The following is a 124315-nucleotide window of genomic DNA, read 5'->3' on the forward strand; positions in this document are numbered from 1 at the left end:
TTGTATCAATTTATAAACATGTAAAAATGAAACTTATCTTTTTCTCCTTAACTCATTCTAACTCAAATAAAGATCAAAATTCTCCTTCTACATATTTATCCTTCTCTCTGTTTTTCTTCTCTCTTAGATAAAGTGTTAGACGCACAAGCATTATCTGATGATCAGACAAGAATTAAAAAAAAATTAAGAAATCTAATTTTTAGATTAAGAAGTAGAAGATTTTTGATAGTGAAAGAGAAAAAAAAGTGAATAATAATAATATTATTTTATAAAATAAAAAATAAATTAACAATATTAATTTAAATACTTTTTAAATAATAATAATTTTAAATCAATTAAAATCGAATCGTGATTATAAGCATAATTATATTATTATTATTATTATTATAAAAAGAGGTGACGAAACCGACAAGAATGTTCGTCATCGTCTCAAATCCGCGTCTAAGGCATAAACTTACGCGTGAAAGAGAGAGAAAGAGAGAGGCGCTTCACGTGCTCACTCCCCCCTCTTTCTCTCCCTCCCTCCCTCACTCCACTGCGTCAGACTCAGACGCCACAGGCACAGCAGCCATGGGCTCTGTCTCCCTCAAGATCGGTGACGGCACCGCTCGCTTCCGCCGCGCCTCCCTCTGCTCCTCCGCCCTCCACCTCATCATGCTCGCCTCCGTTCTCACCACCAACCTTTTCGCTCTCTACGCCTTCACCTCCTCCTCCTCCTCTCGCCACTCACTCGACCCCGGCACCACCACCGACCCCCGCAACATCTCCCTCATCTCTGACCACGTCGCCCTCATCGTCCGCGAGATCGAGTCCTCCCAGCGCCGCCTCCACCAGATCGAACGCGAGCTCGCCGGCTACGACACCTTTGATCCCGCTAAGCCCTCCCTCCCTCCCGACCTCAAGCTTTTCCTTGCTCGCCACCCCCTGCCCCTTGGCCGCGACACTCGCTCCGGCATCACCGAGATGGTCGCTTCCGTCGGCCACTCGTGTGCCCGCTCCCCGGCCGCCGATCTCCTCACCCGATACATGTCCTACAAACCCGCCGTCCCTTGCCCACTCGACGACCCCTTCCTCCCCCAGAAGCTCATCGCCAAGGCCTGCGAGCCCCTCCCTCGCCGACGCTGTCTTTCGCGCCAAACAGACCTCGCTGCTGCTCCTCGCCTCCCCTTTCCTCAGTCCCTCTGGAGCCCTGGTGCCAAGAACCCTGGTGCCGGCGTCTATGGTCTCGACAGGAAATTATGGATCAAACCCGGAGGAAAAAACGATTTTTTGATCGATGATGTCCTGGCTCTCGCCCGCGGCAGGATCCGGATCGGGTTCGACATCGGAGGCGGAGCTGGGAACTTTGCTGCCCGCATGGCGGAGCGGAACGTTACCATCGTGACGTCAACCGTTGAAGTAGGGGGAAAGCGGATGAACGAGTTCGTAGCTGCTCGGGGCCTCTTTCCTCTGTTCCTTTCCCCTGCACAGAGGTTTCCGTTCTATGACTCGGTATTCGATCTGGTGCACACAATGAATGCCTTCGATGAGGGTGGAGCTCCGGCGCTGGGGCAGGCAAGCCGTACAGAGGCGCTTGAATTCTTGATGTTTGATGTCGATCGTGTCCTCAGACCAGGGGGCTTCTTCTGGCTTGATAACTACCTGTGCGCTGGCGATGAGCAGAAGCGTCTGGTGACCAGACTTATGGAGAGACTTGGGTACAAGAAACTCAAATGGGTGGTGGGTGAGAAGGCCGAAAGGAGCAGCTTGGAGAAGGCGCAAGTTTATGTCTCCGCTGTGCTACAGAAGCTGGTTAGAGGCTGAAGTAGTGCAGCATTGTTCGATGGAGGATAGGTGCTATCACGGTATGGAAACTTAAAATTCTTTGATCCCCATTGTTTTGGTTCGATTTATAATGATATAATTCCTTGGCTAGTAATTTTTATGGAATTCATTTATCAAATTACTGAATGTTGAATAAGTGTAACACTGGACTGGTGTTTGTTCTCTCATTTAAACAACTAAGCTGCTTCTGGGCGGATGTGTAGCAGCTAGGTATCTACTTTAGAATTAAAGTGCTACCATGATCAAATTTGTTTCCGAAACAAAGAAGAAATTATCTAATCCATCTATAGCAAATAGAAATATACATTCATTATTTTGTTATCCATGGTTGCTAATTTTCTGTATAATGATCAAATGGTCTTAGGTTCTTTTGATTAGTTTTGGTGTTTGACCATGAGGCTTCCTCACGACACTGTGGGAGCAACAAAGTTAAGCCTCTCTTTGTTAAACCCCTCTCAATAGTATCGTTCTTATGAGTAGTTGAGGGTAAATTTATCTCTAACTTGCAAAACATAATGGCTCAGCTTCTCAGTTTGGGCTACTCTAAATTGCCATCATACTTTCTTGTTATCTATAACACTTAAAGGATAGGTGGTGTGTGAAATTTTATTTTCTCAACACCCATAATTGAACATGTAAACCTGTCAATATTCAACATAAGTATTTGTCTAGCTTATGCAAACAGTTTCAGTCACAGAAATTTCAGGATTTCCATATTTTGCAAAAGATTGAAGAAGATCCATTTGTGAAATTACTTCATGTGAATACTCTTTATAGGTCAAATTTTATGTAAATACTTTAAATGCTTTGAATTAACCAATTTTGAAATGGTATGGTTGGGAGCGTGGATATTATGGTTCATGATTGGATGCAAATTCTATGATGTCTCTTCCCTTGCATAGCATAGTCCTTTATGAAAAATGCACATGTGTATGCATTCTTTAGACCAACTGCTCCCTTTCCTTTGCTATGTATGTCATTCTTTAACACTCAGTCTACTTGGGAGGAGAGGAATTGAGCATAAGAAGATAGGAGAGAATGGAGAAGAGTGGATCAATTATTTATTGTTTATTAGGACATCTCAATAGGAGGTATTTGATGAAGATATTTTTTCAAATATCCATAGGGGATTTGGGAAGATATTGGAAATCATCAGGCAACAAATTTTGCCCTTTTACTATTCCTAATTATTTTATTATAAAAAATAATATAATAATTAAAATTAAATAAAAATGAGATAGTAGATTAGGATTTGTGGTATTTGATAGGTGGGACCCATAAATATTTGATTTGTAGTATATTGTATTGTGAAAGTTGGGATATTTGAGGAAAGAGATATTTGATTGATGAGGTGGGTGTAGGAGTTCGATAAATATTTAGATGAAATATTCTATAGCATTGTGGATGCCCTTAGGGCATCTCTAATGGGGATATTTGATGGGGGATATTTGAAGAAATATCCTCACATGTAGAGGGGATATTTGTGAAGTGATTAGAAATTATCGCGCAAAAAGTTTTGCCCGACGATTTCTAATTATTTTATTAAAAAAATAATATAATAATTAAAATTAAATAACATAATAATATTAAATTAATTTTATTTAATATTAAATTAAAAATTAAAAATTATACATAATTTTATTTAAATGTAAATTAATAAAATGACAGTTAGACCTATAAATATTTAATTGATGAGATATTTAATTATGATATTTAAAAGTGAGATATTTGATAGGTGGATTCATAAATATTTGATTTGTGGTATATTTTATTGTAAAATTTGGGATAATTAAAAAGAGATATTTGATTGACGATGTAGATATAAAAATCATAAATATTTAGAAGAAATATTCGATAACAGATGCCCTTATAAGAAATTATTTTATTTACCTTTTCCACTATAAGATAAATTAATTATTGTGTACGTTAAAATTGATTACATTAATGCACATAAGGTTTGTTCTTAATTTTCACCATACAATGGATATTGTGCCGAATATATCTATCCATCAATTATATATATATATTATATATAATTTTAAAAGTATACATAAAAATATTATGAAAAGTGGAAAAAAAACTTGTGGACTTCACCGATAGGAAAAAGCCGAAAACCTCTTCAGGTCGTTCAGCTGGGCACGACTTGACGACGAGGGCACCTTCCTCGGCGCCGCCGCCGCTCCTCGACCATCAATCCCTCACCATCCTCCAGCAGGCGTTTGCCAAATCGATCATCTCAATGGCCAGTGATCCAGCTGCAGCAGCTGGTGGAGGGAACTTCGCCGGTCAGGCGAACGTCCGAGTGGTTGTGGTGGGGGAGGCCGGCACCGGTAAGTCTAGTCTCATCGTAGCCGTCGCCACGGAGTCTTTCCCGGAGAACGTTCCCCACGTATTGCCCCCGACTCGTCTCCCTTCTGATTACTACCCGGATCGCGTCCCCATCACCATCATCGATACCTCCTCCAGGTATGTAATGTACCGTCTTTCTTCATCTTCGTCCTCTTTCCATGACGTTCGGATGCTGTTCTGTTCCAGACCCGAACACAAAGCGAAGCTGATTGCGGATTGCAAGGCCGCCGATGTCATTGTTTTGACGTATGCCTGCGACCGGCCTTCCACCCTAGACCGCCTGAGTACTTATTGGCTTCCCGAACTCCGCCGACTGGAGGTTCTCTAATTATGCCGCTCTTCACACGGATTAGCTCTGCATTTAGTAGGTCTTATTTTCATCTCTTCTATTTGATTTACCTGATGGGCAGGTAAAGGTGCCAGTACTTGTGGTTGGATGCAAGCTTGACCTCCGGGATGACCCGCAACAAGTTAGTCTGGACCAGGTTATGGCTCCAATCATGCAACAGTTTCGGGAGATCGAGACATGCATTGAGTGTTCTGCCCTCAGACAGATTCAGGTTTGAGTTGTTTGTATTGTTTCTTTGGTACATCTGGCTGGCATTTATATTGTCAGAATGGGACATGAGGCTTAGTTGAATCAGTTAACTGATGGTTGAGATAGACAATGGCAGGGAACTGCGTAGTTTGTTGATTTGCCAGAAGTTCTCACATCATCCCTTCTGACTGTTCTCATGCAACTTAATGCTCTTGTTTGTCCAAATATGTAATCGATGCATTGGTTATTCTTGTAGCGTCTCACTAGCAAACACATTACTTCTTCTTCTTCGTCTGATCTATTGACCACCATATATTAGCTTATGAGACTTGAAAGTGGATGTCTAGCTCTTTGATTGGTGCTGGTGAAATCCAGTGTTGGAGGACCTGCCCAATGCACTAGGCCATGTAACATGCCACATAATACCAATGGGGAATGGCTGCAAATGTTCTTGGCACACAAAATCATGCAACTATAATTCAATTACTTTAGGAACATACAGAATACAAAAATTAGAAAACAGGTATGTCTTAATTTCTTATTATCATTGTGGAAGCTGAGAATCACATGAGATACGTGAACATGTATGCCAATTTCTTATTATCAATCTTATTAGTTGGAATCAGATTATAGGTCTACTACCAAGTATTCATGCATAATGCTTGTGCAAAGTTTATTGACATATATTATGTAGAAGCCCATGTCTTTTGTGGACTTTGTATGTGAAGGTTTTGTATGTCTGCCTCTACAATCCTGTCACTTACTGCACTTACACAATCAGTTGTAAATACGATTTTGGAACATTAGTATGCCATGCCATAAATTATTGGCTCTCTTTTATTGTTTTTGTTGACTGCTTAGATTTATTAATGTTTTTTTATTTTATCTTATAATCATATTTTGTCTGGGAATATTCTTTTGTTTCAGGTCCAAGAAGTCTTTTATTATGCTCAGAAAGCAGTTCTTCATCCAACTGCTCCACTTTTTGATCAGGAGACACAATCATTGAAGCCCCGATGCACAAGGGCCTTGAAAAGAATCTTCATCTTGTGTGACAATGATAGAGATGGTGCACTAAGTGATGCTGAATTGAATAATTTCCAGGTTATTCTATGTTTTGCCTGTGTGGTTTTTTCTGGCACTAGATTAAGGTCATTAGATGAATTTTAGAACAGGGTTTGTTATTATTAATTTATTAGATACATCATATTAATCTTGTGTTAAAAGCTTTCAGGTTAGATGTTTTAATGCTCCTCTCCAGCCATCCGAAATTGTGGGGGTTAAGAGGGTTGTTCAAGAGAAGATACCTGAAGGAGTTAATGACCGTGGGCTAACATTGACTGGGTTTCTTTTTCTACATGCTCTTTTCATAGAAAGGGGCCGCCTAGAAACAACTTGGTCAGTCTTGAGGAAATTCGGTTATGATAATGATCTTAAACTCAAAGATGAACTCCTTCCAACAACATTCAAACTTGCTTCTGATCAGGTGCTCTTGATTTTTATCACTGTTCGTTGCTTTATTTGATCCAACATTGTTTTTAAATGATTCATGTGGATATTCACTGTTTAATTTTCCTGGTTAGATGTGAGGGTGATAAATTGTCTGGAAAAGTTTCAACTTCAAATTTGTTAGGTGTTCCACGCTAGGCTTGTAATCTTGATTGGGTTCCTCTTTCAGTGCTCGATCAGATTAGTATGAAGCACATGTAAACACAGTACTGAATAGTGTTCAAGAGAACCCATCAGTGGCATTAGGTGTTCCAAGTTGCATGTTTGCACACTAAATTGCAATTCCAACTTATATCTTAGCATGCTTCTATTTTTCCTTGATATATCCATCTAGGATCTCCTCTATCTACTCCATTGTTCATTCCATCCACTATTAACAAAAAAATTTCTTTCATTATCATCTTTATAATTAACCTGCTTGGTGTTGATTTTTTGAGTCAAATATTGGTTCATAGATATAATTTGATGATTTCTTTTCATTACATTTTAAGTGTTTTTTATTTTGTTGTATTTTATGTTATTTTATTATTATTATTATTTTTGTGCAGACTGTAGAGCTGAGAGATGAAGCATTGGATTTCCTGAAGGATATCTTCCACATTTTTGATATCGACAGTGTATGGAATCATTATATCTCTTCTGATATCAGGACATGTTCTATTTAATTTCTTGGATTGTACAGTGTTGAAGAAATTAAGTGTTTATTGTGTTTGTATCAATGTATTGCTCCTTTAGAGGCATCTTAAGAATGTGTTGAATAATGAGGGGAAGTTTTCATATGCTTTTATGTTCTTTTCCTCCCCCTTCCTGTTAATCCATCAACTAAACAGATTGGATATCTCTTCATTTATCTTTTGGAAATTAGTATTCTTTTCTTTATATGGAGATTCTCTATTTTGTATATTTAACGTAGAAATGGAAAGTTGATTGGATTTTTTGTTCTCTTCATTGCCAAAATATTGGTTTCATAACACATGCAACTTATATTGATGTATAATAGTTTGGTCAAATGTAAGTGATTGAGATGAGATGCTGCCCAACACAATTGCATTTTAAGCGCTAAAGAAATGAAAATGATACCGTTGTAGTATATTGCTTGTACACAACTACCCAAGCTGGAAATTGCATCCACCAAGCACTGATAAGTTGAGATAATTCAGTTTCAAGTGTTTAGCTATTGTCCTTGAATGGAAATCCTTGTTGACAGTTTAGGTTTGATTCAATTTTTGAACTTGAGATAATTCAGTTTCAAGTGTTTACTTCATCAACAGTTCAAGACTGCAGTTTGTAGATTATTGAAAATCAATTGGAATAGTGTATCTATGAAAAAAAGTTGGGACACAATCATATTTGTTGATTGATGATGCAATGTTTATTCTTATACTTCATCATGTTTACTTAATACAACCTAAATATGTATATGATCATTTGGTAGGATGGGGCTTTGCGACCTTCTGAACTCGACGAGCTTTTTTCAACTGCTCCAGAAAAGTAAGTTATCTCACAAATAGATAAATATATCGCATCAGAATTACAATGATTTTCCTGTTTTTAGATTCAAGCAAAATATTCTACACATTGATTTATCCTTTATATGGATCTGCTTGACAAAACTTTTGTCTGGTAAAACCTAGTAACTTATGCATTATAGCACTCAATAATTGCTTTAAAATCTAGTTTACTTACCTAAACGAAGCTAGTTTACAAGGTCGATTCATGTTAGTATCTTTAGGAATATATTAGAGTTGAATTTTAAGTTGATATAGTTTATAATTATTTCATCAATGTGATTATAAAGAATCAACAAAATGAGAAGGATGTATTCCTTGGCTGAATATCCACTTTCTTTGAATCTTCTAATTTTTCCAAAATTTTTTAATCTTGTGTGATGCCAATTTTTTAAGAAAAATTGTGCCAATATTTGCTGATACACGTTTAGCTCAGGCAATCCATATCTGTATTGGTTGATTTTGTCAATTGTTATTTTTTTTTCCAACTTGCTATATGAACTAGAAATCTAGACTAAACTATGACCATAATAAAACAAAAAACATAGCAGACAAATCAAATCCTTAGCTACTTAATGAAGTAAGGGTTGTTGAACACTTTGTCCATATATCTGCAAAGCTTTTGTAGTAGTCAATGGAGTAGCAGGCTGTCAGGTTGCGAGCAAAGACTAGTATTGGCGGTGCTTGTGTTCTCATGAGGCACTATAGTCAGTAGTTGGTCAATTCAAGTCATGCATAGAGGATGGTAGTGGTGGTGCTTGTGTTCATATGACGCAAGGTTATTGATAAGGAGTCTAGACCACAAGCAGAAGCATATTGGTGATGCTCATATCCACGTGAATTGTGGTTGTTGGCAGGCTTGTGGATTGAGAGCAAATACTGGTAGTGGTAGTGCTTGTGTCCCCTCGGAAGTTCTTGCAATGAGCAGAGGAAGGTAGTTGGGTTGTGAGTGGAGATTAGTAGTGTGGTGATCCCTTTAGCTTAGCTTCAATGTTGTTTTTCAACCATACATGACCACAAATTGCATCGAAATTTCCAATAAACTTTCTTTCACAATGTGACCTTTTTTAGAATGCCTAAGGGAGAACAAGCTAAGGGAAAGCTGAGCATACATAGTGCTTTATGCTGGTGGAAGTCTTCTTCAGGAAAGCATTGATGGAAAACAAAGAGGATGAGGATCTGGAGCCACTAGTTCTGGATATGGTGTGCCGGAGCACTTGAAGGGAGACTCCTAGAACAATGGACTCCTTGCTAATACATGATGGAGAAGCAGAATGGTGAAGGAAGATTATAGTTGACCTCTACATTTGGTAATGACTCATGAAGGAGCCACTGAGGAATGGCACTAACTGGTGCTCTAATCCTAGTGCCTGTCCTTTGCAAATCATATTTTGTTATTTTAGCCGTGGTGTAGGCGTGCAACAAAGATGCATTGGACAACATCTGATGGACAATGATAGACAATGATGATAAATTGTTGCACATGACATCAAAGAGGGGATGTGTTATGCCAATCTTGAGTTTGGTTATTTGTGGCAGCTTTGTAGGTCGAAGGAAGTTGGCAAGCTTGGGCTTTGCCTGCAATAGTGGATGCAGTGCAGTAGAGAAGTGTGGCCAAATGTGAAGAAGCTTACAACATTGCCAGCCATCGCTGAGAGTGTGCATGTTTGATCTGCGGCAAGATGAGGATGCCAACTTGCACACATGTCCACATGAAGAAGAAGAGGGAGTCTTTGCATGCGAAACATTACTAGGTGAGAGTAGCAAAGGATTAGGCTTCCTTATGGGGAATATTTTTAGAAAACCTTACCCTAGAAAGGGGATCTGATACCATGTATTGCATATGATATGAGATAACCATCACATGAGTATATATAATCTTATGATAAATTCCCAACTTGCACACACACTGCACATGAAGGGAGAAGAAGGGGGGCTTTACATGGGAAATGATATTAGGTAAGAGTAGGGAAGTGAAAAATGATGCCTTTATGGGGGAATATTTATAGAAAATGATACCCTTGAAAGGGGCTTTGACACCTTGTCGAATTTAGGAAAAAATATTTTATTGAATATGATTTAAGCATCGCATGTGTATGGGAAATCTCTAAATCTAGAACTCTTCTATACGATTAAATCCACTAGAGTAATAACTCTGGTAGTCCAATACCTCTAACAATTTTTTGGTTAGATATAAAATTACATTTGAAATACTGGTTAATATTAAGGATTTTATGTGATTAAATCTTGTTTAATCAATCATTTTAAATATGACTTTAAGATTGCTTTAGCCAAAATTGCTATAAGATAAAGTCCATGTGGAAAGTGAATACCTGTAATTAGTTCTGTGTAAATTGAGATTAAGAATTAACGGAAGACCATCCATATATATATATTCAATGTTGTTAGGTGATTAAAATGATCCACCATTGCCTTGCAATAAAAAGGATAATTTACATGATTTCATAATGTTGTTGCTTAAGCATTTGCAACAAGGGACTGCATCATATGTATCATATATGGTCTTATATCTGTGGTTGATTTTATTGTGTTGCACATTTCCATCTACTCAGAATTGTATGTAATTTATGGCCAAATATGCTTACATTTAAAGAAACTAAAATTTGTTTTTTTAAACTAGTCTCAGTTGAACCAAATTAAATACCTAGTCCTTTCTTAAAAAATAAGTGATTTTATCATTTTTTCCTTTTTCGAGTATGGTTTCAATTGCCGATTGATACATTGGCGTAACCACAATGGATAATTTCAACTACGAACCAATGATACCATGTTGATTGAAGTGTCATTGTCCATCTTTGTCGATATAATATTGATGGTATTGATTGAAAGAATGCCTATCGTAGTTGATATTCTCTTCCCATCTTTCAATCATGGGGACAAGATAAATACACTATAAAAAAGATGGGAGATTATAAGAAGGGAAGAACCAACTAGAGCACTAGCAACAATAAAGACAAGTGATGTTGGAGTCCAAGTAATTGTGGCTCATCTATTATCTATGCTTGTTCTAGTTCAGAGTATATTAGTCTAAGTCTAACTCCTAATGGCTACTGAGATATATTTATAGACATGAGAAGTCAATCCAATGCTAAATGTCCACAGAATATTATTTTATTTAGTTCTTGTAAATTATATGGATGATACCAATACTAAATGTTTGATGCACAATTGTAATTTTATTACTAGTAATATTTTATTATTGTTTGAGATGCTTGTGATATTCTTTTTAACTTGATCTACAATTTGATTCGTTTGACTTATTTATAAATATCTGAGGGGTAAAAAACCTACTTGCAATATTCCTTATTTGTCATAATAAATAAATAAAGGTAGAGGGGGCTACCTTGGATTTGGATGAGAAATTTCCCTAATCTCAAGTAGTTTATATTAAGAGATAAGTGATTATAAGATTAAAACTCATTTGAGTTTCTATATATATGAGTCTAAAATGTGTCAAATTGTGTCTAAAATGAGTCTAAAATGTGTCAACATATACAATACCTAATACCATTTTTACTGATTATAGAAACTATGACTTGGAATAATTTTAACCCTTGTTCAAAGGATTAGTTCTTGTGATTGTGAAATATTTTCATTAGCAAGTTTTTGGTGTGATAACTTATAAGTGTTATTTAAGAGTTAGTTTTGCATGTATTTGATCATAGAATTATTCCATATATTGTTACATATTATTTATTTGGTTGTGTTGCTATATTTTTTTATATGGAATCATTGAATGAATAACTTGATTAGCATACTATGTTATGCATACTTTTAGTATAACAGCAATGGAGACAGGATATTCTTTAACTATTCTAGTTTGGATTGATTTAAAGGGAGGTATTTGTGTGCCAAACATGGTGTATTTAGGATATTTTGGTTTTAAGGAGCATGATTTTAGTATTCCCGAATTTTTGTGTGCTGTTTAAGAATACTTGAACTCTGTCTGTGGTTTGGGAAATTTGGCAAATAAATTCATAAAGGAGCAAGTGAAACTCCTCTCCCACTTTTTAAAAAAATATTCGCTTTCTTTATATACATATTGTATCATTTCCACTTCTTTTGCCTTATCTCTTGCTTTTTTCCTTCGTACTAATATTTCTTCTAATTTGGGATTTCCTTACTTTGTGGGGGTTTTTTTTTTATTGTGTGGTTGATACGCCTATAAAAATATACATTTCATTATGTTCCTCAGTTTAGTTCTTAAAAGTTTTGCTGTAAGTGTAGCCTGGACTTTCAGACATTGAAGGAAGTAGCACATATTGAAATTTTAGCCAATCATTTACCCACAATGTATCGATTTGAAGCAAGTAGCACAAATCAGAGATGTAGCCAATCATGTTCTGAAATGCATTCTGCCTTTACGTTCCTTACTGTTCTGATCAAAGCTATGACATGATGACAAAACTTATAATCCATAGTTGCCCTGCTTTGATATTTTGGTCCCTGCATTTATTACATGAATGCAGTTTGACAAAGTGCTCAGGCTCTTTGTTGCTAAACTATAATTTCAATGGTGTGAAATACAATGTCTTTTCTCTTGTGCTTCTTTTGGGTTCTTTTGCCCTAAGTCTATTGTGTTCTTTATAGCCCTTGGTCTGAATCTCCTTACAAGGATGCTGCAGAGAAGAATGTTTTAGGCGGTTTGTCGCTTGATGGATTCATTTCTGAGGTACTTTTATTTTGTAATTTTAAAATTTAAGATTTTTGCTTTTTTACCTTAAATGTTAATATGCATGCTCTCCATTTTATGGTTCTGTGCATATTGGGCTTCCTTTTCTTGTTTTAATGAGGTTAATTACAAATTCTTTTTAGATTATGATTGATCTTTAACTTGAAATGTATTTAGCAAGGAAAAGGGAGAAGTATGGTCTTCAAGGTAGAATAGGGTTCTGAGGTTAAGTTGTAAAGGAAATCTGATGGATTGCCTCCTAGAAAATCGTTAAAGGATGTCTGAGGCTTCCAATTGACTGCCAAGGAGTCACTTCAAGAGGTGGTCTGTTTCAATAGTGGATGATTATTAAGTGCATCCTTTGTTTTATCCTATATAAGATGATTGGACTTGTTCCTTCAGTTGGCAAGCTTAGGCCACCAATTTCATATGATGCAACCAAGGTTGACTAAGAATGATGTAGACATCATTGGTAAGAGGAGCAAACTATTGTATCATAGTCTCGTATTTAGATGAATCACTAGACATGTATAATGCTATTTGATTCATCCAAACAACTTTCTATGTTTGAGGGTGAGGTTCATGTATGAGTCGTATCCTGTTAAGTGCATTGATGGTTATTTACATCAATACAACTTTTACTACTGTGACAACCTTACATAGCTTACCTCATTTTACTAAAATGTAAACGATGCTTCTGTCCATGTGCCATATGGTGTGAATCAACAAAATACTACATATTAACATTAAACTGGGGAAATTATTAGCATTTATACTAGTAGTTCCCCCAACTTGATATTAAAAAGGGTAGCCCGGTGCATGAAGCTCCTGCCAATGTAAGTCTCGAGGAAGGGTTGAACCACATTGGGTCGATCGTATGCTTACCCTGCATTACAAGAGATTTCCATGATTTAAACCCGTGATCACAAGGTCATACGGTAGCAATTTTACAGTTGCACCAAGGATCCCCTTCTTTCTTCCCTCCAGTATATATATATATATATATATATATATATATATATATGTATATGCGCCTTCTTGTTCTTTTACATTTAGATCCTTAAGTTTAACTCTGAACATAATAGCTTTCTTATGTATACCAAGTATCTCTCTCTCTGACCTAAAACCTCTATGCCAAGCACTTCAATTCACTTAATCCTCAGTTTGAAAGTGTCAATATAAATCTTGCTTGCAAAACTGTCATCAATTATGATGGTTTTATCCACATAAATAATAAGAAGAATATACTGAGAGGCAAAAATTGAAATACTGAATGAGCTGATACACTCTTGATTACAATACTGAAGAAGAATTTAGCCATGTTTATCAGACCATATTCTTAAGACTTGCTTCAGCTCATATGAATACCTTTTTACTTTAGACAGAAGGTTAGCTTCCTATAAGCAACAAACTTAGAAGGTTGGTCCATATATGTGTCTCCATCTAAATTCTAGTGAAGGATTCTTGATTTCTGATTGATTTATTAACTATCGAGAATAATTGCAATTGTAGGGAAAAAGAGAACTGAAGCAATTGATTTATATAGTAACACCATATATCTGTGTATGCCATTTTTCCACTAATCTATTTTTAAGTTTGTCAATGGAGCCATCGGAGAATGTTTTAATGATAAACATTCATTTGCAACCCAAAATAGTTTGCCAAAGGAAGAACAAGTTTCCCATGTACCATTAGAATCTGCCATCTTTCCAATCATTGGTTGTCCACACCTTTAATTTGAAAGAGCCTCTAAATGAATCTAACATGGAAAGACAAGTTGAATACTGGAAGCCAATGAAGCCTAAGAAATGCATTAGGAAAGAGGATGTAAGGTGTTAAACTTATGAGTACCAGTAAAGCAATGGGAAAGTCAAGGCCTGAGATAGGATCTGAAACAGTAGGTGGTGCTGGGATAAGATGGGAGTTTGAAGGGCTGTTTATGACATGCTTGACTCTTTACCCTCTACTTGGGACTTAGATGGCTGTGGCTCTGAAATTGTGTTGCTGTAAGAAAAGGTGGTTTAGGAATGGATAATAGCGATGAAATAGATAAATCCTGCATGGCAAATTTGAAAATAGATGGTGTGGTAGAAAATAAAGAATAAATTCAAATAAATTTCGATTTGTGTAGACAATTGTAGGATACCCCATCTATACATGAAAATTATCTTGGAGTATTGTTTATACCATGAGATGGTATTAAAGGGTGTGGTATTAAAGGGTATTAAAGGGTAAAAGAATTGAGGAAGATGTGTGATTTATAAGGTAACATACGATAAAAATGATATCATCCCAAAACTTGAGAGGATTTCCCTTGCAAAATAATAGTGTACAAACTGTCTCAATCAGATGCATATTTTTCTTTCAACACCACCATTTTGCTAGTGTATGGCTCTATGAAAATTATTCTCATGGAAGATTCATTTAATAGATCTTGAAGTATTTTGTTTCTACAATGAGATGAGTAGGCCAAAGTATACTTGCACGTGGAATTAACATAATATAGAGAAGACCTTCACTTGTTGATGAATTCTGATAATTTATATATATTCTGATGTATTGATAGTTATCTCTGTTCTGCATCTTTTGATGGAGAATACAAAGATTCCTAGGACAATCATGTTTTACTATTTTCTACTTTTAAATTTATAGCCAATAGGTTCAGGTGTCACCCTCAGCAACAGTGTTGATGGAATCTCATTTTTCTTTCAAGAAAAGATAGGGGTAGAACAGTGGGAAACCAATTTGACTGCAGTTTTCATTCTAGTATCTGGAAGAACACTTCTTTTTGCCATGGGAATTTGAGGGGAAATTAGTTTGAAATTTTGGGAGGCTAGGGATTTGTGTGAAATAATTTTGACTGGTGACATGGTTTGAAATTTTGGGTTTGTTCTGCATTTTTTATTTTTTAAAAGAGATTTAAATTTTTAAGTAATTTTTCCTGGAAAGTTTATTATAGATTTTCTGGGATATGTTAGGTCAGTTATTTTACAAAGAATTGGGTAAGCACAGGATCCCATGTAATTGGATTAGTTTTCATTCTATCATTTTTTTTCTCTTTTCATAAGTTTTGAGTGGTCCTGGTGCTATATCAATAGACTGATTAGCCTGGTGCCTTGTCAATTTATTTTTTGGCTTGTTTATGCTGCATCACTGATTCATTGACCCACTGGAGTCCAGGATGGCAGCAAGTCAGTGATCCGTTAGTGTTGCTATAGTCAATTGGTCTTGTTCATTGGAGCTCTTTGCTTACATATGGGAAGCCATTTTGCCTTTATGGAATTTTCCTCCCAAGGTGCAACCAATCTGACTTCAAACATATATGCAATGATTAGATACTGGTCTAGTCAGTCTCTATCTGCATTCTATCAATATACAATGACTTAGCCTGGTTGGTTTAATATATACTGGATCACCAGTGCATGAACTATAAAGAATATATCAAGCACAAGTTTATAGTGGAATATGTTTGGTGTTTTATCTTTTTTGTTATCTTTTGATTTCAAGATTTTGAATTTCTTATCCCACTTTCTTCACTTGTGTTGTACTTTGACAGGCTATCATTTCAGTAACTCGTTCAATGTTCTAAACCTCACCTTGGCCTACACTATTTATCTGAAGTTCCTTTACAACGCCAATGTTAATCATTACAATTTTTTGCATTCAGATTGAAGTTAATAAATCTCATTATAACTTCTTGGAATTTTCCTTGTGCATGAATTCCTTTCTACATATACTAAATGTGACCTTTTGATTGTAACTGAGCTTTGTCGATTGTGATAGATGTTAGCATATGCTATGAAATTTCTTTATCTTGGTTTTTTTTATTCTTGTTTATAAAAAATTCCTTGATGCATCACTTTTGGTTGTGCTGTGTTATTGACCAACATAGCCTATCTGTCGCAGTGGGCTCTTATGACACTTCGAGATCCAAAGGCTAGTTTAGCGAACCTGATTTACATTGGATATACTGGCGATCCTGCTTCAATATTTCATATAACAAGAAAAAGGCGTTTGGATCGAAAAAAACAACGTACACAAAGGAATGTTTTTCAATGCTTTGTCTTTGGTCCTAAAAATGCAGGGAAGACCACATTGCTGAATTCCTTTATTGGAAGGTGAGACTTTACTTTTTTTATTTTGCAATAAATTGATCAATTAATATGTCTTGTTGTCTCATACTGTTAACAGGTGCAGGATAACTGCTCACAAAGTTTGTTATCTTTTAACATGGCTTCTTAGGGATTATATCTTTTATATCTTTATTTCATCCTTTGTCATGCAGGACATTCTCTGAGAAGTATACTCCTACAACATCTTATCGTTTTGCTACAAATGTTGTTGATCTTCACAACGTAAGTGCAGCTGAACAAAGAAGCACCATTTGTTTTATTACTCCTTTTAGTGCATCATTATTTTTTTCTAGAATTTTTGACTAAATTTCTAGTGATTATTACTGTAGAAAAGATGTGAATGCTAAGATGGATCTATGGAGCTAAGGATAAGATAAAAAGACTATATATATATATATATATATATATATATATATATATATATATATATATATATATATATATATATATATATTTGTTAGAGATAACTCTAATAGATGGTACAATAAGAGAAATCAGCTTGAGATGATATGCACGTGTTCAAATAAAGGAAGTGTAACAGGCAGAGAAGGCTTGTTCATCTTGATGATGGTGCACACTAATTTGATCGATTTGACTATAATTTGAACTCAGTTCAAGCTGGCACCCATTAAATTGAGCCCACACCTCACTTGATTTAGTACTCTTAATCCAATCCAAATTAAGCCTTGAGTTTTTTTTCTTCACATTTTACCTAGTTTACATTAATTAAAAATTTAGTTAAAACAGATATTCATGTTGTCTAAGTTGCTCTAGTTCCAAACCTGTTAGATAAGTGGATCCTCGAGGGAATGGAGTTGTGGGAGAACTCAACCAAAGTCGCTGGTCATTTTTAATTGTCAAACTTCATATCCTTTTAAAGCCCCCTTTTCTTCACCCTTTCTCATCTTTTTATTTGCTAGCTCTTGTCTTCTCTCATGCTGATTTAGTACTCTTAATCCAATCCAAATTAAACCTTGAGTTTTTTTTCTTCACATTTTACCTAGTTTACATTAATTAAAAATTTAGTTAAAGCAGATATTCATGTTGTCTAAGTTGCTCTAGTTCCAAACCTGTTAGATAAGTGGATCCTCGAGGGAATGGAGTTGTGGGAGAACTCAACCAAAGTCGCTGGTCATTTTAATTGTCAAACTTCATATCCTTTTAAAGCCCCCTTTTCTTCACCCTTTCTCATCTTTTTATTTGCTAGCTCTTGTCTTCTCTCATGCTGATCAATTTTATGTTGTAACTGTCTCGTACAGCATGAGTTGTACAAGTCTGGTTTCTTTTTTATCACCAATACATATACTTGAAGACCTACTTTCATAATCTCTCTATAATCCAAGACTTGATAACCTGTACAATGACTTTTTTCTCCCATCCCCTTTTCTTTTTGCAGCATTAGTTTAACCTTTTTTTGTTTGTTTTTTTGCATTTCTAATTCTGTATCTGTTGTTTTGTAGGGTACTAAAAAGATACTTGTAATGCGAGAGATACCTGAACAGGAAGTAAAAAACCTGCTTTCCAACAAGGATTCTTTGGCAGCATGTGATATAGCTGTATTCATCTATGACAGGTACTATGCTCTAGCTATAGTTGTTAGTTATGAACATTTCATCCTGCATTCACACCATTCAAGAACTTTGATGAGTGGATTGGATTATGAACTCGTTAATCATTAAATTTTGTTGTGCTTTTTATTTCTTTTATTTGTTAGTTTAATTAATATTGAAACAGAAAGCATACTGCTCTTTTCTTATTGTGCATCTACCTAATCAGACAGCATAGTCTTGTTCAATGGTGAGATAGGGTCCAAGTAGCCGACCCCAATAGTTGGTGTGTAAGACTTGTTCTAGCTAAGATAACTAAATCTATGTTTGTTTAGATCAACCATGTGTTCATACTGGCATTTTCTGTTGAATCAATTGGAAATCAATCCAATTGACTTCCGATGATTCTATGTATAATGGATGATTCTAACTGATTTAATTGATCGCTTGAGAATTTGATCATGGAACTTAAAAAGAGAGAAAGATGTAAAGCAATACAACAACAGCAACAATACCAACCACCACCCAGCATTTTCTCACTAAGTGAGGTGGGCTATATGGATCCTTGAAAGATGTGAAGCAATGACAAATTAAAAGAGGCTACAAAGTTAAGTGTTCTAGATAGAAGAGGGAAGTTGGATTTGGATTTTCAAATCCATAGATGCAGAAAATAGGATAAGTTCTCCTCATAGATGAGTGCAATGTTAAAAAGGTTCCCTAAGTGCATTGTATGTCTACGTTACTCAAACTTGTGAAAGAGTACATCCATATCCATGATGGATATGAATTTTAGGTACATGATTTTCTTAGCCATGAGATTTTCTTAAAATGAGGACAGAATTGATCTTAAGCTTCAAATACTAATATTTGATCAAATAATAGCTAAAATTAATTTATATAACCTTACTGTAAACTATATAACATATAGTATATAGTAATTATTATTATAAGAAGTATAACTTATAACTTATATCTGAATATATATTTTTGAAATATGAATTTATATAAACTAACTTATATAAGTTATATGCTCCAGAACCCTAACCCACCTTTAGTTCCAACACAAGCTGCTCTCTTCCTCTCAATGTGAGCTAGACTCCCTTGCCTCTAGAGGCAAGCTGCTCTCACAGGCCACCTCCTTGCAACATGAGAGCGAAACTCCACCGCTGCAAGAAACACTACTGAACTTTGAAATCCCTTCCCTACATGCAAACGATGCAATAATGCTCTCCTTGCTCGTGCATGGCACTCTTGAACTCCAGATTCTCCCACCATGCGAGTCGCTGGTAGGCTTCCTTCGTTTCTTCTTGCTCTCATAGGCAAGGCCAACTACTCGAACTCATATCATGTCTGTGTCCAACTACTGGGACTCATATATCATGTCTGCATCCATGTTGTGTTATGTCTACACAGGTGGTGGGGTTAAAGGCTAAATTTTGAGTAACAAATTTGTGTGTTCTCTTTCTGCATGTTTTAAACTTGTTGCTCTCTTAAAGGATCCATATGATTGTTCACTAATCCATGCTGTGACATGTTTCATCTTTGAGCCCCACAATTTAGAATGGTCTTGTTGCGGTTCTTTTGGACTGAATAAACCCAATAAAGTTGTTAGCTACTGGGTGTTGCTTCACAGTTATCTTCATTTTTTACGCATTTTTACTGTTTTTTTTTGTCCTAGGTGTTTAAACATCAGTTTTTTTTTAATTTGTAGTTTCAATGAAGAATCTTGGAAGAGAACCAAAGAGTTACTGGAGCAAGTTGCTTATCATGGAGAAAACACTGGCTATGAAGTTCCTTGTCTTATCATTTCTGCGAAGGATGACCTTGATGCCTATCCCTTGAGCATACAAGATTCGACTAGGGTATTTCTAGCTATGTTTTTGTTCATTGTTATTTTTTGTCTATATTATTATATTGTTTATTTTCATGGAAATTTGGAATTGTAATGTAGCATTAAGTTGCCATTGCATGTTGAGATCACTAGTCCCTTTGATACCATTTAATAAGGTTGGAGATCATTATGCTGCTAATTAAAACTCGCCACTACAAACTACATACTTGTAAATCTATATCCGGTGTTCAAGATGTAGAATAATCTTTATTACAATGCCATGCGGTGGTATGTTTACCTTGGTGGAATAATACACAAAGATGATCAATTTAATGTGGTTCAATGTTAGCCTGTTCCACGGAGAAATCCGAAGTCTAAATGAGTGAAAAATACAATGTAAATAGGCAAATCAATGTCCATTCTGCACCTTGCATAATATCCCCTCAATTTACCATACATTTCTCTCAATACTTGTGGAGAAAAATAAGAAAAGCTCACCTTACTTGGACACAAAATTCCAAAAAATAAACTTGTCTTTCTACAAGAGATGATTTCCCATAGGCTTCCAAATGCAGCCAAGTATCGCCTAGGTTCTAGAATGCTCCATTGATGAAAGATACATAGCCATTGAAAAATTCCAAACTGTCACATGCATAAATGAAATCCCATAATAAGAAACTGCTAGAATTGGCCGTAAAACTAGGTTATCATGCGCTTGGCCACAGGTACATTAATCAATAAAAGCTTGGTGTTCTGTGCCAGCATCTATGCTGGTAGAAGCCCAACACTGCCTGTATACTTTCCTCAATTTGGTAATGTTACCATAATATCGTTTTAATTGAAAGCAAGCAAACACCTATATATTCAATTAAAAAAGAGATAATAGTAAATCCATGTATAAGACTAATATAATACCCTATGCTGGTATGTCCATGTTGGATTAAATTACATTTTCTAATACTTTTGATCGTGGATAGTTGGTTCCAGTATGTTCGATGACCTTTTCTATTTTTGAATGAAGTATGAGCATTCACTACATTGTTGATTTTAATTTTATGTTTTTTTTTCCTGCAAGGTAACCCTTGAGATGGGAATCGAGTCACCTATACCTGTCAGCATGAAATTAAGAGATCATAATGACGTTTTCTATCGAATAGTTAGTGCTGCACAACAGCCTCATCTAAGTATTCCAGAAACTGAAGCTGGCAAAAGCCGCAAACAATACCGACGCTTTATCAATCAGTCTCTTGTGATTGTATCAGGTACCATTAAAATCTTTAGCTATCACCTGTTTATTTCTTGATTCTTCTTTCATTTCTAGTGTTTTGAGGCTGCTCATGTTTATTAAGTTACATTTATGGCAAAAAAACTTGAAAGATGTTACAACTTTTATTTGGTTGTTTCCTATTTTTATGTGTAGCTTCATATTCTTACTCTTGTTACTGATCCATACATTTTGGTAATCCATCAGAAGTGTTGGATATATGTTTTGTTGGAATAAGCTGTTTGCCACTTCTAGCAAATTGATGCATAATTTTCCTAGTTATTGATTGTCTGAATTTCTTTAAGTAGTTAAAGACAATTTTATGATGGGTTTTGTTTGCAGGAATATGAATTCCCTTTAAATAGGTATCCGTACTTGATTATAAAAATGATATTAGAAAATCAATTCTCATGAATTTTCATTTCCTAATGATCCTCTATAAGTTATTACTTGTATTATTATAATTAGACTTTCCTACTCTATTCTATGCCTTAGAGACATATTCTGAGTGGCATGGATGCATAAGGTGGTCGAGCAAATCGAGGTAGTTAAGTGAATTAAAGTCATTGAGTAAATCAAATAACTATGTAGATCAATCTGGTCAAGCGAGATGGGCGTCCATTGTTTGAATTGGATAGGCCAATCTAGCTAGGTGAATTGGGTGGGGATACATGGCCCAAATCATTTGGTTGAGTTGGGCCCAATGGATGAGACATACTTAAAGGAAATTAAAATGTAGAATAACTTCATTGGACTACTGAAATGTATACCAAGGAAATATTGGAAACTCTGATGCCTTGGCATTAAAGATTAGTTATGATACTTGCACACAATTGTGCCATCTTAGTGGGACTGAAGTCTCATTATTAAATTTCTGCATCAGGAAAGCAGATTTGAAAATATTTGTGGAAAGTCACACATTAAAATAAAAATGGGAAAAATTAATGTAAAATAAAAGACTATATATAAAAATATATAAAATTTTACCTATTCATAAACAAGGAAACAATAATTTTATATTAAAACGTACAATTTATGTCTTTTGGTAGTTTTTTTGAACCAAGGGTAAAAGACGCACCTAAGAGGAGTATCCATTTAATAAAATTATATAATGGTGTGTCTCCTTAATGATTTGGTTAAAATGGTGCATTAATCCAATTTGTGCACCTTTTGTTTTAGTATTATAGTTATATTTTGATATGCGAATATTGTAAGTGTACGATATCGCCAAGGAATAAAAGTATCATCTTCTGGGATCGTGACTTTGACTATTAGTCTACGTGCAAGGTAGATTATCTAGATGAATCGAATGAGAGAATTTGTTGTGAAAAGGAACTAAGTAAAATTCAATGAAAGGTGATGGAAAATCGAATCTTGAGATAATCCTAGAGTTTTGTTTCACAATGACGAATCGTTGATAATATAATTGTGATTCTTTCTCTTACCTCAATGTCAGATTTGCTTGAAGGGCATTGTCTTAAGGCAATCGATGTGTCTATGAAAAGAAGAAAAGAAATAAAACAACCTATGTGTTTGTCCAAACGCGATCCCTACTTTCGTGGTAGTTGTACTAGGGTGACCACTTTCTCATATAAACTCCTGTCACGATGCCCCACAATCTCCTAGACCATCCCTTACTTTGTGAAGCCGAATCAGGACAAACCTTTTACACTCTATGACATCCCATGTACTAGAGTTCGAACTACTTTCCCATACAAACTTTCAAGTTCAATCTATAGATCTGAGATTAAAATTCATTGTTAGATCCTTCCCTTAATCTTTATCAATTACAACGTTTGCTTAAATGTTAGATACGAGATCAAGGTTCGCCCTCGGTTATTCCCAAAGGAAACACTACTTCAAATTTTTATCCTGTAAACAATACACGAATACATGAAGCACACTAGATTGAATCAAGAATCTAATACGTCATAGATAAAAGATAGAAATCACAATTGTCAATTCAATGTCGGGCTGCTCTCTAATCGTAGGATAAAGAAAGTTATTCAGAAATACTGGCCATTAGTGTTGCAACTCCTTGTCTTCGATGCGACCTCTTGCTCGATCCCCTGTCACGAGAATGGGGAAATCCCTAAATCACTCGATGCTTCTAATCACCACCCCTTATCTCCTTTTATAGTTTTGGAACCCTTTACAGGGTTTCTTAAAAAGTAGGAAATCCTAATAAATTTTTTAAAATCAAAGGGTGCTAACAAATTTCTTAAAATCAGAAGAAGGCTAATAAATTTCCTATAATTAAGGGGATGCTAACAAATTTTTCTAAAAATAAGGGAGAAGCCGCTACATGCACCACGGCTGTGTCAGGGAACATGACCAAGTTATGGTGCACCATGGTGCATGCTGGAGTGTCCTTATTGAATCCACAACATGGGACACGATTGTGCTTGGTGACAGCCAGTCTGTGATCCATGTTGGACTTTCGGTATGCTGCTTTGATGCTTGTTTTGCCTCCAAGATGGTATATGGCCGTGGCATGGGCCACGAGTAGGCTGTGGTGCGTCGTGTTGTTTTTAGGATTTTTGTCTCCAATTGTGTTCCAAAGTCAAATTCTTCAAATATCAATAAAATGCACAAATCGTAGTCATCCGAACTAAAAAATAAAAATAATAAAAAATTAAGAATTCATGTAATATGCTCATGTAAATATATGTATGAATCACACACAACAAACTCAGACTTAAATCTTTACTTATCATCAAGCAAAATCTAGTCAAAACTGTGTGTGAATGATACATCATCATCCCTAGCGAATTCATCTAATCTTATTTAGCAGTTTCATTAATTAGCAAAGACATACAAATCATCTCAATGTGGCATAATTTGAAAGTTCTCTGTGCATTGTGAGAACAAATTTAAGTTATTTCGTCATCTCACTGTGTTTCCTAATCTTCAGTGCAAGAGACACCTACCTACCATATGTAAGGCTCATCCCCTTTAATGTTTTGCATTGTTCACATAAGGTCTCAAAGGAACATTTGATATCAAGGGAAGCTAATAGGTATTTCCCTAGTCATTTCGGGATCTCAAAGGGGTACCTAGTCGGTATTTTTCAGTAATCACTATCTCAAAGGAAAAACTTATTGTTTTTACTCATTGTCAAAATATATTTTTTTCACATTTTCAAAAATATTTTTTTTTCTATTTTTTGATGAGGTCCTCTACTTGAGTGTTTTCTAGTAATCAAAATGCAGTGGGATCCCCTAGGAAACTAAAGTACTAATTCAATCTTATGAATAATAATTATACTATGATATGTCAACTCTCGAAATCAAGTATAATGTGAAAGGAAATACTACACGTAGGTTGACAATGAAAATTTTCGATTCAACAATGTTCATACCATACTATTAGGGATAGAAATAAATCGCTAAAGATATGAGTATAGTTTTCACGAAAATATAAAGTTTATCATACTAATGTCGGGCTATTAGAAACAAACAAGAGAATGCATAATGGACATGATAAACATGATAATGCGTGAAGCAAAATTAAAAAAAATTGACATGATACCAAGGAAAATTAAAAAAAATGACATGATACTAAGGAAAACTAAAACTAAGTAAATGAAATACTAAGCTAACCAAACACTCCTAGACTTAAAATATATATTGTCCTCAATATATGAAAGAGTTAGCGGTATAAAAACAAACTTATGGAGGTGGATAGAAATGACCTAGAGATCAATGTTCGCTCTTCAATATGCAAAGGGGCCTCGTGCGTGGTTGGTGCTCGCTCCTCCCGAATTATTTGGTCTTGTACTCTGAGTGTCTCGAACATATCTAGAAATCAAAACAAAGTGTCAAATTCAAATTGCAAAAGAAAACAAAAAATGTAAAATAAACTTGGGTTTCGCCTCTGTATGGGAAAAACATGAGAGAAAGAAGGGCAGAGATGGTTTATAACCCTTTTCCATGAGCACGACACGACTGTGTCACTCGACATGGCCGACTCGTGGAGCTCACGAGTGTCTTATGTTGGCGTGCACAGTGGTTGCCGTGGGCATTGCCTGCCCACGGCTTGACCGTGCTTCATTCTGGAAGTTCTCCACCCCTGTGGCAACTGCCACGGGCTAGTTGTGGAGTCTTCTTTCCCTGAAATCAAACAAATAAAAGAGTTAAAATGAAGAAACAAAGAAAAAACTCAAACGAAAAACGAGAAAGAAACTTGGGTTGCCTCCCAAGAAAGTGCTTATTTTAGTTCATAAGCTCAACTCCTGTAAGTCTCAATTGGTAGCGCATGGTTTGAGGTGATTGCATTTCTCTCTTCTCTCAATAGGCTCCTTAAGGAAATATCTCTTAAATCTTGCTTGTGTCAGAACAAGATACTTCCTTAACTCTCCTACTATTAACTCTTGACTTTTCATCAAATATGCTTGTTTCAGAGACTCACCACATGTCGCAAACTTTACTCGTGGAGGAGCAAAGCACTTGCTCCATCTCTTGGTCCTTTATTAAATACCCTCAACTTCAAAGGGTCGACAGGAAGTTGTCCATGTGATTATTCTTTCGCCACCTGTTGTGATCAATGTACCCTGCAACAAACATCCTTCACAAAAGTTTGATTAGTAGCCATAGATAGTTCAAATGCAATTTTACTTTCGTCAATCGCCAAAGAGAGTTTAACATTACTTATGAATTTGGCGGTGGCTAGGAAAGGCTCTCCTGGATCCTTGAGGTTCGGAGGAAATTCATTTTGAATTAAAGAATTATACTTCTCTGTCAAAGTTTCAAATAAATTCGTCAAGTTTCTTTTCATGTGGCATCTGAGTGACTTTATCTTCTTTGTTTCTTTTGTTGTGTCAAAGAATTATACTCCTTGCTCACCTTAGGCTCCTCTAAAGATTCACTAATCCTCAAAATGATAACGTCACAATATTCAAAAGGATTGGTCTCAGGTTGATTTGAAAATCTATCTGGAGCTCTTGGAGAGAAACTATTAACTTGCGAAGTTTGAGTTTTCAATATCTCAGTATAATCAACTAAGTCATCTAGCATACTTTCGAACTCTTTCATCGTGTCTGTGGATTCCGTCATTTGTTGCATAAATTCCTCGTGTTGTTTAGGCTCCTCATTTTGCTTAATGAAATTTTCTAGAAGAGTTTCCAAGTTGGATTTTAGTGCTCGAATGCTAATGGTGCTCTATAGTTTCCTTCCCCAACTTGATCTCGATAGTTCTTGTATAAAACTTTTTAGGGTTCCTCAACTAAGGTTATTGGTGTGTGAATATGGATAATCCTACAACCATTGGTTGTAGCTGTTGATGACACCCCATTGTACCACTTGTATTCCATGCGTTGATGTGCGAAATTTATAAATATATGATTATCGTCAAGTAATAAAATATCAATCTTATATGGATTTTAAATTAAGTACCAGTCAAAATCGCAAATAAACTATCTAAATCAATCAAAGTCGAGAGAATTTGTAAGAGAAAGAAAATGAACTAAAGAGAAAGTTTATAAGGAGAAATGATTTGGGAAAGCAATTCTAGGATTTTGATTTTGCTAAGACAATTGACATCCTAATTGTTATTCACTCTTTACCTCTATGATTAATAATTATGAAGGTGATTTATCCTGAGATACTCGATATAAACTTTTAGAATAATATCGATGTGTCTACCCAAATATGATGCCTACTTTTTAGATAACCTTACTAAAGCTGCTTTCCCAAGAAGGCTCCTGTCACGATGTCGTACGGTCCTCTAGGTTTTATCCCCTACTTCGTGATACAAAATCTAAGTAAATCCATTAAGCTCGGTGATAACTAATGGTGTATTCGTTAGTTTTGAATTAGTTTCATGAACAACCCCTCAAGTCTTGAACTTTAGAAGTCGGAGAATTGGGTTCACCTCTCGATCCATCCCCGCATCTCGTGGGATATAAAGACGCACACTAGTGTCATAATCATATTTGAATACTAAAGTTAGATCATAAACCAAATACGTCATCCAATAAAAAGAAGATGAAATACATAAAATAGGTGTCAATAATACATCCGACTATTCCCTCATCAAAAATTAAGAGTACTAGTACTTCATGAAGATGGAGTTACAAAATGAAGATATGAAAGAAAATATTCCACAACTCAAATCTAGAAGAAAAGAGAGAGGAGGCTTAGTCGTGGTGTCCATAGTCATCTTCAAATTGATCTCCAAGCTCCTCGATCGATGGAATCTCGATAACTCCTTGAAAATGATGCTCTCCTAGGATTCCTTGTCATAAGGAAACCACTCCTCGCTTAATTTTGAGGCCTTGGGTCCTTTTAAAGCCTTCCAAGTCTTCCATATCTATTGAAATATTGCAAAAACACCAGGGTGGTCATTTCATACACAGTCGTGAGGAAAAATGTGACCTGGCCATGTAAGCTGATGGTGACCAGTTCATGAGCAATAAAGGGAAACATGGTCATGCCAAAAAGTATGGCCAACTTGTGTTTCCCTCGGAAAGTCTGATTTTTGCTTTATTTTCACTCCTAACTCTTTGAATGAAGCACGTGTGAGGAGACACAGTTAGATCATACTTCATGCTAGAAAATCATGTTCCAAGACTTTTTTGATTTCATTTAAGCTTTGAATTTGAATCCTATCAATAAAAATACACAAAGAGTAGATATTTGAACTATAAGGATGAAATCAATGCAAAAAAATATTTAAGTATAAAGAATATACTTATGTGATGAAATAAAATGCAAAATAATATCAAAAATTATACATGAAACACACACATCAATGAAATTTATACCAATGTGCTCTAACATCACTTAACCATTCTAAACTCTTTCTTTGATCGCTAAAAATTTGATATTGATATGCTTTGATTTCGACGAGTTGCAGTCCTTTTTGGCATAAAGTTCTGAGACTTTATCATCATAGTTGATCCTTAGTAGTCTGTTAATGCCATCAATGATATCCAATGTTGTGATGAAGTTCCGCAGTCAAATCCCATGATTGGATGCTTCATAGTAAGCTATCAATTCTGCCTCCATAGTTGAAGTGACTACTAGTGTTTATTTGATATTTTTCCACGATATAGTCCATCCAACAAGCATGAAAATATAGCCCGAAGTAGACCTTCTAATATCCAAGCATCCAACAAAATTAGAGTATAAATGTCCAATTACCTCCAAGTGATCAGACCTCGAAAACATCAACATGTAGTCTTTAGTTTTTTGCAAATATCTCATCACTCTTTTCATCTCTTACTAGTGCATCAATCCTGGGTTGCTTAAATATTTGTCTAACATTCTCACTATATATGCAATATCCAGATGCGTACAACACTACAACAATAAAGAATATTGTGACATTTTCTTAATGACACTGGTTTTAAAATGTAGAAATAAGCACTTTATAAGGACACTTATTAAAAATGATTAATTTTTAAAAAAGAATATCAAATTAGACCCTTATGATGGCATATTTTATAAATGTCATTATATATATAAACATATTAATCAAATTCGTTTAACATTTTTAACTTAATTTTTACCTTCCCGCAGCATAGCCGATCCTTTTCCTTTCCTCTTTGCAGGCAGCAAGCGTTATTTCCCTCTCCATAGCACTGCCTTCTTTCCTTTCCTCTCAATGGTAGAAAGGTTTCTTCTCTTCTCTCTCCACAGTTAGCAAGGAGGAGCTCAAAGGTAACCCTATTTCTTATTTCTCTTTAAAAAAGATTCCACAAATGAGCGCCGCTTGCGTGAACTGACCACTGGTGAGGCAGCAAATGACCACTTCTTGTGCGGTCGCACGCAAAGTGGTAAAGCTTGCTGCCTAGCCAGGCAGCCGGCTCACTAAGTCAATTAACAAACGGTTACACGCAAGGTGGCGCTGCTTCACCAAGTGATGAGGGTCATAGCCTCGCTAGGCTGTTGGTTCGTAGCGGCCAATTCGTGAACGATGACACTTGAGGGGGCCAATGCTTTGCTTGGCGGCCAGTTCCCAAACAACTGCACTAGGATATCGCTTCCTCACCAGGAAACATGTGTCAACCTCCTTTGTGCCACAGCTTGCAGCAGCTTCATCACTGTCATAGAGGTAATACCATTTTCTATTGAATTGAATCACTAAATAGTGGTGATGATATCAGGCTAGCTAAATAGTTGATTGTTATTTGTCAAGTAGGTGAAGTCCAAACCTCCAAACTTAGTGGGCATAACACATTTGTGCCATGCCATCAAGTGATGTCTTGAGGGTGAGCCTCTCCTTTGCCCCTTTCTGAAGGAGTCTTGCTCTAATCCAATATACACATGCATTATATATATGTAAGTTGTTGGCTTAATGATGAGTGAAAATCGTAAGTGCATGGTCATTGTTAAGTAATAAAATATATCGATCCCACATGAACTGTAAAATTGAGTACCAATTAGAATCGCAAAGCAGACAATTTAGATAATTGTAAACCGTAAGAATTGAGAAAGAAAAGAAATGAATCAAGAAAATACGAAGAGTTGTAGGAGAAAATCGATTTTAGAAAGTGACTCTAGAATTTTAGTATTGCCACGATAACTGCTAACTGATAACCCTAGAATTGATATGTCACGATTAGGGTTTCAAATTGATTTAATTATCGAAAACCCACAATGAATACCAAACAAGTGAAGTATAGGGGTCTCGAGTCGTATTTTTCCGAGAACTAATAGAAAATTATATAAATTGAACTTGAGTGTCGTTCTTTTTGAATTTTCTTTGTAAATGGGTGTTTCCAAATGAAATGTAAATGTTTTCGAATGAAATGTAAATAAAAATACAATGAATTAATAAAATGCAATAGAAACCAAGTTATCTCCTAATCTAGAAATGCAATGCAAGAACAACAATTGCTTTAAAGACAAGAACAACACATTGATAGCTAGACTAAGATAAGAAATTAAATTTCTAAAGAACCAATGCAGCAGGCGAAACAAGGATGTAATCTGACTTATCAAATGTAATCAACTCACAGAACAACCATTGCTTAAGCTAAACAAACCTAACAAACTGATACTAAACAGTATCGGCTGATATTGAACAGTGTTGCAAATTCAGAAATTCAAAGGAGAAGTTTCAAATTCAAGAAGGCTTAAAATTCTTAGCTACGAAAAACTTCTAATCATACGAAGACAACAACAATAACTAAAACAATCACGAGATTAATCAATTCAAGTGAAACATCAGTGTTTAACAAATTCAGAAACGATATTCAGAAACAAATTGCAGAAACAGAAACAAATTACAGAAACATCCCATAATCCTTTTCCCATGTTTCCTCAGTTTGGTGTCAAGCAAATCATCGAATTCAATGTTGGCTTCGACAATCCCTCTGAAGCTGCAAGGTGGTCGCTGGTCTCGTTTACTCGCAGCTCGAACCCTGAAAACCTCGAAGAAACCCTCTCCCAGGAAAACAGAGCTCTGTGCGATACCCGGTTGAAGATGCAATGTTGGATTCCTTCTCCTTCTTGCTCTGATGGAATTACTGAAGATATGGATGTGCTTCGCGATCCTCAGAGGACCCCTCCACGAACCGCGACGTCTGATGGTGCAGTAACTCGCCGGAACAGCCAAAAATAGGGGTGTTGACGCCGGAGAAACCCTTGCCGGCATGCACCTTTCAGCTGTGGAATGCCACCCAACGAATCAGCTCTAGACTCCTCAGGGACCAAGGAACGCGAAGAAATCGAATTTGAGGGATGGGGCTTGGCCTGGAGCTACGCTCCCGAGTAGAGGAAGAAGACCGAGGAACGCGATGAACAGTAGGCGCAGCCACTGTTCATCGCGTTCTGATTTCCTTTTTATCCCAGCCGTTAATCAGTAAATCTGGGTTGTTAATCCTGGATCTAATGGGGAAAGCTTGGTTTTGGGGTTTAAGGAGAATTAGGGTTTGTGGAGTATGGTTGATCTAGATCGGGCTTGAGTTGGGTCTTGTCTTCAATGTGGACTCGATCAATTGGGTCAATCTTGGCTCGATTCGATCACGGTTGAGCTCGATCTTGGTTCAATTTGAGCCCTACAATCGATCAAATTTAATTAATGTAAAATTAGCCATTAAATCACAGAAATTATAATCGAACATCCAATTATGCAACATGTCACTAATAAAATCAAATCGATTCATTAAGCAATTTATTTCCATGCAAGAACCCAAAAAATGAATCAATAAAGTGTATACAAACCCTAACACATCACTGACATCCTAAATATTATTTATTTTCTTACCTTAATGTTTATACATATATATGTGGTCTATCCCAATATACCGATATAGACTTTTAGAATTATATCGATGTGCCTACTCAAACGTGACACCTACTTTCAAGATAACCTTACTAGAGTGATCACTTTCTCAAGGAGACTCCTGTCACAATGCTCCATTGTCCTCTAGGTGTTATCCCTTACTTCATGATGTCTAATCGGGGTCGACCCATTAAACTCTGTGATAGCTAATGGTGCCCTCGTGAGATTTTAAACTACTTTCATAAATAACTCATCACGTCTTAGTCTTTATGAATCAAAGATTTTGGGTTCACCTTTTGATCTTTTCTCATTTCTCATGGGATATGAAGATGCATTGTTAGTGTCAACATTATATATACATAATAAAGTTGTGTTGGTGCAGGGAGCACCAGATGATTGAACCTTCGTTTTAATGATGACACGAAGTTCAAGTTAAGTGTGTGGTGTGTACTGATGTGTTTATCTAAGTGTGCAGAGAGCACAAGAAAGTCCTAGTTGAGGCTAGACAATGAAAGTCCTAGTAGAAGCTAGGCAAAGGAAAGTCCTAGTCTGGAGGACTAAGTAAAAGTCTTATCGGATCAAGTGCACCAGATGAAATCCCAGGCAAGTCAGGTGGACCAGATGCATGATAGAAGTCCAGGCAGATCAGGTGGACCAGATGCATGGTGGGAAGTCCAAATAGGTCAGGTGGACCAGTTATTTGACAGAAAGTCTAGGCAAGTCAGGTGGACCAGTTGTCTAGCAGTAAATCCTAGGGGCCGAGGATCGAGGCTAAGCAGGAAGTCCAACAAGTCTAGATGACTTGTTGGCAAATAGGTAAATTCTCCCGAGTGGAGTGGGTAAGGGCGTGTTTCCAGTGTGGGACAGTAGACATCGATCTAACCCAGGATTTCACTGAAAATCTGAAGTTAAGACCATAAATAGTTCAAAAACTGTTTACTCCTTCCTGTTACTTTTTCCTTTGTACTAACTTGTAATGCAGGAATGGAGGGATGAGAACTTTGATTACGGACGCCCTTATCTGGAATCCAGGCGATCGGAGTCCAAGCACCCAAATTTGGTCCAAGCAATCGGACATCAGCGGAACTAGGCCAGCGGAGTAGTGAGGTGACAAAGTCCTAGTGGTCGGAAAATCTCAGCTTCCATGCGCCCGGATTGGTTCCAGACGCTCGGATTGGTTTTAGGTGTTTGAATTCGGATAAATGTTACAGCGGTCAAAGTTCATTCGGAACCTCCACGTTAGCATACAAGTGCCCGGAAAGGGATACAGGGGCCTAGAAATGCTGAGTCAGCAGCGCCGATGGTGGATTGACGGACAACGTGGAGGCGCCTGGAAAGGGTTTCAGGCACCCAAAAAGCCCTTTATAAGAACTTCGAGGGAGACCCCTAAGAACAATAACTCATAGCAAACCAACGACTGTCTGCGCGAAGAAACATCTAGGAGGTCATCGTAATACAGAAGTTCTGCATAGAAAGACTACGACTCTACAACTTCGGTAACTCAATTTCGATTCTGTACTTAATTTTAAAGAACGATAATATTTTTACCGTTCCTGGTTTTGTAATAGACAAAACTCCTATTCGTAAGAAAGGAGTTTCATAGTGGATTGCCTAACGTAAACGATTAAACGATCGTGGGCCTTGGAGTAGCAACCTATGATTGTGAACCAAGTAAAAAAAACCTTGTCTTTTTGTGTGTTTATGTTTTATAATTTCCGCTGCAATATTTTCCACTATTGTACTCTGATCGATCGGATTTATGAACAAATTTTATGAAAATCAAAAAATGCTACAGATAACGTTATTCACCCCCCTCTAGCGCTCTCTTCGATCCTACAAGTTGGATCATGGATAAACACATCATATAGTAAAAAAAGATAAATAATTATAAAAGTGAATGTCAATAATTCATCGGGCTACTCCCTCATCCTAGAATCTAGAGTACTACGTACTCCATAGAGATGTAGTGACAACCGAACTACAACTCAAATCTAAAATAAAAGAGAAGAGGAAGCTTAGTCACGTTGTTGTCAGTGTCTTTGAAAGAATCTCCAAGCTCTAGGGTGGACGTAAACATCGACGGTTCTTTAGAACAACTCTCCTAGGGTTCCCTATCACAGGGAAACACCTCCTCCTTGAATCATGAGACACGATCATGCCATGGGGCACGAGGTGGTCATGTCAAGTTCTATGATCTTCGTGGCTACTCTATTTTACGTCCAACTTCAATTAGAGTAACATGCCCGTGTCATGGGACATGGCTAGAGTATGTTTCTTGCTATGAACTCTCGTTCCAAGGCTATTTAGCTACAATTAAGCTCTAGTTTCACGTCCTGTTAATCAAAAAGGCATAAAGAGTAGTTTCCGGAACTAAAAGAATGAAAATGATGCAAAAGGAATGAAAGTATATAAAATATGTTCATGCGATGAAATAAAATGCATGCAAAACAATATCAAAAATTCTATATAAAACACACACAACAAATACTCCTAAACTTAAACATTTGCTTATCCTTAAGCAAAACTTGCATCTAGATATATGTGTATGAGCGATACATCATAATTCCTAATGAATCAGTCTAGTCCTATTAAGTAGCTTCACTCATAAGCAAAGATAACTGAATTGTCTCAATGTGGCCTAACTAAAAGTTCTCTATACTTAGTACAAAAAGTGGCTTAACTATTTCTAGTTTCAACCTCCAATCCTAGTTAAGTCGTTATCTGATGGTATTTCTAATGCTTCAGGCGATAGACACTTACTTGCCACACACAATGTTTGTCCCCCTCCAAGGTGCTATGAACTATCTACACAAGGTCTCAAAGAAGTATTCAATATTAAAAGAAACATGATAGGTATATCCCTAGTAACTTAACTCAGTCTTAAAGGGGTACCATATCGATTTCCACTCATAACAACTATTTTTATCCTTTTTTTCTGTCACATTTTTTTGGCAAGAAAACATGCTTAAGAACCAAAATGAGTACCAAAATATATGATAACCATATTAGGATTTTGATGTTTTCCAATGAGTACCATGATTTGAGTTTTTTCAATAACCAAAATGTAGTGAAGGGTCACCTAAGAAATAAAAGTACTAGTTTAGTTCTATGAATCATAACTATTCTTAGATATATCAAGTATCAAAATCAAGCATAATGTGAAAAGAGATCCTAAACAAATAGGTTAACACCAAAACTCTTACGGCAAAAATATTGCTCAAATCATGCTATTAGAAAAAAAAAATAGATCATTAAGCATACTAGCATACTATAGAACATAAATTCTATTATGCTAGAATCATGCTATAAGAAACAAATAAATGATACATGCATGCCAGCATGATAATGCAATAAAATACAAACAAAAATGATGATCTAAAAAGAAACATGTTCAAATTAGCAAAACTAAACTAAAACAAACGAAACAAACTAGCTAATTAACCAAACACCCCCTTAGACTTGAACATGTCATTGTCCCAATGAACATGAAATCTAATACGGAGGAGGAGGAAAATGGGGTAACTAAGGAAGATTACTTAAGTATTCATGTCAATTATAGATGTTGTCAATTTGTTGACTGGTCCTTTGCATCAAGCTACGATGCTCCTCTCATTGTCATTGCTGCTCGTGCCATTGTCGATGTGTCTCTTCGGCTCGAAAATAATTACCAGTCTATGTAAAGAACTCATTCACCCTTTGCATGTGCTGCTCCACTCTATGGTACAACTCATTTGAGATGTGTCTTTGCTTCTCCCAATAGTCTATATATGCTTAACATGCTTAACTCGGATAGTGTCGAAGAATGCACAAAAATCTAAAAAGTCGAATTGGAGTGTCCTGCAAGAGAATCACCACAAGCAAAAGAATGCCTAGTAAGGTTGGGTCTATTGGATGGTGGGTGAGGAAGTGCTATGGGGGTTAGGTAATGGTGTGACCCTACTCATACATTAATTGGTATGGACTCAGAACGATGTGGTGTGATCGAGATTCGATAATGGTAGGGGTAGATAGTCTCTCAGGGCTAGGCAATATCTTCCACTCTCTCTAATAATCATCTTCGCCAAACAAATATCCAAATCAATTTTTGGACTACCTTTAACTTCCTCAAGTCCATGCAAATCACAACGTAGGGTCATGGCGATGTAGGTAATCAATCCACTGAAAATAATATTCCCCACCATGGCTTTTCCTTTTATTTTGATGAGGTCCTATGAAATGGGATCTTATATCAATATTTGCATTTTTAATCATGGCCCAAAATTATAACAACTCATTCTATCGCATCATGCCTTCATTATCTCCATGGCCAAAGATGGTATTAGCCATAAATCGATGGAGATATTGGAAAATAGGGTTTTGAAAGTTTGAAGCTTTAGATCAGGAAGGGTCGAATGCGAAATTACCAGTAATATCACTCCAAAAAAGGAACGTAACTATCATTAAAAGACTTTGGTAATATCTTTTCTCCCCCAACTAGTAATTCATAGCCCGTGTTAAATTCTTCCAAAGTCTATTGGTATTCCTCATTAAACATTCGAAAATAATTCTCCCTTCAAAACTACCCTCACCCATTAAGATGTTAGCCTCTACTGAGCTTCAAGTTTGAGGACAACCCTAGGGTAGGTAGGAAAATCTCATACTCATCAAACCATCCCAACTCATCTTTACTAATCATCCCATAAACATCATCCATTAATTTCACTGATCAAGGTCTAGGTAGGATATCTTATACTCATTAAACCAAGTATGTCAATAAACATCATCTATCGATACTTAGTGCTCACAATCTTACGTTTAGCAAGGATTTCATAACGAGATTTATGATCACTATCACAAAATATAATGTCATAAGGATTGTCGTTACCCTCGTCTTGTGTCTTATGCCTGTCCTTGTCCTTCGAGCTTGAGGCCTCTCTGTGCTTTTGCTGCTTAAGCATTTTGATTTCCTACAAATAAACAAGAACAGTCCAAGCTAGGGGTTAGGGTTAGGAAAGAAGTGGAAGGGAAAAGAAAGGGAAGTGCAAGAGGAGGATGATCCTTCTCTTTAGGATGAAGCAAGAGAGTGATTGAGGAGAAAGGGGAAGAAGAGAAGAGAGATTCTTCTATAAAGTACTCGGATTTCTAAAAAGAGGAGGACATCTCTTCCTTTCACAAGGACTTTTGAGAAGGGAAGGAGGGGGAAGATGAAATCAAGGGCTTTGGGAGGAGGGTCTTGCAAGCACTTGATCTTGGTTGAGAAGAATAAGAAGAAGAAGATTTTTAAAGAGGGAATGGAGGGCACGAGTAGGCATGGTGAAGAACAATGCTAAAAGGGGTTTAAAACCCCCTTTCAGCGTCACGACACAGTCGTGCCAAATGGCACGGGCCAGGGGGGGCATTGGGGGGCATGTCAGGCTAGGTAGCAATCATCCTGTGCTTAGGTTCGACATAACTGTGCCTATGGGCACCATAGGGGTGTCAGAGTTTATAGCATCGACCATGGGAGATCCTGTCAGCTTTTGAGTTTTTTTTGAATGATTCACGTCTGTTGCTTCTGCTATGGTCAGCTCGTGAATTTGTTCAATTCCTAAAACCAAAAGAAAACAAATTAAAAAGATGAAACTAAAATGAAACAACTAATAAAGAAAAACTTGTGTAGCCTTCCAAGAACTGCTTGTTTATGATTGTAAGCTCGACCCCTATCTCGGCTCTAGCTTGGGGCTTTGGCCTTGAGGGGTGTGTGTCCCCCTCCTCTAAATATATTTCCATCATGAGTCCCAAGTTTAATCTTTACTTTTGCTGAAATAATGTATTTGACAACCTTCTCCTTTGGTTTTACTTTTTGATTTCTTTAGCTCCATGGTTCATCCGGCGATTAATTGTATGGTATGACCTTCTCTTTCTTGTGTCACTATCTATCCTGTAACAATTGTTCTCATTGTGCAAATAGTTAGTGGCCTTAAATAAGTCAAATTTAATTTTATCCTCACCTACCGCCAAAGAGAGTTTATGATTTCACATCGATTACCGCTCTAATGGTGGCTAGGAATGGCCTCCCTAGTAGGATAGGGATTTTAGAGTCTTCATCCATCTCTAAAACAATGAAATCAGTAGGCATTATAAAATCATCTACTTTTACTGGCATATCCTCTAGAATACTCAATGGGTATTTACAAGAGTGGTCGGCAAATTACAAGGTTATGATTGTCAATTTCAAGCCTTCTAATTCTAATTTCTTATAAATCAAAAGGGGTATAAGGCTTACACTTACATCAAGATCACAGAAGACTTTATTTATCTGTGTCTTCCCGATGGTATATGGTATTGAGAATCTTACTGGATCCTTGAGTTTTGGAGGTAGCTTGTTTAGAATTAGTGCACTGCACTCCTCCGTTAAGGCGACAGTCTCGTAGTCCTCTACCTTCCTCTAGTGTGTGAGGTGGTCATTCATGAATTTTACAAACTACGATATTTGATGTAGAGCGTCAAGTAAAGGTACATCTATGCAAAGTGACTTGATCATCTCCAGAAATTTACTGAATTCCTTATCTTTCTTGACTTTGGCTAATCTTTGGAGTTCTCAACGGAGTCTTGAAGCTTGGTTCGTCAATCTTCTTCTTAGATTCTTTGTGAGTATCATCTCCATCCATGGTTATCCGAGTTGCTCTGTCCTCATTAATTGGATCACCTTCCTTTTCTTTCTTGGGCATAAGTGGTTCCTTCAAGGTTCTCCCACTTCTCAAGATAATGACATTGCAATGTTCGATGGAGTTTGTTTCTGATTGTCCTAGAAATCTCCCCGAAGGCCTTGATGATTGGCTAGCGATCTGCACAATTTGAGTTTCAAGCATTTTAGTATGGTCCACAAGGTTATCAATCGTACCTTTCATTTTCTTGATGATCTCTTCAATAGTTACATGTCACTGTTGAAACTCCTCGTTCACTTGATCTTGTTCGGTCATGAACCCTTCGAACATGTGCTCCAGCCTAGATATCGGAGATACTTGTTAAACCCCCATTGATTGCTCATAGTTGTCTTGTCCTCCTTGACCTTGATTGCTCCTATATGAGAAGTTCGGGTGGTTCCTCCAACTAGGTTATATGTGTTCAAGTAGGAGTTATTTTGTTACTGGTTAAAGTAATTGATGGCGTTTACTTATTCAACTTGGGCACTTGTGCAGAAATAGTTCCCAATTGACAATCTTTCACCGCATGTCCTATCAAACCACAAATCTCACAGGATATATTAATTACATTCATTGTATTAACGTTGAAAGAATCAAACCTTTTGGTAAGCGCATCCATCTTTGCTACAATGAGATCAAGGGTATTCATGTTGTACTTACCTACATCCTTCGTGGGGTTATCTCTATCAGATGCCCATTGGTGGTGGTTGATAGCCATGCTTTCTATTATCTATTTGGCCTTATCTAATCTCTTGTTTATTAGTGCTCCACTGCCTACGGAGTCTAAGGACACCTTTGTCGTATAAGAGGTTTCATTGTAGAAGGTGTGGATGATTAGCTACTTCTCCAATCCGTGATGCAACGGGCATTGTCGCAAAAGTCTCTTGAATATGTCCCAAGCCTAGAATAAGGATTTTCCGTCTTTTTGCATGAAATTTGTGATGAGGCTTCTCAAGTGTGCAGTCTTACTCGGAGGGAAATACTTATTAAGAACCACTTTTCGCACTAATCCCATGTGGAGATGTTGTCTAACAGAAGTGATTGGAGCCAAGCCTTCACTTTATCTCGCATCGAGAATGGGAATAGGAACAACTTGATTACATCTGCAAATGCACTATTATATTTTAAAGTTGCATAAATTTTTAAAAATACCTGCAGATTAGGGTCTCCCGTGGGTGCTCCCTTGAATTAGTTCTGTTGGACCATGTGAATCAATGTAGGCTTTAACTCAAAATTATTAGCGTCAATTAAAGGTCTTGTGATGCTAGATCTGAGTCCTTTAGCACTAGGGCAGCGTAGTCCTTCAACGACTTGTCATTGTTGGACATGATTGATGTTGCTTGTGCTTGCTCCGTCATTAGTTGTCTTTATAGGGTTTACCTTTTATGGAAGGTTCTATCAATTTTAGAATCAACAGGAAGAAGATTTCCTGATTTATTAGACCTGAGCATATAAGGAAAGCTATCCTCTTGAAAAGAAAAAATCAGAAGGCAAAAGGAAAGAAGAGAAAAAAATAGCAAATAAAGAAAGAAGAGAGAAAAAGTAAAAAAGAAAAGAAATCTAGATTAACCAAATCGCGATCGAGCTAATATCGATCTTGATATAGTCCCCAACAACGGTATCAAAAATTTAATGGACGAAAATTGCAAGTGTACGATAGTCGTCAAATAATAAAAGATATCAATCTCACAGGAACCGTAAAATCAAATACCAGTTTGAATCGCAAAGTAGGCTATCTAGACAATCATAAATCGCAAGAGTTGAGAAAGAAAAAAATGAATCCAGAAAATGAGAGTCGTAGGAGAAAATTGATTTTGAGAAGCAACTCTAGGATTTCAGTTTTGCCACGATGATTATTGACATCCTAGATTCGTTTACATCCACGTAGGTGGTCTATCTCGAGATACCAATATAGACTTTTGGAATTATATCGGCATGCTTACCCAAACACGACGCCTACTTTCAAAGGTAGCCTTACTAGAGCAACCACTTTCTCAGGGAGGCTCCTATCATGATGCCCCACGGTCCTCTAGATGTCATCCCCTACTTCGTTACGTTGAATCAGGATTGACTCATTAAGCTTTATGATAGTCAATGGTGCCCTCGTGAGATTTTACACTACTTTAGTGAACAACTCTTCTTGTCTTGGTCTTTATGGGTTAAAAATTTGGATTCACCTTTCAGTCCTTCCTTACGTCCCGTGGGATATAAAGATGCATGGTTAGTGTTAAAATCATGTATGCATAATAATGTCAGATCATGAATAAACACATTATATGGTAAAGAAAGATAAATAATTATAAAAATGAATGTCAATAATTCATCTAACTACTTCCTTATCCTAGAATCTAGAGTACTATTCTATGGAGATGGAGTTACAATCGAAAGACAAAAAAAAAAGACATCATACAATTCAAATCTAAGAGAAAAAAAAAGGAAGTTTAGTCGTGTTATTGCCAATGTCTTCGAAAGAATTTTCAAGCTTTAGGGTGGACGAAAACGTTAACAACTTTTTGGAATGACTCTCCTAGGGTTCTCTATCATGGAAAAACACCTCCTCCCCGGTCATAAGGCTTCTAGGGTTTTTTATAGTCCTTAAAATTGACCAAGTTATGTTAAACCTTCTAAGAATATCAGAGGCGTCGTTTGCGCAACACAACCTTGTTCATTGATAGGGGGCGTGTTGGACGTTGGAGACAAAGAGGGAGGCCCGACACGATCGTGCCGAGTCCGATCAAAACAACCATTGGCTGGATGCGACACGACCGTGCCATAGGGCATGCTGTGGCTGCTCCATTTTGTGTCCAACTTCAATTGTAAGAATATGCCCGTGTCATGGGACACGACCAGAGCATGCTCTTTGCTGTGGACTCTTGTTCCAAGGCTCTTTAGACCACCTTCAAGCATGATGTACATTGAGGTAAAAGAGAGATTCACAACTACATTGTCAACGATCATCGTGGTGAAACGAAGTCTTATAATTATCTCAAAAATTAATTTTCTCTTCGTATTTTAATTTTATTTTCTTAGTGCATTTACTTTCATAATAATTCTCTCAAATTCGATTCGTCTAGATAGTCTTTCATTACACGTAAATTGATACTCAACTATACGATTTTTGAGGATGATATTTTTACTATTTGATGATAACTTAGGGTTAATTCGTATCAGTAGACAAACCAATCAACATTTTTCATTCTGTAGTTAGGGTTCATACATACATTTAATATTGTTACTTCTGATAACTTAGGGTTAATTCGTATCAGTAGACAAACCAATCAACATTTTTCATTCTGTAGTTAGGGTTCATACATACATTTAATATTGTTACTTCTGCCAAGATTTCAAAACGAGGAACACAGAGAATTGATGCAGCAAAATGACATCACCTTTAGACTTCATTTGTCGTAACGAGGCTGTTTGAGAAAATGCCTACAAGGATAGGCACCCGTAGATAGAATCGAGCCACTTGTGATATACGTACTGTCTATTTATTGCCGTAATGTGTAATTATGGGCATTGAAGGTGCATGACATGATTCAGATGAGACAACACTCGTAATCACTTTGATCTGGCCTTTATTATATATCACTTGTATAATCATGACAATATCCTATATATATACATTTTGCCGCCACATGTGATTTGTGGGGAGAGGGTTTCACACACAACATGTGCAATTTGAACTGATAAAAAGTTGTCATTGAGATATATAGTTAAATTGATTATTATAAAATAGATTTATTAAAATGGATAAGGATCAAATTTTAATGAAACTAAGATAATGTTTTCTTTCGTAATGATCAACTGTAATTTTTTAATTTACGTACTTCCTCATAGATAATTATAAAATCAATCGTATAAGATCGTTGGAATGATAAACTCTATCTTTTATTAAAGAACTTACAAGAAGCTATTATTCATATGCATGGTCCAGTCATTGTACGTATAATGACTAGTACCGTAGAATAATTACCTTCTCACAATCATTCTGGACTAACAAATTTTCCCTTCGTATACTTATTCTCTAATTAAGAAGAATTCAAACTGATTTGCTATCAATCAAACTTGGCCTCATCTGCTATAATTATTGTTAATCTGCAAATCCATGATTGTTAGTGTTTAATCTTACTATTATCGCCTGATCAATTAAAATAAAGCATTTATATTCCATTTATTGAATCAATCTCTTTAGATTGCTAATTAAGGTCTCCAAAAGTAATTATTTTGACATGATTGTCTTAGGATTTATATTTTTACTATATTTAGGAGAGTTGATAATGATCCCATTTATTAAATCTTTCTCTTTAGATTCTTGAGGTTTAATCCTCATTGAAATTTTCACTTAGAATTTATTTAAAAAATATATTTAATAAAAAGATATTACATAATCTTAAATTTTATTAAGAAATATATCAATTTTGATGAATAATTAATTTTGTATCTCATATTTTTTTGTGTGGCCATGAGATGCTTCCTATTTTGGTATGAACATGTGACTAAGTTATAAAACTGTGGATTGTATTTTAGACTCTTTGTAGACGCTTATTATATCAATTATCATCCGTAAAATTCATTTTTTTACATTCGATACCCGCCAATCCGCCCGCACCCGCCCGCGATCCGCCCGCCCGCCGGCACCCGCCACCCGCCGAGTTTGATGCAAAAAAAAATCGAGTTGGGTTTAGATTTTATTAACCCGCCAATGGTGGGTCAGGTGGAAAAATCGTACGAACCCGTCCGACCCGCCCGCTTGCTCAGCCCTAGTATCTCATATGCTATTTTGATCTATATTCAATCTATAAATTGATATAGGCAATATCCTCCTCCGTAGTGATCAGTTATAATTTTTCGATTTACCTCCTCACAGATGATCGTGTAGTCGATCGTATGAGGTCGTTGGGGTGACAAATTCCAGCTTTTACTGAAGAGATTATAATACTAGTCTCTTATAGTCGGACCTCAATAGAATACTATATCATACAGTGATTTAAATTTTTTTAAACATTTAAATCATTAGAATCTTATTCTTTGATTATAGAGGCTTACTCTAAAGTTTTGTGATGATGATAATTCAATAATTGGGTGTGACAAACTAGTTTGACATATGAATTTAGGATCTATGAACCATTTTATCATTTTTTTTTGTTTACTTTCAACTTATTATCATATACACAAGCATGTTGCTATATATATATATATATATATATAATATATATATATATATATATATATATATATATATATATACCCATTTATGATGTAGCAAGATTTATATAAGGACCACTTAAAAAATGTCGCTAACCATTGTGATATAATTTCAACATAACCATTGAAAGTGTAATAATGGGGTCCACTCATAAGAGAGCTAATTAATAGACTAGGCTAATAGATTCTTAATGTCATTAAATTGCCTTTCCCTTTCGAGATGTGCACAACAAACTAACTTTTGAGCTCAGCTGAGTATTTAATGCCACATGCTATTTAAGATGAAGAGCTTGAAAATTTAAATTAGATTTATCAAATTAATTTGTTAAATAATTTAAATGTATTAGATTGAAATTTTATCACTTTATTTTAAAATGAATTTAGATGAGTCAACCTGTTTAAGGCCGTGACCCACGTGAGTTAGACCGTGATGGACTTGGGTTGATCTACGAATTGAAAAAAATTATTTTTTAAAAAAATTTAAAATAAAAATAAAAAATTTAATGGACTAGTGAGTTTGATCCATTTAAACTGCAATTTAAACTTAAAATTTTCAACTTACTCGTTTAAATTATAATCCAAACTTAAAAATTTTAATATTTTATATATTTTTTAATTTTTTGGATATGTCCGACACTACAAAAATACAACCCTTTTACGACGAATTTTACGACGAAAACAAAAAATATATTCGTCGCAAAATAATTTTGCAAAGAAATTTACGACGAAAATTTTTTCGTTGCAAATAGCTCGTCGCAGATGAAACCATGATTTCATCGCCAAATTTGTGACGAAATCACGAATTCGTCACCAAGTGGCGACGAATTTAGATTCGTCGCTAATAACCTTAATTTATTCGACCAACCCGATCTATTTCTCTCCAATATTTGGCGATGAAAATTATTTTCGTCGCTAATTTGGCGATGAATCTAGAATTCATTGCCCATTTAGCGATGAAAAACTGGTTTCATCGCCAAATTGCAACGATTTTGGCGATAAATATACGTCCATCGTAATTTCGTGACTAAACATGTTTCGTCGTAAATATCGTTGCAAACTTGTGACAAAAGGAGTTTTTCATTGTTAAATTTGTCGCAAATTTGCGACGAAAATTTTCGTCGTAAATTTTTGTTGCTAATACGTTATATTTTTGTAGTGCCAGGATTGATCCGTTTAACTTGTAATGCATTTTGAATTGAAAATTTTCTAACCTACTAAGTTAATGGACCAGTCCTACCACATAATGGATTTTTGATAAATTAGCTCACCCCACATGACGTGGATTGATGAGTTTGACAATTCTAATATGTTCCCACTTACACATATGAATATTTTAAGAAATGAACATTTATCCATCTCCGGTGCAATTGTGATTTAATAATAAATAATTTTGAGTCACAATAATTTGATAATTGAAGATAATTTATTTTAATTTAAAAAATAAAAACAGACAAATATATATCTCTTATAAATGTAGAGATATTTAATTAATAAAAGTTTCAATTCTAAAATATTAAAAAAATATATAACCTTATGAAATTATATATAAAAAAAAGAGGAAGTGAGAGAAGGTGGTTCGAGCTGTTACAATTTGGGTTGGTTGTTGGAAAATGGTAAAAATTCAGGGGCTGGTTTGAGAAATTTGCCAATTTTTAATGTTTATATGAATGCTAGGAATTTTGTTCTCGGGGAGGGTGACGTAATCGATCCCCCTGTCGTCGTCGTGTTGTGCAGCGGCAATGGACGTGGGTGGTGCAATGGCGGCCCCCCAAGGGCTACAGCCTTCCCCCGCTGTCGAGGCGGTTGCTCCGACGCACGTCGAGAGGCTCAATCCAGTGGTCCAACAGCAACTGCACCTTGAGTCGGTGAAGATCCGCGCGCTTTCTCTCTACAAAGCTGTCTCTTACATTCTCGAGGATTTGGATGCTTTCGCCCGGTCCAATTCCACCATCAAATGGTAAGTTCTCTCTCCGTGATTGCCGACCTGCCTTCTTTTCTTTGTTGAAAATCTCTTCCTAGGGTTTCGCTTTTCCATATTTTCATTCGTTACTCAGTTACCGTTGTTTTCCTATTGGCACCGAATGTTTGATTCGTATTCGTAATCTCGTGATAACGAAACCATACATCCTTTCATGTTAATTTCATAATTCAGATGTATGAATGAGAACTCTAGTTAATCAATTCTGATTCCCAATCTAAGTAAATGCCAAATATCACTTCCTTCAGCGTTCATTCACATATCTTTTCTTATCAGGTTCCTTGTCTTTTGTTATTCAGAACTTTGATATGCAATGTACGGTATTTTGGGACAAATAAAGAGTATCCTCATGTGTACGACAGGGTTTCTGTTTATTCACTATAGGAGATTCAAAAGCGAAGAGTTTTTACCTCAAATAATGCCGGTTGTGCATAGATAAATATTGTCTGCTCTAGAAATTGATGTTGGAGCCAGCTATATCTATTTGAGATATTCAGATATATGCATAATATTGCAGGCTGTTTGCTTGAATCATGAAAAAATGAATCCTATAAATCTCCAATCTCGTAGTGATTATTAAAGGATTTGTGATGTGATACACATTGCAGGAAAGATGCACTTGGACAATTCTCAATGGTGAGCATGGAACTCTTCAACATAGTGGAAGACATTAAGAATGTGTCTAAGGCATTCGTGGTCTTCCCAAGAAATGTAAATGCTGAAAATGCAACAGGTAGGATCAGATATACATCACCTTTTATGTTTTGTAAAATGTACTGAAGTTTGCAACCTAATTTGTCAAGGTTTTATTTTTTAATAAATGATTATTTTATAAAGAAACTTATCTTGTTAATTACTTTTATGTTGTATAATGTCTATTATGTTGGTAACCATACTTTTGGTGTTTTTTATATAGCATGATAGGAAATTGTCATTATTGTAAATGACAAAAGTGACTAACGCAATACCAAAATCGAACTATCAAACCACCGAGAAACTAGGAACGAAATGGATGAAGTGAAAAAGGAAAGAACCTCATACAGGAAACACTCTCACACAGAGAAGTAAAATTGAAAATATATTAATTCAAAGATGATTAACATACAAGACTCTGGACTCCTTTGATTGACTCGACTCGACTCAACAATAAATATAGAATAAATATTTTGAATAAAGAAAATAAGCTAATTTACCAGAGATTATAATTATTCCCTATTTATTACCAAAATAGAAAATATTAATTATCAAATAATAAAAATAAAATCTCTGATTTATTAAAGATGTACTAATTTTGAATATTTTCCAATTTATTTTCATTTATTGCATATGCACCAAACTTGATTATTTCCTATTTTTGAAGAATTTCTATTCTTTCCTTTTATTGCAAGCATGCAAATCTTTAATACTTTCCAATCTTGAAGACTTTCAATTTATTTCCTTTTATTGCAGATGAACCAATTTGAAATTTATATTCAATTTATTTTCTTCAAAATTATTTTCTTTCGTACGAAATTTCTTTCTTTGTTTACATTATTCTTTTTCTTGTATGCACTATTCTCCCCCATTGAGGAAAACTTGACTCCTAACAAGTTGTCAACTGCTCTTTTTAGATCTTTGTTTCTAAGCATAAGGAACAATTATTTTAATAACTTCATTATGTAATGTTTCTTTATTATTTCTCTTCTTTGGGCATCCCTTCTAATGAAAAAGAAATTGATGCACTTTGTTTCTCTTTTTGCACTTTAACTTTGAAAAATTCCTTTTTGGTCGTCCTTTCCAATGAGTAAGAAAAAAAATTCTGAGTATGTTGTATGGTGAGAATAATATCCATGTCTTTATTAAAATCATGTGGCATGAAGGCCTTAGTGATGATGAAGATGATTCCACAAAATCTGTAACAAAATCAACATACAAAGATGAATCCTCAAACTTCTTCAAGCAAATTAGCATATCCACATATTTAAAAATGTCATACTAAGTGATTTGTAATTTTTTAAATTGTCATATTGCATTATTAAATCGTGATGCTTGTTGTGTTTAGTTTCTTTTGGCTTCTCCATATAACATGATTGCATTATATTATATGACTGAAAAGTCATGACCAGTATTTGGTCGATTGGACTCCAAAATATCATTGGAGGACTCTTTAAAATGTTTTTAGTGGATATCTCTAGGGTTAGGTTACGAAGAGGTTTGTTTGAATACATTCTTTTATTTTAGTGGAAAATTCATGGATTGTAAGAGAACTAAGGTCTTTGGGTGATATCTTCGAGTTTAATTCACTTGAGGAAGGTTATTTTGTTTTTACATATTTGTTAGATAATCATCTCTTAAAGTTTAGTGGAACATATCTTTTCATTTTGTCCTAATTTGTGATGGGTTTTTGTCCGTCTTGTTCTCAAATGTTTTGGACACATCACTAATAAGTTTTAGTAGGTCTAATGAGTGTAAATTTGGCAAATCATACATGTTCAGTGGAGGTAAAATTATGTTGGATAAAATAATTTTTAATATCGTGTAACCAATCAAGAAATATGTTGGGGTCCGTAGTTCCATCAAATATAGGGACATCTGTTCTAACACATGATTCACAAAAACAGTGAGATTCTTTTTTAGACATAGGACAATGTGATTGTAATCTTGTATACATTTTATTCCTAAACTGAGCAATAGTGTAGGAAGAATAACCATTATATTTATCAAGTTCATCATTCACATGAGTATAATTTGGTTGATATCATGAGTTCTTAAGATTTATATCTCGCATATATTAGTGGTAGGTATTGTGCTTTCTCTTATCAAGTTAATTCAAATATTAAAAGTAATAATGATTATTAAGATAATATGATAAATTAAATGAGATGTAAGAAAATATGATATACTAACATGCAAGTAAAGTAACTAAATTGATGATGATATTGTTTTGATAAATGATGGTTAAACAAAATAAAAAATATTTTATTTGATAGATGATGACTAAACAAAATAGGAAATATTTTATATGATAGATGATAATTAAAATAAATAGGAAATATTTTTTTTATGAATGATGTCTAAATTAAATTAGAAAAAAATGATGATTTTTTTTATTTTTATGAATAAGATGTCAATATGCATGAATTTGTGACAAAAAACTAATGAAATGTGAGCAATTTAAAATTACTAACTAAATAAACAAGATTAATTTTTTAGGAAGAAGAACAGTGTTTAGACCTAGATAATGTGAGATATGTTGATGTTGCTTAATCTGGACCAATGGATGTAGATACTCAATCTGCTCTTTGTTGAATCTAAAAGAGACAATCGTTTTCTTATAAACTAAAATGGGAGAGTATAATTGATTCTTTTTAGAAATTCTGTCGGCTATTGGTTGTATCAGTGTGTTGTTTGCAAGCCGATGCACGATGGTCGTTGCCGTTGTGATGAGCTAGTGATGCTTGGAGGGAGCATGCGACTGAAAGTAACAAGATGAAGTCGACAAGATCTTTATAGTGCTGTCGTAAGTGCTCGTGCTAATGCAAGGGGAATAACACAAATTTATTATGCTATATTTTTTCCTCTTTTTTTTTCTCAATTTCCCCCTTTTTCTCTCTTTTTTAATCTCCACTTTTTTCTCGCTTTCTTTCTCTTTTTTTTCCTCACCTTTTTTCCTTTTCTCTCCCTCGTTTCCCTCTCTTATATTTGTATTTTTTGCTTGATTTTGCTGTTACTATATTGCTACGAAATAATGATGAAAGTGGAAAAACTATAAAAGGTAAATATGAAACTAGATATGCAAGGATGCAGTGGAGAAAACTATGTATGTGATGATAATGAGAAAATGAAATTACAAGAAAGAGTGCTCACTAAAAAAGATGTAAAGAACAAATAAAGTATTGAATTGTGAATAAGTCGTGGATAAGAGCCGAGCTAAAATTTGAGGATGATGGATAATAGAGATAACTAGTACTGAAACCGAACCACCAGACTTTGGCTCTAATCTCAATTGATACAATACCAAAATTGAACTGTCGAACCACCAAGGAATTAGGAACGAAATGGATGAAGTGAAGAAGGAAATAACCTCACACATAGTCACATAGAAAAGTAAAATTGAAAATTATATTAATTCAAACATAATTAAAATACAAGACTCTAGACTCTTTTTATAGACTCAATTCAAAGTAAATATGAAAATAAATATTCTAAATAAAGAAAATAGGCTAATCTAACCGAGATTATAATTATTTTCTCTTTATTACCAAAATAAAAAAATATTAATTATCAAATAACAAAAATCAAATCTCTGATTTATTACAAATGCGCCAATCTTGAATATTTTCCATTTTTCCCTATTTATTGCAAATGTGCCAATCTTGAATATTTTCTGTTTTTTAAAATTTTTAATTTTTTTTATCATAGATGTGCAAATCTTTAATATTTTCTAATCTCGAAGACTTTCCATTTCTTTTCTTATATTGCGGATGAACCAATTTGAAATTTATCTTCAATTTATATTCTTCAAAATTATTTTTTTCATGCGATATATGTTTTTTTGTTTGCATTATTCTTTTCCTCATTTGCATTAGAGACTCCAAGCTGTTTTAGAATTTTGATAGGTTTGCTGTTAGTACCTTTCTATGCATCACAATGTTGGGTAATCAAGAAACAACACACACAAAAAAATATAGTAGTGATGAGAATTTTGTGATGGATATGTGAAACTATTAGAAAAAATAAAATAAAAAATGTTATGTAGGAGAAATTATATATTGCTCCAATAAATGTAAAAACATGAGAATAAATTACAATGATATGAATGTGTTTTGAAGATGACCAATCCATTCTATAGTTAGACACGTTTAGTGGACTACAATTAAAGGTGTGAGGTAGAGGGAAACCAAAGAGAAAGATATGAATATTGCCTATATAAAGTTCGATGTATGAATAGAATGCATTTAGCTGATCCAAACAATTGATATTAACATCGACAATTTTCATGCATAGAACACCTTATATAAGTTAAATAACAATGCATATGGAGGTGATGGTATGAGCAGGTATAGAATTCTGCATGTAAAACAAACAACAAAGCATATGATGGTTATGGTGGTATGAGCAGGTACAGGAAACTTCATATATCATGAGGCAGAAATTGGTAGTTAAAATTGCTGAGGTATATTCTGTTGCATTTCAGCAGATTAGATAAGTTGCAAGGCACATAATTCAATATGGATATGGAATGCAATCAAGGAGGTTTTTTTCTCTTTCTTTTTGGAAAGAAGGCCCATAGTCCATAGACACTTCTATTGGCTCCCCTTTCTGCAAAAAGGACTCGACAATTGGTGGTGATGATATGAGTGGTATAGGATGCTCCATGTTAGATAAACAAATGGTTGGTAGTGATGGTATGAGTAGGTATAGGATGTTTCATATATCAAAAGAGGGAGAGGTCATGAGTTTATTACTAAGGTGCATTTTGTTTCGTTTTGTCAGATGAAGTGGTCAAGCACAAAGATTAATACTGTTATGGGATGCAGTCATGGAGTCTCTCTAGTAAGATGGCCCATAAACAGTGTAAGATTACCTCTTTGTTCAAATGCTTCTCCATGATGTTTCTTAGCCTTAGAATCTTCCTCATTTCTGTATCTTGCATCTTCTTTGCTAAATTTTGGTACAGTGTTCGAGTTACTGTTGACATATGACAAATCATCTCAGTGTTACCTGTAATGCTGTCATCAAAGTTGTTTCCAGAGACGGAAGCTGAGGATATTGCAAAAAGAGAGCAATTATTATATGGAATATCTGGTCTCCCTGTTCATGTACAAATTGAGAAACTGAAGGTGATATAAAGGTTGAAAACAGAGCAATTTTTGATTTATTGATATCCCAATTATATGTCTTCTCTGCATTGCGTTTGTACAAATATTCTGCTTCAATATAACAGGCTAGAATTGACATGATTGGAGCAGCTTGTGAAGCTGCAGAGAAGGTTATATCTGATTGTCGTAAAACTTATGGATTGGGATCACATCAAGGATCAACCCTTGTTCCAACTTTGGATAAGATTCACACTGCAAAAATTCAGGAGCAAGAAAATTTACTAAGAGCAGCGGTGAATTTTGGTGAAGGTGCTTGAATTTCATTTTCTTTTTACTAGGAAAGCTTCTAACTTAATGCAAAAGACCGAATCTGCAATACACTATAACCATTTCATTGTTCCTACTTTATATGCATCTTACTCAAAGAATCTATGTAGGGTTACGAATTCCGTTTGATCAAAGGCAACTCTCAACTTCTCTTCCTAGTCATTTGGCAGATGTGCTTTCATTTGGTGATGGCACACAAACTTTGGTTGATAATTTTGGTATTTAACACTTATCAGTTGTTATTTGCAATACTGTTTTGATTCTTGATCATGCATGTAAGATGAGAGTTTATTGCTGAGATTATGTTGAAGGATGGCTTTAAGCTTGTATTCTGTTTGCTGAGATTATGTTGTTTAAGCACATTATTTTACTGCTTCTATGCAGGTTCTTGTGAGAAAAATACTCCTGCATTTTCATCTACTCGAGAAATACTGCAGGTCAATATTCTAATAGGTTTGGTAAATTTTGAGTTCCCAAATAGAGATATATAACCCAATGTTTTTTAATTTATTGATTAAAGGTATGTGGCAATATAATCATTCATAGGGCATGGTGTTGATATTTTATTGTATTCACTAAATATATATGTGTGTGTAGAAAAGGGAGAGAGGAATTTATTTATTTTTTATATATCTTTATTAATGGATGGTTCTGCCTTTTCAAAATAGTGCCTTTGTCATATATTTCTGTAATGACATATTTGGACTCCATAATTTTAACAAATCTCACTTATCTTGTTTATGCACATAAGTAGATTAACTAATTGAGAAATGAAGAGGAACAACAAAGAACTTCAAATTACAGTGAATAAACAGCTCTAAGTGGTTCTATGACAAAATTTAGTTAAAAAGATCTTGCAGCTTTCTAATTTTAAACAAATTTGTGATCAATTTCTGGAGTTACTCCTTGTAAGATTTGAAGATTCCTTTTTGTGCATTTATGCATTACTTAAATCCGTCTTTCTCATAATTTCTTTTGTTGTCTCCATGGCTTATGCCTTTCTCTCATGTTAGATGGATACTTATTTTAGATGTAGCATAGTTGTACGAGGGAGATGGAGAATAGGCAAACAATTAGAGGATGTAGTATGATGAGAAAAGGAGAACAAGTTCAACTTACTGTTTATTAATTTATACTAAATTAAGTAATTGTCACAAGTCATACTAGGTGGTAATATCTTTGACATAGAAACAAACAAAATTTGTGGTTTTATAAATCTCTTTTCCTTCTATAGTTTTGAGCTCAAATTAAAATCTAATGGTCTCAATAATTTCTTTCTTACTTTTGAGCTCAAGTTTATTTTAGTTACTCATCATATTAATGTACAACCTATTGCTTGGAGAAGTTTTTAGTATAGGTTAGAATTTATAAAGATAAAAGGAAAACAAGTTTCTTTTACAATATGAAAATTCCATAAATATTCACCGAGTAACCATCCAGAACTGTTTATTTTACCTCAACTACTCCATTTCGAGATACATTAGTGTTCAAAAGTAATAATAAACCTTAAAATAGAACTTTGAAATATTGGTAGAAATAACTTATGGATCAATGATGATTATGGACGTAGTTTAGAAAGCTAAAAATTGGCAATAGTAATGGATATGAAACTCATTTAGCATAGATTTCTCATCTCTGTATCTGAATTTGATGTACTTATGCTTAATTATGGGAGGTTTTAGCCACTATGTACATATATGCTTAAGCACTTATGTTGATCTCTTCATGGTGTTTTCTTTTAATCTCTTAATATGTTTCTGGATCTAGAATCATTTTCTAACAAATTCTTTCTTCTATGCCATTTCTGTTTTTAGATGCTACAGACACCTGGAGGACAGTTGATTGGAAGATCTGTTCCATCGCCATCCAATGCTATTGCTTTCGATAATCCATCAACACCTCCAATGGCATATGCTAATTCACCTAGATCTGATCCAAACAATATGAATACACCATCACCACAGCAACAGGTACAACGGCAACAGCAACAGAGACAAAAGATTATGCAATTAACACATCAACAACAGCTTCTGGTGCAACAGCAATTGCGGCAATCTTCTATTACAGGAGTTCTAGGCCAGGTAATTTAAAAGCTTTTGTTACCAAGTTGTGCCAGCTTCCTTTATACTTAACTTCTCTCCTTTTATATTTAACAATAGGGGGGATTATTTCTGTGGTCAATACAGATAATGGATGCCCATTTAGCTTTGGTTGTTTGATTGATGGTATTTGACATGGGTATGGAGGGGTACAAAGAGTCAAAGTAATAGATGTCATTCAAAATCCCATTAATTCAATGCCACCAATATGATCCAGTGAATATGTGATGCCACGAATCCTTATCCTATAACCTCTAGTGCATTCCTGTCTTGATCTTATGGGCCTTGATTATACCACTTTATAACTCATGAATTTGATCTCACCAATAGGATCCTTTGAAAATGAGATATCACTAATTCTTATCCTATAACCGCTTGCTCATTTCTATCTTGATCTTAGGGACCTTGATTATACTGCTCTATAACTCTTTCCTCTTGGTTTTCCTTGTACTAGAACATCTCTTTCTAATGTTGATCGCCATTAGTTGGCTGAGTGGATAACATATGATTGTTGCATAGTTAAACAACCAAAGCATTCCAAAGATAACTTACACAATATTCAGAGTTTGATACACATGATATTTATGCATGGGTTTGTTAATGTGAGGTCGGTGCTAAAGAATTTAAAGCAAGTTTCTCACCTTATACAAATAAAAAGAAAAATGATCTCATCTACTATGATAGATAAGTGCCAAAATATTATCATGTTTCTTCAGCAAAAGGTGGAATTCGCCACCCTAGCGACCCTACACAGTCGACCCCATGACCATTTGTGAGGAGGTAAATTGGGGAGCTACAGTTGACTAGTACGAGGGAGGGCATTGCCTCGGCTTCGTCGAAATTCGACCCTTGCCCACTTCAGCAAGTTTGCCTCGTAGTAACCAACTTAACCATGCCCCGAAGACAATATTATCACGTCTCAACTGTATCATTGGTTGGCACTAACAAATGTCTTTATAGAAATTTACTTTAGCAATTAGATCTTATGCTTTTGCTAGGCCTATTTTGAATTCTAGATCCTATGTTGCATTCACGAATATTCTCCATTAACTTGAAGCATCACTTGAACCAAATCAGCATGATTGAAGCATCACTTGAACCAAATCAGCATGATTGCATTGGTCTCATGCATGATTTCAAATCTCGTGCTGCTATGAATGAAATGGTCAAAAGATACTATTCTGATAAATTATTGAAACTTGATATTACTCGGTATCGAAACAATATCTCTTGTGTTGTTGTGCCAATCATGTCAACGAGTATCATTCGATGTCATAATTTAATACCCTTTGACATTAAAATCCACATGATGTTATTTTTTATTCCTTATTTTCATACATGATGTTTGATAGAAAATTATGGTGGAAAAATTGTATTTCATTGATTGAATATCCTCTATATATACAAAGATAAATCCCTTAAAATCAGGGATGTGATAAGTATGAGCTAATTACAATTCATATAGGGAATAGATTACACAAAATAAATCCCTACAAAATAGGGATAAAATAATAGGTTGTCTAGTTTGAATCTCAACATTCCTCCTCAAGTTAGGCGATAAATGCTCTCCAAATCCAGAATCAAGATCAGCTCGATGATGTTAGGTCTGAATAGTGTCTTTGTCAAAATGTCAGCTGCTTGGTGTTTTGAAAGCACATGGCGAATCATGATGTCTTTATTTTCAATCTTGTCACTAATGAAATGTCTGTCAATTTCCACATATTTGGTACAGTCATATTGAGCTAGATTCTTGGCAATGACAATGGCTGATTGATTATCACACATAATTTGAATTGGATCTCTTGTTTTTAGCATAAGTTCTGTTAGAATTCGTTGTAACCAGATTCCCTCACAAATGCCCAATGTCAGAGCTCGGAATTCAGCCTTGGCACTACTTCGAGCAACCACTGTTTGTTTTTTACTACGCCAAGTAATCAAATTTCCCCAAACGAACATACAATATTCAGAAGCAGATTTTTGATCACTAGGTGAACCTACCCAGTCAACATCAGTGTAAACCTCCAAGGTTCGTTTGTCTATCTTTCTGAACATGAGTCCTTTTTCTGGGTCCCTTTTTAGATATGTCAATATTCGGATTATAGCACCCATGTGATCAACTGAAGGATTTCTTAGAAATTGGCTAGCATAGCTGATAGCAAAGCTTATATCTGGACGAGTGTGAGTTAGGTAGATAAGTTTGTCAACTAATCGTTGATACCATCCTTTATCAACTTCCATTTCATTAGTCCGAGACCTTAACTTGGTATTAGGATCCATAGGTGTATTAATTGGCTTGCATCCACTCAACCCAGTTTCTTGTAGTAGGCCAAGAACGTACTTTCTTTGAGACACAAAGATTCCCTTGTGACTTCTAGCAATCTCCATTCCCAAGAAGCATTTGAGTTGTCCCAAATCCTTGATTTCAAACTCCTTAGATAGGAGTGTCTTGAGTCTTTTGATTTTTGGTTCATGGTTTCCTGTGAGAACAATATCATCAACATATACAGTTAGTACTGAGATTTTCCCACTTGGAAAATATTTCACATATAACATGTGATCAACTTGAGACTGGGAGTAGCCATCTCTTTTAAGGACTTTAGTAAATCTGTCAAACCAAGCTCTGGGTGATTGTTTGAGTCCATACAAGGCTCTCCTTAGTTTGTAAATTTTTCCTTTCGTACTTTCTATCTCAAATCCTATTGGAACATCCATGTAAACTTCTTTCACTAGATCTCCATTTAAAAAGACGTTCTTCACATCTAGTTGAATCAAAGGCCAATCTAAGTTAGCAACAATAGACAACATGATGTCACAAATGCTTGCTACCCTAAAGATAAACGTGAGTAGGACATAATTGTGTATCGGATGAAGAGTGCAATATCTAGTACCTTTTCTGTGTGCAATAGGCTGGTCCAATGTGGAATCTATCTGTGGAATTGGTTCTCTTAGATCTTGCTGCTTTTCAAGTTCAACTTGGCCTCGAGTCGACTCATGGTATGACTGAGTTTCGTGTAAAAACAAAAGATGTTTTCTCCTTATATAGACTTTCACTGTGTCATGGGAAGGTGGTATGTTCTTTTGTGGTTTTGAGATAGGTGACACATGTGATTGTGATAATGATGGAGAGGAAGGAGTTGATGGAGGGTTGAGTGATGATGATGGTAAGATTGAGGAAGGACTTACCTCAAGAAGGGACTTCCAATCCCAATCCCAATGTTGCAATTCAATTTTATATTCTCCCCCTAAATTGTGGTATTGTAGTATGGAATGTGCTCCAATAAGGTGACATCCGTAGAGTGATAAAATTTCTGGGTGATAGAAGAGAAGCACTTATAACCCTTTTTGTTGGCTGGATATCCTAAGAAAATGCACTTAAGTGCGCGTAAGTCAAACTTTCCCCGATACGAGAGTGGATGCGGACAAATGCAGTACATCCAAAGAGTTTGAGAGGGATGTTAGAGACAAGTCTGTGTGTAGGATACTTGTTTTTTAAAACCTGAAATGGAGTGCTGAACTTAAGAACCCTAGAAGAGAGACGATTAATAAGATAGGTAGCTGTTAGGACTACTTCCCCCCAAAATTTGGTTGGAGCGTGAGCTTGAAAGAGTAAGGAGCGGGCTACCTCAAGTATATGACGATTTTTCCATTTAACTACACCATTTTATTGGGGTGTATTAACACATGAACTTTGTTGGACTAAATCATTAGATTGGAGATAGGAGTTACGACTGGAATTAAAGAAATCTTTGGCATTATCTGTTTTGAGAATCTGTATGTCAGCCTGGAACTGAGTCTTTATCATGACATGAAAATTCTAAAAGATTTGTGTGGTCTCAAATTTTTCTTTCATAAGAAAGGTCCAATGCAACCTCGTGTGATCATCAACGAAAAGTAAGAACCATCTAGAGCCAGTATGACTTGGATTTTTGAATGGTCCCCAAATGTCCCCATGAATGAGAGAGAAAGGTCGTGTTGGTGGATATAGATGGGGTGCATAAGTGTGTCTAGTATGTTTAGCATACTGACATACATCACACTGAAAGAAATCAAGACTTTTATTGATAAATAATAATGGGAAAAGATATTTCTAAGTATATGAAATTTGGATATCCTAATCGATAGTGCCACATCATAATTTTACTTTCATTATTGGATAGACTACTAGACTAGAAACTATGGATTGACTAAGCAGACTGTCTAGATATAAGAGAGGCTTTAAGAAGGTAAAGTCCTACACGAAGTTTAGCGCTGTCAATCATCTTCCCTGGTGCTCAAGTCCTGAAAAACATAATAATCACCAAAGAACTTAGTTTCACAGTTAAGGTCTCGGTTGACCCTACCAATCGACACAAGATTACAAGCAAGTCTAGGCACATAAAGCACAGAATTAAGAATGATATTGTTGGAAATTTTAACTGTTCCCGTTCTGACCACTTTGGTATAGCTGCTATTTGCTATACGTATCATTAGATGTTTATCACATAATGTAAATGTTGAGAATAACATTCTGTCACCTGTCATATATTCCGATGCTCCTGAATCAATGATCCAAGAGGACTTGTTTGTGTGCATTGCGATAGGATTGCTCATCGACGAGTTTGAATTTGAACTTTTAGATGGATTGTTCTGTTAAATAATTTTTGGAGCATATCTAGTTGCTCTTTGGAGAAAGGAGAACTCACAGTTTTTGAATTTTTAACAAACGCATGATGTGCCTTTGTCTCTCTGTTAGGATAATTGTGAGTGGTGATGGGAAGGAGACTGCCTTCTGGAGAAGAAGGCATGATGCAGGACATGCCGGAGGAAGTTCCTGTCGTGTCTTGTATTGAAAAATCAGAGTCGGACATGATTTGTCACACCTAGAGATAACCATGGAAGTTGGCTGCTCTGTTTGTTGTTGATGACACTGGAATGGAGGTTGACGTTGTTGTTGTTGGAAGAATCAACAACCATGCACCTGGAGGAAGAACCAGCTGTTAGGATTCAACGTTGCTGTTGTTGGAAGAACTAGCAACCATGCGACTGGAGGAAGAACCAGCTGCTAGGATTTTTATAGCTAGGGTTTTTGCGGCTAGGCTTTCATGTTGTTTGACAGAAAATTGTGGTGGAAAAATTGTACTAAATAGGGATAAAATAATAGGTTGCCTAGTTTGAATTTCAACACATGATAATGTTAAAATCGTGTAGATAAAAAGCAAACATTGAAATTGAATTATAATTTATATTTTTCTTCTTCATATCTTTCCTCTTTCCATCTCCAATTCGCCATCGACATTGTATATCGAAACATCGGCATGACACTAAAACAATATCATTTTATCAAAGGTCCGAACATGGGCATGGCTCACGTTTCAAGATTTTGAACCTTAATCTCATGACATTAGAAGAATATGGATCAAGAAATTTTGCAATTGTTCATTGCATTTTTTTCGTGCTATGTTATTGGTGCACCATCTAAAATGCATGGGTAATTAGCCAAAATTATGCAATGGAATTAAAAAACAAGGCAGTTCTGAAAATATTTTTCTTTTTTGTTAATTTCCAAAATTTTGAGGCAAAACCAATTGAAATTTTATATAAGAAAAACATATCAGAATTTTTTATACTCATCAAAACATGCAAAAACATGCATGCAAACCCAATTTATACCTTTCTACAAAATGGTATCCAGGTTTTGTACTTTTTACAAGTCATATATGTTCACATGAATTCATTTCATCTCACAAATTTCAAGTTTCACTTTGAGCTATTATACTTTTCTTTCTTTCTTTCTTTTTACTTGGGTTGCTTGGTTGATATTCATTTTTCTTGAATTCTACAATTTTGTTGGATATTGACTATGATACCTTTATTCAGCGCTCAATATCCCAACCGCATGATATAACAGGCCAAACACAGCAAAAGCTTCAACAGGTGCATCCCATAAAACTTGTTCTCTTGTAAATATTAATCTTGTTGATGCATATTAGAAGCCATCATAATGCAAACATGTTTCATCTGTAGATTGCTGGACAGCATCAGATGTCATATTCTCATCCTATGTTGCAGCAACAATTTCAGAATGGACAATTGCAAACATCACTCATGTCTCATAATATTTTACAAAATCAAATTAACCAAGGAGGTCAACTTAGGAGCAACATAAACCAGTTAGGATCTATCAACAATGCTTTGTTCAATGCTGCTCAAGCTTCACCAAACTCTCAAATGGTGAATTATCTTATGGAAGCAAACATATGCTGTATTTTTTGTTCGCTTTATTTGGGTGGTTGATTTAAACACATAATTAATATAAAGATTTAATGCAATAAAAAGTACATCACATCTGTTAACAGACTAAATAGGTACCAGAACAATTAACCGACCCCATCCACAAAATTCTAAAGCATAAAAAAGTGAAGCAATAGAATAAAACTTGAGAAGTCAACTATAAAAGTTCAACCAAAGGAAGCTCCAAAATCCTAGCAGCATTTACATCTTAGAGCATCTAAAACTCATCCTAGCACTTGCTTGGGGATGATCTGAAGGCAAAAACAAATAGGCATTCACTAGGAAAAGCTGGGTAGGAATGCAATAGTATGCAGCATGAAGATAAGTAATTCTATCATAGGATATCACAAATAATTCTATGCATGAAGTGTGTTAATGCCACTTCTTCACGTTTTATTATCTTAGATTATGTTACTTGCGAATGACACTATGTAGAGTATTACACTATGCCCACTCAAGCATGTGCATGATTGCCTCACTATTACTTCAAAAACACACTCATCAAGACCATTTGAGTGTGCTGCTGGCATAATGCTCTTATTTCTACCAACAAGCTAACATGAGGTCAATAGTAATCATTACAATATCATCACATGCTCGTATATTATCATCACATAATACTAGCATAATTTTCGTATATCTACAAACTAGCTAACATAAGGTTCATAGTAATAATTACAAGAAGTATCATGATTTTATCATGCTCATTTATCACTATATGTTATAAACATACACTATGTTCTCCACTCAGATTTATTATATTCAGCTATAATTTAACTCCAATATCACTTATGGTAATATTTCTCTTAGAGGTTACCTAAGCTAGGAGCACGACATATATAAATGGATCATCCATCGATTAAAATCTCGAGCCATTTCGTCTGATACGAGCGAAACATCTCGTTCCGCCAGCGGACCGACACTGGCACAGGCGGTTCTGTCCGGAACATCATCTGGATGCGTCGCGCTGGATCGGCGACTCCTCTGGAGGTGTCGCTCGAGCCCGACGATGCCTCCAAAAGCGTCACGTAGGCCGGCGTGCCCGCGGTCACGCAGAACGGACTGGGTGACAAAACAGGTAAGGTTTTAGCTGTAGGTTTTTAATAAATAACTTAGAGTTTTGATAAATAATCTAGCTTAATAATTTTAATCAACACCTAGCTATGATTGAGATAATTTAAATAGACTTAATTAAAGTCTAATAAAATTATCCCATTAATTTAATATATATATATATATATAAATATATTTTATATTTAAATATTTAGATTAAATTTTTTATTTTTAATTAATATATTTTATATTAAAAAATACTGAAATCATATTGGCATGACACAATACGGTACCAAAACTGTATCGTTTTGGCCCGGACCAAAATGTCGACACGGCTCAAGATTTTAAACCATGGGATCATCTAATAACTATCAAGAGCATAATTTAAGGTCTATGGAATGCTCATATAACCAAACATTATCATGCACACACAATCTAACAATTTATGTGCATGAGCAAAGAATATTAATTTTTAGAAGCAAACATATTTTTATTCAACACAAGCATTTATGATTTAAAAAGGTGAAATAGGGTTCCTCCTCATTGATTAGGGTATGAATGGTGATTATTCTGGCCACACTCGTTTCATCCCTTAAACTCCTCTCTTGATGTGTCTCTTCTATAAAATGGTTGGGAACTCATTCTAAATTGGGTGGATTGGTTAAACTCTCATTCCTTAGGTTGGGGATACACCATTAGGCATGTTTGAGATCATCACAACTGGGAAACACTCTCCAATAGTTTCTGTTCATAACCATACAGATGATGTCTGGCTCAAAAACACAAGAAAAAAGTTTCCCAAAATCCCACCATAACTCCCAGATATCTCCTATATCCATTTTCCTTGCTTTGTAGAGGATGTATCACTCACTCATCTTGCCACCAAAACTTTCTCGAAGCACCCTTGGACTTTAGAATTGAAAAGGGTTGATAACAAACATTGCCATTGTTTGAGGGAACAAGACTTTCAGTACACAGCCAAATTAGAAGTTTCATGAACGGACTCTCTCATAGGTCTCCTATTTGTGCTGCTGGTAACACTCATACTTGAAGAAAGGAAGCGTGTTGAGAGAGGGAAGAGGGGAAGTAAAAAGGAGGGGAGGGAGGGAAGGTGGAATGGAAGGGAGTAAAGAGGAGAAAAAAGAAAATTCTCACCCTTTTATTTTGTCATTCCCAATGTATATAAGGTTAAAATAGTCTTTTCAATTTGTATCTACTCTTTCTCCCCTCTTCCATCCACTTTTGGAAGGAACCAAAAGTGGGTAAAGAGAGCCAAACTAATTCTTTCTTTTCCCTCACTTTTTATTATTACACATAAGTAGACAAGGGAGACAATTGCTTTCCCTCTCCTCTTCACTCTGTTTGGGTTTCCCTCTCAAGTAGGCATAACATCAAGGAAACCCTCTTCCTTGTTGCTGTGGAAATCTTTGGACACTGCTGCTTCTGCATGGAGTTGAAACACAAGGGTGTAGAGGGAGGTAGATTGGGGGCGGGTTGGGTTCTCATTGGGATCTGGGAGGACAAGTGTGGGAATAGGTTTAATTCCCATTTAATGGATATATGTCTCTGGCCTACATGGTTTAATGAAACTATTGCACTCTCTGAATGACCAGGTTTAGGTCATGAATATAGTCTTTCTGTGAAGCCAGGGTATGATTCTGTACATTAACTCTTTTTGAAACCCTCATCAGGGGGGAAAAATTTTGCACTGGAATTGCCCAACCTTTAAAGTGTCTCAATATTCCTGCCAACTTTTTACTTTATTAGATGTTGAATATAGGATGACTGCAAATACAAAAATTCAACGATTCTAAGCTATGTTACACGCAGTGAACTATGTGTTTGGCGAAGGTTATCTATTAATTTCAATTGAGCTCTTGCTGATGAGAATCCAACAATTGCTGGAGTAAGAATACAGGCAAACACAAACATTGGGGTTCTGACATCAGATCCAATTGGTCCAAAAACCTCGGCCTGAAAATTTGGGATCTTCCAGGCTGGATCAGGTTCCATTTATATTTACATGCAAAAAATCTGAATCTGGCCTTATACTTGCACCAACATGCCCCTTCACTTAGATATTAAGTTGAAATTCTTTTATTGTTGCAGGAGTTACTTGAAAGTTTTGAATAGATAGATGCTCTCATATTAGTTCCTAAGACTTTGTCATTATTATCTCAGATTGCAAGCATGTCAGCTTCGATGCAATCTCAATCACGTTTGCCACGGATGCAGGTATACATTGCATAGTTATCCTCAAAAAATTTCTTTTACATTTTGAATTTTTGCTATTTTTTCAAGTTATCTATATATTAGTGGTATCGATGATATATTCTAACAATATGTTACAAAATGGTTTTTACAGGATTGAATGTCATCAGCACATAAGGCTAATTACTTAAAATATGTATTCTATCTGTGAAATTTGTCATGCTTATGGTACTTGGTTGTAGGTCTGACTAACATTATTACATATGACATCTACCAAATCAAGGTGCTCAGCCATTGCTACTAACCTTCCTTTGTAATCCTGACTTGATTACATGTGACATCTACCAATTAAGGTGCTCAGCCTTTGCTATTTTCTGTCCTTAACTGGATTGGTATCACCCAGCGTTGAGTCAATACTTGTTTCAGTTGTATTTGGATTGGGTCCAAAGAGTGATCTAGCTAGAAAATTGTTTGAGTACAGCCAATAAGGTAGAGTAAGAAATAATTTCTGCAAATATAAAATAAATATTATATTATCAGGAGAACCTGCTAATATAAAAGAGCATAATTGGTGGAGGAAAAGGAGAACGATTGAGGAGTCACTGTTGTTGATGAGGTGCAACACATGACTAAGGGATACAAATTAGGGTGATTGACAAAGTTCAGCTGGTTGAGGTGATGTTGGTTACAAGATGGGTTACAGAGGAGAAGGTTGGGAACAATCGCATTGGAGTGAAACAGCAATCTAATAGGTATGCTGCTTACAATGGAAGGGCAAGGATTGATGAAGCCATGCTGTCACAGGGAGAAGCTACGTTGCGGATTCTGACAGGGTGGACATTGGTAAGGCCATGGTGGGGATCCATGGTAAACATCTAGAGTTACATGTGACAATCCCAAGCAAGTGAGGGATACAACTTTAGCAAGAGGGACCGACACTTAGCATAAGTTACATATAATTTATTATTTAAAATAAATTATATATTAAAAATAGATATTAATGTATATAATACCTTTATGTTTTGAGAAAAAAATCCAGCAGTGTCAATTGCCCCCATTGGATTTGTCCAGACTCTTCAGTTCATCCCAGAATGGAATAATGAATATTCCACTGAAAAACAATTTTAATAGTTTGAGTGTAATGGATCAAATGTGAACAACTGATGATAAATGTCTATAATACAATAATCTGGTTGTTACCTTCTACAAAGTTTTTGTTGGAGGACAATGATTAGCTAATGAATAAAGAAAGATGTTATGGAAAATATTGAGCAACCATGTTGATTCATAATGAAAATATTTACATAATGTCTTACATTGATAAAATGTACAAATTATTGCCTCTTTCAATGTATTAAGAGTTGAAATGAGCAATAGAAATTTCATCATCAAATGCTTTTGACATTGAATGATTATCATCAAATGAAAGATGACACAACATGACATCTAAGTCATATTGACTCACCCTTGTTATCATTATATCTATAGATGTGATAAAACTTATTCTTCTTTGTCATTGTTAGGTGTTGAATTGTTGACTCTCTCTATCTCAAGATTTTCTTCTATGTCATTGTCGACTTTGAGATTTCTTTGACCTTTAAACTTATCAATAACATAACCGTCATCCTTTCCTGTTTCTTTTATAATGATTCCAATTCAATTTCTAATATAAAGGCTTAATTTTATTTCTCTAATGGTTAGATTTAGTTTTAATTGGTTAAATTTAACTATTAATGGTTTTCTAAAAAAATTAGAATCATATAAAATAAATTTATGCCGAACCAAATCAAATATTTATGTTTCTTTTGATTTCTGATTCATATAAAAAACTGTGTTTTACATGCTGTCACTCATAACTGGATTGTATTATAGAATCTGAATCTTATAATTTTGACAACTATGCTTGCATGCTAATTTGTGGCCTGGTAATAACAATGTGAATGGACTTTTTATTTCTGGATGATAAGCTACACTAATGATGGAAAGTGTGATGGTTATTGTGAAAAAGAATATAGAAAACTTGTCTTATTACAAGGGATAACCCCCTTATTTATACATGAATATAACGACTTATTCTAGGAAAATTATTCTAAAAGAATAAACAGATTATTTATCCCTAAATATTCTAACACTCCCCCTCAAGCTGAAGAATATAAATCATATGTACCCAGCTTGTTACATATGTAGTCAATTCGAGGACCTCTCAGTGACTTGGTGAATATATCTGCTAGTTGATCCTGTGATTTAACAAAACTAATAGATATTTCACCAGATATGACTTTCTCTCTGACAAAGTGACAGTCGACTTCAATATGTTTTGTCCTCTCATGAAAAACTAGATTCGAAGCAATATGCATGGCGGCTTGGTTGTCACATATAAGTGACATTTGTGTAACCTCTCCAAATATTAGCTCTTGAAGTAACTGTTTGAGCCATATAAGCTCTTGACTGGCTATGGCCATAGCTCGATATTCTGCCTCTGCACTGGATCTTGCCACAACATTCTGCTTTTTGCTTTTCCAAGAAACAAGGTTATCTTCGACAAATATATAATAACCAGAAGTAGATTTCCTATCAATGGGAGATCCTGCCCAATCTGCATCAGAATACCCTACGACTCGAGTATGTCTTTTGTCTTCGTACAGAAGACCCTTTCTTGGAGTGCTTTTGATATATCGAATAATCACTACCTGTGATAACAATATCATTAACATAAACTACCAAAAAATATTTGAAGCCGAGATCTTTTGTTTGAAAAGATGCAACCAGCAGATGAGTGGCGATAAAAGACAGAATGGTCAGCCTCACTCCGAGTCATGCCAAACTGTTGAATTACAGTACTAAATCTACCGAACCATGCTCTGGGAGACTGCTTGAGGCCATATAAAGATTTCCGTAGGCGACATACAAGACCAGAAGACTCCCCCTGAGCAACAAAACACGGAGGTTGCTCCATGTAGACTTCTTCGAGCAGGTCACCATGTAAGAAAGCATTTTTGATATCCAACTGATAAAGAGGCCAATGTCGGATAGCAGCAATGGACAGGAATAGACGTACAGAGGACAGCTTGGCAACAGGAGAAAAAGTGTCCCCATAATCCAATCCGAAGATCTGAGTATATCCTTTAGCAACGAGGCGAGCTTTAAGCCGGTCAACCTTTCCGTCTGGACCAACCTTCACCGTATATACCCATCGACAACCGACAATTGACTTCCCTGGTGGTAGAGGAACGAGGTCCCAAGTCCCACTGCTTTGTAAGGCACATATTTCATCGAGCATAGCCTGTTTCCATCCTGGATGGGCAAAGGCATCATCTGCAGTCTTCGGAAGAGAAACAGACGACAAGGAGGAAAGACAAGAAAAATAGGAAGGAGAAATACGATGATAACTCAAAGAAATATAATGAGGAGAAGGATTACGAGTGGAACGCATACCTTTTCGAAGTGCAATGGGAACATCAGACTCAGGAGATGGGACCGGAGGACAAGGCGAAAGACTCGGCTCCAAAGATGAGTTCATGGCAGCGTCAGTGGTGGGCGGCGGCAAGGCAGGACGAGGACGACGCTGATAAATCTGCAATGGAGGAGATGTCTCTGGAGGTGACAAAGACTCCTCCGGAGGATAAAAGATAGCCAATGGTGTAGGCATAGAAGGAGAAACCTCAGATGGAGATCCATTGGGCCCAAAAAATGGGACCGAATCAAAGAACGTGACATCAGCAGAGATGAAGTACCGATGGAGAGTAGGGGAATAACACTTGTACCCTTTTTTAGACCGTGGATACCCAAGGAAGACACATTTATGAGACCGGGGAGAGAGTTTATCCATGCCAGGATCGAGAGCATGAGTAAAACATATAGAACCAAAGACCTTAGGTGGTAAAGGATGAAGAGACTGATGAGGATAAAGAACATGATGAGGTATTTGACCTTGTAAAGTGGAGGAAGGCATGCGATTGATGAGATAGCATGCGGTAAGGACAGCATCACCCCAAAATTGAAGAGGAACATGAGAATGGAGAAGAAGAGTTCGGGTGGTTTCAAGAAGATGGCGATTCTTGCGTTCGGCAACTCCATTCTGTTGAGGGGTATGAGGACAGGACGTCCGATGCAACACACCATGAGACGCCATGAAGGTCTGAAACGGAGTAGATAGATACTCACGTGCATTATCACTCTGCAAGGTTCGAAGAGAAATACCAAATTGATTTTTAATTTCATAGAAAAAAGATTGAAAAAGAGAAAACAACTCCGAACGATCTTTCATCAGATATAACCAGGTGCAACGGGAAAAATCGTCTATAAAGGTAACAAAATATCGTGACCCCAATGTAGAAGAGACACGACTCGGACCCCAAACATCGGAATGAACCAAAGCAAAAGGTGACGTAGCCCGACTCACAGTGCGAGGAGAAAAAGAACTACGGACATGCTTTCCTAATTGACATGACTCACAGGATAGAGATTTTAAGTGGGAAAGACCAGGATGTAATAGTTTCAACTTATCAAGACCAGGATGTCCCAACTGAGCATGAATCAGAAGGGGAGATGTCGCCGCCGAACCAACAAGAGAGGACTGTTGAAGCCGATAGAGGCCATGAGACTCATATCCGAAGCCAATTATCCTCCCCGTACTCCGGTCCTGTAAGGAAACAGAAGATTTAGTAAACGAGATGACACAATCAAGAGACCGAGCAAGCTGACTGATTGATAATAAATTAAAGGGAGCACCGGGAACATAAAGAACATTATGGATAGAAAGAGACGGAGAAGGATGAACAATACCAATACCCTGAGACTGAGTTTGAGAACCATTTGCCATAGTGACATAGGGTAAATAACCAGAAGTTGAGAGAGAAGAAAAAAGAGATTTATTACCAGTGATATGATCAGTAGCCCCGGAATCAAGAACCCAAGGACTCGAAGAGTGAGTTATGCTAGCAAAGGAATTACCAGTGAGTGCAACTGCAGCAGGGGAATCAGAAGTCTTTCGATCCTCATACCATTTCAGAAAATCATCATAGGAAGGTGGTGGGGTCGGATCTGGTGGCAACTGTGAAGTAGAAACAGAACTCTGAACAATTTGCGCAGTCCGGGGAGGTCGACCGTGTAGACTCCAACATTTATCAATTATGTGTCCTGGTCGGTGGCAATGATCACACCAAGGACGTCCTTTGCCACCCTTACGAGGTGGAGGTCTGTTGTTGTTTCGACACAACATTTATCAATTTTTTTTTGTATGAGATATAAAGTTGTTTGCTGTTTGCTATTTGCTATTTTGCCTTCACGCTTCTGTCCGGTGCAAGGTGCAGCGCTTGTATTGCTGAAAGAGGACAGCAAGTAATTGCTGTTGTTGTTGCTGTTGATGTGTTGCTAGAAACGGGCAGGTTGCTGGTCTGGTGGCTTGAAGAAGAAGGGAATTTGGGCTGCTGCAGGATCCTGTGCAGGAAATGAGAAAAGGAGGGAGAAGCGGCTGCTAGAAATCCAGAGATGGTGCTGTTGGGGCGCGTCGAAGAGGGCAGCGCTGAAGGAGCTAGAGAGCGAAACCTTCGTGATTCGGAAGGGTTCCGATTCGAGAGGCGAAGTCTTCGCGATGAATCAACGCGCCGGAGAAGAAGATTTGGGCCTTGATTACCTTGTCGTCAACAGAGGAGACGGCAGCGATCGCAAGCGGAGGAGAAGGCAGCGAAGAGGAGAAGGCAGCGAAGAATCCTAGCCACTGGATCTTCTTCTTCTTTCCTCTGGCGGCCTTCGATCAGAACAGGGAGGCGCGCGTGATTGGAGCGGCGAACAGAGATTCGCGAGCGCAAGGCGCGTGGCGGCGGCGAAAGAGAGAAGGAAGGGAATTGTGGCTTGGTTCGGCGGATAAACCTAAACCTAAGCCAACCTTCGCTCTGATACCATGTTAAAAAAGAATATGGAAAACTTGTCTTATTACAAGGGATAACCCCCTTATTTATACATGAATATAACGACTTATTCTAGGAGAATTATTCTAAAAGAATAAACAGATTATTTATCCCTAAATATTCTAACACTAATGAATAAAGAAAGATGTTATGGAAAATATTGAGCAACCATGTTGATTCATAATGAAAATATTTACATAATGTCTTACATTGATAAAATGTACAAATTATTGCCTCTTTCAATGTATTAAGAGTTGAAATGAGCAATAGAAATTTCATCATCAAATGCTTTTGACATTGAATGATTATCATCAAATGAAAGATGACACAACATGACATCTAAGTCATATTGACTCACCCTTGTTATCATTATATCTATAGATGTGATAAAACTTATTCTTCTTTGTCATTGTTAGGTGTTGAATTGTTGACTCTCTCTATCTCAAGATTTTCTTCTATGTCATTGTCGACTTTGAGATTTCTTTGACCTTTAAACTTATCAATAACATAACCGTCATCCTTTCCTGTTTCTTTTATAATGATTCCAATTCAATTTCTAATATAAAGGCTTAATTTTATTTCTCTAATGGTTAGATTTAGTTTTAATTGGTTAAATTTAACTGTTAATGGTTTTCTAAAAAAATTAGAATCATATAAAATAAATTTATGCCGAACCAAATCAAATATTTATGTTTCTTTTGATTTCTGATTCATATAAAAAACTGTGTTTTACATGCTGTCACTCATAACTGGATTGTATTATAGAATCTGAATCTTATAATTTTGACAACTATGCTTGCATGCTAATTTGTGGCCTGGTAATAACAATGTGAATGGACATTTTATTTCTGGATGATAAGCTACACTAATGATGGAAAGTGTGATGGTTATCAATACATTGTTGATGCATTGCTTTTATTGATCGTACTTTTAGATAGACAAATGTGTAGCTTTGGTCAAACATTGGGCATATTCTACATAAGTGGATAATTCATATTGATGATAATGTTTTTATTGGTAGGACCATTGTTGTTGTTTATATTATATCATTATTCCACTTTATCCTTGGTTATGCATTGCTAAATAAAAAGTTACAAATTATTTCTATTATTGTGAATGTTGAAGTGTAACCTATGTTGGTCATAAAGTTGAAAAAAAAGAGAAGATAATAGACCTTCCATACATAAGTTGATTTAATTGGAGTTTTGTGTGAGGGATATAGGGGGACTAAAGCAAACATTATTTGAAAGTGAAGGTCTAATGTTACTTAGTAGCATGGTTTGGAATCTCGTACTGTGCCGTGTGAAACGGTCAAAATATATTGTTCTGGTAAATCACTGAAACTCGATGCCACTCAACACCAAAGTTCAAATTCTTGAATCATGTCATAGTTTCAATCTTTGACTGAAACATACTATTCTAGTATTATGCCGGGAATCCAATGCATGGTGCTGGTGATGAAGGTTGAAGAAGGTAATGACAGCAATAATAACAATAATGGATAATAATCTTGAATGGATTTCAATCAATCGAGATTTACCATATATGGCATCATAATTTTGATTGACACTAATTTATAGCAAAAGATAATATCTCTAAGTTTATCATATTCATTATTATGAATTATAATTATTATGATTGTATACCATATTTAATCTTTCTATTTATTATTTGAATAACATGTATAAATAAGCCCATTTGGCTGCAATAATAAAATCATCTAAAACAATTATTCTCTATTCTCTATTCTCTTTCATGGTATTTCTCTAAAATTTGAAGAAGAGATTCTAGACTTTTTTTCTATTTATTTTTGTTTATTTTTGTTTTTTGTTTTTTGCAATCTGATGCTACAAATCACAATCAAATAAAAAAAAGAAAAAAAATTATGGGAGCATCGAGGAATAAAATAGAGCAATAAGATTTAGGAAAAAAAGAAAGGATGAATCACTGGTGCATTGTTACTAGTATTTTGATGAGCTTGAGACTGTCAAACCCCGACATGTACTTATCTTCAGTGCTATGCCTTGATCTAGATCCCAAAGTTATTTTTTTTTCAATTATTCTAATTTTCCTTTGATGGAGGTAGAGGGAGTGGTCGTGGTGGTTAAAGCGGGAGAGGAGGCAACTAAGTATGCTGCAGCGAGGAAGAAGGGAGGAGTAGCTAATGTTGTTACGACTACTAGAAGAGGGCAAGAGAGGTTGTTGTTGCTACTTGTGGTTGGATCTTGAGGCATCGGAAGAGAAAAGGAGGAGTGTGGAAGGAGGAGGCACGACATCGGGTTTGGGAGAAATAACACAAGGAATAGAAAAGAAAGATACGAGAGAAAAAAGTTTCATAAGTGGGTTTAGAGAAGAAGGTGTTGCTGGAAAAGAGACTGATCTGCAAGATTAAAGGAACTAGATGGAATGGTGACTCAGGAGTCTCATTGTGTGGCAATATTGGAGTAACATATCTTGTCGTAAATCCAGTTTTTCATGCTCATACCAAGCATATAGAGATTGATTTTTATTTTGTCTGAGAACGAGTGGCAACTGAACAACTTTTAGTTTCTTATGATCTCTAGAGAAGATCAAATTGCTAACATATTCATCAAGCCATTATCTAGATAATGCTTTAACAAGATGACAATCAATCTTAACATCCAAGCACTCCCATTAAGTTTATCGGGGTTCATGATAGTAAGAATAACAATAATGGATAATAATTTTGAATTGAATTTAATCAATCGAGATTTATCATATCTGACATCATACTCAAGATCAACACGAATTGATAGCTAAAGATAATATTTCCAAGGTTATTGTATTCATTGCTATGATTATAATTATTATGATTGTATATCATATTTAATCTTTCTATTTATTATTTGGACAAGATGTATAAATAAGTTCCTTTGATTGCAATAATAAAATCATCCAAAATAATTATTCTCTATTCTCTTTCATAGTATTTTCTCAAAATTTGAAGAGATTCTAGACATTGTTTTTCTATTTTTTGCTTTCTGTTTTCTTATGTTGGTGTTTTTTTTTTCAATCTGACACTACAAATCACATTTAAATCGGGAAAAGGAAAAAATTGCCGGAATGTCAAGGAACATAATAGAGTAACAAGATTCAAGAAAAAAAGAATGAAAGGAAGAATCACCTATGGTATTACCAACATTTTGATGAATTTGAGATCGTCGAACCTCGGTGCATACTGTCTTTAGTTCTACACCTCGATTTAGATCTCGAAGCTATTTTTTTCAATGATCTTGATTCCCGCTTGATGGAGGTGGAGGGAGTGAATGCGATGATTAAAGCAGGAGAGACGATAGATAAGTATGCTATATCGAGGAAGAAGGGAGGAGCAACCAATGTTACTACTGCTGGAAGAGGGTAGTAGAGGCTATTGTTGCTACTTGTGGTTGGAGCTTGAGGCACTAGAAGAGAAAAAGAGCATGGAAGGAGGAGGAGTAGGTGGTAGCGGGTTTGGGAGAAATCACATAAGGAACAGAAAAAAAAAATAGAGAAAAAGGTTTCTTAAATAGGTTTGGAGAAGAGGAAGGAAGGTGTTACTGGAAAAAGACTGATCTACGAGATCAAAGGAACTAGATGGGGATGCGGTGGTGTGGCTCAGGAGTCTCATGGTGTGACAATATTGGAGCGACATACCTTGTCGTAAATCCAATTTTTCATGCTCATACTAAGCATATGGAGATTGATTTTCATTTTGTTCGAGAATGAGTGGCAACTAGACAACTTTTAGTTTCTTACATCTTTAAAGAAGATCAAATTGCTAACATATTCATCAAGTTATCATCCAGACAACGGTTTAATAAGCTGATAATCAAATTTAACGTCCAGACACTCTCATTGAGTTTATCAGGGGTAATGACAGCAAGAATAACAATAATGGACAATAATTTCGAATTGAATTCAATCAATCAAGATTTATCATATCTGACATCATAATCAAGATTAGTAGGAATCGGTAGCAAAAGATAATATTTCCAAGGTTATTATATTCATTGCTATAATTATAATTATTATGATTGTATGCTATATTTAATCTTTCCATTTATTATTTGGACAACATGTATAAATAAGCTCCTTTGGCTGCAATAATAAAATCATCCAAAATAATTATTCTCTATTCTCTTTCGTGGTATTTTCCAAAATTTGAAGAGATTCCAGACATTTTTTCTATTTTTTGCTTTTTGCCTTTTTCTATTATTTTGCTTTCTGTTTTCTTTTGTTGGTTTTTTTTTTGCAATCTGACACTACAAATCACATTCAAATCGGAAAAAAGGAAAAAAATTACGGGAATACTGAGGAACATAATAGAGCAACAAGATTCAAGAAAAAAAAGAATGAAAGGATTAATCACCTGTGTTATTACCAACATTTTGATGAGTTTGAGATCGTCGAACCTCAGCACATACTATCTTCATTTCTACACCTCGATTTAGATCTCGAAGCTATTTTTTTCAATGATCTTGATTCCTCCTTGATGGAGGTGGAGGGAGTGGCTGTGATGATTAAAGCAGGAGAGACAACAGATAAGAGGAGCAACCAATATTGCTACTGCTGGAAGAGGGCAGTAGAGGCTATTGTTGCTACTTGTGGTTGGAGCTTGAGGCACTAGAAGAGAACAAGAGTGTGGAAGGAGGAGGAGGTGGTAGCGATTTGGGAGAAATCACATAAGGAACAGAAAAAAAGATAGAGAAAAAGGTTTCTTAAATAGGTTTGGAGAAGAAGAAAGAAGGTGTTATTGGAAAAGAGACTGATCTACGAGATCAAACGAACTAGATGGGTAGACATGGTGGTGGCTCAAGAGTCTCATGGTGTGATAATATTGGAGCGACATACCTTGCTGTAAATCTAATTTTTCATGCTCATACTAAGCATATGGAAATTGATTTTTATTTTGTCCGAGAACGAGTGACAACTAGACAACTTTTAGTTTCTTACATCTTTAGAGAAGATCAAATTGCTAACATATTCACCAAACTATTATCCAGACAATGCTTTAATAAGTTGATAATCAAACTTAACGTCCAAACGCTCCATTGAGTTTATCAGGGGTAATGACAGCAAGAATAGCAACAAGGGATAATAATTTCGAATTGAATTCAATCAATCAAGATTTACCATATCTGACATCATAATTAAGATCAGCAGGAGTTAATAGCAAAAGATAATATTTCCAAGGTTATTATATTTATTGCTATAATTATAATTATCATGATTGCATGTCATATTTAATCTTTCCATTTATTATTTGGACAACATGTATAAATAAGTTCCTTTGGCTGCAATAATAAAATCATCCAAAATAATTATTCTCTATTTTCTTTCATGGTATTTTTCCAAAATTTGAAGAGATTCTAGACATTTTTTCTATGTTTTTTGCTCATTGCTTTTTTTTCCTATTATTTTTGCTTTCTGTTTTCTTTTGTTTTTTTTTGCAATCTGACGCTATAAATCACATTCAAATCAGGGAAAAAGGAAAAAAAATTACAGGAGCATTGAGGAATAGAATAGAGCAACAATATTCAAGAAAAAAAAGAATAAAAGGATGAATCACCTATGCGCGGTTACTGACATTTTGATGAGTCTGAGATTGTCGAACCTTAGCGCGTACTTGATTTAGATCCCAAAGCTATTTTTTTTCAATGATCTTGATTCTTATTTGATGGAGGTGGCAAGACTGGTTGCGACGGTTAAAGCAGGAGAGACGACAGCTAAATATGTTATAGTGAGGAAGAAGGGAGGAGCAGCCAACGTTGTTACTGCTGCTTGAAGGAGGAGGAGGCGGTGGTAGCAGACTTGGGATAAATCACATAAGGAACAGAAAAAAAACATAGGGAAAAATGTTTCTCAAGTGGGTTTGGAGAAGAAGGTGCTACTGGTAAAGAGACTCATCTACTAGATCAAAAGAACGAGATAGGGTGGTAGTTCAGGAGTCTCAGGGTGTGATAATATTGGAGTGGCATACCTTGTCGTAAATTCAATTTTTCATGCTCATATCAAGCACGTGGAGATTGATTTTCATTTTGCCCGAGTGACAATTTAACAACTTTTAATTTCTTACATCTCTAGAGAAGATCAAATTGCTTTCATATTCACCAAGTCATTTTTCAGACAACGCTTTAACAAACTAGTAATTAAACTCAACGTCTAGGTATGGGTAATGACAGCAAGAATAACAATAATTGATAATAATCTTGAATTGATTTCAATCAATTGAGATTTACCATATTAGACATCATAATTAAGATCAACATGAATCAATAGCAAAAGATATTATTTCCAAGTTTATCATATTCATTGGTATGATTCTAGTTATTATAATTATATACCATATTTAATCTTTATATTTATTATTTGGAAAACATATATAAATAAGAAAGCCCTTTTGGTTGCAATAATAAAATCATCCAAAATAATTATTCTCTTTCATGGTATTTCCCTAAAATTTGAAGAAGAAATTTCAAACTTTTTTCTTTTTGAATTTGACTCTATAAATCAAAATCAAATCGGAAAAAAGGGTAGAAAATCTGCTAGAGCGTCGAGGAACAAAACAAAGCAACAAGATTTAAGAAAAAAAAGAGTGTAAGGATGAATCACCGGTGCGTTGTTATCAATATTTTGATGAGTCTAAAACCGTCGAACCTCGAGCTTACCTGTCTTCAGTGCTACGCCTCGATCTAGATCTCAAAATTATTTTTTTCCAATGATCTTGATTCCCTTTTGATGGAGGCGGAGGGAGCAGTTAAAGATGTAGAGGAGGTGACTAAGTATGCCGTAGTGTGGAAGAAGGGAGGAGCAATCAATGTTGTTAATGCTGCTAGAAGAGGGCAGCAGAGGTTATTGCTACTCGTGGCTAGAGCTTGAGGCGCTGGAAGAGAAAAGGAGGAACGTGAAAGGAGGAAGCAACGACATTGGGTTTGGGAGAAATCACATAAGGAATTGAAACAAAAAGTTAGGAGAGAAAAAGATTTCTTGAGTGGGTTTGGAGAAGAAGGAAGGTGTTATTGGGAAAAAGATTGATGTGCGAGATCAAAGGAACGAGATAGGGTGGTGGCTTTGGAGTCTTTTGATGTGACAATATTGGAGTGATATACCTTGTCGTAAATCTAGTTTTTCATGTTTGTACCAAGAATATGGAGATTGATTTTCATTTTGTTCGAGAACAAGTGACAACTCGACAACTTTTAATTTCTTACATCTCTACAAAAGATCAAATTGCTGACATATTCACCAATTCATCATCGAGACAACACTTGAAATGCTTGTAATCAAACTCAACGTCCATGCACTCCTGTTGAATTTGTTGGGGTAATGACAATAAAAATAACAATAATGGATAATAATCTCAAATTAATTTCAATTAATCTAGATTTACCATATCTAACATCATCATTAAGATTGACACAAATCGATAACAAAAGATAATATTTCCAAGTTTATCATATTCATGGCTATGAGTATAATTATTATGATCGTATACCATATTGAATCTTTTCATTTATTATTTGGACCACATGTATAAATAAGGTCCTTTGGTTGCAATAATAAAATCATTCAAAACTATTATTCTCTATTCTCTTTTATGGTATTTCTCCAAAATTTGAAGAAGGGATTTTAGACTTTTTTTCTTTGTCTTTTGCATTTTTTTGCTTTTTGTTTTTGTAATCTAACCCTACAAATCCCAATCAAATTAGAGAAAAAAATTGTGGGAGTGCCGAGGATAGAATAGAGCAATAAGATTCAAGAAACCAAAGAGTGAAATGATGAATCATCGATGCGTTGCTACCAGCATTTTGATGAGTGAGACCGTCAAACCTTAGCGCATGCTTGTCTTCAATGCTACGCCTCGATCTAGATCCCGAAGTTATTTGTTTTCCAAGAATCCTGATTCCCCTTTGATGGAGGTGGAGGAATTGGCCGCGGCGGTTAAAGTAGGAGAGGAGACGACTAAGTATGCTTTAGTGAGGAAGAAGGGAGGAGCAACCAATGTTGTTACTGTTGTTGGAAGAGGGCAGCAGAGGTTGCTGCTGCTACTCGTGGTTGGAGCTTGAGGCTTTGGAAGAGAAAAGGAGGAGTGTGGAAGGAGGAGGCAACATTAGCGGTTTGGGAGAAATTACGCAAGGAACAGAAGAAAAAAAGATAGGAGAGAAAAAAGTTTCTTAAGTGGGTTTAGAGAAGAAGGAAGGTGGTGCTGGGAAAGAAACTGATCTGCGAGATCAAAGGAACGAGATGGGATGGTGGCTCAAGAGTCTCATGGTGTGATAATATTGGAGCGACATACCTTGTTGTAAATCCAATTTTTCATGCTTGTACCAAGCATGTGGAAATTAATTTTCATTTTATTCAAGAACGAGTGGCAACTTGATAATTTTTAGTTTCTTACATCTATATAGAAGATTAAATTCCTTACATATTTACCAAGCAATTATCTAGACAAAGCTTTAATAAGCTAGCAATCAAACTCAACGTCTAGGCACTCTCGTTGAGTTTGTCGGGGATAATGGATAATAATCTCGAATTGATTTCAGAGCGGCACGAATCGATAGCAAAAGATAATATTTCCAAGTTTATTATATTCATTGATATGATTATAGTTATTATGATTGCATATTATATTTAATCTTTCCATTTATTATTTGGACAACATGTATAAATAAGCCCCTTTAGTTGTAATAATAAAATCATTCAAAACAATTATTCTCTATTTTCTTTCATGGTATTTCCTCAAAATTTGAAGAAGAACTTTTAGATTTTTTTTCTTTTTATTTTATTTTTGCAATCTAATGTTACAAATCACAATCAAATCTGAAACAAAGGAAAAATTTATGGGAGCAACGAGGAAAGAATAGAGCAACAAGATTCAAGAAAAAAAGAATGAATTACCGATGTGCTGTTATTAGCATTTTGATTAGTCTGAGACCGCCGATCCTCGGCGTTTACTTGTTTTCAGTGCTACACACCTTGATCTAGATCTCGAAGCTATTTTTCCAATGATCTTGATTCCCTTTGATGGAGGCGGAGGGAGTGGCCTCGACGGTTAAAGCGGCAGAGGAGGCAGCTAAGTATTCATTAGTGAGGAAGAAGGGAGGAGCAACCAATGTTGTTACTGCTACTGGAAGAGAGCGGCAGAGGTTGTTGCTGCTACTCGTGGCTGGAGCTTGAGGCGCCAGAAGAGAAAAGGAGGAGTGTGGAAGGAGAAATAGGTGGCGGCGACAACAGGGAGAAATCATGCAAGGAATAGAAAAAAAGAGACAGGAGAGAAAAAGATTTCTTAAGTGAGTTTGGAGAAGAAGGAAGGGGTTGTTGGGAAAGAGACTGACTTGCGAGATCAAAGGAAGAAGATGGGGTGACGGCTCAGGAATCTTATGGTGTGACAATATTGGAGCGACATACCTTGCCGTAAATTCAGTTTTTCATGCCATACCAAGCATTTGGAGATTGATTGTCATTGTCCGAGAATGAGTGGCAACTTAACAATTTTGAGTTTCTTACATCTGTACGCAAGATCAAATTGCTGACATATTCACCAAACCATTATCTAGACAACAATATAATAAGTTGACAATCAAATTCAACATCTATGCACTCTTGTTGAGTTTACCAAGGGGTAATGACAATAAGAATAACAATAATGGATAATAATCTCGAATTGATTTCAATTAATCAAGATTTACCATATCTAGCATCATAATCAAGATCAGCATGAATCGATAACAAAAGATAATATTTCCAAGTTTATTATATTCATTGCTATGATTATAATTATTATAATTGTATACCATATTTAATTTTTTCCATTTATTGTATAAATAAGCCCCTTTGGCTGCGATAATAAAATCATCCAAAACTATTATTCTCTATTCTCTTTTATGGTATTTCCTCAAAATTCGAAGAAGAGATTTCAGTTTTTTTTCTTTTTTTTGCTTTCTTTTTTTTTGTTTTTTTTTTATTTTTATTTTTGCAATCTAATGCTACAAATCAAATGAAATTGGAAAAAAAGGAAAAACAAATTGCAGGAGTGCCAAGGAACAGAATAGAGCAATAAGATTAAAAAAAAGAAGTGAAAGGATGAATCATTGATGCACTATTACCAATATTTTGAGAGTCTTAGACCATCGAACCTCGGTGTGTACTTGTCTTCAATGCTATGCCTTGATCTAGATCCCGAAGTTATTTTTTTCAATGATCCTGATTCCCCTTTGATGGAGGTGGAGGGAGTGGCTGCGATGGTTAAAGCGGGAGAGGAGGTTGCTAAGTATGTTGTAGTGAGGAAGAAGGAGAGAAAGATTTCTTAAGTGGGTTTAGAGAAGAAGGAAGATGCTGCTGGGAAAGAGACTGATCTACTAAGTAGTCTAACCATAAAATTATTTTGCATCTGAGTAATGCCTTGTTTAAGTTACGTGGAATCTTCTCTTGTTTTCATTACTTTCTTTGTTGTCTTTGTAGTTTGGTCTACCTGGTGGGCACCTGCAAAGGAATCATCCATCCCAGGTGTTTAACGATCAGAGTAAGTTTTAGATGCTTTAATGAAAAATATTATGCCTGTGGTGCCAAAATAGTATTCTTATTCCTCAAAGTTGAGGAAGAATGTTAGCACAGTATGCTATGATTCTTTTTGCAATCTAACTGGGATCTGCTAGGACTGTTTTCCTTTTTGCTTATTGAAAAATAGCACATCCAAGGTAATATCAAACTATCAATCATACTATTGTTTGGAAGTAATAGCTATAACCAGCATAACGTTTCTCCATTCTACTGTGTTATGGGAATCACATTATGTTTTCTGTGAGTTAGATAACCTCATCACATTTTTGCCGCAAGTAATAGATTCAAGGATATTTGACATTTGTATTGCGAATTGTTTGAGTGAACTGACTAATTATATTGAAGTGTGAATGGTAAGGTTCGGCTACAAATTAATATAAATAGGCTCGAAAAACTTTCTACTATATTTGAGATTGCTTTTACATCCTAGAATATGTAAAATAACATAATATTGTATTTAATAGTATTATTATTAAGGAGCAAACTGAGGTTGATTCATAATAAAAAAAAACAGTTTTATACATTGATGGGAATAACAATGAACAAACTATTATTTATTCTATTTTGTTAACAATTAAAATGAAATGGAAATATGATATTTCACCTTCAAATGCTTATAAACATAGGAAAATTATTGTTAACTCCACTCGCACAGTTGACTTCGGAGTTGCAATGCCATCAACATGGTGAAAAAGAAAGAAAGACAAAGGCGACAACCATGTAAAGAGAAGAAGATGCATTTGACATCACAAAACGATCATGCTATATGAACAGAGGAATGGATGATGTCTTTGGCATCTTAAAGCTTCTCATCGTCAATCAATTCTACCCTCATTATCATCTTTGTGTCTCGATACAATATGATTTGTTCTTGCAACTTCATATGGCAAGATTTATGTCATTGCTAACTCTAAGATTTCACTCTCTGATCTCTTTATCTTTTATTATATAATATAAGATTCATCCTTTCTCTCTTCAATAATGGCTATGGTTTAATTTTTCATCTATTGGATCTAATTTAAAGTCTGTACGTTAGGTTTACTTTTAATTGGTGGAGATCAAATAATTAGTGGAGATCAAATCTTTGCTTGGCTTTTCTTTCTTTTTTGAGAATTGTATGAACACCATTTGTATCAAATCATATTGAATTAAATCATAATGATTCTTTTTCATTTCATATGTATGACATATCATATAAAATCTAAATTTAAAACAAATTTGAATTATATAAAATAACTGAGTAAAACATATGAGATCTGAATAATTGAATGGTGTGCTTCCAACTGTTCAATCAAATGAAACATTTTGATACAAGTGGAAGCTAAGAGTAAATACAATATCATACATGAAAAATACTGATCAAGAATGAGGTATCTGATGGATAATGATGGTAATAGATACAACAATGATAAGAGTAGTACATGAATCATGCATAATTGAACAAATAACCAAAGCAACTAATTAGCTGGATATAGTTGTCAAGATCTAATTTACAGATACTTAAGTTGTAAATTTAATTTATCATAGATCATGGGTAGTTAAAGTTTGAAAATATCAAGAATAGGGCATAATAGGTATGGAAAGTGTCTTTTGGTGTTCTCAGATATTCAGCTAATAGAATCCACCATGTTTAATATGGGAATTCACATTAATGGATCTATTTTTTTGTAGACTGAACTTTATGCTATAGTCCAAACCAAAATAGATATTGGTTGCATTTATGTGTTGTACTCATATCTTTTGGTATCCTCGGACATTCCAATTGACAAAATCCACTATATATAATATGGGAATTTGCATTAACAGATCCATTTGTTGTAGACTCAACTATATACTGGTGTCCGCATCAATAGTGTTTGGTTGTAATTATGTGTCACAGTACTACTATCTTTTGGTGCCCATAGACATTCAGCTGATAGAACCCACCATGTCTAATATGGAAATTCACATATTAATGAATCCTCAACTTTATACTGATATCCAAATCCAAATCAAAATAGTGTCTGATTGTAATTTTGTTGTACTAGTATCTTTTGGTATCCTCAGACATTTGGCTGACAAAATCCACTATGCATAGCATGGAAATTCACATGATGGATCCATTTCCTGTAGGTTCAACTTTATACTGGTATCCAAATCAAAATAGTGGTTTGTTGTATTTATGGGTTGTACTAGTGTCTTATGGTGCTTTTAGACATTCGACTGATATAATCCACTGTCTAATATGGAAAGTCACATTAATAAATCTATTTCTAGTAGGGCCAATTTTATATTGTTGTCCAAATCAAAATAGTGTGTGTGATGTATTTATGTGTCGTACTAGTATCTTTTAATATCGTTAGTCATTTAGCTGACACTATCCACCATGTCTAATATAGGAGTTCACATTAATGAATCTATTTCTTGTAGGCTCAAATTTATACTGATATCTTAAGTCAAAATAGTATTTGGTTGTATTTATGTGTCGTATTAAAACTATAAATGACAATGGGAAAGTAACATAGATAATAGAAGTTCTGTAACTAAATATTTTTAGAAAAGACATTTAATGGTTTAGAAATGTTTATATTGATGACATAAACAAATATTTTGTGTGCAATCATGGAGAATAAAACTATATAATGATTTAACAATTTTAACACAATGATAAAAACAATTTCTTGGTATCATTTGCAATATAAGGTAAGAAATGATTATCTAGACAATAACATTAGACTTCTTTTATTTAACCATTGTCAATTTAATTCTAGAAATACTTTTGTGTGATGGGGGGTCTATTTTCCCCTACTAAGCATGAACTTGATGCTGATGGTAACAATGATTGATCAGGTGGGTCTTGTTGTGGAGAGGGTGAGTGATGGGAACCCGTGTCCTATCTTGTGGACAATTGGAGAACAAAATGAAAACAGGGATAGGGTGATCACTTCGAGGGGATCGATCTCCAATAATCAAGTGAAATTGATTAATCAAAAGAAATTACTTCATTGCTTGTTCTCAAAAAATTGCATAATAACTATATATAACCCTACAACAGTATCAAATCAATATAAAAATTATTAATAAATCTAATAATCTATTCAAAGGGTAAATATTAATAAATCTAATGACCTTATCTAAATTAATAATAAATCTAATAGTATATTCTAAAATAATATTTTGAAGGGGTTATTTGAATAAGTCTATCTGGGATCGTATCATTCCATTGTCTTTCAAAACAACCTTGTCCTCAAGGTTGATCTTTTTTTCCTTTTTTTCTTTTGATAATTTGTATAAAATAGTTTTTTATTGTACACCAATTGAAATCTCCTTTTGATGAAAGCAAATGACCTTTTACGAGTCTTTTTTAAATCTAAAAATTTCCTTTGGGTCTTCGTTGAAAATTTATGTTCATGCCTGATACTTTCTTTTTCTTCGCTTAGCCTTGCGTTGGGTCCTCATCGAATTATGATGAAAAAATACTCCATGATTTGTCAGATGTTGTTGGAGATGACAAGACATTATTGCTTCGTTCACTAGAATGATGGAAGTAGAGATTGGTGTAGATCTAATGACTTCAATTATGGGCGTCATAAAGTTTAGCTCCTCATATATCTATTGTCTCTATAACTATCTTGTTGTTGTTCAATGAATCCTCTTACCTTTATTATTTGTGGAGGTTATAATCCTTCTAAGATACGAATTGATTTTGTCATAATGACATCTTATTTTTTATTGACACTTTCTTGTATTTTTTCTTCATTAATATCATCTTTTTTCCTTTGAATCCTCTATTGGTTCATCCATTAATGCTTCCCTTTGTGTACATTGATGACTTCGGTGCTACTTATTATTATTTCTTCACATTTCCTCATTGACTTTCTCTTCTTGAATTGTGCAAAGGACAATACAACTTTTACAATACGAGGATAGTACGTCTTCATCTCTTTTTGGATGTTAATATGAAGTCCTTCAATAAAAGTATTCAACAATTTTTGTTCTGATCAATCACGAGTTTGGTTAAAGAGTCGAAGAAAGCGATTATGATATTCTGCTACCGTGGTGATTTGTTGAATTTTGGATAATTTTTCATCTATATTATTATACTCTTGAGGTGTGAAATGTGTGAGAAGACCATCTACAACTCCTTCCATATTGCAGATCTATGACATGACATAACTAATTGATACCATCGGAGAGCCTCTCTATCCAGATGCAAAGAAGCTATTTCAACCTTTGAATCATTTAATGTGTCGTGTAAGATAAAATATCTTTCTATTTTAGAAATAAATCTAGTAAGATCTCTACTTCGCCAACAAGAGAATTCATCTTTATAGGATCTTCAATTTGTCATAACATGAAATTAATCTTGCTCTGATATCAAGTTGATAGGAGTCATATCTCGTGGAAAATAGAGAAAATAATATTTTGAAGTGATTATTTGAATAAGTCTATTTGGGAATTGTATCAATTAAAATAATACTTATATCCACCAATGCAAATAATACATATGTCCACACCAATGCAAATGAATTTTCTTAGGTTTCAAACTTTCAAGACCCTTTAATCTGGTCAGTATTGGTGAAATCACCTCCAGTTAGGCTGGGATTGTCATCCCTAATTAATACATATAAATAACCTATTTTCTTTGCTAGTTAGGAAACATCTTTAAAATCCATCAGGAAATAATCTGTAAAGACAAATCCTAAAGATGATTTACCTGTATTCATTTAACAATGATACGTATTTGTTACTTAAATGCCATAGTGCTAGTGTTGGCAACCGTTACTTGAGGAAGTTGGATGAAAATCTCTTATAATCATGACATTCTTTAAAGGATGCAATGTATAGACAAATACATGTTAGCAACACTTTTGGAAATTTGTAGGACTAAGATAGGAGATTAGTAATCTATTATTTATAAGAATTAACATAGCTGCCGTATGTGCCTCTCATTATTTCATTTATCTAATCTATTTGGATGAACTTTATCATACCAACCATTTGTTTAATTGTACAGATAGTTGAGTTGATGAGTGGGAACATGGACATATTTACTACCAAAGAGTTTAAATGCTTCTGATTAATTTCTTCTTACTAATATCTTCCAGTTTGAGTACAAAAGAGTTTCATTTCTGGTTGCAGTGTTTGGGATGGGTCCTTCAAATCCTGCTAATATGTTGGCAATGCAACAACAGCAACAAGGTGGATTTCGAAACATGTCGACTAACGCCCATAACTTGCAGCCTGGGATGGTTAACCTTCCAAATACAATTCAGAATCCCAACTTTACACAGCAACAACAAAACCAACAGTAGCTGATGCATCGAATCACAGGATGAACAGTATTGCCTGTTAACAGTGTCCAATAATGATCTAGCCATTGTGATGCGACTAGATATTACCAAGAAAGTAAGTTAACTAGGAGCAATTTTCCTTTTCTTCTGTTCCATTTGTTCTTCACGATAATCATCAGCCAGGCTACTTTTAGTTGGTCGGAGGTTGTGTTACCAATTCCTGCCTAACTGTGCACATTCTATCTGTAAGCGTGAAGCCTCATTGTTTTATTAAATTTTCCCGCAACTAGAAAATGTTTGGTGCTATTTTGCTGGATTGTATGAGAAAATAATCTATGTTGAAACTATTTTTTCCTTTTTTTTGATTATTTTAGCTGAATTTGCTGATTACATTTCTTTCATTTATTTCACATACTTGAAGGTAACTCTTTTCCCCTCGATCAATTCTTGCTTAGGTTTGTCCATTGTCCTTTGGCATAAAAATAGTGTGCTCGATGTCATGGTAAAAAGACTTTTTGTCATTGATCATTGTGATTAAAATGGCATTTGCACTCATAGTTTTCTGGCTGAGAGTGGAAAAGTAAAAAATTCCTTTCAAATTAAGTTAGTTCGATATTCTACAAATTGGATTGGTTGCAAAAGATGCACTGCAAAGTTTTTGTTGTTGAAAATTCTATAATTGTGTTGCAAGGCTATGTGAAATATTAGATTTTGTAAAATTTGTCTGTTTGTTTGTTTTTAAAATAATTTTTGTCGTTATTTCAAATTCTGCTCTTGCAACTCTGCCTCAATTTTTGTTGTTGTATTATTTTGAATAAAGAAATTCTATTGAGTTTTACATAACTTTAACTTAACAGCATCAAATCTTTGTGCCATAGTATTTGTGTACTTTTTTTGAATTTGGACTCTTCAAATAAAATGCTCTTCACTAAATTTAGGAGAAAATGTGCCCATGCTTATCGACTTTGACAAAATAGTTTTCTACCCATACTTCAAAATGTAATCGCTGTGACGGTAGTAAATTAGAATTTCTATGAATAAGCTATAAGGAATTTATCCCCTATTTTACCATAAACACATGAGTGTGTATGATTACTAAATTATAGATTGGACCAAACAAAAGAAATCACTACGAGATGATCTTTCAGCAATTGTAAATACATAATATTATGGAGAATACAGCAGGAAAGTAGTGGCAGAGTAAAAGCGTTTTTTGGAGAAACAGAATGAATGGCTTTTCCTCTCAGAGGAATTTTAAGTCATTCACTTTGAGATAGGTAAAGCTGTCAAATGGATCAATCCACGATCAAGCAGGTCAACTTATTAAAAATTTATCATATGACGGAGTAAAATGGGCCAACTCATGAACTTGATGGGTTGAAAAATCTCTAATTTAATCCAATTCAAGACAAGTTATGAGTTAGACATGTCAATCTATGGACATGTCAAAAAATAAAAAAATATTAAAAATTTTAAATTTGAATTACAATTTAATTGAAATTTTTAAATTTAAATTGCGATTTAGATGTGTCAAATTCATTAGTACATTAAATTTTTTATTTTAATTTTAAATTAAAAAATAAATTTTCTTAACACACGGATCAACTCAAGTCCACCACGAATCAACCCATGCGGATCGTGATCCTAACCAAGTCGGCTCACTTGAGCTCATCTTAAAATGAGTTGATAAAATTTCAACTCAACCTACTAAAATTGTTTGACGGGGCAGACCAATCTGATTGATCTAATTCAAATTGATAGCTATAGATATAAATTACAAAGGACTATAATGGTGTAAACTGTAAAGTTTTGTACAGAACAGCTCATTTGGACGAGTAGATCTGTCAAAACTTCTTTTGGATTTTTCAGATAAAAAGTTTCAGGGGGAAAAAAATCTCAATCAACACACGTGGACATTAGAATTTTATGTACAAGTTGGATTTATCTACAAAATCTCACTTTCGTTGCCCCCCAAACAGATTGAATAACAAATCATATCAGGAGACACCCAGGAAAGTAAAAATGATGACATTTTGGATTACATATACTTAGAGAAAAAGAGGAAACAATCATATATAAAGATCTATGTACATATTGCTATCACGTCACATCTCAGATAGCAAATTGCTAATCTTCTGAAGTTCCTCGAGAGCTGCAAATGCTGCAATTTGATGTTGTCCGAGATCATCTGCATTCGACCTGCTATTTCCAGAATTTTCAGGGATTTGATCTTTCTTTAAGGCCGACTCAATGATCTGCCGAATAGAAGGTACAATATAAACTGGTGTATACCTGGCTAATCAAACACTTGATTGACCTCATCATTTTTTTGAGCAAGACAGGAATAATATACCTTTTGTCAAATCCTGTGAATGTTTTAATTGAAAATATGAAAAAAAAGAAAGTAAAAAGACGAGCATCACAATGGGTTTATCACCTTTTGGTAGAGATGCCAAAGATAAATCCATAAATTCCAGTCATTTATTAAGTGTTGCAGTTCTACCCATTAATGTATCAATTCATAGTCAGAATAATGAGAAGGGAGTCGATGAGGTATTTGCACCCGTTGCTCGCCTTGAAACAATTCGGTTGATCATTTCTACCCATTACTTGGTATGTATGAACAATGTGAGGAATGATAAAAATGGTGATTGTTACTGGTTTGCTTGTATGTGGAAGACAGGGAATAATCCAAAGATAGATATTGGCATAATGTCCTACTATCTTGGGATTGAAGTGAAGCAACAGAGGATGGCATATTTATTTCTAAGAAAAAGGATATGCAGAAAAAATTCTCAAGGAGTTTGATATGAAAAAGTGCAAGCCGGTTTGGACACCCGTGGAATGTGGGATCAAGCTACACATGAATCAAGATGGTAAAAAGATCGAGCATCAAAAGTCTAGTTGGAATAATGAGAATTGGGACCGGGTTTGTGAAATTGCAGCTAATGTTCAGAATAATGAGAAGGGAAGCTTGTTCAGAGCTACCGTCTTCCTTTTCACCCGTTAAGGCTTTAGATGGTAGGAAAGAACTAGGAAATTTGACAAGTACATGCATCTTTCATTAAACTCTTAAAAGCATTAGAAGATGGAAAAAAAAACACAAGGAAATGGATTAATATATGCAACACCTTCTGTGTCAAACAAATTTGTTATGCTTGAGTACCAGAACGTGTCCTAAAATAACTTTTGTATCTTCTAATCAATGCCTCCAACATTTGTGATCACAAGTTTTCTCCGTATTAATTATTGAGTAATGTTCAAGGTATCATCTCTGAAAAAGACCAGTGTTCAAGATATATAGACCTCCAAGTAGGCTCAAGTTCTTTTAACTGTTTTAAACCTGACTATTTTGAAGCCTTATCATGGCTCGTTTTCCCCAACATTGAAGTTTGCAGCTATAGTTTATATAGGAGTATGCCTCATCCACAAAACCTGGAAACCCAGTCAATTCTGTGCATGCTAGTATTTGCTGTATGGAAATTCTCTTGCATTTGCAAAGAAAAAATTTAGACAGAAGAGCCAATCACAAAATTTTTTAATACACATCTCATAAATATATTTTGATCCACAAGCTGTAGTTATGCAACAGAAAGCATGAATCCAACTACAGATTATGTTTTATTTTTAAATGTTGGAGCATAAAATGTATTGTTTTATGGACACGAGTATGGCTTAACCAAAACAATGTGCCATAATTATTATGCTAGGCACACAATTCACTAATATAAAAACTAGTTGAGACTAGTTATTCAAAGAGAAAGATCAAGTAGTTATCTTTATCACATCATCAAGTCTTGTTGGTCCAACTATTTGGAGTTGGGTACATGTAACTTACCCTACCATTGCATTCACTACAAGGCTATATCACTTAGTAATATTCAATTATTCAGATAGCAATTTATCAGCAAATTATGAAAAAGGAAGATGGTATGAAATGTTCAAGTTAACTGGCCTTGTCATTTTTTTTATTACAACCACTCTAGACAAATTTTGTCTAGGCATAAGAAACTGACAGATGATATGACAGGTAAAAAAAAATTGTAACAACTTTTACTTAAATGAACACTTTACCTGTATTTTATCAAACATGGACTTTCCGATAGTTCTTAAAGTCTCGTTGATATTTTTGTCTTCATCTTTTATCCTTTCATGCACTGAAAAGGAATTACAGTGTGGATAATTAATTTGGAGAATAGAAATAGTGCAATAATCTGCATCAACAAGAGATTTTTAGATTCAGGTGTTCCATTTTTTAGGTTACCTTGACAACTGCCTCTATTAGATTTTTGAAACAACTGAAATCTACCAGCAAGTGGTTTCTGCTGCTTTAGAGGTGCTGAATCTGTTTCTTCTCTACCAGATCCATGTCCACTTTCGCTTATACACTTGGTGATCCCTTCCTTATCAATAATGTAACTACATGGTTCTTCCACATGATTAATCTCATCATAAGCATCAACAACCAATGAAGTTGATGTGACACTACTTTCTTCTGAGTCATACTCATGGTCATTGACCATTCTAAAGGGACTGGTCATTGTTGACAAATTCTCAGCACTAGAACATGTTTCGCCAGCAATATCTGATTGCTTTCTCTTGATATTTTGATCATCCTGTTCCCCATGAAAATATGATTCTGTTTCTACCTCTGAAGTACTGGGAATTCCACATCTATACTTACTTTGGTCATTATCAGTATTACTGTCTACAATAGTTTTCTTATCAGAAGGTCCTCCATTTTTGTTTGGTATCTCCATTGGACAAGGAACAGATCCTGTCCTTGATAGACTGAACTTTCTAGCTACTGCTTCCTTTTTCTTATCGCTCGAAGTGGTAGTGGTGCTATTTCCCTTTTTAAGTTCTTCTGATGCATACATAGATCTCCACTTCTCTTCCCAGTAGCTGTCTGATAGTTGATTTGGAGTGATTGGGCTAGAGCCATAGGAAAGGCTATGCCCTCTTCTACCTTCACGATTATATCTAGAGGTTGTTCCTCCCTGAGAACAAGAGGAGAAAACCAAGTCCAGAGCAAGAGCTTGCAGTGACTTTGCTTTCTCGATCAACTTCTTGACATTCAAGTCTTCAGGAATATTTAATAACCTCTGGAGACAAGCTGTTGCAAAATCAGTGGCTAGAAGTGAAGATCTCAGGTGAAGTAGAACAGAAACAGCCATTGCTAGGATAAATGCTCCCCTAGGTGAGCACAATATCCTGCATCTAAATTCTACCTCATTTGCCTTGTGTGGAAAATTTTTATTGTTAGGATAAGAGAATATTTCGTCCCACATTATCAAAAGATCCTCTAGTGGAAATTCTCGTCCAAATAAAACACGCAGCCATCTCATTGCAAAGTACTGAGGCTCTACCCCAAGCTCAACCAGATGACTGTGAAGAGCTGAATCAACAGTAGCAAGGAGTTGATAAATGGCTGAGGCAGCTTCAATTATGGGAGGCAATCCTGTACTGGACCCAACTGAGGGAGAGGGAGAGAAGAATTCTGCCATCGAAACCACACCATGGCCATCATTCATTAAAATATCAAACATGCAGTAGGCATCGTGCTCCATGAATTTTTCAGATAAGATGATACCCAACTCTCCTTCTGCTCCATAAGCATCACTCATAAAAAAAATGTCCTTTGTTTCAGAATCTAGCTCATCAAGGCTTCTCACTTTGGCAGTTTTCCCTTGTGAACTATTCTCTCCATCTGTTCCTATGTTCCTATTCATGATTTTCTCAAACCTGTAGTTGGCGCTCAAGTCAGTTTCAGGAAGAGATACACCTTGAAATTCATCATTGAAGTGGTCTTCATATTGTCCACGTACATGTGAAAGGTACTGGAGATCAACATGAAGAACATACAAAAGTGGAGCTAGTAGTTCATGCATTCCTGTACAAACATAACATATAGATAAAAAAAAACAAATACAAAATACATGGTAATATCTGAAATCTATCCTGGCATTGATAAGGTGTTCTGTCTTAAAATTGGCTGCAGCAATTTGGAACTTGAAATTTCCAAAAAGCAAAATAAATGCAACATAAAACTATGGAACATTCAGTCAGAACTATATACTAGGAAATGCAAGTGAGTACTAACAATAATCTGGTGTATTAAAAATATTTAAGAACTGGTTCTACATAGAACAATCCAGATCAGCAAGGATTCTCATCTCTTTCTATGGTAAGAGTTATGCTTGAATAAATCACTAGTTAGTGGCTGACACACCCTAACCTAATATAGAAAAAAAAACTATGTGCAAACTTGTGGCTATTTGTTCAATTTTTGTATTTGCAAAGGAAAAAAACTATTGCCTGAAACTGAATAACAGAAACTTCTTCTAGTAACAATCCTGGAGAGACAAGTATGACAAATTTATTGGTAGCATGATAAAGTAGAAAATTTGTAGTTTTGTTCAAAGTTTGATTTACCTTGTTGTTTTCAAGCGTATCACATTACGAATCACAAAAATGCAACAAAATTTTTTGTTTATGATAACTGTTGTTTAAATAGCAAAAGCAAACATAGATACAGCAATGTGAGGCAAGCAGGATGAAAACAAAAAAAACTTTATGCACCTTGCCTATATCCGCATTCTGGATGAATAAGGCACCACAAAAGAAGTATTCGTCTCAACATAGTCTGGCATGTGGTTGTCTGGAAATAACTTTCCTGATCAGGATACAACCGTGACAAATCCTGATCAAGCATCTTTTCCACTTCAGCATTCCTAAAATAGCGGCTCCAAATGCTATCTGTTGAGACAATGTGTGAATCAGTGTCAATGTAAACCATGTTATCCTATATGCCAGACAAAATTCATAAAACAAACAGATAAGATTGAGTTTCTGTTCTCAAAATTGAAGTCATCAAGTCATGTTATCAAAACAAACAAGAAACCATTTTTCCTTAGACTATGGGTGAGAAGGCCAAGGGATGACATGGAACATCCATCCTTCAGGGACTTTGGATTTTTGCCTCGCCTTAAAGCAAAGTACTCTTTCAATTTCCTTCCTTCCAAACTTACTTCCCAGTCTTCTCAGTAGCTAAAGGAAAGAAAGTCAACCAAGATTTAGAAGTTTCAATCAGGCTATAGCTCAAGAAAAGAAAGTTTCATGTGTCCATTAAGTCTGAAGTGCAATAGATAAAGAGACACAATCCACCAAAGCCTAACCCTCTAAAGAGGAAGTCATCCAAAAACCATTGCCTTGCAATTCAATGGGGCAAAATGTTGGAGTCAATTTCAATCCAAATTCTCCTCGAACTAGAGGTCTGAGAAAGATATGAAACTCAGGGAAGGAATTCAGATTGGATCCACTAATCTTGGGAGGAGGTCTATGCCTCCTTGGCAATCAAACACCCAAATAACCATGAGTTGCTACAAATATTAATTGTTCGCCTGGAAAACAGATATTTCTTTAGTTATATATGTCAAACACCTTCCTGTTCCAACTTGAAATATGGATTCTTCACATCAACATCATATATATGAACAAATGATGGTGGTGTGCAAAGAAAAGTGAATGTAAACTGATGAATTGCTCTTATTATACCATTTTTTTTTAATAAATCAAGTGTATTTGTTTGTAAGGAAGGAAGGATATTTCATTCACATGCATGTTTGATACTAAGAATTGAAAAGGACAGCAAGTTTATACCACTTACCTGGACTTTGTGATAATGGATTGTCCTTGACAAGATCAGAATTGATATCATCATCCTTCGAGAGGTGAGGATCGACTATAAGCCTTCGTCTCAGATTGGCATATCTGTCAAGCAAAATGTTATGTGACTTGACGAAGAAATTTCAAAGAAAAAAAAAGACAGATGAATTTTCTTTTATGAATGCACAAGATGCCGTCGTCTCGAAGATGACGGTACGTCAGGTAAGAGAGTAACTGAACAATCCATCAGTATCAGAACGAATATATCCTATTTCCGTCAAAAAACACAAAATGTGGAAAAGACAGTCCGACCTCCTCCTGGAATCTGCAGCGACCCGCCGGAGATCAACGAGGGAAGAAGAAGAAGAAGAAGAAGAACTCGGCAGGACGCCGAGATGGATGCGCCATCGTACTCCGCGAAGGCTTGAGAATCTGACCTCGGTGCTCGATTCGTGCGCAGAAGACGACGGCGTTTGATCCAATGCGGAAGTAGGCGGCATCGAATGGTAAAGGAGCGATTCGTGCGCAGAAGACGACGGCGTTCGGGGAAGAGGAGAGAAGAGGAAAACGAAATCAAATGGTAAAGGAGCGAAAAAGTTGCGACTTTTTGGATGGAGAAAAGGCGACTTGACTTTGTGTGGCCTGGCCCATAGCCATAGGAAGAAGATGAAAATTTTATTATATTATAATATATATATATTTTTTAATTTTGCTCTTTTACTTTGAATAAAATAAAGCAATAATAAATTTTGTTTTTTTTTTTTTGGTCGTGGCGCTCCGACTTCCGTACGACAACCTTAAAATTTCAGACGGAAAACGAAAACCCTAAAATGGCTGGAGGGCGCGGCGGCTGCAGGCCGAGGACCGGCAGCGGAGAATATAGGTTCCCGGCGGGGTTCGAGGTGGAAGTAAGGAGTAATGAAGAGGGTTTCCGCGGGGTCTGGTACGAGGCCAACATTGTCCGCCGCATATGGCGGCGGCGCCGCCGCCGCCGCTACGAAGTCGTTTTCTCTTCGCTAGTTGACGACGAAAACCCTTCCCATCCCCTTCGCGAGCTCGTCCATCGCTCCAACGTTCGCCCCCGGCCACCGCCCGTATCCCAAACTCACTACTGCCTGTATGATCTCGTCGAGGCTTTCCACAAGGATGGCTGGTGGTCGGGCGTGGTGGCGGCCCTCTTACCTGGCCTGCCTCGCACGGACTACCTAGTAGCCTTTCCTACCAGTAGGGAAGAGCACGTGGTCGAGGCGTCCTGCCTCCGCCCTCAGCTCCATTGGAGAAGCGGTGACTGGGTCCCTGCGGCTCAGCAGGTAACCCTTCCTTCCTGCTTCCACAATGGTCAGATCATTCTATTTCTCCACTCTTCTCTATGTACGACGATACGTATATCAAAGATTTCTGTTTTGCCCAGGGAGCTGATGGTCCGCCGTTTTCCCTTGCCGCTCGCGTCGAAGTCAACCAAATCAGAGAGAACTGTGGTGCTTCCTGGTTTGCTGCTATTGTTCGGAAAATACTAAGCAGTAACACCTTTTTGGTCGAGTACGAGAATTTTCAAGCCGAGAGCGACAGTGACTTGCTCACCGAATATGTGGATGCCCAATTCATCAGACCTTATCTGCCCAATTCAGTGAAGAAGAAGGATTTTGACATATATGATGAGGTGGAGGTGCTTTATTGTGGTGGATGGGCACGAGGAAAGATTTCAAAAATTGACGGGTTACAATTCGTTGTGAAAGTGCTTCACCTTGGCAAGGAGATACAGTTTGGTGTCGACCAGATGCGACCTGCTCGATTCTGGAATGAGAAAGAGTGGGTCTTTAATTTTCAGGTGTGACTTTTGCTTTCAAGCTACCATTCTAATAGCTACCCATGATCTAGCTAATATACTACATGTGGCTAACCTTTTTGAATAAATTCTTTTGTTGTTAATCTCTTGTATGCTTGTTGTTATTGTTGGCGTGCGATTAAACTTGTTAAGTTAATCCCGATATTGCTAGGCCAATACTTGAGCTTGTTCTGAATTTTTCACTACTTTAATTATTGTTATCTAGCTTCTTGTTCCTCATGAAAGCTGGAAGGCTAGTATTTCAATAACCCTTCAGAAGTAGATTTAGGCACATGGAATAAGTGCTTATTGTAGTTGGAATTTTTCATGAATTAACACATAATAAAGTTGATATGCTTTTTAGGAATCCTTGGTTGTTAATTATGAACATCTTCATATTTTAAAAATTTCAGAGAAAGAACAAAAGATTGCAATCGAGATCCACCCGTAGATCTGCCCGTACTAAATGGAAATCACAAACTGGCGAAAGATGCTCTCCTATTACAGTGTCCATTTCAAGTGATGAGGATGAGCATACACATGAATCTGGCTCTGTTGAGTTGACTTCCCTTGAGCCTCTACAACCTGGCAAAAACATGATAACGATGTTAGTGGAATACAACAATACACTGGAATGTAATTTACTGGTTGACTTGCCTTTGACTTCTACAGCTGGAATTGACCAATGCACTTCAATGAAAATAGTAGAAAATAATTCCTCAAAGGAGCAGCATCACTCTGAGGGAATCTTACCACCTTATGTCTTTCGAGACAATCCTGTCTATCAACATCAGCTTCCAGATGTAAATGGTGGAGCTGCTAATGAAAGTCAAGAAGTTGACAATGCTTCATGTGGTTATCAACTGAAGGAAACTCAACTAAATGCATCACCAGCTAGTACTGCAATGAATCCTCTTCCCAAACTCAAAGAAAAGGAGGATGAAGGTACCTCAGATTCTCATGTGAATTTCAAGAAGAGAAAGTTCAAGGTACTTGTTCATAAGCCCACACACCAGCGGAAGGCTGCTAAACATGATGTAAGAAACTTTTTTTTTCTTTTCTGGATACTTTCGTAGTACTAAAGCACAATTCAATTCTACTTGAACTATCATTCTGTTTCTAATGCTAGGGTGTGGGTCAGCATGCAGAGGATGTGAATGGAAGGAGGGATGACTCATCAAGTTGTCTATTTAGTGACAGCCCTCAACAACTTTCCCAACAAAACAATATCTTAGGTGAGCTTGATCATCATTTGTTCTGTTATATAGGAATGACAACATTTTTTTTTTTAAGAAAAAAAAATTATTACATTTTGGTTAGTTGCACCATTACCATCAAATGGTTGCAATCACCAAGTTGATTATTTTCAATATGGTTTACCCACCCAAAATATGTATTTTCAGAGAACTTGCTGGTGCAATCTTTGCCAGGCATTGCCTCAAGCTCATATGAAACTCCAGTATCTTGTGGGACCACGGACAGTGCAAAATGTTGCATTGAAGGCCCGAGTGTACCTTCAAAGGTAGGGGAAGTTCTTGCTGAAATCCATCAAAGAGAAACACCACTGGGGACTATTGACGATGAGGGAGTCCTAATTGTTCCCCGCTCTAGTGAGCCACCAGAAAGTGAAATGCTGTTGCCATTTTCAAGGACTTCAGCAATGTGGCAATCAATTGAGTCGATGGAGGTATTCCAGTTAATGCCACAAAATCCTCATTTTCGCGTACTAGAGCAGTATGCTATGGAATTTCGAGAAGGGATGGCTATAGGTCTTATGGTGTCTTTTGCCAACTTAGTGACCAATATAAAGCGGTTACATATTGATGATGCTCAAGATACTATTGAGGAGAGAATGAGTGCGCTAGTCCTCCTGGAGGAGAATGGATTTGATGTCAGTCAATTGCATTCTTGGCTCCAAAAGCTGCTTGAGATACATCACAATCGGAGGCAATTGGAGGCTAGAAAGGCATCAATTGAAGTAAAGATTGCAGAGAAAAAGGCCGACAATGATTGTCTTCAGTCATCCATTACTTCAGTTGACAAAACCATCATGGAACTTGAACAAAATCTCACTAGTGCCCATAAGACTAAAGATTCAGCCATTTTACAGAAGAACCTCAATAATGCTGAGATATCTAAATTGGAAATGAGCATCCGTGAAATTGAAAAAAGTTTCAATTCAATTGAAGCTAGTTTCAGAGCTACTTATGAGATATCTAAATTTAGCTGAAGCAAGTTCCATAGCTACCTTGTATAATCCTCTTTTGTCTGAAGCAAGTTTCTTTTATGCATCATGGTGAATGCTGCATCAAATGTCAGCTTGTTTTGTCTGTAAATTTAATCTCAAGGCAAAAGGTGCTGCCTTCATGAACAATGAGTTGTTTTGTTTGACTAGCACGAGTGCGTAGCACTATGCTTGCCGCATGCATGCATGCCTTTGAAAAAGATTATATTACCAACGAAGTGCGTTCGTATGCTTAAGTTAGGGTTTATTACCAACTATGTTATGGTTTGTTTTGTTTAAGTGAGCACGAGTTCTTATGCTTGCTTTTATTACCAACGAAGAATGTGTGTTTGATGAAAAGGTGCTAGAATGCATAATGGATGCATATTTGTGTGAGATGATTCATATTGATTTTAAGTCTGGATGGATTTTTAAAAAAAATATAATTCAGAGAAGGCTTTGCTTGATTAGGGTTTGCTTAATTAATTTTAAAAGTAGATGTTTTTTTATTTGTCTATTGAATAAATTTGGAGTATAATTTATATATATTCAAAAGAGTATTTATTTTATTCAAAAAAAATGATAAATATCAGTTAGTCTCATTGACTATCCTTGAGGGTGATCGATCCAGTTTCATGGAAGTTTCTTACCGGCTACCAGAGGGTGCATGCCCAGCCCAAATGCCTAGCATCCTTTAATTGTGCTCCTCATTTGGAGAAAAATTTATACAAATACTTCGTAATTGAGGATCGAATCGTAGGTGTTTGGGTGACAACTTGAATGTCCTACCATAACATCATGCCCCGAGGACATATTTATTGTATTCGAGATTCAAACTTTGGTGCTTAGATAATGTTTTCTTAATTTATATATTAATATTCATTTCATTTAGATCTTTAGAATATTCATTTCATTTAGAATTTAAATTTTGATTTTTTTTATTATTTCTTTAAGTGTTTTATCATTGAACTGTATTCGCATGAAGATGAAAGTTTTTTTTTTATACAAACACAAATTGACAATTCAAAATATTTCTTTTAAATATTATTTCTATGATAAACATTTGCTAAGAACAAATTATTATTATATTCCATTTTCTCTTGAGTTATAGGACATTATAATAATTAAAAATTTTATTTATAGAGTATGTTATTTTTTAAAAAATAATCATTTCATAATTAAAAAATAAATCCGTCACTTCAACGATCCCTCTAAAATCGATCCTACGAGTATGGAGAAAAATAAATTCAGATACACATGCAAGACACGCATAGTAAATTTTTCCAAAATTCGACTTTTGACTATTATATCAAAAATATCATACATCCATCCTCTGCACTACGTTCTGTGGACAATTATTTCACAATAAAGACACCAAAATGAGACACCAAGATGCTCATGTAAAAATATATATAATCTTTTGAGATAAAGTATACCAATATAATAGTTTACTATTATTGGAGGTCAATCTTGTGGTAGTGATCAATTGTTTTAATAACATCGATTAAATTGTGCATAATAGATCCAATATGATTTTTTTTATATATTCGTGAGAGTAGTTTCGTGTATAGAATTGTTTTTTTTTATTGTTGAACTCAGATTTCTTTTTAAGTTTGTGATGTGTAGAATTTTTGTGGAGAAGAAAATTATATAGTTTTCCTTTGATTACTTATAGAAAATAGCGAGAGAAGGAATTAAGAGAGAATTTATAGATCTAATTAGACATAGTCCATTTTGTCTATTTGGCAAATACATATATATACATATAAAAAAAATTAGAAAGGATAAAATCTCCTTCCACCATCTTTATTTACAAAAATAGTAAAATGCCCTTGTATATTCCCACAAAGGATAACCCTTTAAAGAGCTATCTTGAAATCTGATCTTATCAATCCTTGTTAGACCTAACTTTGGTTTGAAAATGATAGTTGGATGGTTCTAAGAATATTAACCTTAGCCTATAAAGACAATTATGGATTACAGTTTGAAATCGTGTAATTTGAAATCGTTGGTTATGGTTTGGTTCATTGTTTATAACAGTTCAAGATTATTATTATTTTTATTTTATAAAAATATTTATAAAATTTAAAAATATAAAATATAAAAGAACTTGTACTTATTTAAGTTACCAGGGTATAAAAGAATCAAAGCTCATATAGTTTGCTTATCTTTTTACCCTTAACTTGTCTTACCTGTCAAATATTTGGTCTAGCTGACCTGTTTATACTTCCTCTGTTTAGTGTCAATCGACCTACTAGGACTTCTCTCTTTACTTGATGTCCGGTCCAATTGACCTATCAGTATTGTTTTGCTAAATCAACGCATCTACTCATTTCTCTATTTAGTGTCTAATCCTTCTGATCCACTAAGACTACACTGTCTAGTGTCCGATCCTCTTGCTCCACTAGGACTTGACTGTCTAGTGTCTGGTCCTCTTGACTCACTAGGACTTTCTCAGTTAAGTGTCTTTCACACTCAACGTCCATATCAGATCTCAAGGATTTAACTTTAAACTCTTTGCCAATATTAAAATGTGATTTCGATTATTTGGTGCTACTTGCATTAATAATCTTCTTTTTTTTTTATGTTTAGAAAATCAGTTTAAAGTTAAGAAAGAATGCCTCTTATCAACCTTATAAGTATCTCTTAGATTTTCGACCAAGCAAACTTTTTCAAAACAAAGTGTTTCAACCCAAATATTTTACATTTTAAACCACTTAATATAACTTTAAAATTTAATATTCTCCCTCTTTGATACACATCAAATTTCAGAGACAATTCATATCAGATCTCCAACCCGATTAAAATATTAGATAAATCTCGCAAAATGCTTCATGGTGAAAAGACTCAATGCAGTCTTGCGGCACCGTTTGCTACTAGCAAAATGCCACACGAACATAGTATTAAATACTTCAAAAGATCGTATGAAATTAGGTCACAATCTATTAAACTAATGTTACGTTGGTCCTGACAAGATTGTTAGAAAAATCCTACACTTTACACCATTTGATCAGTCAAAATTGGTTTGTTGTGTTAGAATTGGAGATAAGATCAAAGAAAATTAATAGAGAGTAGTAGTTGCTTAGCTGATTGTGTTAGGATCCGTGCGAGCTAGAGGAGGGTAAATAGTTTCGATCACTTCATCTCGATTTCATTTTTGTCTATAAAATATTAATGAGTAGCAAAAATAAAATACACAATAAAAGAAAACACAAGCACAAGATAAACGACAAGATTTTTTATTATTATACTTACTCTATATTTGTGTCAAATAATTAAGTATAATAATATAACTAAGTATAATAGTGGTAGCTAGTTTTAATCTACATCATATCAATTGTTTGAGTCGATAGTGAGATGATGTAGAGAACACTACTCTTAATCATTCCTAATCAAGCATTAATATTCAGAGACGATATTAATGCGTTGAGACTAGCATGTAAGTCAACTGGATGACTTGATCTCATAAGTCATAGATATGAGATATCGAGTTGACACATAGGTATACATTAGAGAATGTATACTGAATTAACCCGCCATGAGAAAGTTTCATCGATCGTTATATGAGTGTCATAAACTTTTTTATATGACTATTGGTATGAATAATTCTCAGACCTGAAGTCACTACGGTTCCCTACATAAGGAGTTATGTACTTTGGTGTCGTCAAACGTCACCCATAACAGGGTGGACTATAAAGGCGATCACTGGGTATGTAATGAATTATGCGGATGAATGTAAGTGATGTAGATAAGATCTATCCCTTTCATATAACGGGAGTGATATCTTGAGACTTCTTAAAAGAGTAGAACCACGAAATGCATGGTCATGCTCAAATGAGTCAATATGAGATATTGAGCTCATTTGCTTGAGTGAGTCTACTTGGAGATCAAAAAACATAAAGATTGATAAAAGTATGACACAATCTATGCCTCATTGATCAATAGCTAGATATCGAGGATAGAAGGACATGATCATACATTATCATAGTCACAAGGTTATGTCGGATCTTGACATTCTTGTCACTTGGGTAGCAATGATGCATTGCTAGATGTCACTCATTGCTTATGTTTCTAAAATGGTTTTAGAGACATTGCCAACGTTACAAGAACCTATTGGGTCACACACAAATAACATTCTATTTTGAAGATGGGTTCATTTTAGTTTGACTAAAGGAACAATTAAGCTCATTGGATGGTCAAGACTTGAGTTAGCCTCAAGTTAGTTGAATTTGAGTTAGACTCAAATTAAACCAAGTTGATGAATGAAAGTGGATTCATCATGCATGATTAATGTGAATTAATCATGCATTGAAGAAGAAAAAGTTATCATGCATGATTAATAGGATTAATCATGCATTGATGAGAGAATATCAAAAGCCTAAAAACTTTTGGTATTCATGGCTTGATTATAAAAAGAGTTTTTCTTCCCAAAAGTTAAGTTGGATGTTGATCTTCTTGCCCCCTTCTTCTTCTTGGCCGAGAGTCTCAAGAAAGGTTGCTAGCACAACTAAAGTTTTCTCCAAAAAGTGAGTGTTCGTGTGGATACACATAGAGGCAAGGACACTTGAATGTGCAAGAAATCCGACAAACTTTGTTCGCTCAAGGGATCTTTTTTCCCCTGCAATTTATCAAAATTTATCGCTCAAGGGATAGGATTCCCTACATCTACCACCACTATAACCTTTTCTTTTTCGGATATCTTTTGGAGCCGAAGAAGTCTCTTACAACACCTGTTGTTACAAGCAATATAAAGTACAAATGGAAATGAAAGCAAAAATACTTTACAATTGAGAAACTTTGCTTTGGATGTTTGTTTGTCTCTTTGGATTGCCTCTTGATGGTGAGAAATGCAGCGCTTGCAGCAATGCTTCATTTCCAACCCCTCAAGATTCGGCCATGAAAATCTTCTTGAAATGCCTCTTGTAAAGATTTTAGGTAGAGGTTGATTTTCACCTATCAGTCGACTAATTTTATCCATCGGCTGATTGATATGATCTTCGATATTGTTCTTGCTATTGAACGACCTTTAAACCTTCTAAAATTTATCTGATTTTATCGATTATTTGAATATCAATCGACTATTGAATTCTCAATCGATTGATATTAATCAGTTGTGTCTCTCAACTGAGTTGATATGCTTCTGTTCGACTTCTAATCGACATCAGTCGATTGATGCAACTCATCAGTTGACTGATGTCATCAATTGAATTGAGAAGCTAAGTCGATATGCTTCTATTCGACTTTCGATCAATATCAGTTGGTTGATACTCATCATCAGTTGATTGTTGTCATTAGTCAAGTTTTTCAATTGTTGTCATTAACTCAAGTGACATGTTGCATTAGTCGATTGATTGTTTAATTTACTGTAGCAAATTACTGTTCACAATCATCGATCATCGTTACTGTAACAATACTGCAACTGTTGGTGCAGTTTGCACTAACAATCTCAGGTTTTGATGTATGACAAAGTGGTTAAAGTTAGATTGTTATTTCTGACCAGTTAGTGGATTGCCCAACGCAAAGATTAGGAACCTCGGCCTTACGAAGGCTCCGAACGAAGTAAATTACTTATGTGCATTTCCTACATATTTCTTACGTTGCATCATCGTTACTGATTTTAAACGAACAATACTGCAACAACAATACTGTAGCAGTACTGAGCAACACTGTAACAATCATATTTTTAGAGTTTTGTCGTCATTAGTCGATCGATATACTCCATCAATCGATTGATACTCCTATTTCAATCTTATCAAAGACGAATTCTCATCTTGTTCGGTATCTAACTCATCAATTGATTTTTGAAGCTTCTGTACATTGTAAACTGCTATCAGTCAACTAATGGGTCGCATTAGTCGATTGATACGACTGTCACCGTAGTAATTTACTATAGCAAATTACTATTCACAATCATCGATCATCATTACTGTAGCAATACTGCAACACTATAGCAATACTAAGCAACACTGTAACAATCATATTTTTAGAGTTTTATCATCATTGGTCGATCGATATACTCCATCAATCGATTGATACTCATATTTCAACCTTATCAAAACCAAATTCTCATCTTGTTCGATATCCAATTGACCTCGATCTACCAAGATTTCTTTTGTTTGACATTTGATCAACTTTGACCTGTTGAAACTTCCCCATTGCTTAGCATCCGATCAATCTTGATCTACTAGAGTATTTTCATTGTTTAGCATCCGATCAACCTTGACCTACCAAGACTTTTCGCTTGCTTGACATCAGATCAGCCTTGACCTGTTGAGATTTGACGCCTCATGTCAACTTCTTATTAGACATTCAACCGTCAAGTGTCCAATCAACCATGACCCACTTGGACATTTTCTTGTGTCAACTCCATGTTAGACTTTTGATGACCAAGTGCCCGATCAACCGTGATCCATTTGGACTTTCCATGCATCTCATGTCAACTCAATATGTTGATTGGCTTTCAAGTATCTGATTAACCTTGACCTACTTGGCGTCTCACTCAACCAAATAACATATTAATCAAACATCAACATCTCAACTCAAGTCAACTTGAGCTTGTTCAACTTTGACCAGGGGTCAATTGCACCAATAGATTGTGTATCCCGTCGACTATTAGAACAAATACTTTTTATAGGGAAAGAAAAACGTTCTTGATTTCCAAGTAGCTATGTCCTTTTATTTCAGGTGTTTAAGTGTCTTTTCACTTTAAGCGACGGTGACTCTGTAGGGATCTATATCGTGAAAAATCAATTAAACCGCATATAACGTAGTGGAAAATAAGATCCCTCCAGAGATCCATGTGAAAAACCATACTCATTTTTATCAATTATCTATATGATCGAGTTTACTTTCGATGCGAGCTTTTCGCAATCCCGACAGCAACTCTTGCCTGCGACGGTTGACGGATCAAGCACGATCAATACGTTCGCGCCTCCACGGTATCCACACGAACACGGGAAGAGGAGAAACCGAAATTGTGGTGCTAGCCACAAGGTGGGTTTCGGCCAAGGAGAGGTGGAGAGGAAGAAGAAGATTATCAAGTGTTCATCTAGCATCTCAAAAGTCTCTTCATCCCCTTTTATATTTATCCATGGAATATAAAAGGTCATGACTCTTGGTATTCCATGAGCCCAACTCGAGTCTAACTCGAGTCCAACTCGAATCTTGACCCATGAGTCCAACTAGAGTCTAACTCGAGTCCAACTCGAGTCTTGACTCATAAGTCCAACTCGACTCTAACTCGAGTCCAACTCGAGTCATGATCATCTTGACTTGAGTCCAACTCGAGTCTAATCCAATCATCTCATGATTGGCACTAAGGGCTGACCGAAGAAATGTCAAGTCCTTTATTGAGTAGACCAAACAACCTTGAAAGTTACATCGTTCCTTATAAACATTCCCGACTTCTCTTAGTGCAAACCTGACTTTATTTAGACTAGTCTGAATACCTTCCGAGATTCAGTCGACTCTAAAATCCTGAATGATGTCACGCATAATCTACTTTGACCAAGTCAAGGGCTTTCCGCATGAGGCTAGGTTGACTGGGTCAATATTACTAATCCCCTCATCAATAGTCTAGTCCATATTATTAAGAAAATCTTATAGGTTTTATATTCGATATAGGACTTAGAGATGCTTCCTCATATGAAGTGGTTCTTTAAGGTAAGGTAGTCTTCCTCAGTTAATGTTGCCTACTTGACCTCCAAATTGTTAACTAGTGTTAGTGTCAGCCCTTAGTGCCAATTCGGATTGAGTGAGATTCGAGTTGGACTCAAATCAAATCGAATCCATTAAGAGGGTTACATGATCATCATGCATGAGATTAATAGGGTATTAATTCCCTCATCATTAAGAGGGTTGCATGAGCATCATTAAGAGGGTTGCATGAGCATCATGCATGACATGCATGGGATTATTAAAGGTATTAATTCCATGGAATCCCAAGAGCCAAAAACCCCTTCATATTCCATGGTTGGATATAAAAAGGGATGAGAGGCTCTTGAGAGAAGCACGATTGGTCTTCTTCCTCTTCTCTTCTACCTTGGCCGAACCTAGTATTGTGCCTAGCACCACGATCTGGTTTCTCTCCATCTCAGTGTTCGTGTGGATACCGTGGAGGCGTGAACACACTGATCGCGCTGAGATCCGACAACCTTTGAAGGCAAGAGTTGCTGTCGGGATTGTGAAGGACTCGCATCGAAAGTAACCTCGATTCCAATAGATAGAATCGGTAAAACAAATATGATTTTGCATGAATCTTCTGGAGGGATCCTTTATTCGCATCGAAGGCAGTCTATCAGACAAACTTAGCCGGGCAAACTAAATCGAGCAGTTTGTCAGACAGACTTAGCCAGGCAAACTAAGTCGGGCAGTCTGTCGGACAGACTTAGCCGGGCAGTTTATCGGACAGACTTAGTCGGGCAAACTAAGTCGGGCAGTTTGTCAGACAGACTTAGTCGAGCAAACTAAGTCGGACAATCTATCGGACAAACTTAGCCGGGCAAACTAAGTCGGGTAGTTTGTCGGACGGACTTAGCCGGGTAAACTAAGTCGGACAGTCTGTCGGACAGACTTAGTCGAGTAAACTTAGTCGGGCAGTCTGCTGAGAGACTTAGCCGAGTAAACTAAGTCGGACACTCTGTCGAGCAGGCTTAGCCGAGTAAACTAAGTTAAGCACTCTGCCGAGCAGACTTAGCCGAGCAAATAGTCTGCCGAGCAAATTAAGTCGGGTAGACTTAGCCAAGCAGACTTAGCTGAACCGGGTGGTCTTGGGTTCATTCTGATGAACAGAGTAGGCAGCGACTCATTCAATGAGTCTGTAAAATAATTTTGCTTCGAGGGGCGCTGCCCCTTAACCCCGCCCGTTAACCGGCAAGCAAGACCGCCGTGGTGTTGCGGCTCATATCTTGCTTAGGATCATAATAAAATTTTTTAGTCATTGATATTTTGAATGTTATATGACATGGTGCATGGTTATAACCCCAAACTCAATGTGGTTGGTTGTGCGTGTGTTTGTTGTAATTCATAATATGGCTTGCGTGTTGTGTCTTTCACCTTCATTATTCTGGTTGTAAAATTAGATGACCCTCAAATGTAACTTAAGGTTTCTCTCAATTGTAATGTACAATGAAGAATAATTCTACACTACTGGTGGACGGTGCAAAAGATGGAGGCCAACAACACATGACGACCAAAGGAAGCACTTGGAGAAGATGTTAATCCCTAGGTTGATCATTCGCTCTTCTCATTGGCTTGAGAAGATCGAAGAAAGGGGCATAACTGTTGGTGCAATAGTTGCCCCAAGTGCATTGAGTTTCAATGTTTGGCTAAACCATGTTTAAAGTTAGGCAATTCATGATCTAACATGTGTGATGCAAGCAGGAAAGTCCAAGCGTAGTCTTGGCAAAAGAAAAGTCCAAGTGGGTAGTCTTGGCAAAGAAAAGTCCAAGTGGGAAGTCTTGGCAAGCAAAAGTCCAAGTGGATAGTCTTGGCAAAGAAAAGTCCAAGTGGGTAGTCTTGGCAAAGAAAAGTCCAAGTGGGAAGTCTTGGCAAGCAAAAGTCCAAGTGGGTAGTCTTGGCAAGCAAAAGTCCAAGTGGGAAGTCTTGGCAAGCAAAAGTCCAAGTGGGTAGTCTTGGCAAGGAGAAGTCCAAGGGTGGTCTTGGCAAGGACTTGACATGACGAAGCTGATGGAAGCATCTCAGGCTAGTGCAGGGAGGCATGAGGCTATGGGAGGTGTTTGAAGGCCGAGGTCTAGGTCAAGAGAAGCTGAAATGTGATTTTTCAGCTTCACCAGTCGACTGGCCCTGCCAGCAGTCGACTGCTCATAAATCAGACGCACACAGAAAGATCAGTCGAGCCAGAGGAAGACAGGAGTCGACTGGACAGTCGACTGGGATTATGGATAGTCGACTGTTGCCAGTCGACTGGTCTTGGACAGTCGACTGTGATTTGAACGTTGCAGAAAATTGGCAAGCATTTAATGCGCTATATTTAGTCATTCCACCGTATCTTGTATCTTTCTTTTACTAGCTTTATTAGTTTTATTCTATACCGTTTTATCCCTATGAGATTGGATCTTTTCATGGGAACACGATCTATTTTATTTGATTGATGGATCCAACAACTAATTTTAATGAATTAAAAAAGGGAGTGGTCTTATTCAAAACGCCTCGTGATCTTCAACCAATTTTGTGCTTCAATATAATTACCCGGACTAAGCGCTATAGCTTGTTTCCAATACTCAGCAGCTTGATCGGACCAAGCCTCTGCAATTTCAGAATCACCTTGTAGAATGGCCTGTTCTCCCCGGTCGGAATAGGTAGCTCCTTCCCTTCGAACCGTACTTGAGAGTTTCCTACCTCATACGGCTCGACAATCGATTCTTTTTGCTTGCGCCCCGTCTTAATCTACCTTATGTTAATTGAATTAGATTTGTCATATTGTCATAAAAGTATCCCATTTTTGTTGGGTTAGCCAGAAGAAGTTAATTACATAAGTTTAAAACTCTAATTTTTTGATCAATAAAAAGCTTTATCTTTTCTCCCACCTTCAGAGGAATGAAGTATGGATCGACCCTATATCCTATATATAATAGTGTTAAAATATAGTGTTAGAATTCTCTGAAAGGTAACTATCTCGATTGCATATATGCAATTTATATAATATAGATATAGAATTTTTGAAAAAGACTTTCCTCCCTAATATCCTAATATAATATAAGAAAAAAGAACTTACGATCTTTGGGATCTGATGCTACACCGCTGCTCAATACCTTAGTGGATCAACTCTATTACATAATTTGATTCCTAACTTTTATCCTGTATCACGGGATAAGTAAGTAAAGCAGTTCTTAACTCTATCGACCAAATAGTTTGCTAATTGATCTTTACGGTGCTTTCTCTATCAATTCAATCCTTTATCCATGGAGTATATAGGTTTTATCTATTTCTTCTTAATTTTGGTTCTCGTGAAGTCTCTTTACTTGCTACAGCTGATAAAAACCGTTGCTTTAGACGACGCATATGTAGAAAACCTATTTCATTCTAGTATTTACTAGTTAATTGGATCTTTTTTCCTTCTTTCTATAGTAGAGATAGTCGCACGTAATGACAGATCACGGCCATATTATTAAAAGCTTGTGGTAAGAATGGGTTTCGTTCCAGTGCCCGGAAATAATATTCCAAAGCCCTTGTATGCTCTCCGTTGCTTGTGTGTATAAGTCCTATGTTATAGAGTATATAACTTCGATCATAGGGATCAATTTCTGGTCGCGTAGCTTCATAATAATTTTGTAAAGCTTCCGCATAATTTCCTTCGGATTGAGCCAACATCCGTTACGGTCGTTCATTCTATTCAAAGAATCTCCGTTCCAGAACCGTACGTGAGATTTTCATTTCATATGGCTCCTCCCTTCTTTCTGCGCATAGTACTAAGGGAAATAATCCATGAAATTCAAATTTGACTATTCTCATTATGAACTGAAAGGAGCTAGTATTTTTACAAGAAATCTCTAGCCAGCCTTCCTGCAAGAGGTTGTTTATTAACACCAACTGTATTAGTACTAGATGGAAATGGTAACTCCAACAATTTCTTTGTCCTCAACGCCCCCTATTTCCAGGAATTAGTCACTTCAACGATCTTTGATGGTTATACGGATACCCAAAGTACGAACGAGATGGATGTTTGTTGTCCCAACCATTCTTGTTAGCCCCGATACCGATAAGGAAAAGGGTAATTTATAACAAAGTTTTCATGTTGTTGATTCCTAGGTGTAGTGCTTCTTCCCCTATGCTGCCTATTGGTACTAGTGGAGTAGGATTGACTCGCAATACGGAACCCATAGGTGTAACCTTTCGCTAAATACTAAAATCAACAATTGAAGCATCCGAGGCTGCATCAATCGAGGATACACGACAGAAGGAATTGTTCTATCTACAAACTTCACCTTCACCAAGCGTGGGTTTATTTTAATAATTTGGTTTTTTCTATCTCGAACCATGTCTCTTTTCTTTCTCGTAATACTGGACCTAAAAAAAAAAAAGAATCAAATCGCACCATCTCTGTAATAGGTAAATGCCTTTTTTTCTCCGGAAGTTGTCGGAATTATTCGTAATAAGATATTGGCCACAATTGAAGAGGTCTTATCAATAAAATTTGCATTTATCTGAGATCTTGGCATAATTAACAATCCATTCTATAATTCTTTTCATTACCCTTAGGGTAAGGGGAAAATGATCCCGCAAACTAAAGGAATTGTACGGTACGAAATAACATAAAATAAAAACAGACTAATTCTAAAAAAAGATGTGGACCTTTTGTTTGGATTGGACAAGGAGAGATATGAAATATTGAAATCAGATTCGATTTCATTCGAATTTCGTAGTATAACAATGAACGGAACTATAAATATTTCATCTAAGTTGAATAACCAAGGATTGTACTGCGGATTCTGATAATTCGAGAAGTTTTTATTTGGTTATGATCCAAAGAAGAAACAAAAAACAAAACGAAATAATTTTTCTATAAAAAAATGGATAAGACTAAGGTAAGTATCCGTTTTGTTTTTTGTTTGCATAACATGCATATGCCATGTCATACAATTTAAATATAAAAATACACGGGACGATTCAATAATTTGTATTAGATCCATGGGATAGCTAATGAGCTAAATTTTTGTTGAGAAATAAAAAATTTTATTTGATTTGAAAGGAATTTTTCCTATGGAACTATTCATCAGTCGCACTTGTACTGCAATAATATGAATGACTCGCTATTCACTATTCACTCGGTTTCTGGTCAATAATAAGATTATGTAGGAGAGATGGCCGAGTGGTTCAAGGCGTAGCATTGGAACTGCTATGTAGACTTTTGTTTACCGAGGGTTCGAATCCCTCTCTTTCCGTTTATCTTAATTCACCGACGTTACTGAATCAAATCAAATACCATCATCTCAACAAGAGGACCCTTATTTGATATAAATTCTCGATTCCTAATCACATTACTGTGATACGTAAAATACAAATATCGGAAAAAGAAAGAGCAAAAAATATTACCGCTTGTCCGTTTGTGATAGGTGAATAATAAAAATTCGGACCAAGGCCCTTAGATCTATTTATTTTTATTTCGGCGAAAACAGACAAAATTCTATGAATTTTTCTTTGTTATTTTTGTGAGGTTCAAGTCTGACGGGAATAATATTCTACGACTAACAACTCATTTATTTTCAAACCAATCCATTTACTATCTACTATTTGATTTACTACTCCTTTATATTGGAATGAGTCAAAAGTCAAATGTTTTGGCAATTCCTCGTGGGGGGATAAAGAAATATAATTTTTAATCAGAGCTTTCGATCTTTGTTTATCCTTCGTAGTAATAATATCTCTCGGTTTACAACGATAACTTGGTATATCCACTATACCACCATTAACTAAAATATGTCTATGGTTAACTAATTGCCTGGCTCCTGGAATCGTCGAAGCTATACCCAATCGGAAAAGGATATTATCCAAACGCATCTCGAGTAATTGTAGTAAAACCTGACCTGTTGACCCTTTAGCTTTTCCAGCGATATGCACATATTTAAGTAATTGTCGCTCTGTCAAACCATAATGAAACCGCAATTTCTGTTTTTCTTCTAGACGAATACGATATTGCGATCTTTTACCAGAACGCAATTGGTTTTTAGGATCACTTCCGGATCTAGGTCTTTTACTAGTTAGTCCTGGTAAAGTCCCCAGACGACGTATTTTTTTGAAACGAGGTCCTCGGTAACGAGACATAAAGACTCCTTTTTTATTTTATTGAAATTTCATTGTTTAAGAATAAACAAAAATGAAAACTGAACTCTAAATTAAGACTGAACTAAAGGATAAACAAAGCAAAGCTAAATTTATTGAAATACTACAAAAAAGTAGAATAAAATAAATTGTATCACTATCCGTATTTTTGGTATATATGTATATATATAATTTCTATATTATATATAATATATAAATATATATATATCCAATATGTTGTTTTTTATTTATAGTTGCAAGTTACCACGACATAATAGATGGATCAGTTATTCAACATTTTGATAAAATGGGGAGAGAGACTCTCAATCACGTAAAAAATCGATAGAAAAAAGCCGGCTATCGGAGTCGAACCGATGACCATCGCATTACAAATGCGATGCTCTAACCTCTGAGCTAAGCGGGCTCACATATCACATACACATATCACATAACATAAGAGAAAAATAGTATATAGAAATCAAAGAAACTACCGGATTTCATCTATTAGCCAATCTTAGCTTAGCTATTTATTTTAATTTTATAATACTAACTATATTTATATTTAATATGAACTAGAACCATATAGTTGTATATAGTTCATATTTTATTAACTATTATAGATATAGAACTAACTATATCTAACTATAGAACTAACTATATCTAAATCTCGATATAGATAGAATAGTTAGAATATATAGAACTACTTTACTATAATGTATAACATATATACATATATATACTTACATATATATTTATATATATAAATATAAAAGATATTAATTATATATTTTTAATATCCTTCTAAAAAAAAATGATATAAAATAAAAAAAAAAAATGGAATTTTACTTATTTAATTTAATTAATTATAATATGATGAATATCAATTTAATCAAATTGTAAATTATAATTCGAAAAAATCGAACTCTTTCTGAAAACTTAAAATTTTTTAAAGCAGTTCTATAAAATTATAGAAATTTAATAGTTATTAACTAGTGACTTATAATTTAATTGTTAGATACAATCTAAATTAAAATGAGACATTCCTCTGGTTTGATTCGGAAAGGGAAGAGATAGGACGAAAAAAATGTGTGATTCATACATATATTTTCAATCTTATTTTGTATTTATTTCTAACATTAGATGAGCATATTTGCATTAACCTTTAGCACTTTCATTCATTTGCATCTTTTTAGTTCAGTAGATCATTCTTTTGCATATTATGTTGGCAGGGCATGAAGATCTCGGCATTTGGACGCAATTGGAGTCGAAAAGCCTAATTTCAACACCATACACAATCTTCCCATGGCCCTTGTCATGGCCGTGTACTATACTTGGTCGTGCCACTAGATCATGTCAGGTGTTATGATCTCTAGATTCCTAGCCCAGAGAGCCACACGGTTTAGCCGTGTTTCTCAACACGACCGTGATGTGTGTGGCAGGTTCCTCTGAATTTTCCTCAATTTATTGAAGATCTGATCAATTCCAAAAGCTATAAAAAGACAAGGAGGCACCAACTAGAGATCATCCGGGGTTGGTGAAAAAAGCCTAGTTAGGAGAGTCGTCTTCGAGGTTTCGAGATTATGCCGCCGTCGAGTGCGTGGAGTTCTTCCAAAGACATCGAGATAGTCTACAATAGAGTTCCTTCTAAACTTAATTTTTATTTCTAGTTGTAGAACGATATCCTTCATGTTTTTGGCTTGTAACTTCATCGTCATGGAATAGTCTCTCTAATTCTAAGATTAGGAAGTAACTTAATGTTTTGTTTTACGAAATAATGCATTGATCTTCTTTTTATTAATGATGCATATAACTCTTAATCGGTTCTAGTTCGGTTTCTCTCCATCCATCTATGTTGCTAGGTTTAAGTTGGATAGTAACCTCGTTGGAATATACCAAGGGGTAAACCTTAACTCGTAACCATTGCATATAAATATACGATTGAATCGATAGAAAATTAAGGACGTGCCTAACAGTGAACCCTAATCTCCGACCTATAAAACCAACTTAGAGTTCCTATACAAAATAAGGGTAGTGTCTAGGGGATCGTAGGGCTCTACTGACAAAAGTCTCCCTGATAGAAAGCGTTCCCTAGCATAGCTACCACATAAGTAGTGAAACGCTCTCGAGGCTTTCATGATTTGTCAAAGAACTTAAAAGGTTTATCCTAATTCATTTTATGAGTTACACTTAAAATAGACACTTCAAACATCAGTGTTTTCTTTTTTTCTTCTTCTCAGAGACGCATTCAATTACCTTTGGACAAATCACTCAACATAATCATACGTTGAAATAAAAAAAAGCATATTCGTCGACAATCGTTATAATGAAATCGAAATCCTATAATTATCTTCCGAATTAGCTTTCTCTCCATTTTAGTTGAGTTGAGTTGATTTGACTTAATATTACTAGTCAAACTATCCCAGATCACATTTCATGTTGACCACCGGGCGGATCCAGGATTTCATATATATTTGGAGAGCCATATAATGAAAACAATATAATCATTTGAATAAAAAAATTGCCCAAAGATACATATCAAGGACCTAAGTACAAACTTACATATTCGGCTGAAACTCATCCGATTTACTTCTTCTCTTCGACTCTTCCGGTGTGCCCTTCACGCCACTGCCGCCGCCGATTGACCCTGTTACCGGCACTGTCCAATCCACCCTTCACTCACCGGCGTCCTCAGCCACCTTGCAGATCGCCCGCAATCCAAGCTGAAGTTGTTGCCGCCGCGCCCGACGAAGACACGAAGAAGACGGAGGCGCGATCGGGACCCAACGAAGGTAGACTCGCGATTTCTAGGTTTCCTTATCGGCTTATCGGGTTGGTTTAGGATCCAATAGATCAACAACCCATTAACCCTAAAACATATTAACCAGTAACCCTAAGGGTTTAATCTAAACACATTAAAGGTTCAACTTGGGTTGGGGGGCCATGGCCCCCCGGGCCCCTTAATACATCCGCCACGTTAGTTTTCATCCTACTCCATGTTTATGTTGGCCAAGTTTCATACCACGTGGAACTTATATTTCCTCCCACATCATTGATAAATCACATTAGCATAGCTTAAACTCTTTCACTAAATGTAAAAATACATAAACGACCTCCACTACTTAGGTATGATTGCGTTAGCAATCTCCCTATTTAACTAATTAATTTGACTACTTGTAACATAATTGCACTAACAGTTTGTCAAATTACTTGCTTGAGAAACACATATATATACTATAAAAAATAAAGAATTTAGGGTTTACGGGGCACTATAGATCTGGTTGAAAAACTCACACGAACACCAGTGCTACATTAAAGAAATAGAGGAAATCCTTTTGTACGTGAATATGGGCGTATCAGAAATTAAGAGCAATGAGTTGATCCTAATGTCTTGGTCGATAGTTTCAAGAAGATGGTTTTTTTAGGTACGTGATAGTTTTCAGGTGATAATTCAATATCTAAACGTGGTTTGGAAAGAGGGGTGGGTTAAAGCTTTGGGCAAGTGAAGAGTAGATGGACTTGAAAATGAGTCGAGCAAGATGGATTAATTAATATTTCAGAAAACTCATTATGTAAAGTAGCTCTTTGATGAATATTAAAATATAATAAGTGTGGCCTTGGAAAGTTGGTGGCTATATGTCAGTTACAACCATCGAAATTGAAGAAGCAATGGATCCACCGTGTATTCTAGTCTAGTGTATACTTAGACTTAACAACGGATTGAAATCGATGGTTCTATAGTTTGAAATCATCACCGTTCAAAAAATTTTAATTCCTAATTTTAAGGTGATTATAATTCATGGCTCAAAATCATATTCAATTCACTATTTACGATTATTATTTATATTTTATTTTAAAAAATTATTTAAAATTTATAAATATAAAAAATATTTAAAAATAAATAAATAAACATGAACTTATTTAAGTTGTTTATGTATCTGCTTAGAGTGTAAGAGAATTAAAACCTATTTAGTTCATTAGTTTCTTTGGTATCAAAATTTTTTATTTTGTCCTTTGAATGTTGCATTATTTTTATTTTATTTTTTGTAGCTTTCGTCTAATAATCAAATAACACTTGAACTTTTTAAGACTTAGAAGCCAAAGTTGATAATATTTATTTTACAATAATGATTAATATTTGATCAGCTTTGCTATGATAGAAAGTATGATATAACTCTGAATCTTTTATTATCATCATCGTAAAATATTAAAATCTGACTCACCATCTATTTCATTGAAATCAAAGATAAATAATTCTCTAAGTTCTGATCCCTTTAATGTTTTTATAATTATGAACACTTGATCTTGCATTTGATATTAATATTTTTTTATTTAACATTAACATTATTAAATATCACTTTAGTAAAAGGTGGAATTTTTCATCCTAGTGGCTCCATAACCATCTGTGAGAAGGTAAATCGAGAAGTTACAATTGGCCACGTTGTTCCATCGTAACCAACTCAACTATACCTCGGAACAACATTATTAAATATCACACACTTTATATCTTTTGATCAATTTTGTACAACAAATGAGTTGATTTATATGGAATCACATTATGAATATTATTTAAATATTATTAAATACAAGACTCTCATTGAAAAAAATTCTAAATCAATTTTAAAATTATTTTTTTTTTAAAAAAAAAAATCAATGCTTGGATGATTTGAACGACAAATTCACTAGTTCATTTGGGATCTGATTTGCAATTGATCCATCTCTAAATGGATCGATCGTCTTTAAACAAGTTGATTATGAGTGCAACCTATTGAATAAGATCAACGGATAACCAATTCATTGATTCGATTGAGTCAAATCCGATTCATATCACACTCATGGTTGTATCCCTTACCCAACATACTCAAGGCAAGGACCATAACACTATAGAACGACAAAAAAACAATATAGCTAGGATGATTATTTGACAACTAGTTCACTAAATTTAACCATTAATAACTAATCTCGTCGGCGGGCCTCGGCTTCCGGCTCTGGCGCCGCGACCTCCGAAGGTTGTGTCGGAATTTGGAGTTGCCGGAGTCGAGGAACCGGCTCTGCTCCGAGGGGACGATGTCGCAGTCCGGGAAGGGCACCGGGTAGCGCTTGGTGTCGTAGCAGAAGGAATATGTCATGTAGCGCTTGCGGAACCACCGCATGGCATCGCGCTTACTACGGGTCATGACGGCGATATCGGCGGAGCGAAGTTCGTCCTGCGCGTCGGCGCAGCTGTGGGCGGAGTCGACCTGTTGAATGGGGTCTCCGCGGCAGCCGTGGAGGACCAAGTCGGAGAGGTCGGCGGAGAAGGGCGCGTACTTATAGTCAACCTTGTACTTGCCGTTGGCTGTCGCCCAAGTGGAACCGTCCCATATGGTGGCGTAGATCGACAATGGCTTCGACGGGTAGTCGCCGCCCATACCGTCGCTCCGCACTACCTCGCGAATGGGGACGTCGTCGATGTAGAATCTGCACCTCAGGCAATTCATCCAATTACTTACACCTAGCTTTTTAATTATCCTAAATCTGAAAGCCTAGCTATTAGCTATTGAAGAAAACCAACGAAAACAGCTAGAGTATATATAGATTAGCTTACATGATGCGGTCGGCGATCCAGAGGATAGAATACTGGTGTGCCTCGGCGGTGGGGTCGAACGGGAGGACGTAGCGCTCCTCGCGGCCGCGGCTGGTGCTACCGTTGCCGTAAACGTTGGTCTGTATTCTCCAGTCGCGGCCACGGATGTTCCCAAGGAACTCCAAGTCCAGCTCGTCGTGTGTCTTCTCGAACACGTCGCCGTTGGAAGCCTGAATCAACGACACCACCCAAAACATTCAGCAACACATCCAAGCTTGCCGGCTGAATCGATCAGTTATCCATGAACAGAGTGATGTTCCAAGATTTTTTATTTCAATCACCCTATGTTTGGTGATTTTGTTTTCATTATATATCAAATCATGTTACCATACAGAAAGATCAAAACTCGTATTTGACTTGCAACTTTGAATGCTTCCTGCTTTGGTGTTGATATGACAAGTCTTGAATGGTCTGACGTGGTAAAAAAAAGTCAACAATCGGTTCAAAGTGGCATCCGACCTAGTATATACAAGGTCAAAGGGCAGATCATGACTTGGTCCCTGCCTCACGAGCTGATCTCAGGACTTGGTCCCGGTCTCACGATGCGATCTCATGACTTGGTTCCGGCCTCACGAGTCGACCTCAGGACTTGGCCCCGGCCTCACGAGCTAACCTCATAGCTTGTTCCCTATATCACACGCCGAATGACTCGGTCATGGTATCACACATTCAGGTCAGCTTGGCCACATGCTCAGTTCAGCTCGACCATACGCTTAGGTGAGCTCAGCCATGCATATAGGTAAGCTCCGCCACTCGCTACGCATTAAGGAGAGCTCGGCCATACGCTCAGATCAGCTCAGCCCCACATATAGGCAAGCTCAACCATACGCTCAGGTCAGCTCGGCCATTCAGACAGCTCGCCCACATGCTTTCACAGCTCGGTCAATCATACAGCTCGCCCACATGCTCTCACAGCTCGGCCATTCATACAGTTCGACCACATATCTTTCGACCTCACACATCAGGTCAGCCATCAATGGACAAATACGCTGACTCTTTCTCCTTGGCTCAGACCTATCAGCTCATCCAAAAGGATAAGGACAGTGACCAAGTTCCTAGACTCGATCCCCTAAAATCTCGCATACTTATGAGCACAACCGTCGAATGAAGATAATCAACACTGCTGAGTCGTTGGATGTTTAAAAACTGTCAGAGATTAGGCCGTTGATAGCGCTGTAACAGCTAATCACATGCGTTAAGATCCGAAGATCACACTCCCGTTGCTACTATATAAACCCCGCAGGTATGAAGAGAGGTATCTCGAATTCTTTACACATACATACTACTTCTATTTCTTCTCTTCTGACTTGAGTGTCGGAGTGGCCTCGTCGGGAATCTCCGGCGCCCTGCTAATCCACTCGTTCAGTTCTCTTCTTCCTCAGGTTCTTCTCGTCGACAGGATCCACGAAGGTTGAGGTGACATCTTATTGACTGGTGGCTTGACCGTCGTCAGCATCGAGCCAGAATATTTTGGCGTCGTCTGTGGGAACTCTGAGCTAGACGCCACGATGGTTAACACCAGATGCACTACCAGCAACCTTGACCCCGTTGAGGAAAGGAACCAAGAGGACACCGTTACCATGACAAGGAATGAGTTGCATCAAATTGTTCAGCAGGCGATGGAAGCAGCCTTGCGGAACGCCCCGACCCAACCACCTCCTATACCTACAACTCAGGTCCCGAGGGGAGGGCAAGGGCCCCCGCCTATTGATGAAGCTTTGACGCCAGCAGGCTCTACTAACTGAGATATGAGACCTACAGAAGATGGTTCTAGTGGATCCCGAGCTGAAGACGGGCTCCGAGACGCACATAAAGGGAAAGCTCCGGCAAACTGCTCGACCGACGTGCCTGAGACCCCGTTCGCGAGTGAGATCTTAGAGCAGGAGTTACCTCGATATTTTCGACCTCTACAGGTGGGAGAATATGATGGGTCAGCCGACCTGGATGATCATTTGTGCCGCTTCGAGAATGCCTCTTTGCTGCACCAATACTCAGATGGGATCAAATGCCGAGTCTTCCTCAACACTCTTGCTGGGTCGGCACAACGTTGGTTTAATCAACTGCCGACCTCCTCTATCCACTCCTTCAAAGATTTCAAAGAGGTTCTTTCTGCACTAGTTCGCCAGTAGCAAAAAGTATCAGAAGACCCCGCTGAATCTGTTTACAATGAAGCAGAATCTTCGAGAAACTTTGCGGGAGTATCTTCATCGTTTCAACCAAGTTGTATGGGAAGTACCGTGGACCCCTTCAAACGTTCTTACGAGTGCTTTCACTCAAGGATTGCTCGAGGGTGATTTCTTTCGGTCCTTAGTAAAGAATTCATCGACCAGCTAACAGAAACTAATGGAAAGAGCTACCAAGTGCATACACTTGGAAGAAACACAACTAGCTCGGTGAAATGATTCTGGGTCGGCCCCGCCTTCCGACAGAAGACCTATGCCGCCCCCTCCACGAAGGGAAGTTCCGACCCGACCACTTCAGAATGCTCCCGCATGTCGAGATGAGCGAGTCATGCAGACTGTCGGTAACATCCCCATATTGGCTGGGCAAAGGAATATAGCTCGGGTCAGGCAGCAGGTTCGTTTCTGCGTATATCATCAGACAAGTGCGCATAGCACACAAGACTGTTAGCAACTGGCGCAAGAAATCAATCGGGTCATCAAAGAACACCAGGAAGGAGGAAGGAATCGACCAATAATGGGTTGGCGCATGATGGAAGGTCGCGGCATGAGAGGTGATCAGGGGCACCGTGGCGTGCTAAGAAGGGCCGACCCAATGCCTCGGCCTAGGCTGGAAAGGGAGCGTCGATCTCCTCCAGGTAGGGAGCAGTTTCCGGCACCAGATGGGGAGCGACAAGAACACATACCCCAACCAGAGCCACATCCAGAGGCTCGCCGAGACCGTCGAGAGAATCAAGACAACATCGCTCATCGTGGGGAGATAAGTATGATAGTCGGCGGTCCCACGGACGGAGATTCTAATCGAGCTCGGAAGGTGCATGGGTGTCGGTTGGAAACTTACAGTATCAGCACCAACATAAGCACAGAGCTGAGCCCTTCTATTTACTTCGTACCTCAGGATCTGGAAGGAGTCGCCACTCCTCATGACGATGCTCTCGTCATCCGAGCTACTATCGCTAACTATGATGTGACTCAGATATTTGTTGATACTGACAGCTCGGTCAACGTCTTGTACAAGGATGCCTTCGACCGCATGCAAATTGATGGGGATGAACTATAACCCATGGCGACCTCCCTCTTCGGGTTCTCAGGACATGAGATTATACCTCTGGGATAAATTCGGCTGCCCCTGTCTTTAGGGGAGGAACCTCTTCGAAGAACACGTAGCACCCTCTTCACAGTGGTAAACGCGCCGTCTGCTTACAACGTCATCTTGGGGAGGCCAGCTCTCAGTTCTTTTGGCACAGTGGTATCCACCTTTCACCATAAATTGAAGTTCTCCATGCATGATCAGGTTGGGTCTGTTAGCGGGGACCAGAATATAGCCCGCAAATGCTATATAGATATGGTCCAAACTGATCTTCGAGTAGTAAGAAGGAAGCAGAATACCGAGGTTAACTCGGTACAAGACACATCACTCTTGCGATCCAACCAGGAGAAGATACCGGCGTAAATAGTACCTGAGCAACCTGACCGAATTACTCACATAGCAGCCGACCTGTTGTCAGAGCTACAAGAGCAGTTAATCGCCTGTTTAACACAAAATCATGACATCTTCGCTTGGTCGCCATCAGAGATCATTGGTGTGCCCCCGACAATGATGGAACATAAACTCAATCTGATTCCTGGGGCCCGACCTGTCAAACAGAAGAAGCGTCATTTCTCATCCGACCAAGACAAGGTAATCAGGGAAGAAATCAATAAGTTGCTGAAGGCCAGGCAAATAAGAGAAGTACAATTTCCAACCTAGCTTGCCAATGTGGTCCTGGTATCCAAACCTGGGGGTAAGTGGCGAGTCTGCATCGATTTTCGGGATCTTAATAAAGCATGCCTGAAGGACTGCTATCCTCTCCCTTGGATAGATCAGTTGGTCGACTCCACTTTGGGGTATAAGCTCATTTGCATGTTGGATGCGTATCAAGGTTACCATCAAATCCCGTTAGCTCGGGAAGACCAAGACAAAGTTAGTTTTGTCATGGATGATGGGACTTTCTGCTACACAGTCATGCCCTTCGGATTGAAAAATGCTGGCGCCACCTATCAACGGCTCATGGATCGGGTCTTCAAGCAATAGCTCGGGTGTAATGTGGAGGTGTATGTGGACGACATTCTTATCAAGTTTGTCCGAGCCGAGCAACTCACCACTGACATAGAAGAAAAGTTCAACACTCTCCGACAATACGATCTCAAGTTAAACCCAAGAAAATACCTATTTGGCATAAAAAGTGGCTATTTCCTGGGATACATAGTTACCGAACGAGGAATCGAAGCCAACCCTGCAAAAGTCTGAGTTGTCCAAGACATGGCATCTCCACGGAATATTAAAGAGGTGCAGAGATTGGTCGGGCGGATCACAACTCTTTCCTGCTTCATCTCTCACTCAGCGGGAAAGAGTTTACCTTTCTTCAAGATCCTGCGTTGAGCGACTTGGTTCTCATGGGAGGAGAAGTGTGAGTAGACTTTTGCCGACCTGAAGCAATACTTGGCTGACCTGCCCATCTTGGCCAAACCAGACCCACACGAGCCTTTGTGGGTTTACTTGTCGGCATCTGAAGAGGCCTTGGGCTCGATCTTGGTTAAGCAAGAAGCTCAGATACAACACCCGATATATTTTGCAAGCCATTTGTTAAAAGATACAGAAACTCGCTACACTTCTTTGTAGAAATTGACGCTCGCCCTCACTCTGATGGCTCGAAAGTTGTGTCCTTATTTCTTCACACACCCAATCACAGTGCTCACCAATAGTAGTTTGGGTCAGGTTTTGCTCAATCCTGAAGCCTCGGGATGCCTCATCAAATGGACCACCAAGTTAAGTGAGTATGATATACAGTATCAGTCTTGGACAACTATTAAAGCTCAAGCTCTGGCAGATTTTTTGACTAAAGTCATAGGTAGAGAATTGTCAGAGACGTAGAAAATCTATGCGGATGGGTCAGCCACTAAAAAAGGGAGTGGAGTAGGGGTCTTACTGTTGGTGTAGGAAGCACTAGCAGATGAGCGAGGCCGCTCTTCACCGAACTAACCGTCGGATGAGCCATGATCCGGATCTAACCATATGGGTTGAACCTTAAACAAAGGAAGTGGGTGATCCCGTATCTGAATCAGAGGACCAGACACCGGGCAGGAAGTCCTAGTAGGTCAGTCAACCGAAGGGGCAGGAAGTCCTGGTTGCGGCTGGGCAGGAAGTCCTAGTGGTCGGGGTAAGACAGGGGCAAGAAGTCCTGGTTGCGGTTGGACAGGAAGTCACGTGGGTCGGGTGACTACGAAGCGCAGGAAGTCCTGGTTCGGCTGGGCAGGAAGTCTTAGTAGGTCAGGGTGAACCGAGGGGCAGGAATTCCTGGTGGGTCAAAGATTCAGACATCAAACGGAGGCTTTCCGTTTGAGGGGGGCCTGTGATCCTTTGTTTGAGGGGGAGATTGTTGGGTTGCAAAGGTGCAAACATAGTCCCACATCTAAAACACATGGGAAAGATCATGAGTTTAAAAGGATGGAAGATCGATTGATATAGTCCATCAATCGATTGATACTCCTATTTTAACCTTATCAAAATCAAATTCTCATCTTGTTCGATATCCAGTTGATCTCAATCTACCAAGATTTCTTTTGTTTGATATTTGATCAACTTTGACCCTGTCGAAACTTCCCCATTGCTTAGCATCTGATCAATCTTGATCTACTAGAACTTTTTTATTGTTAAGCATCCGATCAACCTTGACTTGCCAGTACTTTTCACTTGCTTAACATTAGATCAGGCTTGACTTGTTATAATTTGACGCCTCATGTCAACTTCCTGTTAGACTTTCAACCGTCAAGTGTCCAATCAATCATGACCCACTTGTAGGGTCCCCAAGGATGTCTGTATCTCCACAATGACATGATATTGTTCACTTTGGGCCTAAGCCCTCATGGTTTTGTTCTTGGGTTCTTCCCAAAAGGCCTCATGCCAATGGAGATACTTTCCATCCTTTTAAACTCATGATCTTTCTCATGTGTTTTAGATGTGGGACTATGTTTGCACCTTTGCAACCCAACAATCCCCCCCTCAAACAAAGGACCACAGACCCCCCTCAAACGGAAAGTCTCCGTTTGATGTCTGAATCTTCGACCCACAAGGACTTCATGCCCCTCGGTCCACCCTGACCTACTAGGACTTCCTGCTCAGCCGCAACCAGGACTTCCTGCCCAGCCGCAACTAGGACTCATGCCCCTCGGTCTACCCGACCTACTAGGACTTCCTGCCCAGCCGCAACCAGGACTTCATGCCCCTCGGTCTACCCGACCTACTAGGACTTCCTGCCCAGCCGCAACCAGGACTTCATGCCCCTCGGTCTACCCAACCTACTAGGACTTCCTGCCCGGTGTCTGGTCCTCTTGATTCAAACACGGGAGCTCCTACTTCCTTTGTTTTTAAGGTTCAACCCACATGGTTAGATCCGGATCATGGCTCATCCGGCGATTAGTCCGGTGAAGAGCGGCCTCGCTCTGATACCAATTGGAGGGTCCCCAAGGATGTCTGTATCTCCACAATAGCATGATATTGTCCACTTTGAGCCTAAGCCCTCATGGTTTTGTTTTTGGGCTCTCCCCAAAAGGCCTCATACCAATGGAGATACTTTCCATCCTTTTAAACTCATGATCTTTCCTATGTATTTTAGATGTGGGACTATGTTTGCATCCACTTGGACATTTTCTTGTGTCAACTCCATGTTAGACTTTCGATCACCAAGTGTTCGAGTCAACCGTGACCCATTTGGACTTTCCGTCTCGTGCCAACTTAATATGTTGATTGACTTTCAAGTATCTGATTAACCTTGACCTACTTGACGTTTCACTCGACCAACTAACATATTGATCAAACATCAAAATCTCAACTCAAGTCAACTTGAACTTGCTCAACTTTGACCAGGGGTCAATTGCACCAATAGATTGTGTATCCCGTCAACTATTAGAACAAATACTTTTTATAGGGAAAGAAAAACGTTCTTGATTTCCAAGTAGCTATGTCCTTTTATTTCAGGTGTCTAAGTGCCTTTTCACTTTAAGCGACGGTGACTCTTCATGTCTAGTGGTTGGGAACCTCTTCATTTCAAGTGGTTGTATTAATCTCACTACTTGTAACTGCCACACCCTTTTTCTTACCATTCACATTTGTAATCGACACATATACCCAAACTACTTACTTAACGTGCTTTTCATAACTAATTACCCGTGGTCCTGCTGAATCCGAGTTCTACCAAAATAACTTGTCAGATCAAGCTGCCTTTCGACTCGAATGAATTCTCATACGTCCTACTAGCTTGCTTCTGAGTGCTATCGAAGAAATGTCAAGTCCTTTATTGAGTAGACCAAACAACCTTGAATACTATATCGTTCCTTATAAACATTCCCGACTTCTCTTAGAGCAAACCTGACTTCATTTAAACTAGTCTAAATACCTTTCGGGACTCAATCGACTTTAAAATCCTGAATGATGTCACACATAATCTACTTTGACCAAGTCAAGGGCTTTCTGCATGAGGCTAGGTTGACCAGGTCAATATTACTAATCCCCTCATCAATAGTCTAGTCCATATTATTAAGAAAATCTTCGAGCAACTAATCGAGCCTTATACCATTCCATCTAGTAGATGTTTTATTTTATACATCCATTTACATGAAATAGGTTTTATATTCGATATAGGACTTAGAGATGCTTCCTCATATGTAGTGGTTCTCTAAGGTAAGGTAGTCTTCCTCAGTTAATGTTGCCTACTTAACCTCCAAATTGTTAACTAGATCCTCCATCTTCTTGTTGAAACCTTGCCTCACTTAGTTCCCCAATTTGTTGAAGATCTTTAGTGGGCTCATTTCCTTTTTCATTTTGTTCTTATCAACCAAATTATAAAATCCATTTGTACAAAAGAGACATGTCCTCCCTTATTTTAAAATAATTAAGGAGATTTTTTTTCTTCTAAAACGTAATATCCTTAATTAATTATTATATTCTCATTTGCACGTCAAAAATATGCTAGTAAAAAAATAAACTCATTTTATGAAAACTGTTATATGAGTTGTATAAAGAAATTACAAAAAATAATAAAGAGCAAATGATATAAATTTACTATATTTTTTAAAACTACTAGATTAGTTATAATTTAAAATATAAAAATATAGTGTTTTAAAAATTATCATAGAATAAAAAAATAAAAAGTGTAGAGGTCAAAATAATATAAATGTAAATTTAAGAGAAAATTAAA

At 36.4% G+C, this 124315-nt stretch overlaps 6 protein-coding genes and 2 non-coding genes across 8 annotated transcripts; 5 read left to right on the top strand and 3 right to left on the bottom strand.

Moving 5' to 3' along the window:
* The first annotated feature begins 506 nt into the window (after positions 1–506).
* Positions 507–2024, top strand: LOC141845713 (putative methyltransferase At1g29790). The gene has a single exon (XM_074733737.1). It carries the CDS (start codon positions 571–573, stop codon positions 1801–1803), a length of 1233 nt encoding a protein of 410 aa, XP_074589838.1. The 5' UTR covers positions 507–570; the 3' UTR covers positions 1804–2024.
* A 1995-nt stretch (positions 2025–4019) lies between these two features.
* Positions 4020–21261, top strand: LOC141813466 (mitochondrial Rho GTPase 1-like). Its single transcript, XM_074701439.1, has 14 exons — positions 4020–4290; positions 4360–4492; positions 4584–4733; positions 5639–5815; positions 5946–6197; positions 6769–6837; positions 7656–7711; positions 12340–12421; positions 16328–16539; positions 16707–16776; positions 18015–18127; positions 19813–19963; positions 21008–21194; positions 21254–21261. The coding sequence occupies exons 1-14, from the start codon at positions 4064–4066 to the stop codon at positions 21259–21261; spliced, it is 1887 nt and encodes a 628-aa protein (XP_074557540.1). The 5' UTR covers positions 4020–4063.
* Positions 21262–45038: 23777 nt separating this feature from the next.
* On the top strand, positions 45039–84801 carry LOC141847485 (mediator of RNA polymerase II transcription subunit 8-like). Its single transcript, XM_074735871.1, has 12 exons — positions 45039–45256; positions 45886–46010; positions 50975–51099; positions 51204–51387; positions 51516–51623; positions 51790–51842; positions 53220–53486; positions 59361–59417; positions 59508–59714; positions 63009–63062; positions 79409–79469; positions 84629–84801. Exons 1-12 carry the CDS (start codon positions 45039–45041, stop codon positions 84799–84801), a joined length of 1632 nt encoding a protein of 543 aa, XP_074591972.1.
* Positions 84802–86791: 1990 nt separating this feature from the next.
* LOC141842810 (uncharacterized) lies at positions 86792–92816 on the bottom strand. Its single transcript, XM_074730812.1, has 6 exons — positions 92761–92816; positions 92450–92553; positions 91363–91539; positions 89045–90673; positions 88855–88937; positions 86792–87035 (listed from the first exon to the last, which is right to left on the bottom strand). The coding sequence occupies exons 3-6, from the start codon at positions 91493–91495 to the stop codon at positions 86886–86888; spliced, it is 1995 nt and encodes a 664-aa protein (XP_074586913.1). The 5' UTR covers positions 91496–91539; positions 92450–92553; positions 92761–92816; the 3' UTR covers positions 86792–86885.
* Positions 92817–93278: 462 nt separating this feature from the next.
* On the top strand, positions 93279–96670 carry LOC141813512 (DUF724 domain-containing protein 6-like). Its single transcript, XM_074701482.1, has 5 exons — positions 93279–93758; positions 93860–94276; positions 94687–95310; positions 95403–95508; positions 95677–96670. Exons 1-5 carry the CDS (start codon positions 93279–93281, stop codon positions 96501–96503), a joined length of 2454 nt encoding a protein of 817 aa, XP_074557583.1. The 3' UTR covers positions 96504–96670.
* A 12642-nt stretch (positions 96671–109312) lies between these two features.
* TRNAS-GGA (transfer RNA serine (anticodon GGA)) lies at positions 109313–109399 on the top strand. Its single transcript has one exon. It is a non-coding gene; the product is annotated as a tRNA-Ser (tRNA).
* A 1228-nt stretch (positions 109400–110627) lies between these two features.
* On the bottom strand, positions 110628–110700 carry TRNAT-UGU (transfer RNA threonine (anticodon UGU)). The gene has a single exon. It is a non-coding gene; the product is annotated as a tRNA-Thr (tRNA).
* A 4495-nt stretch (positions 110701–115195) lies between these two features.
* Positions 115196–116096, bottom strand: LOC141813562 (putative xyloglucan endotransglucosylase/hydrolase protein 30). The gene is made up of 2 exons (XM_074701524.1): positions 115861–116096; positions 115196–115733 (listed from the first exon to the last, which is right to left on the bottom strand). The coding sequence occupies exons 1-2, from the start codon at positions 116094–116096 to the stop codon at positions 115223–115225; spliced, it is 747 nt and encodes a 248-aa protein (XP_074557625.1). The 3' UTR covers positions 115196–115222.
* Between the last annotated feature and the right edge of the window lie 8219 nt (positions 116097–124315).

Source organism: Curcuma longa, chromosome 1, assembly GCF_044706935.1.
Source record: "Curcuma longa cultivar G26 ecotype Majalengka, Jawa Barat chromosome 1, ITB_CL_G26_1.1, whole genome shotgun sequence".
Lineage (NCBI taxonomy): Eukaryota > Viridiplantae > Streptophyta > Magnoliopsida > Zingiberales > Zingiberaceae > Curcuma > Curcuma longa.

Excerpts from the sequence above, each read along its gene's own strand:
- LOC141847485 (XM_074735871.1), top strand. The coding sequence starts at position 45,039 with ATGGACGTGGGTGGTGCAATGGCGGCCCCCCAAGGGCTACAGCCTTCC. Across the intron at positions 46,011-50,974 it reads AAATGCTGAAAATGCAACAG|TGTTACCTGTAATGCTGTCA; the intron begins GTAGGATCAGAT and ends AAATCATCTCAG. Across the intron at positions 51,624-51,789 it reads AACTTTGGTTGATAATTTTG|GTTCTTGTGAGAAAAATACT; the intron begins GTATTTAACACT and ends GCTTCTATGCAG.
- LOC141842810 (XM_074730812.1), bottom strand. The coding sequence starts at position 91,495 with ATGCTTGATCAGGATTTGTCACGGTTGTATCCTGATCAGGAAAGTTAT. Across the intron at positions 90,674-91,362 it reads AGAATGCGGATATAGGCAAG|GAATGCATGAACTACTAGCT; the intron begins GTGCATAAAGTT and ends ATGTTTGTACAG. Across the intron at positions 88,938-89,044 it reads TAATAGAGGCAGTTGTCAAG|TGCATGAAAGGATAAAAGAT; the intron begins GTAACCTAAAAA and ends ATTCCTTTTCAG.
- LOC141813466 (XM_074701439.1), top strand. The coding sequence starts at position 4,064 with ATGGCCAGTGATCCAGCTGCAGCAGCTGGTGGAGGGAACTTCGCCGGT. Across the intron at positions 4,734-5,638 it reads CTGCCCTCAGACAGATTCAG|GTCCAAGAAGTCTTTTATTA; the intron begins GTTTGAGTTGTT and ends CTTTTGTTTCAG. Across the intron at positions 6,198-6,768 it reads TCAAACTTGCTTCTGATCAG|ACTGTAGAGCTGAGAGATGA; the intron begins GTGCTCTTGATT and ends ATTTTTGTGCAG.
- LOC141813512 (XM_074701482.1), top strand. The coding sequence starts at position 93,279 with ATGGCTGGAGGGCGCGGCGGCTGCAGGCCGAGGACCGGCAGCGGAGAA. Across the intron at positions 94,277-94,686 it reads AGTGGGTCTTTAATTTTCAG|AGAAAGAACAAAAGATTGCA; the intron begins GTGTGACTTTTG and ends TAAAAATTTCAG. Across the intron at positions 95,509-95,676 it reads CCAACAAAACAATATCTTAG|AGAACTTGCTGGTGCAATCT; the intron begins GTGAGCTTGATC and ends ATGTATTTTCAG.
- LOC141845713 (XM_074733737.1), top strand. The coding sequence starts at position 571 with ATGGGCTCTGTCTCCCTCAAGATCGGTGACGGCACCGCTCGCTTCCGC.
- LOC141813562 (XM_074701524.1), bottom strand. The coding sequence starts at position 116,096 with ATGTTTTGGGTGGTGTCGTTGATTCAGGCTTCCAACGGCGACGTGTTC. Across the intron at positions 115,734-115,860 it reads TGGATCGCCGACCGCATCAT|ATTCTACATCGACGACGTCC; the intron begins GTAAGCTAATCT and ends CCTGAGGTGCAG.